Source organism: Manis pentadactyla, chromosome X, assembly GCF_030020395.1.
Source record: "Manis pentadactyla isolate mManPen7 chromosome X, mManPen7.hap1, whole genome shotgun sequence".
NCBI lineage: Eukaryota > Metazoa > Chordata > Mammalia > Pholidota > Manidae > Manis > Manis pentadactyla.
Genome location: NC_080038.1, coordinates 145,976,534 through 146,095,431, shown reverse-complemented (window position 1 = coordinate 146,095,431; position 118,898 = coordinate 145,976,534). Strand labels below are relative to the sequence as shown.

At 50.9% G+C, this 118,898-nt stretch overlaps 6 protein-coding genes and 1 long non-coding RNA gene across 27 annotated transcripts; 4 read left to right on the top strand and 3 right to left on the bottom strand.

The window, feature by feature from the left end:
• Positions 1-5,144: 5,144 nt before the first annotated feature.
• Positions 5,145-48,192, bottom strand: TMEM187 (transmembrane protein 187). Of its 6 annotated transcripts, none has more exons than XR_008995247.1 (3): positions 47,588-48,192; positions 45,364-45,494; positions 5,145-7,007 (listed from the first exon to the last, which is right to left on the bottom strand). XR_008995247.1 is itself a non-coding variant. In XM_057495879.1 (3 exons), the coding sequence occupies exon 3, from the start codon at positions 26,685-26,687 to the stop codon at positions 25,887-25,889; it is 801 nt and encodes a 266-aa protein (XP_057351862.1). In that variant the 5' UTR covers positions 26,688-26,695; positions 45,364-45,494; positions 47,588-48,192; the 3' UTR covers positions 23,705-25,886. The 6 variants fall into 6 exon arrangements, 3 of the variants coding, with proteins under 3 accessions (XP_057351862.1, XP_036743105.1, XP_036743106.1); XR_008995248.1 differs by lacking the exon at positions 5,145-7,007 and adding an exon at positions 8,681-10,291; XR_008995246.1 differs by lacking the exon at positions 5,145-7,007 and adding an exon at positions 17,677-18,368.
• A 121-nt stretch (positions 48,193-48,313) lies between these two features.
• On the top strand, positions 48,314-72,472 carry HCFC1 (host cell factor C1). Of its 7 annotated transcripts, none has more exons than XM_036887131.2 (27): positions 48,314-48,349; positions 49,629-49,773; positions 55,062-55,210; positions 55,406-55,566; positions 56,122-56,330; positions 57,243-57,327; positions 57,829-57,935; positions 59,083-59,262; positions 59,391-59,750; positions 59,996-60,156; positions 60,674-60,871; positions 61,229-61,453; positions 61,547-61,651; positions 61,840-62,059; positions 62,414-62,556; positions 62,690-62,828; positions 63,021-63,241; positions 63,845-65,375; positions 65,616-65,779; positions 66,300-66,876; positions 67,336-67,659; positions 67,847-67,965; positions 68,073-68,210; positions 68,525-68,710; positions 69,391-69,691; positions 70,197-70,260; positions 70,483-72,472. In XM_036887131.2, exons 1-27 carry the CDS (start codon positions 48,329-48,331, stop codon positions 70,520-70,522), a joined length of 6,273 nt encoding a protein of 2,090 aa, XP_036743026.1. In that variant the 5' UTR covers positions 48,314-48,328; the 3' UTR covers positions 70,523-72,472. The 7 variants fall into 7 exon arrangements, with proteins under 7 accessions (XP_036743026.1, XP_036743024.1, XP_036743027.1 ...); XM_036887132.2 differs by lacking the exon at positions 48,314-48,349 and adding an exon at positions 48,365-48,632; XM_036887129.2 differs by lacking the exon at positions 48,314-48,349 and having other exon boundaries at positions 48,364-49,773; positions 67,339-67,659.
• A 1,400-nt stretch (positions 72,473-73,872) lies between these two features.
• On the bottom strand, positions 73,873-74,936 carry LOC118913325 (uncharacterized). Its single transcript, XR_005025158.2, has 2 exons — positions 74,816-74,936; positions 73,873-74,598 (listed from the first exon to the last, which is right to left on the bottom strand). It is a non-coding gene; the product is annotated as an uncharacterized LOC118913325 (long non-coding RNA).
• On the top strand, positions 74,652-81,342 carry RENBP (renin binding protein). Of its 7 annotated transcripts, none has more exons than XM_036887180.2 (11): positions 74,652-74,774; positions 75,390-75,499; positions 75,649-75,724; positions 75,920-75,995; positions 76,178-76,350; positions 76,824-77,048; positions 77,542-77,623; positions 77,730-77,905; positions 78,574-78,705; positions 81,015-81,102; positions 81,198-81,342. In XM_036887180.2, the coding sequence occupies exons 1-11, from the start codon at positions 74,667-74,669 to the stop codon at positions 81,323-81,325; spliced, it is 1,374 nt and encodes a 457-aa protein (XP_036743075.2). In that variant the 5' UTR covers positions 74,652-74,666; the 3' UTR covers positions 81,326-81,342. The 7 variants fall into 7 exon arrangements, with proteins under 7 accessions (XP_036743075.2, XP_036743077.2, XP_057351859.1 ...); XM_036887184.2 differs by lacking the exon at positions 74,652-74,774 and adding an exon at positions 74,902-74,920; XM_036887181.2 differs by lacking the exon at positions 74,652-74,774 and adding an exon at positions 74,929-75,113.
• Positions 81,343-81,527: 185 nt separating this feature from the next.
• NAA10 (N-alpha-acetyltransferase 10, NatA catalytic subunit) lies at positions 81,528-86,469 on the top strand. The gene is made up of 8 exons (XM_036887226.2): positions 81,528-81,750; positions 82,197-82,295; positions 82,750-82,808; positions 83,629-83,674; positions 83,748-83,863; positions 84,062-84,106; positions 85,395-85,479; positions 86,151-86,469. The coding sequence occupies exons 1-8, from the start codon at positions 81,730-81,732 to the stop codon at positions 86,385-86,387; spliced, it is 708 nt and encodes a 235-aa protein (XP_036743121.1). The 5' UTR covers positions 81,528-81,729; the 3' UTR covers positions 86,388-86,469.
• A 4,153-nt stretch (positions 86,470-90,622) lies between these two features.
• ARHGAP4 (Rho GTPase activating protein 4) lies at positions 90,623-104,878 on the top strand. 4 transcript variants are annotated; one of them, XM_036887152.2, is made up of 22 exons: positions 90,623-90,781; positions 95,167-95,374; positions 95,450-95,612; positions 95,786-95,848; positions 96,119-96,301; positions 96,865-96,993; positions 97,077-97,298; positions 99,393-99,494; positions 99,645-99,836; positions 99,930-100,011; positions 100,290-100,317; positions 100,568-100,673; positions 101,266-101,326; positions 101,431-101,508; positions 101,604-101,738; positions 101,836-101,941; positions 102,039-102,272; positions 102,361-102,434; positions 102,515-102,698; positions 102,872-102,964; positions 103,243-103,333; positions 104,319-104,878. In XM_036887152.2, exons 1-22 carry the CDS (start codon positions 90,715-90,717, stop codon positions 104,550-104,552), a joined length of 2,835 nt encoding a protein of 944 aa, XP_036743047.2. In that variant the 5' UTR covers positions 90,623-90,714; the 3' UTR covers positions 104,553-104,878. The 4 variants fall into 4 exon arrangements, with proteins under 4 accessions (XP_036743047.2, XP_036743046.2, XP_036743044.2 ...); XM_036887151.2 differs by having other exon boundaries at positions 99,927-100,011; positions 100,571-100,673; XM_036887149.2 differs by having other exon boundaries at positions 99,927-100,011.
• Positions 104,879-104,993: 115 nt separating this feature from the next.
• Positions 104,994-108,324, bottom strand: AVPR2 (arginine vasopressin receptor 2). The gene is made up of 4 exons (XM_036887186.2): positions 107,542-108,324; positions 107,026-107,079; positions 105,822-106,706; positions 104,994-105,682 (listed from the first exon to the last, which is right to left on the bottom strand). The coding sequence occupies exons 1-4, from the start codon at positions 107,645-107,647 to the stop codon at positions 105,489-105,491; spliced, it is 1,239 nt and encodes a 412-aa protein (XP_036743081.2). The 5' UTR covers positions 107,648-108,324; the 3' UTR covers positions 104,994-105,488.
• Positions 108,325-118,898: the final 10,574 nt, after the last annotated feature.

Genomic DNA, 118,898 nt, shown 5'->3' with positions numbered 1-118,898 from the left:
TAAATCATTGATTTTCAGCCTTTCTTTTTCTAACATAAGCACTTAAAGCTATAAATTCCCTCTGGAAACATTTTTAGCTGCATTCTACTCATTTGGATATGTTCTGTTTTCATTATCAGTCAGTTCATAATGTTTTCCAGTTTCCCTTGTGATTACTTCTTAAGCCAATGACTGACGTAGAAGTGTATTTGGTCCAAATACTTGGAGATTTTGCAGGTATCTTTTTGTTATGTGTTTTTAATTCCATTGTGGTCAGAGAATTTATATAATTTCATTTCTTTTAAGATAATTGAGACTTGTTTGATGGCTTAGCATATGGTTAAGCTTGGTGAATGTTCCATGTGTAGTTAAAAGAGTGTATTTCTGCAGTTGGGTGGTGTGTTCTATAAATATCATTTAGGTCAAAGTGCTTGTGTTGTCAAGTCTTCAGTATCCTTGCTGATTCTCTGTCTACTAGTTCTCTCTGACAGACAGAGAAAAATATTGCAGCCTCCAACTGTAATTGTGGACTTGTCTTTCTTTCAATTCTGTCAGGTTTTGCTGCATCTGTTTTGAAGGTCTCAGGTGCATACACATTTAGGACTGTTCCATGGTTTTTGATAAGTTGACCGTTTTATTATTATGAAATGCCTATCTCTATCCTTGGTAATATTCCTTCTTCAGATGTCTGCTTTGTATAGTATGAGTATAGCCACTCCAACTTCCTTAGCTTACTTTGTTTCATGGTATAAACTTTCTGTTCCTTTCTTTAACCTATCCGTGTCTTTATATTTAAAGTGCACTTACAGCATATGGGTCTCTTACTCTTGTAACCCAGTCTGACAATCTCTGCCTTTTAGTTGACCTGTTTAATCACAGTCCTGGTCTTCCTGTTGTCTGATGTCTGAAAATAGTTGTTTCCAATATTTTGCCTGGTTTTCTAGTTTACAACCAGAGGGCTATTCTGGTGTTGATTATTCTATCATGGCCAGGATCAAACTTTCCCATCTTATTTCTGAGGAGTTCTTCATTCCTAAGTTCACCCCATCTTTCTCCTGCATGACCAATCTCTTTATTCACTCCTGGACTGACTGTCGTCAGATGTATCCTGATAGCTTCCGTTCTTGAAGAAGTCCTCTGACCCAACACCTCTCTTCAATCATGACCCTCATTCTCTGTTCCTATTTATAGCCAAACTTTTCAAAACCAGTTGTCTGTTTTCTCACTTCATCCCACTCTCTTCAGCTAATCTGGCTCCTACCCCACTGCCCCACCAACACGATCATGTTGCCCATCTGGTGGCCCCTTTCTGACTTCATCATGTGGGGCTCTTGGTGCATAACCCCCCTCTGACTGACCTCCTCCAGTGACCTCTCCAGTACTGCCCCGTGTCTCCTACCCAACCTGTACCAGGTATGCGTCCCTCAGGGTGCGCCCTGGCATCTCCATTCAGTCCTGTGGCAGCCTCATTCATCCTTACGGCTCTAAAGAGCAGCTAACTATTGATCATTCCCGATTGACGTCTCCAGCAATCGAGCTCTCCTCTGAGTTTTTCACCCATGCTTCCGTCAGCTACCTGACATGCCCTCTTTGATGTCTCACAGGTACCATAAATGATAAAAAGGAACTTTAAATTCCCAGCCACCGCAAGCCTCCCATCTCAATGTGTCGCACTACCACCACTTTCTATCCAGTTAGTTGTCCAAGCCAGACCCTCACAAATTACACTTTTTAAATAGACTTTGTTAGGGGGGCATAACTTAAAGGCAAGAAAGTATGCAAACTGTGCATGTAGAGCTCAGTGACTTCTTATGCATGTATACAGCCATGTGACAGTCACTGCTTAGACCAAGGGATGCCTGCTCCAGGTATCTATCACTGGGTACCAAAACACTCCAAAATTTAGGGGCTGAAATGAAGATAACATTTATTTTGCCTATGAACCTGCAATGTGGGCAGGGCTCAGACACCTAAATTGGGGTTTAGGTGGGTCTGTGGAATTTATATGGAAATGCAAAGGGCCTACAATAAGGAAGACAATCCTGCAGAACAAACTGGAGGGCTCTAAGGCTACAGGAACAGACCTCAGAAACGGGTAGGGAGACTGACGGAGCGAGAGCAGAGGCCAGAGGCAGGCTTGAGCAAATCAACTGGCCTCGTGGGTCTGTGGCTTCTTCCCAGCGTAGAGGCTGGCTTCTAAAGGTGAACATCTTGAGAGAGAGCCTAGTGGAGACTGTCACCTTTGATGGCCTGGCTTCTGCTGTATTCTCTTAGAAGCCAGTCGCTGAGGCCAGCCTGCACTCAGGAAGGAAGGATTCACAGGCCAGCCTGTGATGGGAGGGGTACGAAGGAATTCGTGGACATGCTTCAAACCAGCACAAGGGTGCTTCTGCCGCCCTGGAAAAGTCCCTCATGCAAGAACCACACACATAGATTGGTTCTGCATGTTCTTGAACATCACATAAGTGGAATCACATGGCACCGGGTCTCCTGTGTCCAGCTTTCGCAGGGCACGCTGTTCTGAGAGGCAGCTATATCATGGCGAGTAGCAGTAGCACGTCGGTTTTCATCCTGTGCAGTATCCCTCTGCCCTTTCGTGGATGTCTGGCTTGTTTCCAGTTTGGGGCTGGTATGAACGCAGTTGCCATGAACATTGTACTCGGTGATGTGTGTCCTCATTTCTCTCGGATATTGTCTCATTTACGGTTCAGTCTGAGAAGCAGAACCACTAGAGGTGAAAGGATAATTAATACAGATTAGGCCTGCTCTCGGGCCTCAGGTCAGCAGGGCTGGCCTCTGACAAGGAGAGACAGCTGCTTGTGAAGGAGCAGAACCAAGCACAGAATGCATCTATCTCACTGGATCCCAGCACTGATGATGCAGGTGGCCTACGGAACAAGCAGGTGCCCTTCACCACAAAGTTGTACACACATCTGACACAGTACAAAAGCAGCACAGGCATACATATTGAAGTAGGACCTCTGGGTCATAAGGAATGCATTTTCCAGAATGGCTGTGCCAATTTGCCTACCCGACCAGGCAGTGTGTGTGAGTTCCAGGTGCTCTGCAAACACATCATATAGTGAGCATGTTTAACTATAGTCATTCCAACAGGTGTGAGATGTTATCTCATTGTGGTTTTAATTTGTATTTCCCTAATGACTAATGGTGCTGAACATCAGTTCATTACCTTTGTGGCCATCTGTATATCGTCTTCTGTGAAAGGTGTATTCAAATCTTTTGCACATTGTGTAATTAGGCTGTCCTTGTTAATATGCAGCACTTCTGTGTGTATTCAGGATACAAGTCTTGGGTGATATGTGTACCATAAACATCTTCTGCCACTCTTGAGTTTACCTTCGCACTCTCCTAATGATGTCTTTTGATTAACAGTTGTTAATTTTAGTGACATCCTATGTATCGATCTTTTTTGTTCTGGTTAATACTTTCTGTGCTCTAAGATTTTTGCCAACCTCAAGGTCATGAAGATACTCTTCCTTGGCTTGTAAACACTTCATGGCTTTATCTGTCATACTTAGGTCTATGCTACATATCAAATTGATTTTTGTTTCTGGTGGTAGATAGGCACCAAGATGTCCTTCTTACCCCACATCATCTCATCTCATCTGATTTATGCCACGCCAGTGAGTTCTAAGACTATCCCTGCTGAGTCGGTCGGCCAGCTGATTTGCTCAAGCCTGCCTCCGGCCTCTGCTCTCGCTCCATCCGTCTCCCTACCTGTTTCTGAGGTCTGTTCCTGAAGCCTTAGAGCCCTCCAGTTTGTTCTGCAGGATTGTCTTCCTTATTGTAGGCCCTTTGCATTTCCATATAAATTGTACAGCAATTGGAACTCTCCTCCATTGCTGATGGGAATGGAAAATGATTTGGCCACTCTGCAAAATGGCTTGGCAGTGCCTTAAAAGGCTGTCATCCACTTACACTATGATGCACCTAGTCCACTCCTAGGAGTTACCCAAGAGAAATGAATTCCTGTGTCCACACCAGGCAGACAGTTGAATTGAAACAGCCAGAATGGTCACCGGATGAGTGGAGAAACAGACTGTCTCTCAGGACAGAAAGCTGAGCATTGGCTGCCCAGGGGCCGCTGCGGAGGAAGGTCCTGGAAAGACGGGGTTCCCAGGGGCACAAGGCAACTTTAGGGGGTGATGGATATGCTCATTCTCTCCACTGTGGTGATGGTTCCACAGATACAGCTTTAAGAGCGTAGGTTTTACATCTGTGTACTTTATTTTTTGTCAATTCTACCTCAATAACGTTGTTTTAAAAAAAATACAGTGTGTCCCTTTTAAGCAGCATATCGCCCGGGGTGTTACCCGGTTAATCAGCCTGGCAATCACTATCCATTGACATTTTAATGGATTGGCCATATGGTTGTGTGTGTGTGCTCTGATTGTGGTAAATATACACGACATAATATTTACCATGTCAACCGTCTGTACACAATCCCACGGCATAACCATTACCACTACCGACACCCTCGAACTTTTTCATCATCTCCAACATACTCCGTGCACCTTAGGCAGTGGCTGCCCTCCTGCTGATAGTCTCTGCTCTCCGCCTCTGAGTTGTCACTTGGTGTTACTACACCAGGCTCACCCTCAGGGCTGGGTCTGCACTCAAGCCTGCCCCTACCCCCACCCCCGCCCTGCCCACATGCCTTCCTGCAGCTCTCTTCTTCCATCTTGGATCTGTCCCTCGCTTCTTTCTCAAATTACTTCATTTCTTGGCAGAAAATAGGGTCAAGAAAGTAATGAGACGGTAACATCACTATACTAGACATTAATGAGTATGAGCCATCCTTCGCTGTTTTCTGATCTTGACTCCTACAAACATTACCGAAAATCCTCTCGGGTCCCACAACAGAGTCAGTATATTTCCAGTAACGGTTTAAATAATAAATATGCTGTGGGTTGTCCTCTACAATGCAGGGGAAACACGCATCTCTTTCAGGTAGTTTATTAAAAGGACTGTGGGAAAATACATTGGGTTTTTTTTCCACTTTTTTATTTTTTATTAAGGTATTGATATACACTTATGAAGGTTTCATAAGAAAAACAATGTGGTTACTACATTCACCCATATTATCGAGTCCCCCCCCCAATACCCCACTGCAGTCACTGTCCATCTACACTAAGGTTTTAACAGCTTGCTTTAAGATGTAACTCACACACCATAAGGTTTACCTGTGCAATTCAGTGTTTTTTCATACATTTACAGAGTTGTGCAACCATCGCCATAACCTATTTTACAGCATTTTCATCACTGGAAAAAGAAACACTGTGCCCATGAGAAGCCCTCCCACCCCAGCCCCATCCCTGCCCCAGGGCCATGACTAATGTACTTGCTGTCTCTATGGTTTTACCTCTTCTGGACATTTCATATAAATGGAACCATACAGATGTGATCCTTTTTGTCTGATTTCTTCCCCTTAGCATGTTTTCCCCATTGCAGCACAGGTCAGCACTCCTTTTCACAGCTGAGTAACATCCCATCGTGTGGAGAGACCATATTTCGTTTAGTCATTCATCTATTGACGAATATTTGGGTCGTTTCCACTTTGGGGCTACTATGAATAGTGCTGCTATGGACATTTTTGTATGTTTTTGTGTGGCCGTGTTTTAGTTTTTCTAGAAGTGGAATTGCTAGGTCATATTGTAAATTATTGTAACATTTTGAGGATCTGTCCCACTATTTCCACGGTAGCTGCACCATTTTACACCCCCACCAGCAATGTATGAGGGGTCCACTTTGATCACGTCTTCAAAGCCTATTATTGTCCATCCTTTTCATAGTAGCCATTCTGGTAGGTGTGAAGTTTCGATTTCTACTTCCTTAATGACTGATGATGTTGAGCATCTTTTCATGTGCAGAGTCATTTTCCTTCAGCTTGAAGAACTACCTGCACTATTTCTTATGTTTCTATTTCTTATAGTGCAGGTGGGCTGACATTGAGTTGCCCAAACCTTTGCCTGAAATCTATTTGTTTTCTGCCTTCATTTTTAAAGGCATAGAACTCCAGGTTGGTCAGTTTTCTTGTTCAGTGCTTTGAAAGATATCGTCCTGTTACCTTTCATTATTTCTGTTGAAAATCGGTCTTACTATGGTGCTTTTGGGGGCAAGGTGTTGCTTCCCTCTGGCTGGTTTGATTAGTTCTCTGTCTTGGATTTTGAACAGTTTGACTACCATGTGCCTCTCTGTGATTTTCTTTGTATCTATGTTGCTTGATGTTTGTAACCTTGAATCTAGGGTTTGATGTCTTTTTGTCAGGTTTGAACAATTCTCAGTATCTCTTCAAATGTTACTTCCACGCTCCCCTCCTCTGTTGTGTGGAACAAGCCAGGGTGACTGTGGTGCTCACCTCCTCAAGTGCTGCCTGCTTTCCAAAATATACATTGCTCAGCTTCTATAGCTGTTCTCAGTGAGAGTGAGTCTGACATTCTCTGTCATGGTGTGGGTGAAACTGTAACATTTCCAGACTATCTCGCCTGGCTTTAGTACATCTGCACATCAATAGGTGTTCAGAGATGGAAAGAAGTATGGCTTGAGTGCATTTGCGTCATTCCTCAGGGGTGGAGAGAAGGTCATCTCCTGTCAATGGGTAATGACCTGGGCAAGGAGGGCTTGTCTGTACCTGAGAGGTGAGGGGGAGGGCCGGTTTTGCTTCTGCTGGAGCAGGAAAGAGAGAAGGCCCTGGACTGCAGTTTGTGAGCAATAAGCGGGTTTTAAACTTAATTTCTCCCTTTGACTGATTTTGGTTTTTAGAGGTATTTTGCCCCAGGATTTCCTCTCCCCGAAGAAGCTCGTCTCATTCCATCACACAACCACCAAAGCCAAATAAAACCATGCGACTTACCTTCTTCCAGACTGCATATTTCTCCCATTTGCCTCACAGCATCTCTATGGCCCAGGCCACCATCATCTCTGTCATCCTTTTGTGGGTACCTTGGTCCTGCCTAGCCCTCCAGCGTCCTCTCCTGCCACAGTCCAGCCTCTCTAATCTCTCAGTTCTGTCAATGAGAAAAAACTCAGATGTTAAACTCTGCCCTTGATTCACCCTCATTCAAGACAGATCTGTGGCCAGGCAAGTCAGAATGAAGTGGATGCTGGGGTACTTGTTTGCGGAGTCGAAGAATGAACTTAGCAAACACTTAAGGTAGGAGAGCCAGGGAAATGCTTTTATTGAGAGATACAGTGAGAGGACAGAGCTCCTGGCTCACGCTAGGAGGGGACCGGACAGCAGGTGATGGTGTGTTGTCTAGGGGATTTATAGGCCGTTGAGGATTTTTGGCAATGTGAAAAAAAGCTTAGGGGTGTGTGGACTTAAGTGGTCCCTGAATATTTAGAATTAACAACACAAGCAACTTCCTGCTCTGATGATTTCTCCCAGAGATACCAGTGACTTGGTCTGGGAGCATATCAAACAAGGCCGCCTGCCCAGCCCCCAAGGTGGGCTGAGGTATTGTTTGCTAAAGAGTATATTAAGAATCTTACTTCTTCACTTCCTCACTTTTAAAATGCAATCTTATCTTTAAGGTGGAATCCTTCCTGCTTTTTACTATGTTGTTTATGGCAGGGCTTGCTTGCCATTATTAATTGTCCAGATTGCAAGTTACCTTATCAGGTCTGAAGGAGAAAAGATGAGACAGGGACCTTGGGATCAGGCCGAGTAGGGTGAAGGCCTCCGGAGAAAAAGCAGAGCAAGATAATTACCATCAGAACACTGTAGCAATGTGCAAAGAAGTCCCTGTTGAAACTCTGTGATAAGCAGTAAGCAAAGTCAGAGTCACACTAATTCTCTAGGGTACAGATACCAGACTGGGAATATAGACATCTTCAGTGAGATCAGTCAAAACTCAAAAGGCCAGCAGCAACTTAGCCTAGAGTGTTTGAGTGTTCTGCAGATAAAGAAAAATGTGTCAGCATAACCTGTGACTTCACTGTAAAATTTACCTTAGCCTGCTAAAAGGCCCAGCTTATTTTTTTTTTTTTTTTTTTTTTTAGATAATTATTTTTTATTGAAGGGTAGTTGACACACAGTATTACATTACATTAGTTTCAGGTGTACAACACAGTGATTCAACATTTATATACATGATAATTCTAGGTACCAGCTATCACCATACCAAGTTGTTACAATATTTTGACTATATTCCTTATGCTATACATTACATCCCGGTTACTTATTTATTTTACAATTGGAAGTGTGTACTTTTTTTTGGTTGTTGTTGTTGTTAGGGCATCTCTCATATTTATTGATCAAATGGTTGTTAACGACAATAAAATTCTGTATAGGGGAGTCAATGCTCAATGCACAATCATTAATCCACCCCAAGCCTAATTTTCGTCAGTCTCCAATCTTCTGAAGCATAACGAACAAGTTCTTACATGGAGAACAAATTCTTACATAGTGAATAAGTTACATAGTGAACAGTACAAGGGCAGTCATCACAGAAACTTTTGGTTTTGCTCATGCATTATGAACTATAAACAGTCAGTTCAAATATGAATACACATTTGATTTTTATACTTGATTTATATGTGGATACCACATTTCTCTCTTTATTATTTTTAATAAAATGCTGAAGTGGTAGGTAGATACAACATAAAGGTAGAAAACATAGTTTAGTGTTGTAAGAGAGCAAATGTAGATGATCAGGTGTGTGCCTGTAGGCCCAGCTTATTTTAACCATACCTATGTGCTGTATTTCCTTCTCTGATCCTAACCAAGTAATCTGCAACCTAGGAAAAAGGCTAATTTAGTAAGCAAGCCCAACTATAGGCAGTCCAAGAAGTTAAGAAGTAAGATTCTTAACTTACTTCAGCAAACAGACAACAACTCAGCCCACCTTGGGGGCAGGGTAGGCAGTCTTTATTGACATGCTCCCAGAAGGAAACTGCTACCTTGAGAAAGAATCAGAGCTGAAAATCTCCTCTGTTACTCATCAAGAATGAGCATTCTGGGACCACTCAACAAGTCTGCACCCCTAACCCTTTACCCTCATTCTTGAAAATCCTCAACCACCCATAAAACCCCTAGACAAGGAGCCAACCATGCACTCTCTTGTCCCCTCCTGGTGTGAGCCGGGAGCTCTGTCCTCTCACTTTCTCTCTATATAAAAGCCTGTACCTCGCTCTCCTACCTTGAGTGTTTGTGAAGCTCATTCTTTGGCTTCGTGAACAAGAACCCTGGCATCCAAGACAGCACATAGACCTGGGCCTTTTAACATGCTAAAGTGAATTTTACCATTACAAATGATTAGTATAATAAAAACATGTGATCTGATCTCACTGAAGAATGACTCTAGAGCTGAATGTTTAACACAGAGTTTTGGTAGGGGGTTTCCTTGCATGTAGTTACATTGCTCTGACTGCAAATATCCTGCCTTGCTTTTTCCGGAGGCCCTCACCCTACTCTGTCTAATCCTATGGTCTCTGTCTCAAAGTCACACCAAACCCGTGTCCCTTAGCTTTTCTCTTGGTTGGTGGGTGGGATTTTTGTTCCCTAAAATTCTCCAAGAGCCATAATTGTGGTCTATAGGTGACCAGTTGCCATGGCAGCCTTGACTAAGCCCTTGTGAAAGGAAGCTGGCTTTACAGTGTCAGCAGGAGGGGCTAGAACCTATGTCTCCTAGAGACAGAAGAGCAGAGAGTTGACAGTCACCTAGTGAGAAACTAGAAGAGAGGGTCAACTTCTCAGCCTCTTTCATTTTTTATCACCTCACCACACTGCAAATGTGACATCAGAAATACTCTATCACTGTTGGCTGTAGCTTCCTAGAAAGAATGAAAGTCAGCAGGCAGAAAACAGTGAATGGAGACCACCCTCTTGGGTTGGGTTTTCTGCTGAGTCACTACCTTCATGGCTACTAGAGATAAGGACTCCCCCTCTCTTAGTTTGTTTCTAAGGCAACCAGTGAGCAGGCTGGGAGTGAAGCCAGCCTGGGATCAGAGGGAGTTCCATTCCTGGCCACCATGTGGCCTTTTATTTTTCCCTAGCCAGAACATTTTTAGAATCCATCCTTTTTAAAAACAAACTTTGCCTTTTAAAAATACCTGCTCATTAGGATCCCAGTTTGAAAAAGACATATGCACCCTGTAAGGTAAACGAAACCAGACCAGACAAGCAGCAACAAAGGAGCCAAAAAAAATGTATTAGCGCAATCCCGGGCAAGGTTCACTGGTCTGCGCACAGGCCAGGGAGGTTGCATCCAGCAGGAGGGGTAACAGGCTTATCAAGGGCACTGGGAGAGCCCTGAGGGCATGATCACCAATGATTGGTCATGCTAGGTTGCTGGGGAGAGAGTACCGTGATGCATGTTTTAGGTGGGACCTGCGGCTAGGGACCTTCCATTGAATCATTTGAGTGACATTCGCCGTTCTCTTCCTTACTTGGCTCCAGACAGGTTCCTCCAGTGAGACCCATCCCTTCCTCCAGTCTTATACACCCTATGTTTATCACAGCACTATTTACAATAGCCAAGAAATGGAAGCAACCTACGTGCCATCAGTAGATGAATGGATAAAGAAGATGTGGTACATATACACAATGGAATATTATTCAGCCATAAGAAGAAAACAAATCCTACCATTTGCAGCAACATGGATGGAGCTAGAGGGCATTATGCTCAGTGAAATAAGCCAGGCAGAGAAAGACAAGTATCAAATTATTTCACTCATCTGTGGAGAAGGAGAACCAAGAAAAAACTGAAGGAGCAAAACAGCAGCAGATTCACAGAACCCAAGAATGGACTCACAGTTACCAAAGGGAAAGGGACTGGGGAGGATGGGTGGGAAGGGAGGGATAAGGGGGAAAACAGAGCATTATGATTAGCACACATAATGTAGGGGGGGACACGGGGAAGGCAGTATAGCACAGAGAAGACAAGTTGTGACTCTATAGCATCTTACTATGCTGATGGACAGGGACTGTAATGGGGTATGTGGGGGGGGCTTGACAATGGGGGAATGTAGTAACCAGTAATGATACAATATCATTAATTATATATTAATGATACCAAAGTAAAAAATAAATAAATACAAATAAAAGTACTTGCTCATTAATGAGGAAATGACGGTCTCTTCAACAGAGGCAAAACTGGACAGCTACATGTAAGAGAATGAAACTGGATCACTGTCTAACCCCATACACAAAAGTAAATTCAAAATGGATCAAAGACTTGAATGTAAGTCATGAAACCATAAAACTCTTAGAAAAAAACATAGGCAAAAGTCTCTTGGACATAAACATGAGCGACTTCTTCATGAACATATCTCCCCGGGCAAGGGAAACAAAAGCAAAAATGAACAAGTGGGACTATATCAAGCTGAAAAGCTGTACAGCAAAGGACACCATCAATAGAACAAAAAGGTACCCTACAGTATGGGAGAACATATTCATAAATGACAGATCTGATAAAGGGCTGACATCCAAAATATATAAAGAGCTCACACACCTCAACGAACAAAAAGCAAATAATCCAATTAAAAAATGGGCAGAGAAGCTGAATAGACAGTTCTCTAAAGAAGAAATTCAGATGGCCAACAGACACATGAAAAGATGCTCCACATCACTAATTATCAGGGAAATGCAAATTAAATCCACAATGAGATATCAACTCACACGAGTAAGGATGGCCAACATAGAAAAGACTCTGAACAAGAAATGCTGGTGAGGTTGTGGAGAAAGGGGAACCCTCTTACACTGCTGGTGGGAATGTAACTTAGTTCAACCATTGTGGAAAGCAGTATGGAGGGTCCTCAAAAAGCTCAAAATAGAAATACCATTGGACCCAGGAATTCCACTTCTAGGAATTTACCCTAAGAATGCAGTTTCCCAGTGTCAAAAAGACATATGCATCCTTGTTTATCGCAGCACTATTTACAATAGCCAAGAAATGGAAGCAACCTAAGTGTCCATCAGTAGATGAATGGATAAAGAAGAGGTGGTACATATACACAATGGAATATTATTCTGCCATAAGAAGAAAACAAATCCTACCATTTGCAACAACATGGATGGAGCTAGAGGGTATTATGCTCAGTGAAATAAACCAGGCGGAGAAAGACAAGTATCAAATGATTTCACTCATCTGTGGAGTATAAGAACAAAGAAAAACTGAAGGAACAAAACAGCAGCAGAATCACAGAACTCAAGAAGGGACTAACAGTTACCAAAGGGAAAGGGACTGGGGAGGATGCGTGGGAAGGGAGGGATAAGGACGGGGAAAAAGAAAGGGGGCGTTACGATTAGCATGTGTAGTGGGGGGGGGCACGGGGAGGGCTGTGCAACACAGAGAAGATGAGTAGGGATTCTGCAGCATCTTACTAGGCTGATGGACAGTGACTGTAATGGGGTTTGTGGAGGGGACTTGGTGAAGGGGGGAGCCTAGTAAACATAATGTTCTTCATGTAATTGTAGATTAATGATACCAAAAAAAAAATGAAACAATACAGAAAAAAAATACTTGCTCATTAAAATAAATCCAAACAGTGCAGAAATGCAGTGTTCAGAGGAAGAAAAGCCCCTTCTCACTTTCCCAGCCTGGAATCTCCTCCCCGAGAGCAGCCCTGCAATCCTCCACGGCTCACCTCCCATGACTCAGAGCGCACCCGTGAACCTGCACCTCGCAGGCTCCACCAACGGTGTGCTTAAAGGCTGCTCCCAATGGCACAGATGAACCGTACTTTTGTTCTGCAGAGCTGGGGAGTAGTCGCTGTATGAATATTCTATATATTTATTTAACCAGTCCTCAGGGGAGTTAGGTTGTTTCTAGTCTTTCTGTTTTTGCTGTTGCCATCGTAAACAATCCTGTATCCTTGCACGTGTATTTTTGCACATCTTAGGCAAGGGCATCTGTAGGCGAGACTCCCAGGAGTGAGATTACTGGGTCATTCTGGTAGGTGCAGCCAAAGTGGCCTCCAAAACACTGCGTGTAGGCAAAAGTTTCACCTTTGCAAATCTAATCAGTGAAAAGGCTACCTTGCTTTTTGTTTGCATTTCTTTCAGTGTGAGTAAGGTTTGTCTTCACAGGCTTTTTGAATTTCACATGAGCTATCCAGTCACATCCATGGGCAGATTTCCACCAGGTTGTGGGGCTTTTTTTTATTGGTAGCAGGAGTTCTTTCCATATGCAGGATCATAACACTTGATGTATCCATATGTGTTGCAAATATTTTGTCCTGGCTTGTGATGTGGCTTTGACTTTGTTCATGGTACTTTCCAAGCAAATATTTACTAATCTTTTCCTTTATAGCTTCTGACTTGCAGTTTCGGGCTTCAAAAGGCTTTCCCCACTTAAACATCATTTGAAAAGGCCACTCATGTTTTCTTTTGCTATAAGCTTATCTTTTAATGTTTAAATAATGTTAAATATGCAAAAGACAAACATTCACCTAATAGGTATACACAGAGAACAGCACCCAATAAACAGAGGATACATACTTTTCAAACATACATGAAATATTCAGAGAAATATTGTGCTGTGTGGGTCACAGCACAAATGTCAACTAATTCCAAAATGTGGAAATCAGACAGACCAGTGACTGCAATGCAAAGAAATTAGGATGAACCAGAAGATAACACCACCTCCCTGCAAAACCTCCAACTGGAATTTTAAAATCCCCCTTTTAAATTAAGTTTGGGTTAGGAGGAAATTTTTTAAAAAACAGTAAATACTAAATACAAATTTATTTCAATACATTTGACATTTTAGGTTAAAAGAACGACTTTCTTTGAAAAGTAGAAAACTCCAAAATTGTCTCAAAAGAAGTACAAAGTCTGAATAGAACAAAAATGACGTGAAATGGAGTTGCCAGCCACAATGCTAAGTCTGTCAAGGGTGGGGGAGCGTGCAATGGGCCAGGCGAGTCCGCGGCTGGCGCAGGACAAATTCCTTTCGCCTTTCACAACGGCACTCACGCAAGGTGGGGAGCTTATCCCAGAATCCGGGCCCCGCATGGCGGGGCAGGTTGGAGGCTAGCGGGCTGCGTCTGCCCGTGCCCGATTTGGGCACCGGGCCTTGGACACTGTTCTGCATCTTTGGCTAATTAATTTGGGAACGCAGCACCACCTACACTGAAGACGGGTGTGGTCTCTACCTGTGAGCAGCCACCAGAGCCACAGAGCCACTAGGTGATACAAGGGACACCCCTCCACCATTTTCCCAATTGCAGCTGTTGGCTGTAGACTCCCCAAAATGACCACCAGGAAAACCTGTTGTTCAGACAAAGCGGAGTTTACTGGACTCACTGCAATGAGGAAGACCAACCCGGACCAGAGAAAGCGCGAAGGAAGCGGAGAAGCGGACGAGCCGGCGAGCCGGCGGGGATTTCAAGGCGGGAACCTGAGGTCGGGCCGGTGTTCTGACATCATCGCATCGGATTGGTGGGCAAGCCTAGGGGCGGGGCTCGGACAGGGTCACCCGGAAGCCCCACCGAGTGGTGGGTCACAGGCGTCACCTTCCAGAAGCAAGTGCGTCCTGGCGCCCGGAGCTAGTTTACTTCGCTCCCCTCCCAGTTTGAGAAGGGAATGGGAAAGGATACTCTGTCCCAGAATTGTTTCTCATGGGGACAGCAAGGCATGATGTTTGCCTCCAATATAGTTTAACCCTGGGCCAGGAAATGATGTTGTTTTCAGATTTCACAGCTAGGACCCCTAGGCCACACTATCTGCTCCCACTCCCCTAAAGACTGCCAAGATGAGCCAAGATCATTGCTGCCTGCCATAAGCAACACCATGACCTTGACAGAGCTCTAGAAGCACTTTGGAAGGGTGAGATATTTTTAATTAGGTTATTGAGTCTGGTATAAAGCGGGTGTTCAAGATTGGGGGATACTGCAAGGAAGGGCTTGGAAGGTAACCTTGAAGAACACATAGCCCTCTGAGAGGCCCTGCTGTGCAGCCTGCTGTTCTCAGCTCGGGGCTCTCACATGATGAGGACTGGTAATCTACTGTTTAGATAAATGGATTTTCAGGACGTTCCTGAAATAAGCAATAAAGTTATTTGCAACTTCCTTTTCCCTGACAAGAATTTCCTGGCATAGCAGAGGCCCGTTAACACAGGGAGCCAAGAAGCTGAGGGACTACCCATGGTTTCAGTTCTCGTCTGAGTTAACTCCCAATTCGAGACCAAAACCTGCCACCTCTCCTAGGAGCTTGCTGAAAGGCACAAATGAGCAAAAGTGGTCCTACCAACACCACCAGCTGTCACACTGGTGCCTAGGTGACAAGGGCTCTGGCTGGTATAACATCTGAGGGGAGCATATCAGGGGCTTCTGCTCCACAAAGCCAAGGAGGGGTACCCCAAGGGAATCACTCCTGGAGACTAGGGGTGTTTGAATGGTCCCTGCTTCATCTGGAGTGCTGGAGCTCCAGGCCATGGTGGGCTGCAGCAAGCAGCCCCACAGGGAACAGCTGCATGTAACTGCTCTACCACCATTTGGCAAAGCAAGATGGTGGGTTTCAAGTGAACTGTCTTGCTGGCTCCTACCCAAGAGGATCTCCTACCAAGGGGACCCCAGCAGCAAGAGCTGTGGGTTAGGCAGGGCTGAGGAGCAAATAAGAAGTCAGAGCCCAAGGCAAGTGAATTCCCATGCAGGGAAGCACTTTGGATTGCCAGGAATTGGGTACTAGGGTCATGATTGGAAATGAACACCATTGGGTCTAAGAACCAGAATGAGACTAACTGCAGAAGACCTGAGAAACAAGGGATTCAATCTCCCATATCTTACAGGGGGTTTGGTACAACCGAAGCTGGGGAGAGGCGGTGCAGGGGATGGTGGGGATGGGTGGGGGAAGAGAGGAAATAATTGCTGGAAAAATAAAACTATTACATGCATGCTTCCAAAGAGTGGAGACTACTCCCAGGACTGGTTAAAGGTGGAAACTGAGCTCTAAACTCAGACAAGCCCAAAGAGAAAATGATGCCTGGTCTCAGCTCAGGCCCAGTGAAAAGACCAGGCCTGCCTGATTGATGCTTCTCTGATTGATGAAGGGCTCACTGCCACCCTCGCTGTCCCCCACCATCCCAGTCAGACCCATGGGCAGGGGACGAGCCCTCCCACTGTGGGGTCCAGTCTCCAAGAGGAACACTGACCTGCATCTCACCCAATAAGACTTGATACTGTAAACATGATGGTTTTCCTGCATAATGGTTGGCTTTTCCTGCTGGTGGTGCTCCTACAGGAAACGGCGACAGAATGGGGTCCTCCAAACATTTTGTAACTTGTTTTTACATAGAAACCACTCTTTTTTACTGTGTTAATTTTGTAACCAGCCAGTTGGCTGTATTTGCTTATTTTTTTAGAATAATTTTTCAGTTGCTTCTCTTGGACTTTTCGATTTCCATCTTAGTTACAAATAACGAGAACTTTGTCCTTTCCAACACGTATTCCTTGTATTTCTCTTTTTTAATGTTCAGTAATAGTAGTGATCATGGGGATATTGTCTGTCTTGTTCCTGGCTAATGAAAATGCTTTTGGTGTTTCACCATTAAACATCACACTGCCCTTTGGTTTGAGATGTATATATTGAAAAATTATATATATATATATATATATATCTCAGCTCGTGAAGTTACCATCTGTAGCAGATTTCACTTTCCAAAAATGGCTGAAGTAATATTTCCCATCCCATTTGCTCTTCCAGAACATTTCCATTCTCCCATCAAGAGGCGGAGTCCCCTTGACCCTGGGCAGACAGCTGTGACTGCCCGAGTTAGGCGGACACTGCTAGAAGGGACACTAGTGACTTCCAAAGCTACATCCCCCTCACGGGGTGCTCACTCCTGGCAGCCGACAGCATGTTGCAGGGGAGCTGACGTGCAGAAGAGCCAGTGCCCTCTGTCCTCAGCCACAGCTGAGCTCCAGCTGATGGTCAGCTCCAACTTCCCCACTTGCTGCCTCGGCAATGGGTGTTCCAGCACTTAGGGGGCTCGCCCAGCTGAGGCCACACACAGCAGAAATGAGCTGTGCTCCTACTACAGAGTCACAAGCCAAATGAGCCTTTGGAACTGTTCTCAGACACTATTTTGGGGTAGTTTGTTATGCAGTGATAGTTAAATGAAATATCATCTATTTCAATTCCTGTGTTATTAAGAGAATGGAATTTTATCAAATAACCTTTTCCCCCTGTATTTTATTTTATTTTCTAAATTAAGGTATCATTGATATACAATCTTATGAAGGATTCACATGAGCAACATGGTGGTTTCAACGTTCACCCCTATTATCAAGTTCCCCTCAGCCCATTGCAGTCACTGTCCATCAGCGTAGTAAGATGCCGCAGAATCATTACTTGTCTTCTCCCTGCTGTACTGCCTTCCTTGTGACCTATCTATGAGTGCTAATTATAATGCCCGTCAATCCCCTTCTCCCTCCCTCCCCACCCACCCTCCCCAGCCCCTTCCCTTTGGTAACTGCTAGTCCCTTCTTGGAGTCTGTGATCTTTATTTTTTATTGTAGTATAATAAGCATGTATAATTTACTGTTTTGACCAGTTTTCAGTATATAATTCACTGGCATTTAGGCTCAGATCATTCATGTTGCTGTACAACCATGAGCACCATCCCTCTCCAGAACATTTCCATCTCCCCAAACTGAAGTCTGTCCCTATTAGACACCAACTCCCCATCCCCCTTCCCCAGTCCCCATCATTCTTTTTGTCCCTATGAGTCTGACTGCCCCACGTGCCACATAGAATGGAGGCAGACACAATTTGTCCTTTTGTGTCTTGGTTTATTTCACTTAGCATCATGTTTTCAAGGTTCTGCCACATTGAAGCATGTCTCAGAATTTCTGACCTTTCTAAGGGTGAATAACACCCCATGGTACACACTCCTGGCTTGTAATATAATTGCACTATGCTCCAGGAATGTAGTCTGACACCAAGTCTTCCAACTTACTTGCTTCTTGCTTTATGGCTAGGATGCTGCCATTGGATTTAGATCCTGCTTGTAGACATTAGGCGGGAGCGATACATGGCTCAGACACCAGCCCCTCAAAGTGCTCTAAATCATGGGCTTGCTCACATTTTCTGTACCTTCACTGAACTGGTGTGTTTGACCTAAGTACCTTCAAGGGAAACCCACTGAACCCTCCATGATGCTAAGTTTGTCTACTTCTTCCTGGAGTTCTCTCACTTTTTGCTTTGTATATTTGGAACCCACTTTAACATTATTCCTAAAATGCTCTTATGTTGTCCAAAAGTCTATTTTGTAGGAGATTAATATAGCCATGCCAGATCTCTTGGTTCTTTCTGATTCTTTCACGTGTACTCTTTCTGCAGACAGGTGCCTTAGGTCTCTAGTAAACAGTGTAGGGCCAGGGCAGGCCACCCCAAGGTGCCGCTTTGAGGTGCAGATTATGTCAAGCTGGAAACAATCAAGGCCCAAAAGAGTTAGAAAAAAACCTCTGACTTTCCCCCTAACTGCCTTAAAAGGATTTAGGTAGAAGCCCTGCTCCAGGAGGAGAGCTAACACCTTAGAGAGCATTATCATATGAGAGGGGTGGCAGGCAAGGAGGGATTTAGGAGAACCTGTTACGGTTCTTCTCTGCGCCCCACTGTTTCTGTGCGGCCCAGCCAGTTGTTTACCAAGCATTTACTCTTTCATTTGCCTGTGAACTGCTTCCCTCCCCTGTGAAGTTCCAGACTGCTACCCCTCCTCCCTAGGTCACAGGGACATACATGCCTTATTGTCCCTGTCTTTGGAATCTCCTGTGTAGACTGCCCGTCATTCAATTTGATTTCTTCCCGTTAATTTGTCTCCTGTCAATCTGATTCTTCGGCCAACTAGAAGAACCTTGAAGGGTAGAGGAAAATGTTTCCTCCTGACAAGGGTTGTGGTTTTGATACGTTATGGCAATCTCTGTGATCTCTGACAGTCACCTCCTCTGAAGATCTCTCAGAGGTGACTTCTGTCGTGTTGTGTTGGCCCCCCAGGAGTACAGGCTTAGCCCCTCCACCTGTTCAGGTTGTACAGTTTAAAGAACAATCTAGGGGAAAAAAGCCCATCTGAATGGCAAAGAGGAACAGTTTCAAATGACAAACATTTCTGAACAGCTTGCCTGGTAAGGGCAGGGTGCTCTCTGGTGAAGCTGAGGTGCTGGGGGCCAGGCACCATGGCCTCCTGTGTCCACACTTGACCCATGACACATCTGAGTGTGTGTGCTATTGTCCTTCTGATTAGAGGCTTTTGAAAATTAAGAAATGTGTTTTCAAACCATAATGAGATATGATTTCATACCCACAAGGATGGCTATAATAAAAAATCAGTAACAAGGGCTGGCCAGGGTGCATCCTCGTGCACCGCTGCTGGGAATACGAAATGGTGCAGCTGCTATGGGAACAGTGTGGTGTCTCCTGACAAGGATGCACGGAATTAGCACAGTCCTGCACTTCCACTCCTAGCTATATATCCACGAGCAGGGAAAATATTTGTTCACACAGAAACTTGTACACAAATTGTTCATAGTGGCATCACTCATAAGAGCCAAAAGGTGGGAATAACCCAAATGTCCATCATTTGATGAATGGATAAACACAACGTAGTCTACCCATACACGGGAGTACTATCTAGCCGTACAAAGGAATGAAGTACATATCAACTACACTTCAATAAAATATTATAGCAATTGTAAAAAAAAAAAGGAATGAAGTACTGACATGTGCTACAACACGGATGCACCTTGACAGCATTATGCTGAGAGCAGCCAGGCCCAAAAGGCCGTGTGTCCCATGCTTCCGCTGACATGAAATACTCGGACCGGCCAGTCCCTAGAGGCGGAAAGCCGATCGTGGGTGCCCGGGGCTGGGGCAGGGAGGGCGGAGAGTGCCTGCCAGCAAGCACAGGGCTTCTTTCTGGTGATGACAACATGCTGCAATTAGATGGTGGGGATGGTCGCACCGCCCTGTGAATGTTCTAAAAGCCACCGACTGTCCGCTTTCAATGGGAGAATTGGGTGTCTGTGAGCTGTAGCTCAATTTAAAAATGTATTTTCAAAATGAAATTTGTATCCCAAGGGTTCCAGTTACTAACAACAAAGTAACGGCCAACAGCTAGGGAGGGAGGGAAGTTTAAAGCCCCAGGGCAAACTCCATCTTGGCCTCCTTGAAAGTCATTCAACTTCTCCCTCAGTAACTGTTAGCTACTGACATGCGACTTGCGTCTCCTCGACATTGGAGTGCAAGGCTGTGAAGCTGACAGTACCGCAGACATTTGCCTAACCCTTGCAACCAGGTCTCATCGTGTGAGAGTGCTGTGAGGGGCTCCTTTTAGAGAGAGGAAACTGAGGCACAGAGCGCTTAAGAAACTCACCCAAGGTCTCCCCAGGTAGCAAATTGCAAAGATCAATGTCAAATTTAAAAAATGTGGATAAATACAGATAACATAAAATTTACCATTTTAACCACTTTCAAGTGTACAGCTATGTGAAATTAAGAGCATTTATATTTTGTACAGCATCCCCACCATCCCTCCCCAGAACTTGTTCGTCTCCCCACGCTGAACTCTGTCCCTGTTAGACACCAACTCCCCACCCCGCTTCCCCAGCCCAGCCCCCCATCTGCCTTTCTGTCTCTATGAATCTGACTGCTCTACGTCCCTCACCTCGTAGACGTGGAACCATACAGTGTCTGTTTATGGTGGCGTGCAGTTTCACTTAGCACAATGTCATCAAGAATTTCCCTCGTTTTTACTATCGCACTGTATGGACAGCCCCCATTTCCTTTCTCCACTCAGCCATCCATGGACATCCGGGTTGTTTCCACCTTCTGGCCGCTGTGACTCATGCTGCTGTGAACACGGTGCAGACCTCTGTTTGAGTCCCTACTTTCACTTCCTTGGGGTATGCAGCCAGAAATGGAGGTGCCATCAGACAGTAATTCTATTTAGTTTTTTCAGACAACCTCAATTTTAAGCTGAGAAAGGCAAACAAGAAGGAAATGAAATTCCACTTCACCCAATCAGATGGGCAGACAGGAAGTCCTTTTAATAATGCCGTGTGCTGGCGAGGCCATGGAGCAACGGGAACTCTGGTGGGCAGTAATTTGAGCAACCCCTTTGACAAGGGATTTGGCAACTTCTAGTCAAGCTGAAATGTGGCTGTGCCAGGCCCAGGCCAATGCCCAAGTGAGCGCCCATACATAAGCAGAGAGACATGGACAGCGGCACCCCAGGAGCCCTGGAGAAACACTCCCACTGATGTGGGCCTGCAGCCTGTAGGAGAAGAATCTGGACTGCATGGTGCATTCATAGAAAGTCACAACACATGCAAGACAGTAGGAACAACTGCTAGTGCCCTGTAGCCACACATAGGAGAGGGGCGAGAGCATGCTGGGGAGGGAGCAGGGCAGAGCCAGCTCTGAGGCTCCAGCGTGATCTGTTAGGTTTCACGTCCTTCAAAGGAAGAGACCTGAGCTGGCTGAGTTGGTGGCACAGACACCTGACAGAGGCCCCGTGGAAGTCAGGCAGGGTCGAGAAAAAAAAAAGGAGAAGCAAAAGCAGAAGTCAATGGTTCTGAAGAGCAACATAAGGCAAAGATCAAAGTGGAAGGCTGGAGGTAGAAGACAAGAAAAACACAAAAATGGTTCGAAGGACCTGCCATGCCACCGTGGCCCAGGCTGCAAACAGTCAGCAGGCTGCAGTGGCTCTCCAGACCCACAGGGGCTGTGCCCTGGAACCAGCGCCCACCAGCCTCCAGGTCACTTAGCAGAGAGGCAGCAGGGCCTCCGGGGGCACCCAGGACAAAGGCAGCTTGGCTCAGCAGTGAGACACTGGGGCTGAAAGAAGTGGGGGGAAGCCACTGAGCAGGGGTAGAGGTGCTCCCAATCACATGACTATTTGGGGGCTGCCTGAGGCCATAAATCACCTAGTGTGTGTTTATTCAGGGTTCTACTTACACGGAGAGACCTTCAGAGGCGAGAGAGGTGCTTTGCCTCTTGCGTGTGCCCAATCTTTAGGGCCCAGAAACAGAATCTCCTGCGCTTTCTCAGGCAGCAGTGAACTCCTGCCACATGGTTTCAGCATCTCCTCGCTTCCATTAAACGTGATCACAAAGTGTGGCAGTTAGCGCTAGTTTAGTAAACTGTTATGTTGATAATGATAGCAGCTGCACTGTTTTATTTCTAAATGTAAACTATTTTTATAATAATTATTTTTAATAATTTTATAATTAAATTTTATCATGAAAAAGAACTGAAGCAGCAATAGATGTTAAGATTTGACATACATTAAGCAAGACCAGAAACCCAAAAGCTGTAAAGAAAAAAGACGTATAAACATATATGACTACATAAACCTTCAACCATGTTCCTTTAAAACACCCACGAAATCAAAAGACGAATGATAACTAAAACATCTGTCATCTGTGTGACAGATTATGTCTAACATTTATAATATAAAAAAGAGCTCCTACAAGCACCCTAAGTGTCCATCAGTAGATGAATGGATAAAGAGGTGGTACATATACACAGTGGAATACTATTCAGCCATAAGAAACAAATCCTACCATTTGCAACAACATGGATGGAGCTAGAGGGTATTATGCTCAGTGAAATAAGTCAGGCGGAGAAAGACAAGTACCAAATGATTTCACTCATCTGTGGAGCATAAGAACAAAGAAAAACCTGAAGGAGCAAAACAGCAGCAGAATCACAAAACCCCAGAGTGCTCTGCATTGCGATTGGCACACATAATGTAAGGGGGGCCACGGCGAAGGCAGCATAGCACAGAGAAGACAAGTAGTGACTCTGTGGCATCTTACTAAGCTGATGGACAGTGACTACAATGGGGTATGGGGGGGGACTCGATAATATAGGTGAATGTAGTAAGCACAATGTTTTTCATATGAAACCTTTCTAAGAGTGTATATCAATGATAACTTAATGAAAAAAAAAAGAGCTCCTACAAATTGAGAAGAAAAAGTGCCCAGCAACTTACTGATGAACAAGCCCAAACTTCCAACACCTGCACAGGGGGAGGGACGTGAGGTACAGTCACAATGACATCTTGCTTGGACCCCATCAGACTGGCAAACTGAGAAAATGGCTAACACCTTGCTGGTGGTTGGGGGTCTAGGGGGGGTCACTCTTGTTGCTGGTAGAAATGTGAAGCATGAACGTCAGTGGGTTTCTAGTAGCACTGAATGAAAGCTGGGGAGGCATCGGCACATGTGCCAAGCAAGGAACATCACTAATGCACACAAAAGACACAGTAGGCCTGGGTCAGCATGTGCACCCCTCACCGTGCATGTCCTAGGACGAGGCCACCAGATCCCTGATGGTCCTCTCAGGTGGCTCATTGTTCCCCGCAGATGAGTCTGTGCAACCTACACAGAGCCAAACCAATACAACTCTTGACGGGAGGTGGCCATGGTATGGGGAAACCAGGGAGAGGCCCAGCAGTGACACTACTGTTGTCACTTCCAGGGAGAGGTAGAGTAAGGCACTGGGCCTAGGTTTCAGATGCTCAGTGTTGCAACTTTCAGCCAAGTCGAACTTCTATAGAGTTTGTTTCTGTGAAATAATGGTTTCTAAGACCCCTCCCAGGTTTGGACCCTCTAACCCATTAGGCCAAATGCACAGAGAGGAGCCCTCCGTTGACCACTGCTTTCTCAGCTGCTCAGGGCAGGTTGGAGATGAGGACAGTGACAATGAGTGAACAAATGGGGTGGGCAGGGGGCAGGGGGCAGGGCAGAAGAACCCCTCAGAGGCCCTGTGGCCAAAAGGGCTGCAGTACTCAGAGCAGAGCCCGGGGTGCCCAGAGTGGGCACAGCCACCAGCCTCCTTTTCTCAGCATCTCAAACACTGCTGACACCCTTGAACCCCGGGGTAGGGCTGAGGTGGGGGGAGGTCTCAGCCCCAGAAGCCAGGACTCCCCAGGGCCAGAGTTGGGGGGGCACTCAGGAAGCTGCATGGCTCAGGCTGGCCACACTTGGAGCAACACTGGTCAGAACTAGGGAGCAGAGAGAGAAGGTTCCAGGCCTCTGGCTTTGATTGGGTTAGCTCAATGTAGAGCTGTCTAATTTAGTAAATAAAGACAGGACACCCAGTTAAATCTGAATTTCAGAAAAACAATGAACAACAATTTTTTAGTATAAGCATGTCTCATGGTACCACAGGGACCAGAACATTTTGTCATCCTGTATTTCACCTGACAACCTTGGATGGGCGCCTGGCAGGAGAGAGTGGGGTTGGGCTCCTGGAGGTCACTGCCCACCCACGCGGTCTCTTCCACGTGAGTCTTTCCTTTGGGTGGAGTCTCCCCAGGGCGAGGGGTGGTAGAGGTCCCCGGTGCCCACCCTGCAAAGTAGTGTGCACAGTTCTCCATGAGACCATCCTGAAAGCCACCTGTTTCCTGTGGACATCCAGCCTGACACAGGCACAGAATGAAAACCAGAAGGTTCTCGGAGCTATTTATTATGTAGGGATTGGTAGAAAGAAAAGAGAAGTTATTAGTGCTTGTGGCTCAAAGGCATGGAATGAAGAAGGAAGCTCGCCTTCCTCCCTTCTCTCTGGCCTCTTTGGGGAAAGGGCAGCCTCTCTGGAGACTCCCATAGCCATTCTCCTCTTCTAGGGTGTACAAAGCCTCCGAGATGACTGTAATGGAACAAAGCTGTTTCCCCAAATGAACACCACCTCTGCTCTCGACCCCCCCACACACGCCCTGGGGGAGGTGCAATGCTCATGGGCCCTCATCTACCAGGTTCTTCAGGTGATGGCTTGGCTGCCATGAGGCTCTGTGGAGAGGGGCCCAGGGAGGGCGGGTCACCCTGAGATGCCATTCAGCAACGACAGGGCATCCTCTCTCCTCTGCCTTCATCTTTGTCTTTAAAGACCAGACGCCTTTCAGGTGACGGGATGAAACAGGTGTCTAAGAACACATTAGTAAGTGGGAAGAAAGAATGCCAAGGGTAGCTGGGCTTCAGGGGCTTGCAGGGGTGATCCAAAGGTAGGATCCTCAGCATCTCTTCAGCCCCAGAGTCACCCCCAGGCTCACTGGTTCACACATGTCATCTGCTAGGGGGTTTGTACATGCCAATTCCAGAGCCCCACCCTGAGATGCCATCAGGAGATCATGGTTCCTAAGGACCTGGGTGACAAGGATGTAGGTCTTGCTCAGACCATGTTCTGGGTCTCCCCAATGGTGACAGACCCATGACAGTTCAGTAACCTTAGTAGCTAAGGATATCTAAGCCCCACCCAGCTCTGAGAGTGGATCACCCAGAGACATTCTGTTGAGAATTCAGCTTTTGACATTTGTGTGTGTTCCTTCATCTAGATCTACCCTGCCTTGTTTCACAAAGGGTCTGAGGTGACGTGGCTTCCATGTGACCTGATGTTCTGGCAGTCACAGATGTCACAGTGAGCTATTGTTCTGGCCTTCCAATTTCCTCATCAGTCTGCTGGGCATGTGTGTAACGTGACTAGGTGTCCCTGAACCCAGTCACCTCTGGGGACCTCACTGGTAACCCCACTGCCAGGCGTGGCAACTGGCCAGAAGCTACCCTGCCCAGCTGTCACCGAAATCCCAGAGCTACCGTAGACAACCATTTTTTCTCCAACTGGAAGTGGTGGATTTCTTGGGGTCGTTTCCCCCCAACGTTTTATTCTGAAAAATTGAAAACTACAGAAAAGGTTATAAGAGTACAAGGCACCAGCACCTCCCTTGCACCTAGATATTTGCTTACTCTCTTTGAAAGCAAGTTGCACAGAGCACAACATTTCACCCCTAAATTCTGTAGCTCATAACTTCAGAGGACAATCTTCCATGTAACCATCATATCTTATCATCATAAATCTTAAATTTAACACCGATGACAGAATGTCATCTGATAGTCCATTTTGATGTTGCGGGGTGGGGGCCACTCTTTCTAGGTAGCTTCTTTTCAGTTTAATGCATCTTCCCCTCAGGAGCGCGTCTTTGGCGAGTGTGGACATTTGTCAGAAATAAGAATGCAAAGTGGAACTGGAGCACATCACAGACTTTGGACCAGAAGTGGCCGGTGAGCCACTGAAAGAGACGCCATCTCGCAAGCTGATGGTCACACAGCTTGAGGACCACAAAGCCCAGGCAGGAAAGCATGCCCAGGGCCAAGTATGTTCCTGAGGAGCCACTGCCATAGTGCCTGTGGGCACGGAGGGCCACGCCCACTGTGGCTGCCATGTGCATGCCCAGCACAACTTCAAACCCACAGGGGTGCAGCAAGGCAAGGCTGTAACTGCACAGGGAGAGGCACTCCACGGTGAGGAACAGCCAGGGCTTCCAGCCCCTGTCTAGGTAGAGGCACCAGGCCACTGGCCACGCGAAGATGGGCAAGGTGAGCCACTGGTCCAGCACGGCAGCAGAGTGCGTCTGCACCCCAATGCGCAGCCACTGAACGGGGCCGTAGACCAGAGCCATGGCAGCGAAGACATCCTTCAGGTACTGAGCCCTCTGCACAGCTGCAGGGTGCCCCAGGGCACTGGCCTTCCTCCGCAGCCAGTACCCTCCCAGGAGCATGTAGGCCAAGTTAATGAGCGAGTTGAAGGGCATGGCTAGAAAGGTGGGGAGGCTGGCTACCACTGCTTCAGCATAGTGCTCATAGCCCACCTGGATGACGACACCTTCAAAAACACCTGTGTAGACAGTGGCCACACAGAGGCTGCTGGCCATAGCCACGTGGAAGAGGGCCTGCCTTGACTCAGGCTTCATCTGCAACCCTAGGTGGGAGTCAAGGAGAAGAGCTTAAAAGAGAGGCAGCCTCCACTGTTATTTTGGAATTCAGAAAAACAGCTTTTGCAAATCACTCCTCAGCCCCCCAGCTGAGCCAGCAGGACGAAGTCCCCAGGATTTCCACTGCAGAGGCTGCGACCCCGCCTGGGAATGGTGGTGGCAGGCCAGAGGAAGGCAGTGCTCCTGTCAACCGGCTGGTGGTAATGAAGGGGCGTTCTGCCTTTTTCTGTTGTGGTTACAAAAAGAGTGTGGTTACTGTTCACCATGTAAGAACTTATTCACTATGTAAGACCTTGTTCACCATGTAAGAACTTGTTCGTTATGCTTCAGAAGATTGGAGACTGTTGAGAAATAGGCTTGGGGTTGATTAATGACTGTGCATTGAGTCCCCTATACAGAATTTTATTGTTGTTAACAACCATTTGATCAATAAATATGAGAGATGCCCTCTCAAAAAAATTAAATTAAATTAAATTAAAAGAAAAAGAGCGTGGTTAGAAAGCAACTCATCCATTAGGATTAAAGATAGCGGCATGACAGGAGAGACAGAGGCCTCCTCCTAAAACTGAATACAATTAGAAAATCTAGTTGGTGCAACTAATCCTGAGAGAGCAACTGGAAAGAGGACGCGTCAGACTGCACACACCTAGAGAAAAGAGCAGACCTCAGCGAATGGGGTAACGTACCAGGCGGGACCCGAGCCCCTCCCCCACCCCAGTTCACCAGCGGGAGGAAGACAAACGTAGCAGGGAGGGAGTGGAAGGCTTGGGGCTGCTGAATACCTAGCTCCGGAGATCTGCTCTGGGAGCACAAACCTACATTTCATGGTGCTTTCATGAGACTCGCCTGACTACCGGGTTGGAAAGTTAATACAGGCAGAGTTCCTGGGGAAACTGGGATTCCAGCTGCTTGTGGAAAGCAGGGATCCATATCCGGCTGCTCTGGGACAAAAACTTATACCTGTGTGCTCGGCCCACTGGCTCAGGCAGTGGAGACAGGCACAGCAGCCGGGAGGCGGGGAACAGCTCTTCCTTCCCCCAGGCACCAGTACCGCTCCCCTGCGACCCCCGACATTGCTTCAGGGGCTCAGCAGCTCCAGAATAGAGCTTCTGGACACTAGATAGCGCCATATACAAACATGAACCGCCAAAGGAACCTTGTCCAGACTAAAATTGTTAATACAACTCCTGAGAAAGATTTAAACGATATGGACCTTGTGACTCTTCCTGAAAGGGAGTTCAAAATAAAAATCATCAACATGCTAATGGAGGTACAGAAAGACATCCAAGAACTCAGGAATGAATTCAGGTCAGAGATCCAATCGTTAAAGAACACGATGGAGGGTATTAAAAGCAGGCTGGATACGGTGGAGGAGACAATAAATGAAATAGAATCTAGAGAAGAGGAATACAAAGAAGCTGAAGCACAGAGAGAAGAAAGGATCTCTAAGAATGAAAGAATATTGAGAGAACTGTGTTACCAATCCAAACGGAATGATATTCGCATTATAGGGATACCAGAAGAAGAAGACAGAGAAAGGGATAGAAAGTGTCTTTGAGGAGGTAGTTGCTGAAAACTTCCCCAGTCTGGGAAGGACATAGTCTCTCAGGCCGTGGAGATCCACAGATCTCACAACACAAGGGACCCAAGGAAGACAACACCAAGACACATAGTAATTAAAATGGGAAAGATCAAGGATAAGGACAGACTGTTAAAAGCAGCCAGAGAGATCGGAAGATGGCGGCGTGAGTAGAGCAGCGGAAATCTCCTCCCAAAACCACATATATCTATGAAAATATAACAAAGACAACTCTTCCTAGAATAAAGACCAGAGGACACAGAACAATATCCAGACCACATCCGCACCTGAGAGAACCCAGCGCAGCGCGAAGGGGGTAAGATACAAGCCCCGGCCCCGCGGGAGCCGAGCGCCCCTCCCCCCAGCTCCCGGCGGGAGAAGAGCAGGCAGAGCGGGAGGGAGACGGAGCCCAGGACTGCCGAACACCCAGCCCCAGCCATCCGGGCCAGAGCGCAGACACAGTACGCGCCCAGGGGGCCCTGGATGCTAGGGAAACAGGGCAGCAAGAACAGTGAGCGGGCACCGGAGGCCGGGCACCGGAGGACATAAGAAAAGCGAGCGACCAATTTTTTTTTTTCTGTTTTGTTTTAGCGAGCGCTTTTTGGAAGTCTTAAAGGGATAGGGACCCCAATACTAGGGAAACAGGGCAGCAAGACCAGTGAGCAGATGCCTGAGGCTGGCGCCGGAGAATAAAGAAAAACGAAAAAACGAGCGGCCACCTTTTTTTTTTCTTTTTTTTTTAATTTAAAATATTTTTTTTTTGTGGTCGTTGTTTTGTTTTGGCAGGTGCTTTTTGGAACTCTTAAAGGGGCAGGGCGGGACACTTAATCCAGAGGTAGGGAATCCGGGGATCTCAGGGCACCCTAACCCCTGGGCTGCAGGGAGCAGGGAGGCCCCTTACGGAGATAAATAGCCTCCCAGCCACTCCCCCTCCAATGCGACTCCACCACTTTGGAGCGGCCGCCCGAGCCAGGCCACGCCCACAGCAACAGCGGAGATAAACTCCATAGCAGCCCAGCAGGAAGCAGAAGCCCTGTCTGCACGCAGCTGCCCAGCACAAGCCACTACAGGTCGCTGTTCTCCCAGGAGAGGAGGGCCACAAACCAACAAGAAGGGAAGTTCGTCCAGCCGTCACTCGTCCCAGCTCTGCAAACTATTCCTATCACCATGAAAAGGCAAAGCTACAGGCAGACAAAGATCACAGAGACAACACCAGAGAAGGAGACAGACCTAACCAGTCTTCCTGAAAAAGAATTCAAAATAAGAATCATAAATATGCTGACAGAGATGCAGAGAAATACGCAAGAGAAATGGGATGAAGTCCGGAGGGAGATCACAGATGCCACAAAGGAGATTGCAGAAATGAAACAAACTCTGGAAGGGTTTATAAGCAGAATGGATAGGATGCAAGAGGCCATTGATGGAATTGAAACCAGAGAACAGGAACGCATAGAAGCTGACATAGAGAGAGATAAAAGGATCTCCAGGAATGAAACAATATTAAGAGAATTGTGTGACCAATCCAAAAGGAACAATATCCATACTATAGGGGTTCCAGAAGAAGAAGAGAGAGGAAAAGAGATGGAAAGTATCTTAGAAGAAATAATTGCTGAAAACTTCCCCAAACTGGGAGAGGAAATAATGGAACAGACCACGGAAATACACAGAACCCCCAACAGAAAGGATCCAAGGAGGACAACACCAAGACACATAATTAAAATGGCAAAGATCAAGGACAAGGAAAGAGTTTTAAAGGCAGCTAGAGAGAAAAAGGTCACCTATAAAGGAAAACCCATCAGGCTAACATCAGACTTCTCGACAGAAACCCTACAGGCCAGAAGAGAATGGCATGATATATTTGATACAATGAAACAGAAGGGCCTTGAACCAAGGATACTGTATCCAGCAAGACTATCATTCAAATATGACAGTGGGATTAAACAATTCCCACACAAACAAAAGCTGAGGGAATTTGCTTCCCACAAACCACCTCTACAGAACGTCTTACAGGGACTGCTCTAGATGGGAGCACTCCTAGAAAGAGCACAGCACAAAACACCCAACATATGAAGAATCAAGGAGGAGGAATAAGAAGGGAGAGAAGAAAAGAATCTCCAGACAGTATATATAACAGCTCAATAAGTGAGCTAAGTTAGGCAGTAAGATACTAAAGAGGCTAACCTTGAACCTTTGGTAACCACGAATTTAAAGCCTGCAATGGCAATAAGTACATATCTTTCAATAGTCACCCTAAATGTTAATAGGCTGAATGCACCAATCAAAAGACACAGAGTAATAGAATGGATAAAAAAGCAAGACCCATCTATATGCTGCTTACAAGAAACTCACCTCAAACCCAAAGACATGTACAGACTAAAAGTGAAGGGATGGAAAAACATATTTCAAGCAAACAACAGCGAGAAGAAAGCAGGGGTTGCAGTACTAATATCAGACAAAATAGACTTCAAAACAAAGAAAGTAACAAGAGATAAAGAAGGACATTACATAATGATAAAGGGCTCAGTCCAACAAGAGGATATAACCATTATAAATATATATGCACCCAACACAGGAGCAGCAGCATATGTGAAACAAATACTAACAGAACTAAAGGGGGATATAGACTGCAATGCATTCATTCTAGGAGACTTCAACACACCACTCACCCCAAAGGATAGATCCACCGGGCAGAAAATAAGTAAGGACACGGAAGCACTGAACAACACAGTAGAGCAGATGGACCTAATAGACATCTATAGAACTCTACATCCAAAAGCAACAGGATATATATTCTTCTCAAGTGCACATGGAACATTCTCCAGAATAGACCACATACTAGGCCACAAAAAGAGCCTCAGAAAATTCCAAAAGATTGAAATCCTACCAACCAACTTTTCAGACCACAAAGGCATAAAACTAGAAATAAACTGTACAAAGAAAGCAAAGAGGCTCACAAACACATGGTGGCTTAACAACACGCCACGCTCCTAAATAATCAATGGGTCAATGACCAAATCAAAATGGAGATCCAGCAATATTTGGAAACAAATGACAACAACAACACTAAGCCCCAACTTCTGTGGGACACAGCAAAAGCAGTCTTAAGAGGAAAGTATATAGTAATCCAAGCATATTTAAAAAAGGAAAAACAATCCCAAATGAATGGTCTAATGTCACAATTATCGAAATTGGAAAAAGAAGAACAGATGAGGCCTAAGGTCAGCAGAAGGAGGGACATAATAAAGATCAGAGAAGAAATAAATAAAATTGAGAAGAATAAAACAATAGCAAAAATCAATGAAACCAAGAGCTGGTTCCTCGAGAAAATAAACAAAATAGATAAGCCTCTAGCCAGACTTATTAAGAAGAAAAGAGAGTCAACACAAATCAACAGTATCAGAAACGAGAAAGGAAAAATCACGACAGACCCCACGGAAATGCAAAGAATTATTGGAGAATACTATGAAAACCTATATGCTAACAAGCTGGGAAACCTAGGAGAAATGGACAACTTCCTAGAAAAATATAACCTTCCAAGATTGACCCAGGAAGAAAGAGAAAATCTAAACAGACCAATTACCAGCAACGAAATTGAAGAGGTAATCAAAAAACTACCAAAGAACAAAACCCCCGGGCCAGATGGATTTAACTCGGAATTTTATCAGACATACAGGGAAGACATAATACCCATTCTCCTTAGAGTTTTCCAAAAAATAGAGGAGGAGGGGATACTCCCAAACTCATTCTATGAAGCTAACATCACCCTAATACCAAAACCAGGCAAAGACCCCACCAAAAAAGAAAACTACAGACCAATATCCCTGATGAACGTAGATGCAAAAATACTCAACAAAATATTAGCAAACCGAATTCAAAATTACATCAAAAGGATCATACACCATGACCAAGTGGGATTCATCCCAGGGATGCAAGGATGGTACAACATTCGAAAGTCCATCAACATCATCCACCACATCAACAAAAAGAAAGACAAAAACCACATGATCATCTCCATAGATGCTGAAAAAGCATTTGACAAAGTTCAACATCCATTCATGTTAAAAACTCTCAGCAAAATGGGAATAGAGGGCAAGTACCTCAACATAATAAAGGCCATCTATGATAAACCCACAGCCAACATAATATTGAACAGCGAGAAGCTGAAAGCATTTCCTCTGAGATCGGGAACTAGACAGGGATGCCCACTCTCCCCACTGTTATTTAACATAGTACTGGAGGTCCTAGCTACGGCAATCAGACAAAATAAAGAAATACAAGGAATCCAGATTGGTAAAGAAGAAGTTAAACTGTCACTATTTGCAGATGACATGATACTGTACATAAAAAACCCTAAAGACTCCACCCCAAAACTACTAGAACTGATATCGGAATACAGCAAAGTTGCAGGATACAAAATCAACACACAGAAATCTGTGGCTTTCCTATACACTAACAATGAACCAACAGAAAGAGAAATCAGGAAAACAACTCCATTCACAATTGCATCAAAAAAAATAAAATACCTAGGAATAAACCTAACCAAAGAAGTGAAAGACTTATACTCTGAAAACTACAAGTCACTCTTAAGAGAAATTAAAGGGGACACTAACAGATGGAAACTCATCCCATGCTCGTGGCTAGGAAGAATTAATATCGTTAAAATGGCCATCCTGCCCAAAGCAATATACAGATTTGATGCAATCCCTATGAAACTACCAGCAACATTCTTCAATGAACTGGAACAAATAATTCAAAAATTCATATGGAAACACCAAAGACCCCGAATAGCCAAAGCAATCCTGAGAAAGAAGAATAAAGTAGGGGGGATCTCACTCCCCAACTTCAAGCTCTACTATAAAGCCATAGTAATCAAGACAATTTGGTACTGGCACAAGAGCAGAGCCACAGACCAATGGAACAGACTAGAGAATCCAGACATTAACCCAGACATATATGGTCAATTAATATTTGATAAAGGAGCCATGGACATACAATGGCAAAATGACAGTCTCTTCAACAGGTGGTGCTGGCAAAACTGGACAGCTACATGTAGGAGAATGAAACTGGACCATTGTCTAAACCCATATACAAAAGTAAACTCAAAATGGATCAAAGACCTGAATGTAAGCCATGAAACCATTAAACTCTTGGAAGAAAACATAGGCACAAACCTCTTAGACATAAACATGAGTGACCTCTTCTTGAACATATCTCCCCGGGCAAGGAAAACAACAGCAAAAATGAGTAAGTGGGACTATATTAAGCTGAAAAGCTTCTGTACAGCAAAAGACACCATCAATAGAACAAGAAGGATCCCTACAGTATGGGAGAATATATTTGAAAATGACACATCCGATAAAGGCTTGACGTCCAGAATATATAAGGAGCTCTCACGCCTCAACAAACAAAAAACAAATAACCCAATTAAAAAATGGGCAGAGGAACTGAACAGACAGTTCTCCAAAAAAGAAATACAGATGGCCAACAGACACATGAAAAGATGCTCCACATCGCTAATTATCAGAGAAATGCAAATTAAAACTACAATGAGGTATCACCTCACACCAGTAAGGATGGCTGCCATCCAAAAGACAAACAACAACAAATGTTGGCGAGGCTGTGGAGAAAGGGGAACCCTCCTACACTGCTGGTGGGAATGTAAGTTAGTTCAACCATTGTGGAAAGCAGTATGGAGGTACATCAAAATGCTCAAAACAGACTTACCATTTGACCCAGGAATTCCACTCCTAGGAATTTACCCTAAGAACGCAGCAATCAAGTTTGAGAAAGACAGATGCACCCCTATGTTTATTGCAGCACTATTTACAATAGCCAAGAATTGGAAGCAACCTAAATGTCCATCAATAGATGAATGGATAAAGAAGATGTGGTACATATACACAATGGAATACTACTCAGCCATAAGAAAAGGGCAAATCCAATCATTTGCAGCAACATGGATGGAGCTGGAGGGTATTATGCTCAGTGAAACAAGCCAAGCGGAGAAAGAGAAATACCAAATGATTTCACTTATCTGTGGAATATAAGAACAAAGGAAAAACTGAAGGAACAAAACAGCAGCAGAATCACAGAACTCAAGAATGGACTAACAGGTACCAAAGGGAAAGGGACTGGGGAGGATGGGTGGGTAGGGAGGGATAAGGCGGGGGAGAAGTAGGGGGGTATTAAGATTAACATGCATGGGGGGGTAGGAGAAAAGGGAGGGCTGTACAACACAGAGAAGGCAAGTAGTGATTCTACAACATTTTGCTATGCTGATCGACAGTGACTGTAAAGGGGTTTATAGGGGAGAACCTAGTAAACATAATATTCGTCATGTAAGTGTAGATTAGTGATAGAAAAAAAAAAAAAGGGCAGTTCCTGTGTGGTAACCTCCAACGAGTTCTACACAAGGGTATAAAGGGCATATAAAAGTGTAGGCAAAGGGTCTGTTTGTGTTTATACAGAGGATCAAAGCCTAATTGGGCTACCCCGAAAATGAACTAAGATACGATATGAAAGAGAACTTCCAACATCAGCACTCTCTGGAAGACTCATGCCAGAAGATGATCATCAAAAAACCGCAACAAAGATCCACGCACTGCTACAGCTGTAGATGCACTCATCCCACCAGTTCCTGGACTTGCCATGGGAATGAGGAAGGAGATATCTAAGCTGGCCTGTGCATACAGTAAAACAACAAAATTGGACTGGATCTATACTGTTGGAACTCAACCAAGAATTTGGAGAAGTGCAAATTGTAGCACTCCAAAGTCTTACAACTACAAACTATTTACTGTTAAAAGAACATATGGCATGTGAACAGTCCCCAGGAATGGGTTGTTTTAATTTGTCTGATTTCTCTCATACTGTTCAAGTTCAGTTGGACAATATCCACCATATCATAGATAAGTTTTCACAAATGCCTAAGGTGCCTAACTGGTTTTCTTGGTTTCACTGCAGACGGCTGGTAATTACAGATATGCTTTGGTTATGTAACTATACTCCTATTATGTTAATGTGTGTGTGCAATTTAAGTAGTAGCTTAAAACCTGTACATGCTGAAGTTACTCTACAAGAAGATATATCAAAGAAATAATCAATCTTCCCATGTTTTCTTCCGCCTGCTACTTCTATAGCTTTTCTTCTTCCTTCCTAATTACAACCCTTAAATAGAATTCGTGCCTCATATCAAATTTACCGAGTATCATAATTCTTCCAAGTGGTAAAGATACCTCAAGACAAATGCTGGGCATAGAAGCCACAGGGCATAAATATGCAAAGAAGTAAAAAGCTAACTTTTTCAAACAATAAGGCTTCTCTCTCACTTACCAACTTCACATTTCCCTGTATGGCCCTGGAAGATGACTGGTTAGCCAGAGACGGGTAAGATTCCTCAAGGGAGGAACAACCTAAGACAGGCACAGTCGCAGGGGGGCCATCAGGTGAGAAATTGGGGATCAACAGAGGTGAGGCTTAGAACCTCACCCCCCCTGTTCTGAGAGAAATCTTCTGCATACGTGGATGTTTTATTGCCCTGGTCTAGCTTGGATTAACACATAGTCTACAGGCACACACCTGATCATCTACATTTGCTCTCTTACAACACTAAACTATGTTTTCTACCTTTATCTTGTATCTACCTACCACTTCAGCATTTTATTAAAAATAATAATAATAAAGAGAGAAATGTGGTATCCACATATAAATCAAGTATAAAAACCAAATGAGTATTCATATTTGAACTGACTGTTTAGAGTTCATAATGCATGAGCAAAACCGAAAGTTTCTGTGATGACTGCCCTTGTACTGTTCACTATGTAACTTATTCATTATGTAAGAATTTGTTCTACATGTAAAAACTTGTTTGTTATGCCTCAGAAGATTGGAGACTGACAAAAATTAGGCTTGGGGTGGATTAATGATTGTGCATTGAGCATTGACTCCCCTATACAGAATTTTATTGTCGTTAACAACCATTTGATCAATAAATATGAGAGATGCCCTCACAAAAAAAAAAAAAAAAAAAAAAGGACAGACTTCCAATGGTAAAATAAATTAGTAACCGGGATGTAATGTATAGCATAAGGAATATAGTCAAGATATTGTAACAGCCTGGTAGGGTGATAGCTGGAACCTAGAATTATGTATATAAATGTTCTACCACTGTGTTGTACACTTGAAACTCATGTAATGTAATACTGTGTGTCAACTACCCTTCAATAAAAAATAATTATTTAAAAAAAAAAAAAAAAAAAAAAGTAAACTCAAAATGGATCAAAGACCTGAATGTAAGTCATGAAACCATTAAACTCTTGGAAGAAAACATAGGCAAAAACCTCTTAGACATAAACATGAGTGACCTCTTCTTGAACATATCTCCCCGGGCAAGGAAAACAACAGCAAAAATGAGTAAGTGGGACAATATTAAGCTGAAAAGCTTCTGTACGGCAAAAGACACCATCAATAGAACAAAAAGGAACCCTACAGTATGGGAGAATATATTTGAAAATGACACATCTGATAAAGGCTTGACGTCCAGAATATATAAAGAGCTCACACGCCTCAACAAACAAAAAACAAATAACCCAATTAAAAAAAGGGCAAAGGAACTGAACAGACAGTTCTCCAAAAAAGAAATACAGATGGCCAACAGACACATGAATAGATGCTCCACATCGCTAATTATCAGAGAAATGCAAATTAAAACTACAATGAGGTATCACCTCACACCAGTAAGGATGGCTGCCATCCAAAAGACAAACAACAACAAATGTTGGCGAGGCTGTGGAGAAAGGGGAACCCTCCTACACTGCTGGTGGGAATGTAAGTTAGTTCAACCATTGTGGAAAGCAGTATGGAGGTACATCAAAATGCTCAAAACAGACTTATTATTTGACCCAGGAATTTCACTCCTAGGAATTTACCCTAAGAATACAGCAATCAAGTATGAGAAAGATCAGTGCACCCCTATGTTTATCGCAGCACTATTTACAATAGCCAAGAATTGGAAGCAACCTAAATGTCCATCGATAGATGAATGGATAAAGAAGATGTGGTACATATACACAATGGAATACTACTCAGCCATAAGAAAAGGGCAAATCCAACCATTTGCAGCAACATGGATGGAGCTGGAGGGTATTATGCTCAGTGAAACAAGCCATGTGGAGAAAGAGAAATACCAAATGATTTCACTTATCTGTGGAATATAAGAACAAAGGAAAAACTGAAGGAACAAAACAGCAGCAGAATCACAGAACTCAAGAATGGACTAACAGGTACCAAAGGGAAAGGGACTGGGGAGGATGGGTGGGTGGGGAGGGATAAGGGGGGGGAGAAGTAGGGGGGTATTAAGATTAGCGTGCATGGGGGGGTAGGAGAAAAGGGAGGGCTGTACAACACAGAGAAGGCAAGTAGTGATTCTACAACATTTTGCTATGCTGATGGACAGTGACTGTAAAGGGGTTTATAGGGGGGACCTGGTATAGGGGAGAGCCTAGTAAACATAATATTCGTCATGTAAGTGTAGATTAGTGATACCAAAAAAAAAAAAAAAAGGCAGTTCCTGTGTGGTAACCTCCAATGAGTTCTACACAAGGGTATAAAGGGCATATAAAAGTGTAAGCAAAGGGTCTGTTTGTGTTTATACAGAGGATCAAAGCCTAATTGGGCTACCCTGAAAACGAACTAAGATACGATATGAAAAAGAACTTCCAACATCAGCACTCTCTGGAAGACTCATGCCAGAAGATGATCATCAAAAAACCCCAACAAAGATCCACACACTGCTACAGCTGTAGATGCACTCATCCCACCAGCTCCTGGACTTGCCATGGGAATGAAGAAGGAGATATCTAAGCTGGCCTGTGCATACAGTAAAACAACAAATTTGACTGGATCTATACTGTTGGAACTCAACCAAGAATTAGAAGTGCAAATTGTAGCGCTCCAAAATCTTACAACTACAGACTATTTACTGTTAAAAGAACATAAGGGATGTGAACATTCCCCAGGAATGGGTTGTTTTAATTTGTCTGATTTCTCTCAGACTGTTCAAGTTCAGTTGGACAATATCCACCATATCATAGATAAGTTTTCACAAATGCCTAAGGTGCCTAACTGGTTTTCTTGATTTCACTGGAGATGGCTGGTAATTACAGGTGTGCTTTGGTTATGTAACTATACTCCTATTATGTTAATGTGTGTGCACAATTTAAGTAGTAGCTTAAAACCTATACATGCTGAAGTTACTCTACAAGAAGATATGTCAAAGAAATAATCAATCTTCCCATGTTTTCTTCCGCCTGCTACTTCTATAGCTTTTCTTCTTCCTTCCTAATTACAACCCTTAAATAGAATCCGTGCCTCATATCAAATTTACCGAGTATCATAATTCTTCCAAGTGGTAAAGATACCTCAAGACAAATGCTGGGCATAGAAGCCACAGGGCATAAATATACAAAGAAATAAAAAGCTAACCATTTCAAACAATAAGGCTTCTCTCTCACTTACCAACTTTACATTTCCCTGTATGGCCCCGGAAGATGACTGGTTAGCCAGAGACGGGTAAGATTCCTCAAGGGAGGAACAACCTACGACAGGCACAGTCGCAGGGGGGTCATCAGGTGAGAAATTGGGGATCAACAGAGGTCAGGCTTAGAACCTCACCCCCCCGTTCTGAGAGAAATCTTCTGCATACGTGGATGTTTTATTGCCCGTGTCTAGCTTGGATTAACACATAGGCTACAGGCACACACCTGATCATCTACATTTGCTCTCTTACAACACTAAACTATGTTTTCTACCTTTATCTTGTATCCACCTACTGCTTCAGCATTTTATTAAAAATAATAATAATAAAGAGAGAAATGTGGTATCCACATATAAATCAAGTATAAAAACCAAATGAGTATTCATATTTGAACTGACTGTTTGTAGTTCATAATGCATGAGCAAAACCGAAAGTTTCTGTGATGACAGCCCTTGTACTGTTCACTATGTAACTTATTCACTATGTAAGAATTTGTTCTCCATGTAAGAACTTGTTTGTTATGCCTCAGAAGATTGGAGACTGACGAAAATTAGGCTTGGGGTGGATTAATGATTGTGCATTGAGCATTGACTCCCCTATACAGAATTTTATTGTTGTTGACAACCATTTGATCAATAAATATGAGAGATGCCCTCACAAACAAACAAACAAACAAAAAAAGTACACACTTCCAATGGTAAAATAAATAAGTAACCGGGATGTAATGTATAGCATAAGGAATATAGTCAAGATATTGTAACAACTTGGTATGGTGATAGCTGGTACCTAGAATTATCATGTATGTAAATATTGAATCACTATGTTGTACACCTGAAACTAATGTAATGTAATACTGTGTGTCAACTACCCTTCAATAAAAAATAATTATCTACAAAAAAAAAAAAGCAACCAGAGACAGAAATAAGATCACATACAAAGGAAAGCCCATCAGGCCATCATCAGACTTCTCAGCAGAAACCTTACAGGCCAGAAGGGAGTGGCATGATGTATTTAATGCCATGAAGCAGAAGGGCCTAGAACCAAGATTACTTTATCTGGCAAGATTGTCATTTAAATTTGAAGGAGGGATTAAACAATTTCCAGATAAGCAAAAGCTGAGAGAATTTACCTCCCACAAACCATCTCTACAGTCTATTTTGGAGGGACTGCTATAGATGGAAGTGTTCCTAAGGTTGAATAGCTGTCACCAGAGGTAATAAAACCACAGTAAAGAAAGCAGAACAGCTAATTACTAAGCAAATGCAAAATTAAATTAACTATCCCCAAAGTTAATCAAGGTATAGACAAAAAGTACAGACTATGATACCTAATATATATAGAATGGAGGAGGAAGAAAAAAAGGAGGAGAAACAGAAAAGAACCTTTAGATTGTGTTTGTAACAGCATACTAAGTGAGTTAACTTAGACTCTAAGATAGTAAAGAAGTTAACCTTGAACCTTTGGTAACCATGAACCTAAAGGCTGCAATGGCAATAAGTATACACCTATCGATAATCACCCTAAATGAAAATGGACTGAATGCACCAATCAAAAGACATAGAGTCACTGAATGGATAAAAAAACAAGACCCATCTATATGCTGCTTACAAGAGACTCACCTCAAACCCAAAGACATGCACAGACTAAAAGTCAAGGGATGGAAAAACATATTTCACGCAAACAACAGGGAGAAAAAAGCAGGTGTTACAGTACTAGTATCAGACAAAATAGACTTCAAAACAAAGAAAGTAACAAGAGATAAAGAAGGACATTACATAATGATAAAGGGCTCAGTCCAACAAGAGGATATAACCATTATAAATATATATGCACCCAACACAGGAGCACCAGCATATGTGAAACAAATACTAACAGAATTAAAGGAGGAAATAGAATGCAATGCATTCATTTTAGGAGACTTCAACATACCATTCACTCCAAAGGACAGATCCACCAGAGAGAAAATAAGTAAGGACACAGAGGCACTGAACAACACACTAGAACAGATGGACCTAACAGACATCTATAGAACTCTACATCCAAAAGCAACAGGATACACATTCTTCTCAAATGCACATGGAACATTCTCCAGAATAGACCACATACTAGGCCACAAAAAGAGCCTCAATAAATTCAAAAAGATTGAAATTCTACCAACCAACTTTTCAGACCACAAAGGTATAAAACTAGAACTAAATTGTACAAAGAAAGCAAAAAGGTCCACAAACACATGGAGGCTTAACAACACGCTCCTAAATAATCAATGGATCAATGACCAAATTAAAATAGAGATCAGGCAATATATGGAAACAAATGACAACAACACAAAGCCCCAACTTCTGTGGGATGCAGCGAAAGCAGTCTTAAGAGGAACGTATATAGCAATCCAGGCATAGTTAAAGAAGGAAGAACAAACCCAAATGAATAGTCTAACATCACAATTATTGAAATTGGAAAAAGAAGAACAAATGAGGCCTAAAGTCAGCAGAAGGAGGGACATAATAAAGATCAGAGCAGAAATAAATAAAATTGAGAAGAATAAAACAATAGAAAAAAATCAATGAAACCAAGAGCTGGTTCTTTGAGAAAATAAACAAAATAGATAAGCCTCTAGCCAGACTTATTAAGAGAAAAAGAGAATCAACACACATCAACAGAATCAGAAACGAGAAAGGAAACATCACGACGGACCCCACAGAAATACAAAGAATTATTAGAGACTACTATGAAAACCTATATGCTAACAAGCTGGAAAACCTAGAAGAAATGGACAACTTCCTAGAAAAATACAACCTTCCAAGACTGACCAAGGAAGAAACACAAAATCTAAAGAAACCAATTGCCAGCAAAGAAATTGAAGCAGTAATCAAAAACTACCCAAGAACAAAACCCCCAGGCCAGATGGATTTACCTCAGAATTTTATCAGACATACAGAGAAGACATAACACCCATTCTCCTTAAAGTTTTCCAAAAAATAGAAGAGGAGGGAATACTCCCAAACTCATTCTATGAAGCCAACATCATCCTAATACCCAAACCAGGCAAAGACCCCACCAAAAAAGAAAATTACAGACCAATATCCCTGATGAACGCAGATGCAAAAATACTCAACAAAATATTAGCAAACCCAATTCAAAAATACATCAAAAGGCTCATACACCATGCCCAAGTGGGATTCATCCCAGGGATGCAAGGATGGTACAACATTCGACAATCCATCAACTCCATCCACCACATAAACAGAAAGGACAAAAACCACATGATCATCTCCATAGATGCTGAAAAAGCATCTGACAAAATTCAACATCCATTCATGATAAAAGCTCTCAGCAAAATGGGTACAGAGGGCAAGTACCTCAACATAATAAAGGCCATATATGATAAGCCCACAGCCATCATACTGAACAGCGAGAAGCTGAAAGCTTTTTCTCTGAGATTGGGAACAAGACAGGGATGTCCACTGTCCCCACTGTTATTCAACATAGTACTGGAGGTCCTAGCCATGGCAATTAGACCAAACAAAGAAATACAACCAATCCAAATTGGTAAAGAAGTTAAACTGTCTCTATTTGCAGATGATATGATATTGTACACAAAAAACCCTAAAGACTCCACTCCAAAACTACTAGAACTGATATCGGAATACAGCAAAGTTGCAGGATACAAAATTAACACACAGAAATCTGAGGCTTTCCTATACACTAACAATGAACCAATAGAAAGAGAAATCAGGAAAACAATCCCATTCACAATTGCATTAAAAAGAATAAAATACCTAGGAATAAACCTAACCAAAGTAGTGAAAGACCTATACCCTGAAAACTATAAGTCACTCTTAAGAGAAATTAAATGGACACTAACAAATGGAAACTCATCCCATGCTCTTGGCTAGGAAGAATTAATATTGTCAAAATGGACATCCTGCCCAAAGCAATATACAGATTTGATGCAATCTCTATCAAATTACCAACAACATTCTTCAACGAACTGGAACAAATAGTTCAAAAATTCATATGGAAACACCAAAGACCCCAAATAGCTAAAGCAATCCTGAGAAGGAAGAATAAAGTGGGGGGGATCTTGCTCCCCAACTTCAAGCTCTACTACAAAGCCACAGTAATCAAGACAGTTTGGTACTGGCACAAGAACAGAGCCATAGACCAGTGGAACAGAATAGAGACTCCACACATTAACCCAAACATATATGGTCAATTAGTATACGATAAAAGAGCCATGGACATACAATGGGGAAATGACAGTCTCTTCAACAGATGGTGCTGGCACAACTGGACAGCTACATGTAAGAGAATGAAACTGGATCACTGTCTAACCCCATACACAAAAGTAAATTCGAAATGGATCAAAGACTTGAATGTAAGTCATGAAACCATAAAACTCTTTGAAAAAAACATAGGCAAAAATCTCATGGACATAAACATGAGTGACTTCTTCATGAACCTATCTCCCTGGGCAAGGGAAACAAAAGCAAAAATGAACAAGTGGGACTATATTAAGCTGAAAAGCTTCTGTACAGCAAAGGACACCATCAATAGAACAAAAAGGTACCCTACAGTATGGGAGAATATATTCATAAATGACAGATCCGATAAAGGGTTGACATCCAAAATATATAAAGAACTCAACAAACAAAAAGCAAATAAGCCAATTAAAAAATGGGGAGAGGATCTGAACAGACAGTTCTCCAAAGAAGAAATTCAGATGGCCAACAGGCACATGAAAAGATGCTCCACATCGCTAGTCATCAGAGAAATGCAAATGAAAACCACCATCAGATATCACCTCACACCAGTAAGGATCGCCACCATCCAAAAGACAAACAACAACAAATGTTGGCGAGGTTGTGAAGAAAGGGGAACCCTCCTACACTGCTGGTGGGAATGTAAATTAGTTCAACCATCGTGGAAAGCAGTATGGAGGTTCCTCAAAAAGCTCAAAATAGAAATAACATTTGACCCAGGAATTCCACTTCTAGGAATTTACCCTAAGAATGCAGCAGCCCAGTTTGAAAAAGACAGGTACACCCCTATGTTTATCGCAGAACTATTTACAATAGCCAAGAAATTTAAGCAACCTAATTGTCCATCAGTAGATGAATGGATAAAGAAGATGTGGTACATATACACAATGGAATATTATTCAGTCATAAGAAGAAAACAAATCCTACCATTTGCAACAACATGGACGGAGCTAGAGGGTGTTATGGTTAGTGAAATAAGCCAGGTGGAGAAAGACAAGTACCAAATGATTTCACTCATCTGTGGAGTACAAGAACAAAGGAAAACTGAAGGAACAAAACAGCAGCAGAAGCACAGAACTCAGGAATGGAGTAAGTTACCAAAGGGAAAGGGACTGGTGAGGATGGGTGGGGAAAAAGAAAGGGGGCCTTAATGATTAGCATATATATTGCATGGGGGGCACGGGGAGGGCTGTGCAACACAGAGAAGACAAGTAGTGATTCTACAGCACCTCAGTACGCTGATGGACAGTGACTGTAATGAGGTTTGTGGGGGGGACTTGGTGAAGGTGGAAGTCTAGTAAACATAATGTTCTTCATGTAATTGTAGATTAATGATAACAAAATGAATAAAAAAATAAAAACTCAAAAAAAAAAGAAGAAAGCAATTGGAAAAAAAAAAAAAGAAAGCAAATCATCCAAAAAAGAGATTCCATCTTTCTGACTCTCAGCCTTAGGATCCACCAAGTTTTTGTCAGAAAAAAACAGAAATGGAAGTGAAGTGATACCCACAACACACTCGCCTCCTCACACATCGACTCTAGGAGCCTGTAGAACCCTCTGACCTAGTGACGTCTATGCTCTCCCTACTTCACTGTGTAGTATAATCCCCCCACTCACTGCCCTACTTCCCTTAGAGACACTGCATTTAGAGACTTAAACCTTTCCTACAGCTCAGAATGGGCTTTTCCATCTCAGTGGTATTGTAAATGTAGATGTTTCAGGCCAGCCCCAAAGCCTTTTAACCAAGCACCTGGTTGAACAGACTGTTGCAGATGGTTAGCTGTGGCCCAAGTTCTGGAATCCAAGGCAAGGGATGGCATGGGGCTGGAGGAGAAGGAGCAGGGAGGTGGAGGACAAGCACCTCCTCTCTGCTTCTTGGGTATGAGGCCAGGCAGCACAGGAAGCTGTCCCTGAGGCCTGCCACCCTGGGTTGCCTCCTGCTCTGCCATAGCGCCACATGATTCCAAATCACGTTCTTCCCTGGCCCAGTATCAAGCCTTCCATTTCCTGCAGCTACAGTAGCAGCCATTTACAAACAATGTGGACTTCCCACTGACTGTCAACTGCTTTGGGGCCAGCTGTGGTATGAGTTGATCTAGTAGCCCAGAAATATATTCGTATCAAAGAGAGAAGAGGTTCAATGCTGTGAAAATGACTGAAAGCCAAGATAGCAGGCAGGCAGGCATGGAGATGAGAGGGACTGTGTGTCTTCGAACCCTGGCTCTCCTACCTACTAACTGTGTGACTTTGGGTCCTAAACTTTGCGGGCCTTGGTTTACATACCTGTAGAATGGGGATGCCACCAGGACCTTCCTGCAGAGTTGTATGCATCAAATGACTTCTTATATATGTAGACCACCCGGCACCGTTTTTTTTAAGGCACGACGTTCATCTCCCATCCTATAGTTTAGGCCCTGGAAAGGAGAGGTAGAGCCTGATTCTCTGCTCTCGCTCTGGCGCTCAGGGAAGTCCTGCTCAGTTTCAGTTCAGTCCGACTCAAGCACAGAAGCAGCGCCTTTGCTCTTTCCTCACCCGCACTGGTCCTAGTGGTCATCTCACTTCTCACCCAGGCCCTAGGCATCCACCTGTATTCTCTGGGGAGTGCTCTGCTGGGCCTCCTGCCAAGCTTTCTTGTTCCTATCCTGCCTTGGGGGTCTACTGTTAAGGAGACCACAAGCCTCCATCTCAGCATGTGGCACTGGCATGCACCTCCTCCCACTTCCTCCTCTCTTGTTAAGGAGCCACTGGGTCTGGGGGACCACCCTGCCCCAGGGTCCCTACTTCCAGGCCAGCCACCGCTAACATGGTCTGCACATAGCAACCTATACCTTCTCCTTGATGACCCCCAGATAAGGTCATAGCAGCCGCTGCTTAATACCCTTTAGTGGCTGGCTCTCCGCACATGGTCACATCACAGCCTCTTGGCCAGACATCAAAGTGCCATCCCTACATAGCCCTTTAAGCTCTGTAGACCCAGTCTGTCCTTCAGCTAGGAGACTCTGCAGCCCTCCTTCTGTACTGCCCCAGCCTGCTCACACCCTCCACTCCACTATCATTTCCTCTGAGCTGCTTCCACATTCAGCTCTTGACTCCAGTGGGAGGCCAGCTGAGGACCTGCCTGGTGTCCCTGGGTCCCTGCTGGTACCCATCTGGAGCCTGGCTCCCTGGTGTGAAGTTGTCAGGCTTTTGGGGCCTGCACTAGCTTGACCTTCCTGTCTGCCAGCAAGCATGGATGAGAGCTGAGGACAGGAGTCAAACACTGTCAACTTGATAAAGGTCTAGGAAGGGCATGGAAAGCAACTCTTCTCTTGGGCTGCCGGGCAGAGTTCATTTGAACCTCTGTGCAAGTGGAAAGTGACATGTTATCAAACCAACTTCCCAAGTCCACCAGGAAGACCAGGCTGGGCAATTTAAGGCCTAGCTCCTCTGTACCCCTGAGCTGCCACGACCCATATTATATGACACTCATAAAGTTCTTCACAACTTTCCCATGCCTGGCACACAATGGCTGAGAGTTCAACAGCATTGGCTGGCCATTCTGGGGTTTTATGGGGGAAGTTTTCTCCCAGTTAAGAGTTAATATATGTTCCTCAGACTCTCCTGCTTCCTGGGGCTGTGTGTTTAAGCAGGCATTATTGTCACCTGTCACAAGAGGTAGCTGCTTTCCTATAGCATTTATGACAGCTGCTGCTTGCACCTGATTATGCTGAGCGTCCTTGCTGCCTTTCTGCGGATAAGGTGATGCCAGTCCCAGTGCTCTACTGTAGGACCCCCCACCCCTCAGGTGAGGTCAATCCTGGCCACTCGGATGCCCAAAGAGCCTGGAGCAACCAGTGATTTCTGAACTCTTGGGAGAAAATGGCTGACATTGGGCAAGGGCCCTGGTAACCAGCAGCTCGGTTTCCTTATTTTACAGCAGAGGTACTCAGGGCCAGAGAGGTGAGGCAGCAGAGCCATGCCGTGGGGGGCTTCTTGTCCTCTGCCTGTGTCACAGGCCTCCTTGGCCTCTGCTTCCAAATGCATTAACAAAAACACAATTATAACATAAATTTAGTCTCTCGAAACATGGTTATTAAAATATTTTTGAAAATGTGATATGATAATTAATATATGTGCTTCTTTACTAAGGTTAAATTACAGGCTCTACTGGCAGGTTTAATAACTACAGTAATTTCAAAGTAGTTACTCTGCCTGCCAGTAGGTCTTGTAATTTAATTTTGTTCACTTCATATTATCTACAACAAAAGCCCTATGATCTGAAATGATCTGTGCTAATGCTGTGCTCTGCTGTCTACATTCGTAATTGCAGGAAAGGCCAAATTTCGGTTAGAAGTTGGTGAAAATAAAGATGAGAGAAAGTGTAAAAATTGTAAGTTGTCGCTGCTTGCCCCCGGACACCAGCGCAGGACCCTTGCCCTACAGCCTGTGTCTGGCAGTGAGGATGACCGGGCAGCGCCCAGGCGGCCGCCAGCAAGATTTGGAATGCGGGGGTAGAGCCGGTACCCACCTCTCAAGGTTGTTGCGAGAACTTACAATATTGGCGCGAAAAGGCCAGCGACCGCCATCCGGGTATTTTGCCTCTCTTTGCTGGGGGAAATTCAAATCTCGAAAAAGGGCGGACCCGAGAGGCCGCCGTGCGCCTGCGCGCGGGGCGGGGCGCGGGACTCTGGGAAGCAGGCGGTGCGGGGTGACGCGAGGTGATGCCGAGGTCTCCCGCGCGCGCCCGGGCGGTTCGGGTACCGTCGGCCAGGCTGCGCGCCTTGCAGCCGGCAAGACTGTGGGGCTGCCCCGGGCGCGCGGCCTGTCTCCTTTCGTTGGCGCGCGGGCGGCGGCGCGGCGCTCGGGGGCGGGGCCGCCGAGTCTGGGACCCTGGGAGCCGGTGGCGTCACCGCACCGCCGCGCTCTCGTCCCGCCTCCGGCTACCCTGAGCTGGGCCTCGGGCCGACCCTCCTGCGGCCGCTGGGCGTGTGGAGCGGGAAAACGTCCGCTCCAAGGCCCAAGGCGCAACTGTAGTGTCTCCCGTCAGCCACCCTCAACAACCTGTGCCCCGTCCCCACTGCTAGTTACACGTAGCTCCCCTGGTGTGTGTCCCTTCAGCGACCTGGGGTTAGTTCCCAAGGGGGGCGGGGCTAAGCTCGTCTGAGGTATCCTCATCCGGGCATTCTCCGATGCCATGGCCGCCATCTTTGTTTTGTGCTGAAAGTCGCTATTGACGCCCGTGGACGGCCGGGCGAGAGGAAGTGGCAAGATGGCGGCTCCCAGGGCGGAGGTGTGGAGGGGCGCTGGGAGGGGCGCTGGGAGGGGCCGCAGGGCTGGACGCGGCTGCGCCTGACGAGCACGGTCTGAGCTCAAGCCAAGCGCGCAGCGGCCTTGGGCTCTCGTTGCGGGGCAGCGCAGGGCTCCTTTAAGAGGCCTCGGCCCAGAGGCGAGGCCGGGCGAAGGCGGGGAGGTTGGGGGCGAGCAATGACGTCGCCCGACCCCGCCCCCTCGCCCGACTGCCGCCATGTTTAGTTGTTACTTCTTCACACAAGATGGCGGCTCCCAGGGAGGAGGTATGAGCGCCCTGCCGTTACCGCTCCTCTTGCCGTACAGTTGCCACTTCGGGGCTTAACTCTAGCTCCTTGGAGCGGCTCTCGTGGGAAGGAGTCATAAGGAGGGAAGCGAGGATCGGACGCTGCCTAGCGTTTGGTTGGCAGTGGAAAAACTGAAGGAGGAGGAAGAGAATAGGGGGCAAGGGGGAGTTACTCTCAAGATGGCGGCTCCCAGGGCGGCAGACGCAGCCTGAGGAGCAGAGGCGGACTAAGGGGAAAGGTTCGAACATCACGCGTCCTACGGCGCGAGCTCCCGAGCAGCCCCCAGGAATTCGAGCTTTTTCCACTGGCCTCTGGCGCGCCTCTATCCCTTACGAGTGTCGAGGCTGTTGCGGGAGCGGCGGCTGCGCTAAGCGCTGGGCGGGGAAGCGGGACGGTCTCAAGATGGCGGCTCCCACAATTGTGGTCTGAGCGCCGGCGGGACTGGGACAGCCGCCGTGCCTGTGGCTCCTTTCCACCCGCCCCGGAAGCCGGCCAGTGCAAGGGACTTGGGGGTGTGTGGGAACCGGGCCGGGTCTCCGCCATTTCCGGCGGGGGAGGGCTACGACTGAGGAAGGGAGGAGAGAGAGGCGGCTCAAGATGGCGGCTCCCAGGGCCTCCCGCCCGAGCTTGTGAGAGGGAGCGCCTGGGCAAGTAGTCAGGGCGGCAGGACTCGGCGGCCTTCAGCCTCTTGGGCCTAGGCGCATGATAGATTCGGGAGGTTCTTGAGGAGACGGGGTGAACCAGAAGAAGGGGAAGAGCCGAAGGGAAGGAGGATAGTTAAGATGGCGGCCTCCATGGAGCAGTCCACCGCTGTGTGAGGAACCGCTTCTCCGTTAACTGCCTTAGGTGAAGGGGTGTGTGTGAGAGACGAATTGGAGCCCCCTTCCCGTTTGGTGACTGGTTTCCACCGCGCCCTTTCCCGAAACTATGGCTTCGGCCGTGTCGCCCGCCAACTCGCCAGCTGTGCTTTTGCAGCCCCGCTGGAAGCGAGTGGTGGGCTGGTCGGGTCCAGTGCCCCGGCCCCGCCACGGCCACCGCGCCGTGGCCATCAAGGAGCTCATCGTGGTGTTCGGCGGCGGCAACGAGGGGATAGTGGACGAACTGCACGTGTACAACACGGGTGAGTGCAAAGCCCGCTGGGTCCTCGGATCTTTCCCTCCCATTTCTCCGCACTGATTTGCTCTCCCTGTGCCTGTACGACCCTTTGCTCTGCCGAGCTTCTCTGCTTTTCTCTGTCTCTTTCCTTCTTCTTACACCCTCTGCCTCTCCTGGGTTGAGGGGTGGTTTCCGTTATTGGAGAGGAACCCTCGAGTCCGGCTGTGAGGGGGCGGGGGCGTCGACATCGGAGGTGACTTCAGACAGACACCGTTACCCCACCGGGCGGATGCGTCCTTTGGCGCAGGCAGAGTCCCACCCCCTTCCTCGCTCCTGCGCCTGCTCCGCTCTTCCCCGTCGCTTGTGCTCATTCGGGAGAAATGACAGCTTCTAGATTACAGATTAGTTCTGTCTCCTGAGAAGGGGAAGAGCCGAGCAGACTAACGCGATCTCGGGCGGGAGGGTGGGGGTTGTGTGCCGTGCAGGCTAATCGTCTCCCTGATGTGCAGGCGCCTCGGGGCCCCACAGGTCGGGTGGCGTTGCTGCCTTCCCCTTTCCACTTTTTACTTCTGCAGTTTTTTCACATGGCCTGTTTTTTCGGTCTGGGACCCTGCAATGGAGTAGGTGAATTTCAGTGATCCGGCAGGGGGCTGGGTCGGACCTGAGCTGACCTCCGCTTCCTGTGAGGTTGAGGAGGTTGCCCTGTCCGGTTTTAGACCTTCCCCAAAGGCTGCCTCCCTCCTTGAGAGGAGGAGATTCCATGGGAGACAGAAGCCGCAGCACGCCTCTGGCTGCGCTCCTTGCTAGGTCTCTAGGGCTGGCCCGCATCCTCCTGCGACCCCCTCCCCCGTGGTCACTTGGTCTGCATTGCACACCTAGCGCCCCATTGGGCCCAAGCTGCCTGTTGAGTGGACTCTGGCCCCCAGCACCTTGCCTTGCTCGGGAGAGCCTAGGAGTTCTCACTGAGGACTGTGAGCCTGTGCGCGTGCAGTCCTGGGGGAGAACCGCCGCCCTCTGCGGGTCACACAGTAGTAGTATTTCAGGAAGCTGCCTGCCCTAGCAGCGGGACGATGCTCTCAGGTTGGCAGTGGCCGTCTTCCAGCTCTTACCCCTTGCTGTCACATCCAGCAAACTCCTTTTGCTTCAGGTCCATCCTCCCGGGGCTGTGGCGGTGCTAGGGTCAAGTTCCGGACACCTCCTTTCTGCTTTGAGCTTGCTCTGCAGTGGGGAGTTGGTGGCTGAGGGAGACATTGGTTGGAGTGGTGAGGTGAGGGCTGGGCTCTGGGTTGGGTGCTCCCCCTCCCCTGAGGTGAAGAGTGCAGTTTTCTTTGCACCTTGTAGGTTGTTGCCCCTGCCAACTTGACTTTTAAAAGGCTGGTGGGTTGTTGTGACCCTTTGCATTCCGGGCCTCAGCACCTGTCGCCTCCAGCGATGCCTGGCTGCTTAGTGGTGCCCCCGCTCAGACAGCTGCAGTAGCAGCAACCAGCCCAGTGAGGGGAGGCTGCCGGGCAGGGCTGTTTTTAGAGAGGCTGCTGCCCTGAGCAGAACCTCCTAAACTCCTTTGACCAACTTATTCTCCTAAGGCCTGGAACAGTCTCTTTGGCAGGGAAGTAGAATTTTAGGAAGTAGGGCAGGGGCCTAATTTCCATTAGTCCCGAAGTCCACTGTTTGCAGGGGCCTTTGCATATTTGTTAGTTTGTTTAAAGGAGTTGACCACCTTGGTGTTAATTCCCTCCCCATCTGCAAGGCTATGTTTTGCAGTAGAGGGTAGCCAGCCTTCCAAAGGACTGCAGCCCTGGGTCCCTCCAGGGTAGCAGTTTGGAAACTGCCCTAATGAACTCCTTAGGTGACTTCTCAGGGGAGTGACTGGTAGACCCACCTTGCTGTCCCTTGCCTGGTGTCTGGGCATCGTACAACAGGGCGGGAATTTGTCTGACATTTGGTGTCCACCAGCAGTGCTTGTAGCTGTGAGGCTCTTGATGTTGCCTCTCTGCTGCTGGTTTGGCCACTGCCTGGACATCTGGCTTCTTGCTTACCTTTGTTTTGTTTTAACTGAGGCCTCAGTGTATTCCCCTTGGGTACCCTCTTGCACTTTTCCTCCTGCAGGATGAGTGCTCAGAGAAACTCATATTTTGGAGAGAGCTGGTCTGGAAGCATTCCCTGTCACTAAGATAAAAGGCTTCAGGATGTGTGTGCGTGCTTTGCTCTTGGTTAGTTCAGCGGTCTGGGTGTGACAAGGGTCTGGGGGTTTTCAAGTGTGCACTTAAAGCATTTGTGTATGAAAAAGTGTGTCTTTCCTTCTGGCACCAGTCACCACAGCAACTGTGGGACACTTGACTGGCTTTTGGGAGGTCTCAGGGTATAGGTACTGCCTTTGACCTCAGGGATTTTATTTCAATGTAGCAAAGCAAATTGCTCAGAGGACCTGGTGCTGATAGGGTAAATGCACCCTGATGAGGGGAGGATGTGGCTGGCTGCCAAAGCAGTCACCCAAGGCTGGTCTTTCTCAGTGGTTCTTTAATGTCCATTGACTGTTACAGCTTGAAGGAGCCTTGGAAATTATCTAGTGGAACTTCCATGTTTTTGCACATGAGAATATTGGGGTCTGAGAGGGGAAGTGACAGGTCTATGGTCACCCCGCCAGCTGGCAGTGGAGTCCGGCAGTAGTAACAGACCTTCACAGTCTCTGTTAATGGGTGAAGGCCACCACTTTGGGAATGCCCCCCTGTTCCTGAAGTTATTGGTCACTAAGTTGAAGTTGTCTCATATCTGTTCCCCCTGCATTCTGGGCCCTTCTCTCTTCTCACTTGACTCTTGCAGTCACTTCCTGATTGGCTCTGCTAGTTTCACTTGTTGGGAAATTTTGCTCACCCTTCCAGGCCCAGCTCCAGTGTTACCTCTTCTGAGAAGCCCCCCTCCCCATAATCGACCCTGCTCTGTACTCCCAAGGCTCAGGCTCAGGGCAGACCTCTTTTGGGCTGCTCTTCCCATCGTGGGAGGATGGCCCAGCAGCCTTCCTACTAGACTGGAGGTTTAAGTATGGGAGTCGTGGCTGTGCCTCCCAGCACCTGGCACCACATCTGCCATACAGGAAGTGCCCCAGCATCATGGGGTGAACAAAAAGGCAGCTGGGGGAGCTTGGTCGTCTACCACTGCACGGGTATAGGTCTCTCGGTGGCCACAGGTGGAGGTTGAAAGGATGGCAGCAACTGCACGTGGTTTTGGCAAAGCATGGAAAGGGCTGGGGGGCATCTCATAAAACAGAAGCTGGGGTTTCTGTCTTGCTGAGGAGAGAGAAGGTGGAATGTGGTTCTGGTCCTTCCATGGAGAGTACTGTGTGCAGGTGGCCTCCTCTCCTCCAACCCTCTCCCAGCTGAGAGCCGTGACAGCCAGAGCATTATCAAGAATGAGGAACGCTGGGGGTGGGTTATATGATGCCCTGCTAGATGAGCTAGGACCGAGAGCAGCTGGCGTGTGCAGCGGCCACAGGTGGTGCTCAGGTGAGTGAGGGCAGCCGATGACTTCCTGTGCACTAGGCCCTGAGGTGGGTACCCAGCAATAACTTGAAGTCATTGACCGGGTCCTTGTCTCTCTGTGATACCAGAGAGGTCACTTCCCTTTCTGGTTCTGTTCCTTTATCAGTTAAGGGAGGTTGGCTGAGTTTATCTGAGAAGTTTCTTTTTTATCCTGGTAACTTGGGTGAAACTCCTCCCAAGACATCGTGGGAGTCTGCCTCTCCCAGCGTGTGCAGGGGTGGCTTGCTCTGGCATGGAATGAGAATGAGGCAGTGAACTGGGCTGGGGGTCTGGGTGCACGGCAGCCAGCAGCATTGCATCATCTCCTAGGAACATGGCAGAGGAGGGCTAGTGCTGTAGGCATCATGGAGTCTCAGGGACTCTGCCAAACCACAGAGGAGGCCAACAGTCTGTTCCATACCAAGCTGTAGGGTTGAGTAGTAGGGAGTAATGGGGCATTTTTGCCTCAGGGAAAATGTGCTTGTCTTGGGTACAGTTGTGGTTTTAGATGAGGGTTGGCCTTTTGGCCCAGGTGTATGTTGGGCCTTGAGGGTGACAACATAAGGCTTGAATTACCCAGCATGCAGGAGGGGTGTTTCAGTGTTCAAGTGCATGGCTGTGCAAAAGGTCAGGCCAAGAAGCAGAGAGTAGCTGGGGCTTCCCACGGAGCTCCCCTAACCCCTGGTTAGACTCCAGGGGTGCTCTGTTCACACCCAGGTTCCTTCCCCTCCCACCAGCACTTCAATCCCAACGTGCTCATATTTGACCAGAACCAATTTAGGGGCATAAAAGCAGATTTGTGTCTGGCACCCAGTTTGAGGTTTTTGGAACCAGAGTGGGTGATCCTTTAAGGGACAGTCATTTAAATAATGTGTAATTGAGGGCAACCCTCAAAAGAGGAGATTTTTTTCCCCAGGAAGCCCTGGCATGGCGGGTATGAGACGAGAGCCTGGAACAAGGAGTGGGGACTCCAGGCAGATGGAGGGCGGGTCATGAGCCTAGCTGAAGGCTGGCCACCAGGTGCTGCGTGGTTTCTGATTTACCCTCTTCCTTGGAGGCCTCCCCACCTCACCCCATCCCCAGCTAGATGATGGGCTTTGGGGAAGATTCTGTGGCCAGAAGAGGCTGTAAGGGTGCCACAGAAGCTCAGGCACCTTTGGCATTCAAGAGTAATTCTGGAGTGGTGTGGGCGTGGCATGCAGGTGATGTGGATTGTCACCTAGGAGATGCCGGCAGAGGTAGATTCTTGCCCTCATGCTTCTCTTAAGCCAGAAGGCTGACTGCCTTCATTGGCTCCCCAGCCTTCCAGTAGCACCTGCAGGAAGGACGGTACTGGCCCATACCACTCACTCTTTCAGTCATTTAAAGGTGCAGCCATGGGCCCCTGGGAGGAGGAACACAAGGCCACCAAGAGGGTATTTTGCATGTTAGACATTTCTTTCTGATGACCCACTGGGCACTAGGGGAAGGAAGTTGGTGGCCACATTCCCAGAAGTTGATGAATTATCTTGGTCAGTGACTTCCTGCTTGTTACAACGACCTTGACAAGAAGCAGGCTGACCACAGGCTCTTTCGAGGTGGCCTCTGAGGTCAAGGGGTTTAGAAGACAGCTTGGGCCATGGGCTGGCCTTGAACACTGAAAGGAGAAAGTCCCACATCCTTGGAACAAGAGGGCTGCCTTGAGCCCTCCTTTATTGGACTGTTTTGCAGGCTGATGGGCTGGGGACCAGGAGAACTGGGGGCTCTGCTTCTGGGAGCCCTGGAAGTGCTCTTACACCTGCTTCTTTCTGCTCCCCAGCAACCAACCAGTGGTTCATCCCAGCCGTGAGAGGGGATATTCCCCCTGGGTGTGCAGCCTATGGCTTTGTATGTGATGGGACTCGCTTACTGGTGTTCGGTGGAATGGTGGAGTACGGGAAATACAGCAACGACCTCTATGAGCTTCAGGTAACAGCCCCAGTGCGTGCTCCTTGTGGTCGCAGCTGGGCGAGGTAGTGAGGCCAGCGTCAGAGTGGCAGGGAGCTGCCTGCTTCAGTCAGGTGCCTGCCTCACCGCGACCAGCTCTGTCCGCGGGACAGATGGCCTGGGCCCCGGCAGTGGCTAGCTCATTCCCAGGTCAATGGCTGAGTCTTGATTTCACAGGCAAGCCGGTGGGAGTGGAAAAGACTCAAAGCAAAGACGCCCAAAAATGGGCCCCCTCCATGTCCTCGGCTTGGGCACAGCTTCTCCCTTGTGGGCAACAAATGCTACCTGTTTGGGGGTCTGGCCAACGACAGTGAGGACCCTAAGAACAACATTCCAAGGTGAGGCTTTGTTCCTTTGGTGTGGAATCCCATGATAGTGGGTATTTTTGCCTGCCAGCCAGCCAGCCCCACTGCTGAGTCCCTTTCCTGTGCCCTGTAGGGAGCTTTCATTTCTGAGGTCTCTAACCCCAAGGAGGCATTGTGGGAGGAGGGCTCAGCCAGGAGGTAGAAACCCCACCTTGCCTTGGGCTGGTCCCTGTTCTTCAGGCCCGGTTTAACCCTGGCCCATTCCTCCTCAGCCTCTGCTGCCTGCAGGTTTAGTGGTGGGCATTTTCCAAGGTTGGTGGCCAAGGGCCTTTGTAAAGTCTGGAGGTAGTCCCAGGCCAGTACCCTCCTTTCCAATAGGCACTCATGTAATGCCCAGTTTCATGTGCCAGTCAGCCCAGCACACCCCATCCTGCTGCTCCTCGTGGACTCGTGCTCATCCTCGGGAGCTTCTGGGGGCAGGCATGGAGGGACTTGGAGTTTGTGTGGCCTCAGCCCCCTTGGCCTCCCAAGGATACTGCCATTCACCTGAGTAGTCCAGGCTTACTGTAACTGACCTTTCTTTTCTAGGTACCTGAATGACTTATACATCCTGGAACTGCGGCCAGGCTCTGGAGTGGTAGCCTGGGACATCCCTATCACTTACGGCGTCCTGCCCCCGCCCCGGGAGTCACATACTGCTGTGGTCTACACTGAGAAAGACAACAAGAAATCTAAGCTGGTGATCTACGGAGGGATGAGTGGCTGCAGGCTGGGGGACCTCTGGACTCTGGATATCGGTAAGAAGTGGGTGTGGCTGTTCCAGTAGCCTTAGAGTGATGTAAGCCTGCTGGACAGCAGTGCGGGATGGCGAGGTGTGGGGCTCTGGGAGAGAGCGAGTGCCCTGCTTAGTTCCTTCTTACAGCAGAGTGGGGGCAGAATTCTGTTTGAGGCTCTAATCTTTGTCCTGAGCTTGTGGCATTGCTTTTGAGAAAGAACAAGGCTCAGTTGGCCTAGTTAGTGTCCTGGCTCGAGAGTAAGTGGAGAAGTAAAGGCTTTTCCAGGGTGGAATTGTTTAGATTTGGTAGCATTAATCCCTATCCATCTGTCAGGTCAGACTCTACCAGGAATAGGGTGCCCTGGTCTGTCACAGTCAAATGGGTTGTCAAGAGACCCTAAGACCTACAGGGGCTACTTGGGTTGATAACCAGATTGGGGTATTAGGAGTGGTTGAAAGAAGTTCAAGTTTTTAACCTGAAGAACAGTAAAGGGGAAAGGTGGCTGTGGTCCTGTAGTTCGTTGTGGGCACTCAAAAGAGTTTATCTTGGGCAGAATTCCCAGCAACATGCTTCCCGCCATGCAGTCTGTAGATGATAGAAGTGGTGTGAGGGTGAATGCTTCTCGTGGCAGGTAGGGTGTGAAGCCAAGGATATCTTGAGGATATGTCCGCCGAGCCTACCCTAACCCCGAGAGCAGTGCTGGCTCACAGCAGGGGGCTCAGTAAGAGCTTGAATAGATGCTGTTGCCAGGATGGTGCGTACAGCTTGGGAAGCACTGGCACCAGGTGATCAGAGGGCCTCTCAAGGGCAGTGGGGACGCCAGGCATGGAATTCTTATGCTAGGTCAGCACCTGCCTTCCAGGGCCTTCCCTGTACCTGTGGAATATCCTCTGGGTTGGGGGGACGTGTGTCTGAATATCCATTGCTCTGCAGAGACTCTGACATGGAATAAACCAAGTCTCAGTGGGGTGGCACCTCTTCCTCGAAGTCTCCACTCAGCCACAACCATAGGAAACAAGTGAGTAACTGGTGATTGCTTCTCTCTTTCTAGCCTGGCCTCACCCCTGCCTCCAGAGGCCTCTCAGTTTTGTTCCTACGATTCCTAAGGCCTGAGGAGAGGCCTCTTTGTGGTTGGGCTGGCATTCAGCAGCCCTGTCTTTCCATTACGATCTTGGGGTGCTATGAGAAGACAGACTCAGGGTAGAGGGGTGCAGACTGTTCTAGATCCCCTACATAAGCAGCTGGGTTTCTTTGTCAATGCGAAGGTTCCAAAGCAAATTTGAGAATGTTAGAGATGGAGGAGGTTAGTGAGCTTTAGGTGAGCTCTGCAGTGGTTCCAGGTGACACAGTTCTCGTGAGGGCTGAGCCACCAAGTAGGAGAGGGCCATGGCAATAGTTTCACGTATCTTGGGGACAGCTGGAGAACCAAGCATATTCAGAACTTTCTGGGTGGTAGAGGAGGCCCCTAGTTTGACACGTCCTCTACAATCCTCTCCTACTCTTCCCTCCCTCATCCCAGAATGTACGTGTTTGGTGGCTGGGTGCCTCTCGTCATGGATGACGTCAAAGTGGCCACACACGAGAAGGAGTGGAAGTGTACCAACACACTGGCTTGTCTCAACCTGGGTATGGCCTCCTCGGGCTTGGAGTGGCCTGCAGAGGGCTGTAGGAGGCTGGTCCTCCTCGGCCCCGAGAGCTGTGTGGGGCGTGCAGGGAGAGAAGCTGCTTCTAAGGCCTGTGCCTCTAGAACCCACAAGAAGCAGCCGCTGGTCAGAGTGCTCTGAGAGATACTTCTGCTTTCCACGTTTTGAATAGGCTCTTCTTCCACGTCCAGCTCAGGAAAGTACAAATGCTGAGCGGTGTGGAGCCCCCCTTCTGCCTCCCATTATGTTTGGCAGAGGCAGCCACGTGGGTGGTTTTTCATTCACCCTGCAGGGACTTTTTCTATATATGCAAGCATTGCCTGTAGGTACCTTTTAAAAAAACAAAACAAAATAGCAGCCTGCTCTATGCAGTGCTGCACCATGCTGTTTCCTCTGTCTTGGAGACCATCCTGTCCCGCATGGCGAGCAGCCTCATTCTTTTGAATTGGTATCGTGGTGTCGAAACTTGCACAGACTCTACTCTGTGAGTATCCTTGCATCGTTCTCGCCACGTGCAAGCGTAACTGAAGGGGAAAACCTAGAGGTAGAATTGCTGTCAAAGGGGTGTTGCCAAGTTGCCCTGCACAGAGGCTGTGGTTGTATGGACACCCCTGAGGTGCAACTGTGGTGCCCATCAAGCTGTTTGGTCTTCACTGAGCCACTTAGGTGATTGCCTTTCCCCATGGGCCGGCCCCTGCTCCCCAGCTCACCTTGAGCCCTGGCTGCAGGGGGCACAGAAATCCAACTGCCAGGCACCTTATGGTCAGTTTGCATTTCTTTTATTTTGAGCAAAGGTACGTGTTTTTTCCTAGACCCTCTGTCGCCTTCTGTAGCTTGCTTGTGTTCCCCTTTGTATCGGCTCTTCTGCTGTTTGGTGTATAGGAAGTGAAACTTCTGGCTGGTGTCTCAGATAGTTTCTCCAGTTTGTAGCTCGTGGTTTATAATTTTACTTTTCATGGCCTTTTTGCCATACAGAGTAGAGTTGTCGTTTTTTGTTTTTAACTCAGTGATCTTTGATGACTTCCTGGTTTTAATTCCCCATCCCTGACAGCAAAAGGCCAAAGGGCTACCGGGGGTTATGGGTTTCTCTACCCACCCCACTGCTGACCTCCGCCTCCCGCCCTTCCCAGATACCATGGCCTGGGAGACCATCCTGATGGACACGCTGGAGGACAATATCCCCCGAGCCCGAGCCGGCCACTGTGCCGTAGCAATCAACACCCGCCTGTACATTTGGAGTGGGCGTGACGGCTACCGAAAGGCCTGGAACAACCAGGTCTGCTGCAAGGACCTCTGGTACCTGGAAACAGGTAAGGCTGACTGGAGGAGGGAGCCTTAGGCCTGCCACCGTGTGGCTGAGCCTGAGGGTGTAGCCGCCTGCCATGCCCACCGCTGAAACCTCCGTCTCCCCTTTCTCACCACCTGTGCTCTCTTACAGAAAAGCCACCCCCCCCAGCCCGGGTACAGCTGGTGCGAGCCAACACCAACTCCCTGGAGGTGAGCTGGGGAGCAGTGGCAACAGCCGACAGTTACCTTCTGCAGCTCCAGAAATATGACATTCCTGCCACGGCTGCTACTGCCACCTCCCCCACGCCCAATCCAGTCCCATCTGTGCCTGCCAACCCTCCCAAGAGCCCTGCCCCGGCAGCAGCCGCACCTGCTGTGCAGCCGCTGACCCAAGTAGGCATCACGCTCCTGCCCCAGGCTGCCGCCGCACCCCCGACTACCACCACCATCCAGGTCTTGCCGACGGTGCCTGGCAGCTCGATTTCCATGCCCACCGCAGCCAGGACTCAAGGTGAGCACTTGAGGGCAGGGCCTGGCCCCCCGGGAAATGGCGTTCCTGAGTAAGGGCTGCTGACAGCGCGCCTAGCCCAAACCTGTTACCGAGTGCCGGGGGTCGGGGCTCAATCCTGCCGGTGCGGACCATCACTGGAGGGTATCTGGAAGGGCCAGGCATGAAGCACAAGCAGGTCACGTGCGCATACTAAATGTAACACAAGGGCTGGGGCTCTGCTGATGGACACTCCCTTCTGTTGCCAGGTGTCCCTGCTGTTCTCAAAGTCACTGGTCCTCAGGCTACAACAGGAACCCCATTGGTCACCATGCGACCTGCCAGCCAGGCTGGGAAAGCCCCTGTCACTGTGACCTCCCTTCCGGCAGGCGTGCGAATGGTCGTACCAACACAGAGTGCCCAAGGGACGGTGAGAAGCAGCTGCTGGGCTGGGCTGGGCTGGGTGGGGCAGGGCTTCTTGGTGATGCCTGGTGCCCTGACTGGGTTCAGATGCTACCCAGTTTTAGTACCATTCATCCTGGGCCTGTCTTGGCTGTAAAGCATTGAGGCAGCAGCCTCTCAGTACTAAGTTTTTCAGAGTACAGCCTGGGGGAGAATCTATCCAGTGGGGGGGTTAACCCAGACCTGCAAAGAGAGAGCTGTATCTGACTTAGTGGTCTTTAGGAAAGATTTGGAGCTGCTGACAAACTCCTGCCACTGGGTTGTAGAGCCCGGTTGGTGGCAGGAGTCCAGGTCGGGGCCCGGAGAGCAGGCCCCAGCAGTCTGAGAAGCTGAGAGACACTACCCTCAGGAGTTCTGGGCAGGAAGAGGGCTCTTTGGTCAGGACTGAGCCTCTTGGGGGGTTCTGGTGAGATCTGTGGAACAGGGAGCTGGGCAGCCTTGGTGCCAGTGTTGCCACAGGCTCATGCACCCTGTGCCCACCACAGGTGATTGGCAGCAACCCACAGATGAGTGGGATGGCTGCATTGGCAGCTGCAGCCGCTGCCACCCAGAAGATCCCTCCTTCCTCGGCGCCCACAGTGCTGAGTGTCCCAGCAGGTACCACCATCGTCAAAACTGTGGCCGTGACGCCTGGCACTACCACCCTCCCGGCTACTGTGAAGGTGGCCTCCTCACCAGTTATGGTGAGCATCCCACAAGCCTGGTTCTGAGCCAGTGGCCTTGGGGCCAGGGGCTTCTGAGCACTGATCAGACAGCAGCCCCTCCTTCTGGGCTTGGCCCAACCGGCAAAGGATGTTGGTCCATAATTGGTGCTTTCTGTGGGCTGTGGATTAAGCCATCACCTGTAAGGGTGTGGCAGCCTTAGACTAGGCCTGTGATGTGCAGTCTTCTCCCCTGCTTCACTAAAGGATAGGTAAACCAAACTGAACTGTTGGCGGGGGGAGAGCAGCCAGGCTGGAGCTGTGGGCTCGCCAGGACAATTTGGGTAGAGGTTTGGTCTCTCTCTGCTCTGCCCATAACTCATCTCTGCCCGCATCCAGGTGAGCAACCCAGCCACTCGCATGCTGAAGACTGCAGCTGCCCAGGTGGGGACTTCTGTCTCCTCCGCTGCCAACACATCTACCCGCCCCATTATCACTGTGCACAAGTCAGGGACTGTGACGGTTGCCCAGCAAGCCCAGGTGGTGACCACCGTGGTGGGTGGGGTCACCAAGACTATTACCCTGGTGAAGAGCCCCATTTCTGTCCCAGGAGGCAGTGCTCTGGTGAGTGGCCCCATCTGTGCAGCATGTGGCACAGGCCAGATTGTGCTCTTGATTAGTTTCCAGATCATTTCCTGTTCATCCTTTCCTTTTTAGATTTCCAATCTGGGCAAAGTGATGTCAGTGGTCCAGACCAAACCAGTTCAGACGTCAGCAGTCACAGGCCAGGCATCTACAGGCCCAGTGACTCAGATCATCCAGGTGAGCTTGTGGGCACTGGCCATGCATGTCTGCCTAGAGAAGACCCCTTGGGCACATGTGGCACACACAGTCCTGCTGCTCTTCAGAGCATTCCCTGAGCTGCTTGGGTTGCTGTGGAGAGTAACCAGACCAGACTTTCTGTCCGACTTTCCACACCTCACCCTCTTTCACCTGTTCTCTCCTTGCAGACCAAAGGGCCCTTGCCAGCTGGGACTATCCTGAAGCTGGTGACCTCAGCAGATGGCAAGCCCACTACCATCATCACTACCACGCAGGCCAGTGGGGCTGGGACTAAGCCCACCATCCTGGGCATCAGCAGTGTGTCCCCCAGCACCACCAAGCCTGGCACAACCACCATCATCAAGACCATCCCCATGTCAGCCATCATCACACAGGCGGGCGCCACGGGTAGGGGTTCACCACCACCACCACCCCGCGCCCCAGTGCACTAGTGAGGAGTTGTGTCGGAACGGGTGGAGGCCGGGCCGTGATGTACTCTTGGTTTCTGTTGTTTTTCCCTTCTCCACCCTCTCTTTACATTCAGTTTAAGGCTTGTAGGGAGGTAGCAGGGGTGCAGCTGGGCCTTTGGTACTACATTGTAATCAGGGAGCAGCAGGAGTAGCTACTTGATAAGGGCCCAGTGGAGCTAGATCATGGGAGCTAGTGCAGAGCATAGCCCCACAGGCAACAGTGTGGACGGGGCTGCTGCCACCTCCATAGCCTGGCCTGAAGCCAAGTGCCTGCCCCCTCCCTCCCATCCAGGTGTGACCAGCACTCCTGGTATCAAGTCCCCCATCACCATTATCACCACCAAGGTCATGACATCAGGAACTGGAGCACCTGCCAAAATCATCACTGCTGTTCCCAAGATTGCCACTGGCCATGGGCAACAGGGAGTGACCCAGGTGAGGCATGCTGGGCCCTCTGCTCAGCCCTGCCCCAGCAGGCCACACTTGTCTTCCTGAGGGGCTTAGAGGGGGCAGCACAAGGGTATGGCCAGCTTGTGAGTGACTTTGGGGGCACTCTCTGGCATTCCAGGTGGTGCTAAAGGGGGCCCCTGGACAGCCAGGCACCATCCTCCGCACTGTGCCCATGGGGGGCGTCCGCCTAGTCACCCCTGTCACTGTCTCCGCTGTGAAGCCTGCTGTCACTACACTGGTTGTGAAGGGCACCACAGGTGTGTAAACCTGCAGGCTGGGCCCACCTTTTTGTTGGAGGGCTGGGGGAGGGTGCCGGTGCCCTCTCCAGAGCCTTCTGTTCCCATTGGGTGCACTCCAGAGCCCCCAGTGCCTCCAGCCCCAATGGGCACAAAGCTGTGGGAAGATAGGCACCAGCAACATGCCTCACCCTCTCCCCATCCTGCCTTTAGGCGTCACAACCCTTGGCACTGTGACGGGCACCGTTTCTACCAGCCTTGCTGGAGCTGGGGGCCACAGTACCAGTGCCTCCCTGGCCACGCCCATCACCACCTTGGGCACCATTGCCACCCTCTCAAGCCAGGTGATCAACCCCACTGCCATCACTGTGTCAGCTGCACAGACCACGCTGACAGCAGCTGGTGGGCTCACAACCCCCACCATCACCATGCAGGTAGGGTAACCAGCAGAGCATGAGGGTGTGCACCCCACCCAAGGGTCACAGTGTCCATCTTGGGGCTCTGCAGCGGGTCCCTCTTCCCCTCAGGCGTGGGGCAGCCAGAGGATGTTTCCCTGTTGTGTTTTGATCCTTAATCACTGTCTAACGGTCTGTCACATTGAGATACCAGGTCTTAGCCATTTCCGGTTTTTGAACGTTGTTATTTTTCTAGTGGTATTACAGAGGATGTGATAATTCATCTTAACTTGCATATAGCATTTTTCTTATTTTCACACATCCTAAGCTGAATACCTAAGAGTCGTGAAATGTCTGTTGCTGGCCTTCATGGGGCGTGTGGTTAGCAGGGTTCCCTCCCTGACCTGGGGCCGGCCCAAGCCCCATCCCGCTGCCCCTTTCCAGCCCCTGTGGCCCTTGAGGCCAAGCAGTACCTCATCCCAGGTCTCTGAGCCAGTCAGTGCCTTCAGGTCAGAGAACAAGCAGGCCCTGGATGTGCCAGAGCTGTTGCTTTCTCAGCTGCGTCAGTGGTCCACTGCAGGACAGTGAGAGGGACAGATGGGAAGTTGTGGCACTAACTCTTCTGTCCGGCGTCTCCTCCAGCCTGTTTCTCAGCCTACCCAGGTGACTCTGATCACAGCACCCAGTGGGGTCGAGGCCCAGCCTGTACATGACCTCCCCGTGTCCATTCTGGCCTCGCCAACTACAGAACAGCCCACAGCCACAGTTACCATTGCTGACTCGGGCCAGGGTGATGTGCAGCCTGGCACTGTGACGCTGGTGTGCTCCAACCCGCCCTGCGAGACCCATGAGACAGGCACCACCAACACCGCCACCACCACAGTCGTAGCTAACCTCGGGGGGCACCCCCAGCCCACCCAAGTGCAGTTCGTCTGTGACAGACAGGAGGCAGCTGCTGCTCGTGTGACCTCGACGGTGGGGCAGCAGAACGGCAGCGTGGTTCGCGTCTGCTCCAACCCACCATGTGAGACCCACGAGACGGGCACCACCAGCACGGCCACCACTGCCACCTCCAACATGGCTGGGCAGCACGGCTGCTCCAACCCGCCCTGCGAGACCCATGAGACGGGCACCACCAGCACAGCCACCACCGCCATGTCAAGCCTCAGCACTGGCCAGCAGCGAGACGCCTGGCACACCTGTGTGGCCAGTACCACCCCCACTGTGGTCCGCGTCAGCGTGGCTGCTGGGGCGCCGGAGAGAGCCCTGGGTTCTGTCAGGCCGTTGTGCCAAACCCGCCAGAGCAGTGTGAGCAGCAGCAGCAGCATGACTGTGGTGGCCACTGGGGCCCCATGTGTGGCTGGCCCGTTCCTCAGGCCAAGCCTGTCCCTGGAGGCTGGTGGCCATAGCGCCACATTTGTGCAGTTGGCCCCTCCAAGTGGCCAAGTCAGGTCCAGCGGCCCCAGTGGCAAGGACAGCCCTGCAGCAGGCCTGGGTCAGCTGGTGTCTGTGGGGCGTCAGCTGGAGGTACATGGCACCCATACAGCCACCATCCCCACCATATCCTGCACCACCCTGGGTGCAGGGGAGCCCCGTGAGGTGCGGGGGACCCCCATGCCTGCATATGAGAGCTTGCCTAGTGCCACTGTAACTGTGACAGCCCTGGAGGCACTGCTGTGCCCCTCAGCCATCGTGACCCAAGTCTGCTCCAACCCGCCCTGCGAAACCCACGAGACGGGCACTACCAACACCGCCACTACCTCGAATGCAGGCAGTGCCCCGCAGGTCTGCTCTAACCCGCCTTGCGAGACCCACGAGACGGGCACCACCCATACACCCACCACTGCCACCTCCAGCGGGGGTGCGGGCCAGGCTGAGGGTGGGCAGCAGCTGCCCACCGGCCGTCCCTGTGAGACGCACCAGACCACGTCCACTGGTACCACCATGTCAGTCAGTGTGGGTGCCCTGCTCCCCAACACCGCCCCCTCCCACAGGACCCTGGAGTCTGGCCTGGAGGTGGTAGCACCGCCCGCCATCACTCCCCAGGCTGGGACTTCCTTGCTGGCTGTTTTCCCAGCACAGAGGGTGTGCTCCAACCCCCCCTGTGAGACGCATGAGACAGGCACCACGCACACAGCCACCACTGTCACCTCCAACATGAGCTCAAACCAAGGTGAGTGAAGGTGGCCAGCCTGGCATATGTGGTCTCCTGGAGCTCAGGTCAGAGGGTGAGGAAAAAAGTGCCTACAGGATACATCTAGCCGGAGGGAAACAGATTCTATACGGGGCTCAGTTTACAGGGGTGGGTGGGACCTCCAGGAGACCATGTCCCTTGGTGGCAAAGCCAGGTGGAAGCCCTGAGGCTCCTGCCAGCCGAGTGCTTGTCGCATAGCTCTCTGCTTGCCCCCTGCAGATCCCCCCCCAGCTGCCAGTGACCAGGGAGAGGTGGAGAGCACCCAGGGCGACAGCGTGAACATCACCAGCTCTAATGCCATCACCACAACCGTATCCTGCCCACTGACACGGGCCGTAACCACCGTGACACAGTCCACACCTGTCCCGGGCCCCTCTGTGCCGGTAAGAACACTGAAAAGGGCCCCTTTTCCCTCCCTGCCACCCACTGTGTCTTCAGCCTGCGCTGTTCTGGAGTTGGGCACCAGGTGTCACTCTTGTAGCAGGCACAGTGCCTTGCCTGGTCCTTTTTCCAGACCATAAAAGGGCAGCCTTAGTCCGGACAGGGCAGGAGGCAGGAGTCCCCCAGGCCTCAGGGTTTTGCAGGCACTTTTATTTCTGTATCTGTTTCCCTTGGCTCGTCATTTCACCATACCCCAGGAGAGTGACACGGCAGAACTCTGAGCGCCCCTTTGACTAGACCTGGAGGCCTCTGAGGATGAGTTAAAATCGGCCAGTAGGCCTTGAGGGTCTCTCCTCCTCTTCCTGTACTCCCTGCTAGTCAGTGACCTGCCACCCCTCCCCATGGAATGGGGTTGCACTGGCCTGTGTAGAATGAAAATCCAGTCCTGCAGGGAAAAATGAAGGCTGCCTGGTTCTGGTGTCCCTCTGCTCCCCTCTGACGGGGACTTCTCTCCCTTTCTAGAAGATCTCATCATTGACTGAGACTACCCCAGGGGCTCTGACCACCGAAGTCCCCATCCCAGCCACGATAACAGTGACCATAGCCAACACAGAATCTTCTGACATGCCCTTCTCTGCTGTTGACATCCTGCAGCCCCCAGAGGAACTCCAGGCCTCACCAGGGCCTCGCCAGCAGCTGCCGCCACGGCAACTCCTGCAGCCTGCCTCCACATCCCTGATGGGGGAGTCTGCCGAGGTCCTGTCTACTTCCCAGACCTCTGAGCTCCAGGCCGCTGTGGATCTGAGCAGTACAGGGGACCCATCTTCAGGCCAGGAGCCTGCCAGCTCAGCTGTGGTGGCCACTGTGGTAGTCCAGCCACCCCCACCCACGCAGTCTGAAGTAGACCAGTTGTCACTTCCCCAAGAGCTGATGGCTGAGGCCCAGGCGGGTACCACCACTCTCATGGTAACAGGGCTCACCCCTGAGGAGCTAGCAGTGACTGCTGCCGCCGAAGCAGCTGCCCAGGCTGCAGCCACAGAGGAAGCCCAGGCCCTGGCCATTCAGGCAGTGCTCCAGGCCGCGCAGCAGGCTGTCATGGGTAGGTGCTAGGGGAGGGTGGCTTGTCGTGTCATCTTTAGTCCAGTCCAAGCTGGACGGGAACCCTGAGGGGCAAGACAGGCTCCTTGGGAAGAGCAAGGACACAAGGTTCTAGAGCCCTGCTGCTGTTGGCCCTGGCCAGAGGGCATGGTGACAGGCAGGCAAAGAGGAGGCCTAATTCCTGCCAGGGCAGTGCAAGTCAGACATGATGGGGAAGATGGGCACAGCAGGTGGGCTGGGCTTGGCACCCAGGGAGGAGGCAGGGCCCCTTGGTTGGGAGGGCAGGGTAGAGGTGGGCTGGGATACAAGTTTGTGGGCCGGGCTCTGAAATGCCTGTGTCCATCCAGACTTCCCTGCTCTCGTGGGAAGATGAGGCTGGGAGGCAGTGACAGTGGGAAGCCACGGATGGGTTGCTCCTGGCTGGTGTTCCTCTTGAGTGGTGTTGTTCTTCACCCTGGAGCAGGCACTGGGGAGCCCATGGATACGTCTGAGGCAGCGGCAGCCGTGACCCAGGCAGAGCTGGGCCACCTGTCAGCTGAGGGCCAGGAGGGCCAGGCCACCACCATCCCCATCGTGCTGACACAACAGGAGCTGGCTGCTCTGGTGCAGCAACAGCAGCAGCTCCAGGAGGCACAGGTCCAGCAACAGCACCATCACCTCCCCACTGAGGCGCTGGCCCCTGCTGACAGCCTCAACGACCCAACCATTGAGAGCAACTGCCTCAATGAGCTGGCTGGGGCCGTCCCCAGCACTGTGGCCCTGTTGCCCTCCACAGCCACCGAGAGTAAGTGGGGCCCTGCCTGGCCATGTGCACATTTCCTGCAACACCGACCCCAGGGAATGTAGGAGAGAAGGTCTGGGTCCCTCTGCACAGAGATGGGGGAGTGTTGTTGCTCTGACTCGAGGGAGGGACTCCTACACAGCAGACAGGTTCCCGGGACCTTTCCCACTGATGCCTTCTTTCCTCCCAGGCCTGGCTCCATCCAACACATTTGTGGCCCCCCAGCCAGTCGTGGTAGCCAGCCCTGCAAAGCTGCAGGCCGCAGCTACTCTGACTGAAGTGGCCAACGGCATTGAGTCCCTGGGTGTGGTGAGTCTGGTGTGGCAGTGCTTCATGGGGCGGGGGCGGGGGCGGGGCACTGCCTCTCGGCCCCAAGGGCTGGGGGCTTGATCTCTTTTCCTCTTTTTGTCTTCCAGAAGCCAGACCTACCACCCCCGCCAAGCAAAGTCCCCGTGAAGAAGGAAAACCAGTGGTTTGATGTGGGGGTCATTAAGGGTACCAATGTAATGGTGACACACTATTTCCTGCCACCAGATGATGCTGTCCCATCTGATGTAAGTGTCCCCAGGAGCTAGCACCCTTGGGTGGGTGGATCCTGGCCGTGAAGGGAGTTTCCGGGGCTCCAGGGGTGCCCTGAGGCTTGGAGCGTGTCTGAGAACAGCCAGGTGCAAAGCCTCCCCCGCACGCTTCCTCTTCCTATGCCCTTCAAAGCAGCAGAGGAGCCCAGTCTCGGGCCACACCACACCCCGCCAGACCTGCACCATTCCCAGGGCGGGAAAACTGCTCTGGTAGGCCCAGAGCTGCCCTCTGCATAGTGGGCTTCATGTCACTGCCTTTCCTCTGATTGTTCTCTGGCCTTTTGCCCCAGGATGATTCAGGCACTGTCCCCGACTATAACCAGCTGAAGAAGCAGGAGCTGCAGCCAGGCACAGCGTATAAGTTCCGTGTTGCCGGGATCAATGCCTGTGGCCGGGGGCCTTTCAGCGAGATCTCAGCCTTTAAGACATGTCTGCCTGGTTTCCCAGGGGCCCCCTGTGCCATTAAAATCAGCAAAGTGAGTTCTGTCACGTGGGGTGGCCCTGTCCCCGGCAGGTCCTCTGCCTGGAGCAGAGCACACCTCGCGGGAATGCATACACTTGGCTCTCCCTTTTATCCTTGGGCCAGGTAGGGGTGATGCAGGAGGGACCTCAAGATGTGGGCAGAGTCAGCCAGGTCTGTGATGAAGCTTCTGGTCTTGGCTCTGTCACCAATTGCTGGGATGACAGGGGCAAGTTCCTTCCCAACCCCTGGCATCATTCTTTTCTGAAACATGGCAGCTAATGTTCAGTGAGTGTCTACCACAGGCCATATTCAATGTGTTTTTTCTAATCCTTAAAACATCCTGAAGAGGTCTGGAACCTGCTGTTAGCTCCATCTTCCTGGTGAAGAAACAGGCACCAAAAGGCCAAGTGACAAGTCACACATTAAGTGGCAGAGTGGGTATAGGAAGACTTTTGTGTCCCTATCCATTTAATTTCATCATTACATCGAGCTGCCTTCCACGTGGGGACAGATGAAGCCATCTGTTTGGAGTTCCCTGAACTGCTGGGAAATAGCTCTGTTGTTAGGAGGAGCAGTGAAGTATCAACAGGCAGTTCTGGAAGGGGAAAAGCATTCTAGCTCCTCTGTCCCCAGGCAGGCAGGGTGGGATAAAGTCAAAAAGGCCGAAGACAGCACTCTACCCCTTGATTCTAGAGTCCGGATGGTGCTCACCTCACCTGGGAGCCGCCTTCAGTGACCTCCGGCAGGATCATTGAGTACTCAGTGTACCTGGCCATCCAGAGCTCCCAGGCTGGAGGGGAGCCCAAGAGCTCCACCCCGGCGCAGCTGGCCTTCATGCGGGTGTACTGCGGGCCCAGCCCCTCCTGCCTCGTGCAGTCCTCCAGCCTCTCCAATGCCCACATTGACTACACCACCAAGCCCGCCATCATCTTCCGCATCGCTGCCCGCAACGAGAAGGGCTACGGCCCAGCCACCCAAGTCAGGTGGTTACAAGGTGGGTCATGTTCCTCAGGCAAGCATCAAGTGGGGTGGGCAGGCTGACCCAGCTCCTAGTTGGACTTTAGAGCTTTACAGATGGATGACATGATAGTCTAGGGTGCTATGGAGGTATCCTGCATGGGGTATCTCACCTCATCTGGGGGCAGAGTATATGAGGTGAGATGGGGTGGAGAGGATTGCAAGGGCCTGAAGTAGGCAATGGGTGAAGCTGGAGCCCCAGCGGCAAGGGACAGGATGAGGAATGGAGGCTCTACGCTGCCCTGTGGGGTTTGTGCTGGTTCCTGCAAGGCTGGCCAGGGAGGACGGTGAGGTGTCTCGCCTGAGTCCTGGGCAACCATGGCGAGGGACCATCGTGCTCAGCTGGTCGTGCTGGGGGCCTGAGAGGCTCTGTAGGGTATGGGTGGGGTACAGATATTCTCTCTGCTCTTGGTCCCCTGGCCTGTGGGCTGCTGTGTGACTGAGCCTTGCTGAGCTGTTCACCACTCCCTCTTTCCTCTCAGAAACCAGTAAGGACAGCTCTGGCGCCAAGCCAGCCACCAAGCGGCCCATGTCCTCCCTGGAGATGTAAGCAGGAAGCCCCTTGGAGGAACTGAGGCTGGGGGTGGGTGGCTTGTAGGAGGAAAGAGCAGTGGAAAGGGTGGGGCCTTGATTCTCCTTTACCTGTCTGGGAGCCTAAGTGGGTGTGAGCCCCCACCAGGTGTAGCACCAGGTGCAGCTCCTGCTTCCGCACTACTGTTGAGACCTACATGAACACTTGCTCTTTCCCTTCTCCTTCTACCTTCCAAGGAAATCTGCTCCAAAGAAATCTAAGGCAGACGGTCAGTGAGAGGCAGCTGCTCTGCACCTGGATTCTTCTCCAGACCCCCTTCTGCTTCAGGAACACCGCCCACCCAGCGCTCACACTTTACCCTCAGGAGCCACTGGTCACCATTTGTTCTTCCTCCTTTTTTTTCTGTTTTAAAAATAGTCTCGACAAAGCACATTTTACCACTGCTGTTGGAAGAAAGTGGAAGGCAGATGTAGAAGAGCAGAGAGCAAGTGAGATAGAGTGCGCCTTCCTCTCCTCCCCCAGTGCCTTCCACTGGGAGCTGAACAAGCCCGCAATTCTCCAAGGCCCCCAAGGAGAGAAACAAAGTCAGTGTGAAGTCAGAAAGCATGCTCCTCCAAAACCTGTGCTCCTCTCGGTGTTTCTCACCCTTGGCTCAAGGGGGCAGTTGTGGGCACAGAGGGAAGCACCTAAGCTGAGGAAGGGCCCCGCACCCTGTCTGCTCCACGCTGCACCCTCTACCCTGAGAAGCTTGGCAGGAGCCCAGCTGGGGGTCTGGCTTGTTCCATTTTATGTTACCTTTGCATTTCCCATCACCCCACAGCCCGTGCTTTGGCTAATCCAATCCTGTCTGTGCCCAGCAGTTTTCTCAGCAGCTTTTGTCCTTTTCCTCCCATTTTCTTCTTTCCTGTTTAGAGAGAGAGATGAAATAAAAAGGAAGGTGGACAGTAGAGCCCTGGCAGCCTCAACAGTGTTGTGTGAAAATCTCCTGACTCCCAGTGGCGCGCAGCAGCCCTGCTTAGGTCTCCCTGGGTCAAGGCTGGGGCCACATCAACTGCTGCATTTGCTGTATTTTTTTTTTTTTAGTTGAAATTGATGAGGTTAACATTTTTATTGTAATTTTAGTCTTAGCGTGTGGGGTTTTGTCTTTTTTTGTTGTCAGCTGTGTACAGAATATGTATCTTTCTTTCTGTCTTTTTTTTTTTTTTTACTTTTTTTTTTTTTGGCTAGGCCTTCTTTCTGGAGGAAAAGCTGAGGGTGGCCAGGGCAGGAAAAGCATGGAATCTACCCTGTGGGCGTGGTGTTCACTACCCAGCCTGATTTCTTCTTGCTGGCCCCTGCCCTCTGCCCCTTTGCCTGTCCCCAGGACTCTGGGACAGGGAGGGTGAGCTGTCAAACCTCTTCCCCGTGGGCGACTTCTCCCCACCTACAGGATCCAGCATGAGCATCTGTTAGAGCCTGAAGTCGGTTGGGTTTCGGATGAGGACAGCCCAGAGTGGGTCCTGTGTTCTCAGCACCCCTAGGCTCACTCCCTGGTGTAATTGGCTTAGAGGATCTGACACCCTTAACTGCAGCTACCCACATCCACAGGCCTCTAGTCAGTTGTCCCAGAAAGGGTGGGAGAGGGGAACTCAGCCTTAGAGGCAGCCTGGGAGGGCAAGGGTGTGGTGTTACCTGGAGGACCTCAGGGAAGGAGCAAGGTAACAGCACCCAGCACCAGTTCAATTAATTTGCAGCACTGGGCCTGAGCTGTGCCAGTCCTTAGGGCCAGACTTGGAGGGACGTGGGCTCTGCTCGGAGTGGCTAATGAGACAGCTTTCTGCTCCACACCCAAGCTTTCAAAGAGCAAGGCTTGCAAGCAGGTTACAGAAGGATTTAAAACAAGCAGCCAATCACTTCGGACATCCATTTCTGCCCTGGAGACGCAGCTATAGCCGGGTCCCTGGCCTTTGCAGATCCCCGCCACCAGCCTGTGCCCTCTGGGGCCTCTGGTTTGTTGTATTATAGTATATTTCGCTGTGGAAAATGTCACGTTTAGTCACCTTGGAGCCCACTTGCCTGGCTCCATTGTCCCCCCACTGCCCTTCTCCTGAGCACCCTTTGATTTCTCGTTTCTGAGAACAGTACACCCATTCATCTATTGTAGAGTAACCCCTGTGATGCAATATTACCATAGTGCGATGTCGTTTTGTGCTATTTTGAACAATTAAAATACTTTTTTTGAAATAACCACTTGTTTCCACTGTTTGGGGACTCCCACCAGAGGAGGCAGTAGGCAGAAAGCAAGGCCCACAAACACTTAACCAAAGCTCTTGGGAGCCTCTGGTTCACAGCACCTGCTGTGAACAGGATTCTGTTTCCCAGTTGCCTGCTAAGTTTCAAGGCTTCGCTGCATCTGTGGCCTCGGGAAGCTGCTGACAACTCTGTCTGGGTACTGGAGCCCCTTCCCCTCCCTGGCAAGAGGGTAGGAGCCTGGGGCAAAGGCCGGTTGCCGGCTGCTGGCTGCCTTGGACAGTAGGAGAGGGCTGAACTGCTCCCACTGAGAGCTTAGGCCCCCCAGTGTCCAATCCCCAGGACAGATGGGCATTGCTCTTGGGGTAGCCCCCACATCTGGTGCTCAGCAGGCGCTACAAGAGTAAATTATCTTAATCTGGCTCTCTTGTCCTCAAGCCAGGTTCCCAAAGAGGAGTGGAACTTCTATTGAATTGTGATAGTCCCACTGTTAGGTGGGTGTTATAGCCAGGATTAGATGGCTGGCATTAGTGCTTAGTGCCAGCCAGCCAGGAGGCCCAGAGGGGAGGGCTCAGTGCCAGCATGTCTTGGCGCCAGGTGGGCAGAGGGGAGCAGCAGCACATGGGGTGGTGGGTGTTGGGGCACTAGACCACTTCATCAGCATGCCACACTTCAATTCCCCTGCACCCACCCCTCTGCTACCAAAAGCTGCCGCCTCTGCTCTGCCCTATAAGTGCACCTGCCTGGGTGGTACAAACTGATTGGTGAGGGGAAGGCCCAGTCCGATTTCATCTCTCGTGGGTGAGCTCCTTCCCCCTGCTGTCTCCTGCCTGCTTCCTCTGCTTGGTTCGTGGAAAGCAGAGTCCTGCTGATTTTAACCCTGGGAGCCTCTGCCCTGTCTTCCCACCCTACCAACTCTAACCTGAGTCTGTTGGCTTAATAGGGGCAGTGGGAAGGCACATGTCCTTCAGATAGGAGTGGTAGGACAAGGGTTAACGGGTGCTGCGTGGAGCTGGCCCCAAAAGGGGAGGACCCTGTGCAGATCTGCCAGGTATGTGACACATGGTTCCATGTAACACATCTTCCCACCCACTCTGCTGTCCCTATGCTCACCTGCCTCAAGGGGACCTGCATGGTACTCCAGAAGGCAAGGGCCATGCCAGCAGCGTCTTGGAACTGATCTAAAACTACAGGCCTCCAGTCCGAGCACGCCACTCCTCAGCCTCCTAGAGAGAGCTGCCCGTGGAGAGGAACGGCCCCAGTTCTCCACGTTGGGAGTGGCCGAGGTCCTGTCCAACGGACCCAGGGCCAGGCCGCCGACCTGTAGTAACCTTAGAACCTTCTACATGCTGAGGTTCATCCTTTGCTAGGCATGAGGAGAACAGAGTGCAAGGAAGGCAGGGCAAAGGTTGCCCTTTATAAATAATGACAGGCATCTGGGCAGTGTGGGTAGATAACGAGCCCGGCTGGACCGAAAGCCTCGACCCTGCCCCTGAGCATGAGCAAGGCGGAGAGTGGAGGCAACACAGCAGCTACAATGCACAGCTTCGCACAGGCCGGGAGGTCAGACTCATTCCCAAGCATCACAAAGGGGAATTCTGTGGGGTTGGGAGGACCAGCTGGCAGCAGGAACTCCGCCCACCAAGCAGCCATTGGAAGGAAGGCGGCAGCCACTGTGACATCAAAGACCAGAGAACAGCAGTGGGGGGCTGTGGTACAGCACCATGCCCGAGAGGGTTGGAGCTGCACCGATGAGGCAGAGGCCCAGTTACACTGTTGGGCTGCAATCCATCCTTGCCAACAAAAGGATGACTAACTCAGAAGTCCAAACCTCCAGAGCTACGCCAGGAAGCCAGGGGCCTCAGGCAGGGAAAGTAGGGGGCAATTCAGCCAGCTTTCCTTGAAACACCGGATCAGGTCAGGCAGTCACAGAGCCACCCAAGATCTACATGCTGGAAGACAGGCCTGGACGACTTGGGGGCCTGAGGGCACAGAGGTCCTGGGACACCCACTCTGACCTGCACAGTCACTGTCTGGTTTTCGAGCTGTGTCACTTGAGTGAAGAAATCAGCAGCAATGGCCAGCCGCTGGTTGCTGACAGAGAAGCTGATTTGTCAGAGAGCCTATGGGGTCAAGGGTCACAGGGGCCTCTGGATTCAGGCATTTCCAACTGTCCCCTCTTCTGTGGCCCATGACTGTGCTGGGCCCACCGCCCACCCCAACAGGCCCTCTCCAACCACCACCACTACGGCCCCTCTCGGGGCTCAGTTCAAGGGCGGAGAACCGTGGCTTGTCCGGGGTAAGGCGGTCCAACGTCCCCACAACATCCTGCCAGCTCACCCAGCATTTCCCACCACATCTTGAGGGAAGGGCGCCCAGCACTGGCCATCGCGGGGCTCTGCTGGACTCTGCCGCGCGAGGGTCGCAGCGGGGACCACCTTAGGGGTGAGGCTAGAGCGCGGGGGCGGAGATGCGCGGCCGCCAAACTCCGCCCCCGGGGTCTGGCGGAACCTCCGGGAGTGGAGTTGGGGGAGGGGTTAGGGCGCGCCTGGGTCAGCTGAGTGACAGTCACGGGATCCCGACCAGCAATCTCTGGTATCCTGGAGGAGGAAAGTGCAGGGGTCTCGTAGTGTGGCAGGCCAGTGGTGGGGCCCCTCGGGGGGGGGTTGTTCTGTGGAGGTCTCTGGAAACGGTGGAGTCAGTCCTGAGGCTGGTCCCAGGCCAGAGCGCAGACCAGCACAGGGGTGGGGGAACCCTAAGGGCTGGCTCCCCAGGCCTGGAATCTTAGGGGAGATGACTCAGGTGGCCCTGGTGGTGACCTAGGTCACAGAGGAGCCCAATGAGGAGGCTGGGACCCTGGGAAGACGGGGAGACCTGTGGGGGAGCTGTGCCTCCAAGTCCTGAACTCCCCCAGGACATGGAGAAGGAGCAGGAGAACCTGCAGGCGTGGAAGGAACGTGTGGGGCAGGAGCTGGACCGTGTGGTGGCTTTCTGGACGGAGCACTCACATGACCAGGAGCATGGGTATCCTGCACTTTCAGCAGGGTTTTTGCCTCTCCTGACCCCCCGCCTCACTCTCAGACAACTCTGATCTGCTGGACCCAGTGGAGCAGTGGGCCCGTGGTGGGTGGGTGCAAGGCCCCTTCCTGGCCTCACTAACTGGTGTCCCACAGGGGCTTCTTTACCTGCCTCGGCCGCGATGGGCAGGTGTATGACGACCTCAAGTATGTCTGGCTGCAGGGGAGGCAGGTAGGGATGTGCCCAGGCTTGTGGGTCTCCCAGGGCGGAAGTCAAAGTCACGCTGGCCTGTCATACCTGGGCACGCACACACAAGGCCTATCATCTCATCTCTACCTCCCATGACGGGCACTTAGGACTCACCCACATCCCAGCGCCGAGGACGCCACTGCTCCTTACTTCCATGTTCCTTCTGCTCCCCCACAGGTGTGGATGTATTGTCACCTGTACCGCAAGTTTGAGCGCTTCCGCCGCTCTGAGCTTCTGGATTCAGCCAAAGCAGGTGCGCCCTCCCTGCCCCCATCTCCCCAGAAGCACCTCCAAGTTTACTCAGTAGTGCGTGTCTGCCTAGTTTCCGGATGGGTCTAGAAGCAGCAAAGAGCCTGGAGACACTCAGGTGGAGAGGAAGGGGGAGGTGGGAGTGGCCTCATCTGAGTTCTAGCATGCCAACTTCCCAACCACCAGGTGGCGAGTTTTTGCTGCGTTTTGCCCGAGTGGCACCTCCTCGGAAGAAGTGTGCCTTTGTGCTAACACGAGATGGCCGCCCAGTCAAGGTGCAGCGGACCATCTTCAGCGAGTGTTTCTACACCATGGCCATGAACGAGCTGTGGAAGGTGACAAGGGAAGAGCGGTATCAGGTGCGTGGGAGGAAGGCTGCCCTGTGAGTGTCTGTGCCCTCGCCTGTGCTTGACATGGTCTCCTGATGCATTCCTGCTCCATGTGTGAGCCCCCTCTGCAGGCTGCATCTGTTGTCAGTGTCAGTCCTCCCCCTGGGCCCTCATGGTCCCAGGGCTGCTGGCAGTGTCCACCCCCCGTTATTGTGCTATATTATCACTGTGTGTCTACCAGGATTGCACCCCAAAAGTCTCCTTCATCTTTGAGCATCCCTGCACCCCTACAGCGGCCCTGGGCAGAGAGGGACCAATCCACCATGGCCCCCAGCAGCCAGCCTAGGGCCAGGCACAGAGCAGGCCCTCGGTGAAGGTGTCCTATGAGTGCGAGGGGGAACACAGCTCTCCCACCCCAGAGCTGAGTCCTGGGGCCCCTGCAGGCTAGGACCTGGGTCAGGACACAGCCTCCACCCGGATCTTGCCCCTCTCCCCCTCCCCAGATTGAAGCGGTGGAGATGATGGATGAGATCGTGCACTGGGTGCGGGAGGACCCGTCGGAGCTGGGCAGGTCCTGGCTCTCGGGGACCCCGGCCTCGGAGTCCATGGCGGTGCCCATGATGCTGCTCAACCTAGTGGACCAGCTTGGGGAGGCGGCCGAGGAGCTGGCGCGCAGCTATGCGGAGCTTGGGGACTGGTGTGCTCAGAGGATTCTGCAGCACGTCCAGGTGGGGGGCAGGAGGCACCTCCTCCATCCACACCCAGCCCTGAGCTGGGCCCCAGTGGCCCCCTGTACAGACCAGGAGACACGGAGGCCTGGCCGGGGTGACATGCAGCCCAGACCCCAGGGAAGGTGGAGGGCCCTGGGGGAGCTGGGGGGTGCCCGGGGTAGGAGGGAGGGTGCCAGAGCCCCAGGCACATCAGAGAGCAGGAAAGCCGGCCAGGCCAAGTCCTCCAGGAATCTGTGGCCAGCCCAGCCTGCCCGGTCTCCATCCCCATTCAGTGTGACTCCATTTCCACCTGGGGGTGAGGAGCTAGGCCTGAAGCAAGGGTCAGAGGCTCTCCAGGCCCTTGGAAGTGAATTGGCCTCTCCTCAAACCCCCCGTTGAGTCAGGTCCACCCAAACCTGCAGGTCATGGAGGGAGGGAGTGTGGGAGGGTGTTTCTGCTTGGATGGTTGGGCTGAAGGCAGAATTGTTTTCTCCCATTCCTCCCTTGGCAGAGGGGTGGGCAGGCTGTGCTGGAGAATGTATCCGAAGATGGTGAGGAGCTGTCTGGGTGTCTGGGGAGACACCAGAACCCAGGTGAGGCACAGGGCGGGCGGGCTGGGGTCTGTCCTGGAGGGGAGCACTCAGCCTTGGGGCCTGGGCTTCAGATTTGCTGCCTGCCTTAACCCCGTGCCCTCACCAGGCCATGCACTGGAAGCAGGCTGGTTCCTGCTTCGTCATGCCATCCGGAAAGGTGACCCTGAACTTCGATCCCACGTTATCAACAAGTTCCTGTTGTTGCCTTTCCGCTCTGGATGGGACCCTGACCATGGAGGCCTCTTCTATTTCCAGGATGCTGATGGCCTCTGCCCCACTCAGGTGGGAATGTGCCCAGGGCCATGTGGTACTTGCTTGTCCAAGGCTTTTAGCCCTGGGAGGTAGGTGGGTACTGTCATCACCCATTTCACAGAGAGGGACCCAGGACTCAGAGCAATGAACTTGCCCAGCATGACCCCAGTGGTAAGGTCGTGACTTCTGTGCCAGTGGTCCTCAACTTATGTGCATAGGGAGGCCATTAGGGAACATGCACATGGCTGATGTGGAGACACGTGTCCCATTCATCTTTGAAAGGCTCTCCTGGCAATTCTAAGGCAGCAGCAGCAAGAGCAGATTTGCACCCTTATGTCTGCTGCCTCTGTGTCTTGATCCTACTGATATGAAGAGGGTGACTGACCCTGCCGCCAGCAGGATCTGAGTGGCCAAGGGGCTTTTTATGGACTTGCAAGATAGACAGGGTTTGAGTTCCAGGGTTAAAGGGGAGCCTACCCCATGCTTGCCCCTTGGAAGGGAGCAACTTGGGGTGATTCCAGGTCAGGAATCCAGTTCCATTGTGAGGGCTGTTCAGACCCCAGAGACATCTATCCCATGATTAAGTTCCAGATGCTTGGAGTGTGAGCCAGGACCTGAAGGATGGGGGTGACTTTCCTGCTTAGAGGGGTGGCAGAGTGTGGGACCTAGGTCTCTTAGACACCCACCTTTGCTCTCAGCTGGAGTGGGCCATGAAGCTCTGGTGGCCACACAGTGAAGCCATGATCGCCTTCCTCATGGGCTATAGTGACAGTGGGGACCCTGCTTTGCTGCACCTCTTCTTCCAAGTTGCCGAGTACACCTTCCACCAGGTAAGTGCTGCTTCCTGGTCCACAGCCCTCTGTGGGCTCAGTGGGGATTTAGAAGAGATAGTAAGCCACCATTCTGCCACAGGCTGTCCTGGGTTGCAGGAAGAGGCTGGGCAGGGATGGGGAGGCTCGACTTGCCGCCCCTTCTTCCACCTTACTGGGCATGGTCCCTCAGCTGGTCTGGGAGTTCCTGGAGGTCTGGGCCCTGGCACCCTCTGTTCATTCAATAAAGTGCCCCCTGCCTCCCTGGACCTCACTTCAGTAGTGGGGGTGGGGGGCAGACTATAAACAAGTAAACATATAGATGGTGATGAGAGCTATGGAAATAAAGCAAGGCCAGGGGCCTGGGGGCTAGGGGGCGGGAACAAAGGCATAAGGGGAGTGTTCTGCACAGAGGAGTCATCTTGTCTAATGTAGGTTTTACTGGGTGCTGGGGCTTTCGAAGGGAAGGCTGTAGGGCACAGGGAAAAGGCAGACAGGAGGCTGTAGCTGTCATTCTGGCTGGTGCGGGTAGGCTTAGCTTGGGCTAGAGGCTGCAGTGCGCAGAGGGGTCAGAGTGTCATCGACTGGGAGAGGTCTGGGTTGGCCGCAACCATTTGAGTGTTGTAAGAAGATGGATGATGCTTTGAGCCATGGGGTAAAGTCAGCTTTTGAGTACAGAATAAGGAAAGAGGGAATGGGAGGGCCCAGCAAAGGAGACAAGAATTAGCTGTGAGTAGGAGGGAAGCCAGGGATCCCCCAGAGGCTAAAGTGCTATGAGCAGTGTTGAGCTGTACCAGCTGCTGCCGAGGGGACACTTCAGGTGCTGAGCTTGGAGGTGAATGAAGATTCCTAATGTGCTTCTAAAGCCACAACTCACTCCATCTGTAATGCCCAGTACAGGGGGGACTATAAGAAGGACATCTTATTCTGGAGTCTGTGGGCTTCAAAGTCTGCTAGAAAATGACATCTTTATTTTCATGAATCTCTAACTCAACCCAGCATTTGCTTCCATTATGAACAAAGGCACTGAACCACCGTGCTATTAGCAGCGAGCAACTTTGTCACCAATAGAAGTCTCAAATGTCTTCGTACTACACTAAAATGAGAGGCATCTCCAAGTATCACATATGCTCATCACTATTTCCAAACACAGGGGTCATGAGACCCAGGCTCTATCTTTTTACTGAATGTATTCATAAAGAACATGTGTTAAGAGGCCATCAGTTCTAACTGCATTAAGTGAAACTTAAGGAATATGTTTTAATGGCACTGAACAATTACAAGAGTTATAGTCAACAAGTAAATCATTATGCATTGACCAGCATAACAATATAAAAAGCAAAAAGTCAGATATCCATGGAAAAAGTGGACAGGAAACAATTCTTCACTATCTTCCCATGTCAGATCAAGTAGTTGAAAAGTAAGGACATGGATGATGTCACTAGAAAGATAGAATGAACAGAAACAGAACTAGTTTTATCCCCTATGGTGAAGAGTACACCAAGTCATAGGCCCTAATTTAAAAAGACACTTTGACAGTGGACTTTGATGTCATTGATTTCCTGTGTGATCTTTCTGAGAAGGGGCTCTGTTGAAGTCTCTATCAGGAGGAAAGAGAAGGGCCTAGGCTCTAAGGTTTATCCTTGAGGCTTCTGAAAGGAACTGACAAACCTGCATGGGACAGGTGCCCATTGGGATGTGATGCGGGCAGGAGAGAAGGAAGGATTGCAGAATTGGTAAACAAAGCTGCTGGCCAGGGGCAGGCTTCAGGTTGCTTTGAGGGAGGAGGAGACGTGTTTAGAACACCCTGCCAGCAGGGCAGGAGTCAAATCTCAGTGCTGGATGTCTATAATCCAAGGGAGTCGCTTGTTGCACAGTTACATGACAGGTCAGCACTCCATCAGGATTCTTTATTTCTTTAAACCAATTTTATTGAAGTACAATTTATGTACACTTAAATGTATCCTTGTTAAGTGTTCACTGAGATAGGACAATTTGTCCATCTGTGTATCCACCAGCAGCAATCCAGATAAAGTTTCTATCATCCCCAAGCAGGGTTCTTGTTGCAACCGGCAGCCTGACGCCACTTCTAGCAGTGGGTTATGTAGCTACAGACTCCCACCCCCTGCAGAAGAGGAAAAGGGAAAGCCCCTCTCTTCCCAGTTTGTCCAGGACGTGGCGTTGGGTTTAAGAGCACAGATTACGGGACCACATTACCTGGTGTCACCCCAGGCTGTGCCCGCGGGTAATGGTGCAGTGGGGACGGTGAGCGCCTTGTGGCTTCTGGGCGGCTCCTGCAGGCGCTGGCTGTCACTGTCTCGTTATTTCAGTTTCGTGATCCCGAGTACGGGGAATGGTTTGGCTACCTGAACCGAGAGGGTAAGGTCGCCCTCACTATCAAGGGGGGTCCTTTCAAAGGTGAGTGGGAGACAGGTCAGGGCCGCAGGGGTGCGGGGCACTAGGCTGCCCCCTTGGCCCTCCCTCCCAACCTGCTGTCCCGCCTTTCCCCACAGGCTGCTTCCACGTGCCGCGGTGCCTTGCCATGTGTGAGGAGATGCTGGACGCCCTGCTGAGCCGCCTGGCCCCGGCACCCGGCACCCGGTCCCCACCCGCTGTCCCCGCCCGCCAAGGCGCGAAATAAAGTTGATCCCGCTCCAGTGCCGCTGTGCGCGCTTCTGTGTCGCGGGAGGAGGGGGATGTTCGCCTTCAGGCCAGCCCCGCGGGGACGTTCGCCCGGCCATTGGCCCGCTCCGCGGACAGGCCTCACCCAGCACTGACCTGCCTTGAGGATTGGCCGAGCAGCTGAGAAGGCAGGCCTGGCACCGTGCACTTCCGCTCGGTGTCTGGGCGGGGTGCGCACCGCCCCTTCCGCCGCCGCCGCCCCCGCGAGCCCGGGCCGGGCTCAGTCCCAGCCCCAGCCCAGCCCAGCTCCAGTCTCAGTCGCAGCCCCAGCCCTGGCCAGGTCACCCCAGCGTCGTCTCGGAGCGCGGCGGCAGCTGACTGCGCGTTCACGACCCGCTGGGAGCCGCAAGCCCCGCCGTCGTTATGAACATCCGCAATGCAAGGGTGAGGAGCCGGGACGGGAGGCTGTCCGCGCCGCGTGGGTGCAGGGCCAGGTGGCCGCGTGCGCCCCGGCCCGGCAGCCCCGCGTGCCTGCGACCGTCGTGCACAAAGAGGCGAAGGGCACTGTCCCCGTGGGTCTGGAGCTACCTGAAGAGACGGCCGGGGGAGCTCGGGGCATGGTGCGGGGCTGGAAATCCCTTCTGTGCGGGGTGTCGGGGCTCCTTCGGGTGGTGTCCGGAAGCCTCCTGACTGGCGCTCATGTTCATTCCTAAAACAGACAATTCCTGCACAGCAGCTGTGGGCCAGTCCTGTGCAAAGACAGATAGTCACAGCCGTGCGGGGTGGGAGGGTGCCCCTAAGTAGACAGAGTGGGATTCTAACATGACTGAGGCCTACTCAGTCAGCCCAGTCCCCTCCTGGCCGCATTCCACTGCCCTCCACCTCTGCAGCCAGAGGACCTAATGAACATGCAGCACTGCAACCTCCTGTGCCTCCCCGAGAACTACCAGATGAAATACTACTTCTACCACGGCCTGTCCTGGCCCCAGGTGCGCAGCTGTGGCACTGGGGCATGGGGGAAACCAGGCGGGAGAAAATCCAACTTGGCTTGGCTTGGGAGGAAGGGACAAGGTGGTAAAGAGCCCCAGGGTTGGTGGGGAGGCGCATATGGGTGAGTGGCTACCCCGTGTTTTCGGCTGAATGGGGTGGGGCTGGGCAGGAGTGAATGGAAAGGAGATGCCTGAACAGGGCTGAGAAAAAGGCAGGATTCCCACCTGTGTCTGTCCTCTTCCGAGCTAAGGACATGGGACAGAGTGTGGTGGGGGGAAACCAAACCCCTTAGCCTAGAGAGGTCAGGAGCTGTCATTAACCCCCCACTTGACCTGCTTCTGTCATGCACACAGCAAGAGGCAAGCGGTGGGTGGGACCAGATGTCTGCCCGGGGCTCCTCCAGCTCTGACAAGGAAGCTGTATTCTGAGTTCTTTCTCCTCTATGTCACCCAGCTCTCTTACATCGCAGAGGATGAGAATGGGAAGATTGTGGGGTATGTCCTGGCCAAAATGTGAGTCGCCAAGGAGGGAGACAGAAGCTGGATGCCAGAGCTGGGGGGGGACTTTGAGGGGGGGACTCACACGACCCGCATCTGGTGGATGCTGCCTGGGTTGGTGGCTTTCTTTGTCTTTTTTCAAATTAATTAATAGACCTTTTTTTCACCTTCAGGTTTATAGAAGAGTTAAGTGGAAAATACAGAATCCCATATAACCCCTCCCCTCTCCCCCCTAGTTCCCTCTTATTATTAACATCTCTGTGGTCCCGTTGTTACAACTGATGAATCAGTATTGATACCTGGTTATAAAGTCCATAGTTCACACTGTTTCATTATTGATGTTGTACGTTCTGTGGGATTGGAGAAACGTTTTAATGACATGAATCCACTATTATAGTACCTTACAGAGTAGTTTCACTGCTCCAAAAATCCTCTGTGCTCTTTCATCCCTCTTCTCTCCCACCCCGTGGCAACCACTGATCTATTTAAGGTGTCCATAGTTTTGCCTTTTCCAGAATGTCCTGTTTGGAATCATAAGGTATGGAGCCCTTTCAGACTGGCTTCTTTCACTTCATCATATGCTTTGAAGTCTCCTTCATGTCTTTTCGTGGCTTGATGGTTTGTTGCTTTTTAGCACTGAGTATCAATATTCCATTGTATTCTGTTGATACTACACGTGGGGTTTTGAGAGTCCCAGCTCTACCCTAGCCCAGGTCTTGGGGGACTTTGGGGCCACCAGAGGAATTTGTGTTCCTACTGTGCTCACACACCTGTGTGTGTGTGGCTGCATCTGTACCAGGCTCTTTCTAGCCTCTCTTCTTTCTTCTTGCTCTAGGGAAGAGGATCCGGATGACGTGCCCCATGGACATATCACCTCACTGGTGCGTAGAGCCCACCCAGGCTCAGGCGGGGGCCAGTTGGGGCAGCCCTTGAGATCCCCCTTTCTCCCACCAGGCTGTGAAGCGTTCCCACCGGCGCCTTGGACTGGCTCAGAAGCTGATGGACCAGGCCTCCCGAGCCATGATAGAGAACTTCAATGCCAAATACGTCTCTCTGCATGTCAGGAAGAGGTGGAAGCCAGGGCTGAGGGAAGGGTGGGGGGAGACAGAGATATGTGTTGATATGGGTCCTGAGGTGCCCTGGCTTTGGAGAGGATCCTGGAAGTGGGATTAGTGGGGAGTGGGGACTAGGAAGAGGGGCAGGATCTGGATATGCTATCCCTGCTTGGCCAAGTCTGTGCAGCTCAGCAGCGCCTTGTTCCCCTGCAGTAACCGGGCCGCCCTGCACCTCTATTCCAACACCCTCAACTTTCAGTAAGTAGATTGAAATTTTTCTAATGGAGTGGGGTGGTCCCAGGTCTGGCACATTGAGGTGGCTGAGAGGCCTCAGCTGCCTTCCAGGTAGAAGGGCAGGGGCAGCTAGAGGAAAGAGCTGGAGTCATCTGAGATGGTGAGCAAGCTGTGGACTCCACACATTGCCAGGCTGCCTCCTTCCCTCTCAGTGGTGACAGCCCCTGTCTGCTGTAGTCGCCTCAGGAGGATGGGTGATGTGTCCTGCTGGGTGGGGGGGCAATCACTGGATGCCGGCTGGAGCTAGGTAAAGGGCAGCATGGCAAGGAGCACACAGGCCTTTCAGTGAAGGTCCAGGAGTAGAGGTAAGGGCACAGGATATGAGCACAAGCTGGGGAGCAGGACTCGACCGGGCACACAGAAGCATCTGAGCGGGAGTAGAAGAAAGGAGAATGTGGTGCTACAGAACCCTAAGCACGTTCAGACAAGAAAGGCCGTTGGCAAAAGCAGTGGAGGGATCTGGAGCCCTGGGTGTCCTAGTGGATGAAGGCAGGTTTGCCCAAAGAAGTGGGAGTCTTGTGTGCCCCACACAGGGCAGAGAAGGCCTGGTAGGGAAGTGATGCACCTAGTATATGGTAGCAAAAGCTGCTGGAAAGTGAGGCTGGGGTGGAGAAGAGCCCACTGGGACAGCACTCAGCTTTAGTTTGATTTTTTGGGTGATGGGGAGGGACTGTCTAAGAAAGACCATGGCCTCTGGGCTGGGCTTTCGAGGAAAGATCTTTGACCCAGATGCTGGTGGTCAACAAGTCCAGGGTCTTAGGACTGGCAAGGCCTCATCAAGTCTAGTTCCCCTCCCAGTGGCATGGCCCCAAGTCTGCCCATACACCTCCCAGTGCAGGCATGGCCCCTGAGCTTCTCAGGCCAAGGGCCATGCTCTCTGGCAATGACTGCCAGCAGCAGAGGCCACAGCACCCATCCTCTCCTGCTAGGCATAGGGACTGGCCATGTACGCTCAGTAAGTGCCAGGGAGCAGGGCAGGCAGGGGGAGAAGGGATGGCTAAGTTCAGGCTGTCAGCTCACAAGAAATCATAGACAGCACCTTGGTAGCCAGGTTAGAGGTGCCAGATGGTGGCAAGACCCAGGTGGCACACTTTCTGCTTACTGCTGGAGAGAGCAGAGGGAAGGCCACATTGGAAAATGGGGCTTGATGTCTCCGAAAGGGTCCTCTGGTGGGGAATGACACCCTGCCTCACTAACATATGACAGTTTGCCCTCTGATTTCGGTCCCTCCTCTCCACTCCGTGCCCCCCAGGATCAGTGAAGTGGAGCCCAAATACTATGCAGATGGGGAAGATGCATATGCAATGAAGCGGGATCTCACCCAGATGGCTGATGAGGTAAGAGTCCAGTGGGGCCAAGGGCTGCAGCCCTCACAGAAGAAGAAAAGCAAAGCAAGTAGGGGAGGCCCTGCTGGAGGGACCAAGACAGTAGGAGGCCCGTGATGGCCCAAGGCAAGAGGGACCAGGAGCCATGGCCCTCTTCATCTCAGTGTCCTCAACTGTCAGCTGGGGAGCTGGGCCTTGACAGGGCTTTAAAGGAAGCCATCACCCCAGGAGTCCATTCTCTGAGGAAGAAGCCTGTACCACCCAGGCATGATGTGAAAGGTGAGAGAGGAGGCCCCTGGATACGCTGAGAGCTGGGGCCCAGGGAGAGCCATGGCCTGCCCCGAGGCTCAGGGGTAAGACAAAACTGGGCTGAGGAGTACGTCAAGGCCCTGTCCAGGGCTCCTCAGTGGGCAGTGCTGTCCAAATGGCTTTGCAGCAGCCACTGTGAGGGAGGCAGGAGCATCCTCACTTTACAGGAGAAGAAACTGAGGCCCAGAGAGGACAGAGCCAGGACCGAACCCCGGTCTCCTGACTCACTCCTGTGATCCCTGCCCTGACTCTTCTGCCTCTCATTTTGCCTGCTCCCCTTTCCCCTAGCTTGGGTGGTGGGAGAGGGCCTACCTGGTCTGCGGGCTTAGGCCCTCTTTTCTTCCTCCTACTTCTCCCTGGGTTCCTGGGGGCAGCTAAGGCGGCACTTGGAGCTGAAGGAAAAGGGCAGGCACATGGTGCTGGGCTCCACTGAGAACAAGGCGGAGAGCAAGGGCAACTCACTTCCAAGCTCGGGAGAGGCCTGTCGTGAGGAGAAGGGCCTGGCCGCTGAGGACAGTGGTGGTGACAGCAAGGACGTCAGCGAGGTCAGCGAGACCACTGAGAGCACTGACATCAAGGACAGCTCAGAGGCCTCTGACTCGGCCTCCTAGAGCCTGTGTGTTCCTCTCCCCACCCTGACCTGCCTGTCCTATCCTCACCCATGAAGTTTTACAATAAACTTCACCCAGTGGCCTTGGGGAGTTTGCATGTGTGCGTGTGCACATTCAGGGAGACGGGGAGCATGTGTGCCTCTTTCCAGCCCCTCTGTGTCCCTGTGGATGTGGAGCTCACAGCCTTTGGGCACAGTGTATCCTGCCGAGGCCAAGTCGAAGGGAAGAGTTTTGTTAGGACTTTGGAGGGGAGGCTTCTATGTCTGATGGCTTTCAGGATCTTTGGGCCCAGGGGAGGGAGACCCTGGAGTTCTGGGAACCATCCCTGCCATGGAGGTAGATGCTCTGACCGCTGAGCTCTGCTCTGCCACTGTCTTGCTGGGCTCCATATGTGTTAAGTCCAAACGCTTATTGGGCTTATCTACTGATGTCCTCCTATATGGGTAATGGCCCAACGAGCTACTCAGTTGCTCAAGCCCTGGTAACTGTACTCCCCTCCCATCTGAAAGGACAGCAAGTCATGTGTGTTCAACCACCATAATACCCTTTGAATCTACTCCCTAACATAAGCCTTAATTTGAAAATAATAGACTTTATTTTTAGTAGTTTTGGATTTACAAAACTGAGCAGATAGAGTTCCCATGTACCCCTTCCCCATCAGTTTCCCCCCCCATTATTAACATTGCACATTAAATGTTGCATTTGTTACAATCTATAAGTCAATATTTATACATTACTGTTAACTATTGTCTAGGGCTTACATTTCCTTTGTGTTGTAGGTTTTTTGGACTTTGACAAATGCATGTCATTTCATGCAGAATATAGGCTTTCCGTTTTTCATGGCTTCACTCCAACCCTAAAATTTGCTCCTGTTCTTGGCCTCCCTGACGCTTCCCTTTCCTCTGGCTGCGCCGCCACTTGATGCTTCCAGTCCCTGAGCGGGCTCTGCCTGGGCCGCCCACCTCCCAGCGGAGCTCAGCACTCCTGAACTGTCACTGTACTTCAAGCGCCGGCTGCTGGAGACCGCACGCTGCTTTCCCAGCAGGCTGAATAATTCGCCTCCGGGTCCTGGAGCTCGGTTCTCTTTTGCTGGCGCCTGCCACGTGACTAACAGGCGGCCGGGAAACCTGAAGCCGTAGGGCGGGGCGAAAGTGTGTAGGCGTGCGCCAGCCCGTTCTCAGGTTTGAGTGAGGCTGTTGCGGGCTCGCTGTAAAAGCCTCGCCTTGCCTCGCCCTCCCCACTCCTGGCGTCAGTCCCTTTACTACGCAAGCCGCAGCGGGCTTCGTTCCCAGGCTCTGATTGGTCCGGCGAGGGCGCACTCGCGCTTTCGGCCGCGTCCGGCGCTGGTGGGAGACAGCTCGCAGAGGCTCCCACGGCGTCTTGTGGTGCCCTCCTTCCTTCCCTGTCCAGCCCATGGGGATCGGCCATCTACCCTCCGTGCCCTGCATTCTGGCGGGCCCGTTGACGCTCAGCCACCCCCAAGCGGTTGGGTTTCCTGGGCGGGGGCGGGGCATCGGGGAAGCCGCCGGCCCTGTTAGTCCAGGCCCAGCGCTTCCCCCCGCCTTTGGGAGGGGCCGCGTCTGGGTCGTGAGCCCAGCCGAGGCTAGAAGGCTGAGGGTGGGAAAGCAGGTCCCTCTGCTCACCTCGCCTAGTGGCTGGGGGTGCGCTCTGGGGACGTCTCGCCAGAGGATGAACCTAGTCACAGAGTTGCCCAACCTTGACTCCTGACTCCCCCATCGTTACACTTCTGGAAAGCTGACTTGTAGAAAAACAGGAGGGATGGCACCGCATCTTCACGTGGGACCCCACTGTCCTCTTCATGCTCTCCTCTCCTCTCGCTGACGTGGTTGGCTGTAACAGCCTCCCCGTCCCTCTCATCTCCCCCAGGTCCATCCTCCACGCCCCAGATCTGACTACCTCAGGCCTGCATCACCCCTCAGGACCAAGTGTACACTCCGCTCGTCGACGGGTTTAGCAAGATCCTGCAGATGTGGCCTGGTCCTGCAGCAGGGTCTTGAAAATGTGGCTGGATAACGGGCATCTGGATTCTTCGAAGGAGAACAATGGAGCTGAGACTAGAACAAGCAGTAGGGCCTTAAATGCAAAACAGGCTTCCCAAAAGTTGGGGCTAATTGAGGTTTTAAAGCAGTGGCTGATGGGGCATCACAAGAGTATTTCTGGACTCAGAAAAGGACAGAGGAGAGCAGTTGAAAGTAGGGTCTGAGGCTAGTATGGCAGGAGGTTCCTGTGGGCTTCAGCCCTGAGTCTGGCTCTCCTGAATAGGTGAGGAACTTTTGGGGACCCGTCAAGGCTCGAAAGGAGGGTAGAGGTCCAGGTGTGTGGGAATTGGCTGATGAGGGACATGGGTTCCTGACACAGGTGCAGGTTCAGAGGTGGGTGAGCCCTTGTGGGAAGACTCAGAACAGTGGTACTGAGACCAGCTACGGGAAGCCCAGGCCCAGGGCCTGCTGGGGTCCAGCCAGTTTACAGGCTTTCCAGCCCCCTGCCTCATGGACACATGGCATCTTAGAGAAGGGCTTGGGTACTGCCGGAGCCGGGAGCTGGGGTGGGGTACATTTTCTCTGGGCAAGAGAATTACTCAGTTGAAAGGCAGGAAGTACCCACACAGCCTCCCCTCCCTCCCAGAGCTGCAGGTGGAGGTCCTGAGTGCCCACAGTTGCACAGAGCATGAGTTGGACATCCATGCACACACATGCCTGAACTCCTTGCCCTAGTGCCTACAGGCCTGCCTCCCTGGGCACAAGCCTGGAGTCTAAGTGCCTCATCCATTTCCCACCATTTTTTATTTGAGAGGGCATCTCTCATATTTATTGATCAAATGGTTGTTAACAATAAAATTCTGTATAGGAGACTCAATGCACAATCATTAATCAACCCCAAGCCTAATTCTCAACAGTCTCCAATCTTCTGAAGCATAACGAACAAGTTCTTACATGGTGAACAAGTTCTTACATAGTGAATAAGTTCTTACATGGTGAACAGTGCAAGGGCAGTCATATCACAGAAACTTTCAGTTTTGATCACGCATCATGAACTATAAACAATCAAGTCAGATATGATTATTGATTTTATTTTTATACTTGATTTATATGTGAATCCCACATTTCTCCCTTATTTTTTTTAAATAAAATGCTGAAGTGGTAGGTAGATGCAAGATAAAGGTAGAAAACATAATTTAGTGCTGTAAGAGGGCAAATGTAGATAATCTGGTCTGTGCCTATAGACTAAGTATTAATCCAAGCTAGACAAGGGCAACAGAACATCCACAGATGCCATTTCCCACCATTTTTACCCCAGGGATTTCTCTCCCACTCATCTGAAGACAGTTGTATAGTCTGGCTTGTCCCCTGCCACCTGCATCTTGCCTTCTCAATTTATTGGAGAAAAGCTGTTGCCCTGTGGCTTTGAGCTGGTAGAGAGGGGTGGAGGGAAACTCCATCACCCCTGGATAATGGAGGCCCCAAGACTTGCCCCTAGGCTCACTAAGGCCCTGCTCTGACAAGGCAGGTGCAAACTGCAGGGGAAAGGAGGCAGAGAAGAGTCTCTTCCGGCAGCAGGAAGTGGTAACCACCTATGGGGAAACACGGCTTGTTCCTCCCTATGGGGTTGAGCAGAAGTGGAACCTTGCAGAATTCTAACTCCCCATCCCCCAACAAGGGGGCCTGGAGGGAATAATGGCTGAGGTTTTGTTCTCTGGTGCTGACCTTCCTTCTCACCAACTCTGGGAATTTCCCATCCTGCTCTCCAGGTTCCTTGTGCTTATATGTCTCAGGGCTGTGGCTTGGGAAGGATGGACCCCATCTGATGTTTTGAGGATCTGGGGGAAGCAGGTGACCCAGGGGGTCCAGGGCTTGGAGCAGCTATGGTGTCATTGCCCACTGGCATTGAGGGCCAACAGCCATGCTGTGAAGGATGCAGTCCGGCCCTGGTGACCAGACAGCCTTCTAGGGAGGTGGGGGGACGTGGGGGGATGGCAGCTAGCTTGCTGGGCACCTTGGGGCTCTCATACAGGCCCTGGCTGCTTGACAGCCGAGCTTGGGCACAAGGCAGCCCAGGTGCCCGCCCAGCGTCCAGCCGGAGCGGGAGCGGGAGCGGCAAGGCCTCAGCAGAGGACACCCCCAGCAGCCCCTGGCGGGGGTCGGGAGCAGCGCCAGGCCTGATTCGCTCCGCCCCGGGCGCCACGCTGGGGGCGGGGCGGGGCGGGGCCAGAGCAGACCGCTGGCTTCGCTGCCCCAGGTCCCTGCGCCGGGTCCGCTCACGGCCGCGTGGAAGCAGCGGGGTTCGACGGCGCGGCCGCCCTGCTGCCATGGCCGCGCACGGGAAGCTGCGCCGGGAGCGCGGGCTGCAGACGGAGTATGAGACTCAAGTCAAAGGTGAGAGGGCACTGGGCGCTTCTGGCCCGGTTTCCTGCAGAGACCCCGAATGTCGTGGGGGAGCCCGAAAAGTCCTGCTGCTGGCCAAGCCCAGTGCCCCCCCTCCTTCCCTCCCACCTCCCACTGCCCCGGGCCTCCGGAGGGGGCTGGGGGAGGGAGCGAGCCCCCCGCCCGCCTTTCCACGCCCTTTGGCCTCATTCGTCCCCCCTCTCCCTGCTTCTTTCCGTCCCTTCCTTTGATGGCTCCGCCCTCCTTGGTTCTCTCAACCTCAGCCCAGGAGCAGAGGAGGGAAGCGGGTGCACCAAGGTGCGCGCCAAAAACTGGCACTCCAGCCAGAGCGAAATCGAACACCCCCACTTTGCTGAGGGTGGCGAGGTAGGGAGTCTTAGTGCCTTGGTGGATGGAATGAAAACCACTCCAGTCCCTGCAGCCCAGTCCCTTTGCCCTCCAGTGGGCACTGAGGTGGCTCAGAGTGAGCGCTGCTGTCTCTTTGCCTGCGAGATTCCACAGGGCCCGTCACACGGCCTTCTGAGGGTTGGCCTCTTTGGGTTCTGATAAACCCTCTGTGCAAATTGCATGCAAATTCGTGTTGCAAATTCTTAGTCTAATAGCCTCTGTCAGTCTTATTCAGAGTGTGGTAACTCTTGTAAAGGAAAGAAGGCAACTGCCAAGTGCCAGCAGTTTGGGGCCATAATGTTTCCTGATGTCTTCAGATGTGTGACCCCCCCTATGTTACCACTGAAGGAAACTGAAGCTCAGAGAGAAGCAGTGACTTGCTTGTGGTCACACAGCAGTACAGCTCCTAGGAGATAGAATGAAATGACCCTTGAGGTTTCTTCCAACTCAGAGATGCAGGTTCCAACAGAGTTAAGTTTTCCAACCCAAGCAATTTATACCAAATTATGCCTGAGTCCTCCCTGTCTAAGAGAGGTGGCCTCTTGCTGCTCAGAGCCAGCTTGACATGACTTGGTGCAGGGTGAGCCAGCTTTCCAAGCCTCACCATCAGCATTTCTTAGATGGAGATAATGATCCCCATCCTGCTTCTCCACAATGACATGAGGCTGAGGGCCTTTGGAAACTCTCCAGTTAGCAAATATGGCTCTGTTAATTCACACTGAAAAATTGGGATTTTGAGCCAGGCTGCTTTAAGGTGTTCCTTGCCTGCTCTGGGTCTCCCATGATTTTAGCTTCTGTTCCCCATCCCTACCCCCTCCAAAGAAACTTCCTACCATGCTAGAAAAACAAGATCCTGTCTTGACACCCTAAATTCTGAAAGGTCAGCAGAGTCGTGGTTTGGGCGGCCATCTTCTGTTCTGCTCTGCTCGTCAGCAGAAGTGAGACTGTATGCCTTGCTCACAGGAAGTGTTGATGGGGCCCACGTCCCAGCTGTGCAATTCAAGCACATGTGGATTCCATCTTTCTTCTTGACAGATGTTTTGTATGCATCTATTTTGTCCAAGACCCTGGGAAAACTTTACAAGCAAAAGAGAACCAGTTGCTGTCCTCCTGTGGTGGCTCACAGGTCTATGGTGGGGGGAGGCAGGAGGAGACCTATATTAAACAGCCCATCTCGTGGTTATTTTCAATTGTAATGATAAGCAGTATAAAGCAATGTCAGGAAAGGGAGTGGGAAGTGGGCCACACCTAGTTTGGGGGGAGGTCAGGGCGGGTGATGGGTGCACCAGAGCTGAGTTAAGAGCTGGGCTTTGACACAGCCTAGGGCCTGGGGGTGAGGCACAAGTTCACTGGGCTCAGATGGTGCTGATTCACAAGTCTCCTATTCAACACCAGACAGTGTGCGTGTCTGGGTCCCAACTAAGGAGTGGCTGCCCTGAAGACTGCACAGGGCAGCTTGGCCCTAATGCATTCAGCACTGTTCCGTTTTAGTAGTCCCCAGAGAACCTACTGCTCTGGGAGTGCGGGCCAGATGCCAGAGGAAGGTGAGGTGAGCCGGGATGCCTCAGACCTTTTTGGAATTAAATGAAATCTTTTTTTTATTAAGGTATCACTGATGTACACTCTACGAAGGTTTCACATGAAAAACATTGTGGTTACTACATTCACCCATGTTATCAAGTCCCCCCCAACACCCCATTGCAGTCACTGTCCATCAGCGTAGTAAGGTGCCACAGAGTCACTATTTGCCTTCTCTGTGCTACACTGCCTTCCCTGTGACCCCCCACACCATGTGTGCTAATCATAATGCCCCTCAATCCCCTTCTCCCTCCCTTCCCACCCACCCTCCCCCACCCCTTTGGTAATCGCCAGTCCCTCCTTGGAGTCTGTGAGTCTGCTGCTGTTTTTTCCTTCAGTTTTGCTGAAATGAAATCTCTTTTTATCCAAAGAATCTTGCCTTGATTCAGTGAAGACCCTCCTTATTTCCAGCGGCACAGAGCCACTGCACCTGGCCTGTGTTGCTGAGCTGGCCGCTGGAGCCCGGCCTTGGGCAGCGTAAGGAGCCTGTCTTTCTCACTTGGCTCTGCCCTGCCCTGCATTGGTTTGATGGTCCAGAAGCACCCCCACCCTAGGCTTCCATTTACCCAGTTTGACCCCTTGGTGAAAGAGAATGCTCCTGTTTGGCAATTGCAGCGAAAACGTGAGGACTCTGGTCCCTGGGCCCCTCACTGAGTGAATGCTGGGGCTGGGGGTGGAGAGGCTGAGGGACAGATGACGCAGGCAGCACTTCTTTGGTGCCTGGGGTTAGGGAGAGGGGCCCAGGGGCCGAGAATAGGGAGGGGATGTTCTGCAAAGGGAAATCAGAAGCAGAGATGGGGAGGACGGGCAGGCAGAACCACAGAGGCTGCCCCTTGCCCCATAACCTGTAGGAAGTCACTGGTGGGACAGAAATCGAAACAGTAGCAGTAGCAAGCTATTCACAGCAGAGTCTTTTCAAGCAGTCACCTGGGTCCTGTTGATTCTCGCCTCCGTCCAGACCAGCTCCGTGGTCCAGGCCGCCACTGTCTTTTGCTCGGACCAGTGCACTGGCTGCCAGCTGGACTGGGCACTTTCTCTCTGTTACCTGACCTCTGCCTGGGCTCCCCACGGCAGCTCAGGGAGACCCTGAGAGCAGAGCTGGACCACGTGGCTCAGCTGCTGCGGCTCCCCCTCTCCCTTGGAGTCCAGCCGGGAGTTCTTCCCCAACCACGGGCCATGTGCCATCTGCCCTTGCCAGCCTCTCAGGCTCTCCCCTACCCCCGCCCAGGGCAGCTTACTCCAGCCACACTGGCTCCAAAAACATTCTCTGTTACCCCTCTGCCTGAACACTTTTCCCCCAAATGTCCCCACAGCCCCCAGTGTCACTTGTCCTGACAACTGTCCTCTAAAAGGACCCCTCCCACCCCCACTGCCAGCTCTGATCTCTCCTCAGCCCCCATGTCTGTGCCCCCGTTCTCACCCCAGCTCCATGAGGGCCGGCACTCAGGCAACCCTCTTTGCCACTGTATCTCTGTGTCTAGACCTGCCTGGCACACACACGGTGTGTAATCCACATTCTACTGAATGAACAAATCAGTTAATGTCCCTTCCTGGGCACATGGACAGAGATAAGTAAGTGGGTGACCTGCTTACCAGAAGTCAAGCCATTGCCTTATTTACCTCCAACACCCAGTGCCCCTCGGACACCCAGCGCATGGCAAAGCTTTTGCAGCAGGTTGCTTAAGCTCTTTGCTTTAGATCTGTGTGGGGAAAGCAGCATTGCCAAATCAGCCAGCGATAAGGTGTCAGAAGTGTGGGGTTACTGGGTGTGGCCCTGTCTGCCAGGAGGTGGGGGTAGGGTACCGGGGTGGGGGTTGGAGTGGGAAGTCGGGACAGAAAATAGGCTAGCCCCCTTGGTGCCCTCACTCGTCAGCCCTTTCCCCTTGGGGCTGAGGCCACCAGGTCACTGCAGGTGTGGCAGAGTGCCATGGCAGCCTCAGCCCTGAGCAGCCCCTGTGTGTCTGTCTGTTTCCAGTAGAGGCCGCCCTGCCAGGCTCCTCAGCACCTGAGAGGCAGGAAGTGGCAGGGGAAGCGACTCAGGGGCTTTCCAGGAATCAGGGAGTGATGGGAAGCCCAAGTGAGAGGTGCCTGGCTGGGGACAGGGCAGGATGGGGCTCTGTGTCCCCACCACGACAACCCACGGTAATCCTCCCACGTCTGCCAGGTCTGCTGCTCACCCCCAGGCCTTTGCACCACTCTCCCCTCTCGAACAGCCTACTCAGTCCTCTTCCATGGGTGCGGCCTGGCTGGTTCCCTTTAGCCACAGCCTGGAGGGCTAGTCCCCTGGCCCGGCCTGAGTCCCGCTGGTGGACTGTGCCCTAAGCCCCCCACCAGGGGCCATCCTTCTTCCTCCTCAGCCCTGGCCTCAGGCAGACCGCGTGGGGGCCTGAGTCGCACCCCCTGCCCCACAGAGATGCGCTGGCAGCTGGGTGAGCAGCTGCGCTGCCTGGAGCTGCAGGGCGAGCTGCGGCGGGAGCTGCTGCAGGAGCTGGCTGAGTTCATGCGGCGCCGCGCTGAGGTGGAGCTGGAGTATTCCCGTGGCCTGGACAAGCTGGCCGAGCGCTTCTTGGGCCGTGGCGGCCGTCTGGGGGGCGGCAGCCGGGAGCACCAGAGCTTCCGGTAAGTGCTGGTGAGCAGTATAGTGTGGTGGGGCCCAAGGCCCTGCTCCGGGTCTGAGTGCCCCTGCATCCCCAGGAAGGAACCATCCCTCCTGTCACCCTTGCATTGCTGGGCCGTTTTGCTGCAGCAGACACGACAGCAGAGCCGGGAGAGTGCAGCCCTTGGCGAGGTGCTGGCAGGGCCCTTGGCCCAGCGCCTGAGTCACGTCGCAGAAGATGTAGGGCGCATCGTCAAGAAGGCAAGGCCCTAGCCCCTGGCGGGTGTGGAAGGCGTCAGGACAGAGTGAAGGCAGCCTGTGGGTGCTCGGGCTGGTGGAATCATGGCTGGTAGGGCGGGGGAGGCCAGGCGAGTGCCAGGCAGAGGGGAGCTGAGGTGCGGGTGCTGCCCAGGTCACATGCCCTCTCTCCCCAGAGTAAGGATCTGGAGCAGCAGCTGCAGGAGGAGCTCCTGGAGGTGGTGTCAGAGCTTCAGATGGTGAGGATGGGGCAGGGTGCCCTCCGTCAGAGGGAGGCCATCACATCACATCCTCCCAAGCCAGGCTTGAGGAGGAGGACCGGGTGCTCAGGAGACACATGGGTTTTGGGAAGCACAGGCCCAGGCCTCTCTCCCTGCTTTGGGCCCAGGGCTCGTGTGGAATCACCTAGTTCTTAGGTCTGAGTCCCAGGTGATCTGGGAGGATGAAGAAGAGGGCTGGGCATGGTCGTGGCCCTGAGCAGGGCTGCCTGGCTTTGGGCCTCCCGGCAGGCCAAGAAGACATACCAGGTGTACCACATGGAGAGCGTGAATGCCGAAGCCAAGCTCCGAGAAGCTGAGCGGCAGGAGGAGAAGCGGGCAGGCCGGAGTGCTGCCACCGCCACCACTGCCACCACGGAGGCAGGGCCCCTCCGCAAGAGCTCCCTCAAGAAGGGAGGGCGGCTAGTGGAGAAGGTGGGCCGAGACATGCCTGTCTGTCTCTGAAGGCTTTGGCTCCTGGCCTCCATCTCAGCAAGTCCCTGGCCCTCACTGGGGTCTCTTGAGGGGGAAGGCAAGGCTGGGAAGAGGAGGGCTTCGGCTGGTCAGCCCTGCTACCTATGGAAGGTTCCCCAAGCTGGGGTGGTGCACAGGGGGGAGGAAGAACAGTCACGGGGCCTGGGAGCACATATAATGGGTGACCAGGTGATGTGCAGGGAGAAAGAGCATTTGAGGTGGGTCTTGACGAGATGATGGGGAGGCACCTAGGCAGGCAGAGCTGAGGCAGAAATGGGACTACGGGCCTGAGATGGGAGGGTTTCTGTGTGGCAAGGTGGGTGTGGGAGGATGTCAGGAGTTCTGGGCCGTGTTCTTCAAGGGGCTTGTGGAATAGCAGATGTAGCTGTCTACATTTGGAGGGGTGGAGAATGGAGAGAAAAGTGTTGGGTATGTGGGAATGGGGGCTCCATGGGAGACTGGAAACGGGGGCTGACCAGCTGGTTGAGTGGCTGACCCCAGTGTGCTTGTGTGGTCTTGAGCAGCGTCAGGCCAAGTTCTTGGAGCACAAACTCAAGTGCACAAAGGCACGCAATGAGTACCTGCTTAGCCTGGCCAGTGTCAATGCTGCTGTCAGCAACTACTACTTGCATGATGTCATGGACCTCATGGACGTGAGTGCTGGCTGGGCAAGTTGGGGGAGACAGTGCCCACTGTACCGGGGCCTACCTGAGCCATGTCCTTGCTTCCCCCCTAGTGCTGTGACACAGGGTTCCACTTGGCCTTGGGGCATGTGCTCCGGAGCTACACAGCTGCTGAGAGCCGCACCCAAGCCTCCCAGATGCAGGGCCTGGGCAGCCTGGAAGAGGCGGTAGAGGCCCTAGATCCTCCGGGGGACAAGGCCAAGGTGCTAGAGGTGCATGCAGTCGCCTTCTGTCCCCCACTTCGTTTTGACTACCAGCCCCATGAAGGTGATGAGGTGAGGGTCACTGCCCCTGCCCCTTAATGTCCCAAGCATCTGCATGAAGGGCCAGACACCAGGGGTTTCCCTTCTCCATCATCCTGAACATCCCTGTCATTCTCTCCTGCATTGTACCCTCTCCTCTGTGTCCTGGATCCTGTGTTTTCCTCTTTCTTAGTTAATTATCCTCATTTCAGTGGACACCTCCCCCAGTACTTTCTGACTTCAAATGTCTGAAAAATGTCTCTATTCTATCACTGAAACTGATAGGTAATTTAGCTGGATATAGAATTCAAGGTTGAAAATCATTTTCTCCTTTGAATGTTAAAGGCATGGCTCCAAGCTTTCAGTATTGTGAGTGACAAGTTCAATGCCATTCTGATTTCTGAACCTTTCTATGTTATCTGTAATTTTTCTCCCTGAAGCTTTTAAGGTAGTCTCTTTTCCCACTTGTAACATTTTACCATGAAACTCCTTGGGAGTCCTTTTTCCTTCACAGTGCTAGACAACCAATGGGCCTTGTCTGTCTGGCAAGTTGTAGCCTTAGCTTTAGGGCTCATATTAGTCCTTTGATAATTTCCTCCCTTTAATTTTCTTTTCTTTCACTGCCAAGAATTCTTGTAACTGGATGTTGGACCTCATGGGTTGATTCTCTAATTTCCTTATCTTTTCTCTTTCCTTTTCCCGTCTGTATTTTTTAATCCTGCTTCTTAGAGATTTCTTCAACTATCTCTTCCAACCCTTTCTTGAATTTTAAAAAAATTTACTCTGATTTTTTTTTTGTTTCTAAGAGTTCTGTTTTGTTTTCTGAATTCCCTTTCTTCTTGTTTCCTGGATACAGTATCTTTTCAAATCTTTCTGAAATGTTCATTTTTGTTTTCTCAACATTTTCCTCTGTTCCCTGCATTTTCTGTTTTTTTGGGGTTTTTTTTTTGCAGTTTTTTAGAAAGCTTGCTTTGGTCTGTCTTCCATTTTAGAGCTTCCCTCAAATAGGTGGCAATTCTTGGCCATCACTTCATACTTAAGAGAAGGTACTGAGAGGTGGATTTACATACTTGATGTGTGTGAGCAGAACCTGTCAACAGTGGGTTTCCCCACAGGGTGGCTGTTCAAGGACTCAGGTCATTGCTGTGAAGAGACCCACATGGTGGGGAATCAGGGGGCATCTCAATATAAAGGTGTGAGAAAGGATTTATATGACTTGGGCTAGAGTTACGGTGCCTGGGGGAGGGGTTTGTGTCAGGAAGCAGGGATGGGGGCTGAAGGGAGGTTAAAGCTGTCATTGGTGAGGGAACAGCCATCACTCATATTAGCCAGCACAGAGGGAGGTTGGGTCTTTTTTGTGGTTTGGACAAAGTTCTTCTTTTTGTCTGTGCTAGGACGTAATTACAAGGTGGCTATGTCTTCACTTATTGGGCCACAGAGTGGCCTTGTCTGATGATGATGCTCTGTGACATTCCACATGCTCACAGCTGTGAGGGCCTGGCTGACCCCACATGGCGGCAGCTGCTTTGCTCTTTGTCACCAGGAGGGAGTAAACACTAACTCCCCATTCCCTTCCCTACCCCCAGCACCCACCATCTGACTTTCTGTCTCTATGAATCTGACTCTTCTACATACTACCTCAAAGAAGTAGCATCATACATTATCTGTCCATTTGTGACTGGCTGACTTCTTTCGCTTAGCAGAATGTTTTCAAGGTTCACCCACATTGGAGCATGGATGAGCCAGGACTTCATTCCTTTTTATGGCTGAATAATATTCCATTGTGTGGATGTACCCCATTTGCTTATCCAGCCATCAGCTGATGGACACCTGGGTTGTTTACACCTTTGGCCTATTATGAGTAGTGTTGCTGTGACGTGCATGCACAGATTTCATTTGCATGGATGTGCTCCTTTCTCTTGGAGAGATTCCCTTACCATTCTGCAGAACTGAGTGTATTATGCATCAAGGCCTGGTGGTCCTGCCATCCGCCACTGAGGCAGTGCAGATGGGCCCAGTTCCCTCATGCCCCAGAGACCTTGGTGCCCACTGCCTGGCTCCACTGCTGTGGCTCAGCTCTCTGTCCTCAGGCTTGGTGCTGAGCCTCTGGGACACTTCCCTGTGCAGGTGGCTGCAATCCAGGTTGAGATGGAGCTACGGGAGGAGATTCTGCCCAGAGCCCAGAATATCCAGAGCCGCCTAGACCGACAGACCATCGAGACAGAGGAGGTACAGATGGCCCAGCCCAGGGTGGGGACCGGGAGCTGGAGGCCCCTAGCCAGGTGGCCGTGGCCTCCACTCCCCCTCCCTCCTTACCTGGACTTCCTGTCCCTCCCTTCTCTCCCGCTTCTTCCTGCCCTGGGGCTGTCCCCTCCCCAGGTGAGCAAGACACTGAAGGCCACACTGCAGGCCCTGCTAGAGGGGGTGACTTTGGAAGATGGGGACGCACTCGACTCCTTCCAGGTCAGTCCCTCCACCGAGTCCCTCAAGTCCACCAGCTCTGACCCAGGTGTTCGGCAGGCCAGCCGGAGGCGGGGCCAGCAACAGGAGACGGAGACCTTCTACATCACGGTAGGGAGCGTCTGGCTGGGGGTACAGGCCGGGCACAGGGAGGGCCCAGAGCTAGGACTAAAACTTGAGGCTCTTCTGGGGGCTTCCCAGAAGCTCCAGGAGTACCTGAGTGGACGAAGCGTCCTTGCCAAGCTGCAGGCCAAGCATGAGAAACTACGAGAGGCCATTCAGCGAGGTGAGCTCCGCTCCCGCTCTCGTTGGCCCCTTCGCCCCCACCCCTGGGCCAGGAGCAGCACTTGCCCTCAGCTCTCCAGCGTAGGAGCACCACCTGACCCCTGCTCCTCTCTGCCCAGAGAGGGTGGTTGGCGTGCAGAAAATGACCCAGCAAGGGTCCAGCCCCTATCTAGCCCTTGGCCTTGCTGCCGCCCTTGGTCTTCAGGCCACACCTTTCTCTTTGCGGTGCATTGAAGGCCTCCTGGCCTAAGAGGCACACCAACGGTTTCTCTTACCCAGGTGACAAGGAGGAGCAGGAGGGGTCTTGGTGAGTCCTTCATGAGGGGCCAGTTTGCTCCAAGGAGCTGGGGTTCTTCTGGGGCCAAGCAATGACATCCCTGCCCTCCCTCTCTTGGTGGCCCAGGTCTGCTGCTCATTCCTCTGTGGCCTCCTTTTCCCACTTTGCCCAGTGGGTTCTGGAATAACTATGGAGCCCCAGGGCTGTGTTTGGCTGGGCTGGAGCATCCTATTCTCCAGACTGCTCCCCTCAAAGCCAGCTCTGTTTCACTGTTTCACAGCAGGACCCAGTACACACAGAGAAAATTCCAGAAGAGCCGCTACCCACGCCCCAGCTCGCAGTATAACCAGAAACTCTTCGGGGGAGACATGGAGAAGTTTATCCAGGTGCTTGCTTTGCTTCACACTCTAGCTACGTGCAGGCCCTCCCCCTGCGTTCTGGTCTCTCTTTAGCCTCGGGCCACCTTTGTGGCTCAGCTTCCTGTGACCCCAGTGTCCTCCATTCGTGACCACTGGACAACTGTCCCTTCCTCAGTGGGCCTTTGCCAAGCTTCCACTGGCCAAAGGGCACATCTGTAACTATAACAGGCATCTACAGAAAGCCTCTAGCAGGAACATTGTTAGGGGTAAGAAGTGGAGCAAGTCAACACAGGGGAGTCCGCAAGCCCCACTCCTGGTACCAGAGGGCCCAAACTGTGAGATAAAGGGAGCAAGAAAGATCAGGAAAGAAGAAATAACACCACTGTTTGCAATGATGTGATTATGCCCATAAACATTCAGAAGAATGGACAAACTTTTTAAATGAACAAATTCAATTTTTGTGCAATGTTACTTGCCTTGAGATCAACATTACACCTGTGAATAGATGGGAGTGGGTCCAGCAAGCCTTGTGCTAGTCCTTGTTGTTGACAGCCATAACATATCGTTAAGAGAAAATGAAAAGCGAGTAGATAGCAAGGTGAGCCCTCTCTGTCCGCAGAGCTCAGGCCAGCCTGTGCCCCTAGTCGTGGAGAGTTGTGTCCGCTTTATTAACCTCAACGGTGAGTAAGGTCCGGGCCCTCCTGCCCCTAGCCTGGTGCCCGGCACCTGATCCTGGTGGGCTGGGGAGGTGACTCAGTGCCCACCCGCTCTCGTCTTCCCTCAGGCCTGCAGCACGAGGGCATCTTCCGGGTGTCTGGTGCCCAGCCCCGGGTCTCGGAGATCCGTGATGCTTTTGAAAGAGGTGGGGACAGGCACAGTGGGGGAGGGGGTGTGGAGGGACTAGCTAGAGCCAGTGTGATAGGCCTTTTGTCCCTGTTTCCTCCATGTCACCACCAGGGGAAGACCCGCTGGTGGAAGGCTGCACGGCCCATGACCTGGACTCAGTAGCAGGGGTGCTAAAGCTGTACTTCCGAAGCCTCGAGCCACCCCTTTTCACCCCGGACCTGTTCGCAGAGCTGCTGGCTTCTGCAGGTGAGCCTGAGCCTGAGGCCGGCTGGGTAGGCGTGGCCTCTGGGGTGGCCGTGCTCATGCTCTGTGCTTCTATCCTGGCTGGTGGCCTTGGCCACAGAGCTGGAGGCTGTGGCGGAGCGAGTGGAGCACGTGAGCTGCCTCCTGGCACGGCTGCCCGGATCTGTGCTGGTGGTCCTGCGCTATCTCTTCACGTTCCTCAACCAGTGAGTGCTTCTTGGGGGGGCCCCAGACAGCTGACTGTGGGGGTGCAGGGGACACTGGGCGGGGAGCTCCCTGCTTGTGATGCACGTGTGCCACTAGCTTGGCCCAGTACAGTGATGAGAACATGATGGACCCCTACAACCTGGCTGTGTGCTTCGGGCCAACGCTGCTGCCCGTGCCTGCGGGGCAGGACCCAGTGGCCTTGCAGGGCCGCGTGAACCAGCTGGTGCAGACACTTATCATGCAGCCTGCGCGGGTCTTCCCGCCCCTGTCCCTGCTGCCGGGCCCGGCCTACGAGAAGTGCATGGCACCGCCCTCTGCCAGCTGCCTGGGGTATGATCTTTATGCTGTGGGGGTGCAGGGAGGTCCAGCAGAGGGGAGCTTCATCCAGTCACCCACCTTGCTCTGTCCTGGATCTTAGGGATGCCCAGCTGGAGGGCCTGCCAGGGGAGACAGAGCCGGAGATGGAAGCTGGGACCCTAGCCCCGGAGGATGGTGAGGGAGGGGGCAAGGAGGGCCCCACCGTGTCCCCAGCCTGACTCCCCCCCCCACACACAGACCCCCCTTCTCCTCAGACCCGGAGGGGGTTGTGGAGGCTGTGGCCTGCTTCGCCTACGTGGGCCGCACAGCCCAGGAGCTGACCTTCCAGCGCGGGGATGTGCTTCGGCTGCATGAGCGGGCCTCAGGCGACTGGTGGCGGGGCGAGCGTGCTGGTACCTGGGGACTCATTCCTCACAAGTACATTGCGCTGCCCACGGGGTGAGTGAGTGGTGCTGCGAGGCTCCGCAGGGCTTCCCATTCACCCAGGTTTCTGGCCCTTCCCCGACCCTGAGTGAGCCTTTCTGGCCACTTCTGGGCCAACACTGAGCCTACTGGCCCTCAACCCACACGCGAGAACAAGCACTCTAAACAGGCCATCTTTCTGACCTCAGGGCAGAGAAACATGCAGCCGGCCAGGGGCTGCAGGCTGCAGGGGAGCTGGTCAGCAGTGCAGAGGCCATCTTGGCTGTGGAGTTCATCCATCGGTGAGGAAGGGAAAGACAGCCTCTTGGGAAGACCCCTTCTAGTGGCCCCATGTGCCCACCCCGGCCTGAGCACTGCTGTGGGCCAGGCCGGAGGGGGCTGGGGTCAGGCTTCAGCCATGTGGAGAGGGGCCCAGAGCTGGGACAGTTGTCCAGGTGAGGGATTCCAAAGGAGGACAGGACAGACCCCCTTGGCCATGCCCCAGGATGGGAGGAGCCACAGCCAGTTTAGTGCAGGGCCTTCCAGGGACCCCACCGCACTCACTTTCTGTGCCCTGCAGGCCAGAGCCAGGCACCCCTGGAGGCCCCTCTGGGCCCAGAAGGCATTGCGTTGTTCCAGCCTCCCCAGAGCGACACGTGGAGATGGACAAGGTGAGAATGAGGACTGTGTGACAGGTGGGGGGCACCTTTCCTGGGGTGGGGCGAGGGTCTCTGCCTCCCCTTATGGACCAAGCTCTTCCCTCCCAAGGTTTGAGTCTGCCCCACCCAGCCCAGGGAGGGGCAGGCTGGCAAGGGTGAGCGTGTGGTGCAGCGTGGGCCCAGAGGCAGGGCAGACTCGGGCATTTGGGCCCCTGTCTGGTTTTTGAGTGGGAAGTAGTCGTGTGAGGGAAGGGCTCCCGGGCAAGCTTCAAGGCTGCCATCAAGAGCCGGGCTCAGTGATAGGCGGTGGGCTAGGGAGGGTGAAAGGGTCAGGTGGGAGTGACGCTGGAGGGGTCGCTGGCTGGGAAGGGTATTGGTTCTTGGAGGGGTACAGAGTGGGTGCTCGATGTGGCCCTGGCAGGGGTTGCAGCCTGGGCACACCTGGCTCCCTGCTCTGCCCGATGGGCCCAGTGCTCCCTGTGAGCGCCCAGTGAACACCACTGGGCTGAGCTGGAAGCCCTGGGGACAGGCCAGCCTGAGGGGAGGGGGCACAAAGAGCACTCGGTATCCCCCCACCCAGGAGCAGGAGCTAGGTGGCTGGTGTAGGACAGGGCAGCTGAGAGACACCAGGGGGTAGGTGGGCAGGAGGGCTGCAGGTGGAGGCTGACCGGGAGCCCCCGGCACTCTGGTGGCCCCTAAGGTCTTGGGGGAGGGTGACTGTGACCTCAGCCAGGGAGGGAGTGGGTAATGAGATGAGAGGGGGCCTTGGGCCCAGCCAGAGGTGCCCCCACTTCTGGGCTGGACTGAGCATCACCGTCCCCAGAGGAGGCTGTGACAGCCACAGCAAGAGCAGCCAGAGGGAAACCGGGCAAGGCAGGAGGGGCGGCAGCTGTGGGGCTCACGGACAGGAGGGGCCTGGTGACAGGGTGCTGGCTGAGGCCGGGCAGGTGGGTAGACACTCCCACCAGGTGCCCTCCCTTTCTCTCCTGTCCACCAGGCTGTGGCCCAGACCATGGATTCTGTGTTTAAGGAGCTCTTGGGAAGGACCGCTGTCCGCCAGGGCCTCGGGCCGGCATCTGCGAACTCCACCAGCCCTGGGCTACGCAGCCCAAAGCCTCTGGCCTGCAGCAGCCTTGGCAAAAACAAGGGCTTCTCCCGTGGACCTGGGGTGCCGGCCTCACCCTTGGCGTCCCATCCCCAGGGCCTGGACTTGCCCTTCAAGCCACACTGAGGTGACTGTGGTGAGACTGGGTCCCCTTCCCAGGCCCTTTGCTTCTCCCTGGCCCTGTCCAGCAAGTGCTGGGCACCTGCTCGTGACTGCAGAGAGGAGGACTTGGTTGCCCAAACATGTTCCCAGTCCTGGCTTAGGCCCCCCTGGGAGGCAGCTGAAGGAGGAGGCAGGGGAGAAGCCCCTCCCTGGCTTTGTTGTGAGGACTTGTCAGTGGCTGTTGGGTGACAGGTGCCCTTGCTCAGAGAGAGCACCCAGGCCTGTCTCTGCCTCAGCAGGGCTTGCCAGGTATTGACGGGCATTCATAAAGATGTGTGCATTGACCCCTGCATGCGAGCCCGTCTTCTGTCTTGGGGGGCTGGACAAGTGGGTACAAGGGCAGTACCCTGGCAGTTGCACTGCTCGAGTCCAGATGCTGGGACTCTGGACAGATGGCGGGTTGGGTGGCCAGACCGTTTCTGTCCAGGTCCCTTGCAGCCGAGCTGTGTGGGTCAGGAGCCTGCACCTGTGAAGGCTCAGCCACCGCGGTGTGCGTCTGTGTGCGCAGGGGTGTGAGTGCATGCCTTTCCGTGCTTCCCCACACCCGCTGTGACCCCGGTCCAAGGAGACTCATGGGGTGGGAAAGGAGCTGGGACGTTTATTAGAGAGACAGTGAGAAGGGAGGGCAGAGGGGGACTAGACAGGTGGGGAAAGAAAGGTTCCGGGGCTCCCTGCAGCGTCCACTGGCTGGGGGTGGAAGCCTGTGCCACCCCAGGCCCTGCGACCTGCTGCTGCCCTTCCCCTTCCTCAGCGAAGGTGTCAGGGAGCTGACCTCCGGGCCTCTCACAAGCCTGGAGCCAATTCCCAGTGGGCTCCCCTTTGCCAGCAGCTCCCAGGGCCAGCCCCGGGCCAACAGCTGAGCTTTGTGGAGCCTTTGCAAGGAAGGCGCCCCCTGGCTTCTCAGGAGGAAGTGTCCTTGGCCAGGAAGGAGCTGGCTGTGGTACAGGACTCATCTTGGGGTGGGGCGCGCCTATGAGCACAGCACAGCAGGCTGCGCAGCTCTGAGGACACGCTGCTGCTGAAGGACGCGTAAATCCAGGGGTTGGTGCAGCTGTTGAGGCTGGCCAGCAGCATGAGCAGCACGAAGGGGGGCCCTGTGGGGGTGGAGAGCAGTCCACGTGAGCGTGCTCGTGCTCATGGGCCCACAACCAGATGTATGTGGGGGGGAGGTGAAAGTGCACACGCAGCCAAGCCCGAGTGGCCCCCCACAACCCTAGGCACAGCCACACCCACCTTCCCGCGGCGCCTCTGGGTCCCATGCAGCCCACAGCTGCACCAGGAAGAAGGGTGCCCAGCACAGCACGTAGACAACCACAATCACCAGCGTCATCCTCACGGTCTTCGCCATGGCTGCAGACACCCGGGCTTCCTTGCTGGGACTGCCTGTCTGGTGCCTTCTGCGGCGACCCCCAGCCCTTTCTCCCTGCCCTGGCATCAGGCTGGCATGAATCTCCCGGAAGATGAGCACTTGGCAGGCAGCAATGCCCAGGGCAGGTGCCACAAACACCATTAGGGCAATCCAGGTGACGTAGGCACGGAGGCCCCAGGGCTCGGCAAAGCGAGCCCAGCAGTCAAAGACCCCGCTGCCGTCTCCCACATCACGTTGGGCGAAGATGAAGAGCTGGGGCAGGCTGAGAATGAGTGAGAAGGCCCAGGCCACCAGCACTGGCCGGTTCCAGCGAGCTCCACCTCCGTGACGGTATGCCAGCATGGGACGGCAGATGGCACGGTGGCGGTCCAGGGTCATAGCCAGAATCATGTACGAGGAAGCATACATGCCCACCATCTGCAGGTACTTGACAGCCCGGCACAGAGCATCAGGCCCATGGAAGCGGTCAGTGGCATCCCAGGCCAGCTGGGGCAGCACTTGGAACAAAGCCACAGCCAGATCTGCCAGGCACAAGTGGCCAATGAAGACGTGCATGGGCGCCCAGCGACCCCGCCGGCCCCGCCGCACTAGGGCCCCCAGCACCAAGCCATTGCTGAGGCCCACAGCCACAAACATGGTGGACAGCAGGGCCAGCTCTGCCCGGGCTAACAGTGGGTCCCTCGCAGCCAGCGGCTCCTCCTCACTGTGGTTGCTGGGTGGGACAGGTCGAGAGAGGGGCCACTGTCCAGCTGGGCAAGGGTCAGGGGAGAGGCCAAGTTAGGGAGTGTGCTCCGCAGGGAGACCCAAGCCTTAGGAGGTTCCCTCCTGCCTCCCACCTTCCAACACAGAGCACGCTATCCCCCCCCACCTCGTGGTGAGGGGAGGAAGGGCAGCTCCAGCCCCCAGGGTGTCTGGAGGACCCTGCCCTCTCCTCCTCCCATCAGCAGCCTGGAAAGGAGGGCTATGGAGGTCTCTGAGCGAGGGGCTTCTGTGGTTTCATCCAAACCCACTGGCTCATCCTGGTGGAGGGATGTGGGATGGGTAGGGGCCCGGTGGCGGCAGCCTTACCAGAGGTCGCAGATGCCATGAGTTTGGTGGGGCCAGGGCAGGTATCCTGAGCACCTGAGGGGACAGGGCAGCAAGCTCAGGCTCCCATTCAAGGTCTCTGGACAGGGGCACTTAGAGAGGTGCCAGGGTGGCAGGGTGCCTGTCTGTCTGTGTGGTGGAGTAGATGTCTGGCCTGTGTGTGCGACTGTGTGTGTGTGTGTGTGTGCATGTGTGCATTCCAGCTATGATTACATGGGAGCACACCCTTAGCCCCATCAAGATTAGTGAGGTCTGGCCCCAGTGGGCCAGACATGGACCTCGGGACCCTACTACACTCCTCCCAGGGGAAGACAGAGTGAGAGACACTCAGAAAGATGGATGAACCGAGTCTAAGACCCACCTAGGCAGCCCACGAGACCTGACGCAGGCATTTAGACGCCCTTGCCCTGACAGAGTCCAAGAGAGGCGGCCATCAGAGGGCTGTGGACTGGGCATGAGGGGCCAGCATGCCCCCCAGGACCCCTTGCAGCCCCTTACCTGGATGAGCTCCCATGTCCCTGGGCAGCTGGGCGGCGGCAGCGGCAGCGGGCTGGAAGGCGGCCCAGCAGCTCAGATCTGTTCCCCATCGCCTGCCCCGCCCCATCCCGGCCTATGGGAGTGACCTGCCCAGGAGGGGACTTCCTCCCCCGGCCCCCTAGCCCCCCCTTGCCCGCTTCTCCTGGCCTGCTGCCTGTGGCACCAGGAAGTAGGCTCCTAGCCTCTCAGCCTCCTCTGCTTCCCTTCCTGTCCCTAGACCTCCCAGGTCTGCCCCCAGGACTCCTTTCACCCCTACTCCTGAGGGCCGCAGCCCTCCTGGCTGAGCCAGTTCCCTGTGTGGCCCAGCTACGACAGGCTGCCTGTTCCCACTTGCCCCCCACCCACAGGGCCCACATTACTAGAATGTTGGGTCTGTTCTGGCAGGGCTCTGGGAGAGCACGTAGTTCATCATCTCCATTTCATAAATGGGGAAACCTAGTCCAGAGATGGGTAGGGTTGGCTCAGGGCCACACAGCTTTTTCTGGCAAAGCTTGACTCCCCTTTCCCAAGCCAGGCTCCTTCTGTCCCTCCTGGGCCCTGGCAAGGAAGGGGTGAGAACTCTTGGAGTCCCCGCTACACATAGGGTTGGCCCCTCCTAGGCCCACAAAAGCCCCTCCCTGTCCTCAATTAGGGCTGCCAGAGCTGAAGCACAGGAAGGGAGGAGGTGGGGTGGCGTTAAGCGACGCCTTAAAATGTCCCTGTGAAATCCAGCGTCCAACCCAAGGCCCTTTGGGAGCCTGGGACCCCCCCCCCCCATGCTTTTCCTATCCCCCGAGCTCCTGCACCCTTGCGGAGCTCTCTCTCCCTCCCTTGACATAGACACAGATCTCCATTCCTGCATACTGTGTGGAGGGCCTTCCCCACCAGGAAGCTCCAGGGCTGCGCCCTCCCTCCCTCCCCTCCTCAGTCTCCAGCTCCCCCTAGCCCATTCTCATCCCTGTCCCCTGCTCTTGTCACAGGCCCTGGCCTCACCTGAATGCCCCCAGGGCTAGGCTCTGGGTCCAGATAACAGTTTTTCCCTCTTTGTCCACCTCTGCAGTTGACATGCAAGGCTTGAAGACCCAAACTGCCTGGCACTGACCAAGTCCCAAGCGCAGTCAAGGCCAAGGCCTCCTCTTCTGGGCCAGAGAGCCTGATGGTACCCATCCCCTCCCAGGCCCCGACAGGGCAGAAGGGGACGTTGGGGCAAGTGTCTTACACACTGCTCACACCCTCAGCACTACAAATCGCACCCTGGCATACCACACACACAGCCCCCAGCCATCCCCCCAGGACCCCCACATTACACATGCATGTCTACAGTATTTTTTATTGAGCCATTTGGAAGTCGGTTGCAGAATGCAGACACTCTAAATCTGAACACTTCGGCTTCTAGGAACAAGAACATGCTCACTTTGCTCTGTAACTGCACTTCCATTATTATGCACAAATGACTTGTCTACTGCTGTTAAGATCAACAAAAATGGTAAAAAGTGGAGTTCTGGGGCATGATTCTAGAACAGATTTTTCAAGGAAAAGCTGTGAGCTACTGGGAAAAGTCACAGCACACCCAATATGTCCTTTCTTCCGTCCTTGTGCCCACTCCCTACCCCACACTGTGCCAGCCCGGTATGGCCTTAGGGGCCCCAGTCCCCAAGAATGTCCCAGCCTTGCGTGGCACTGAGGCACCTGCAGAGGAGCACCTGTCCCCAGCTGTGTGACCAGCTCTCTGTGCCTCAGCTCCCACCTCATTCCAATGACGGCAGGTTAACCAACGGTGATAGGATTGGCAAAGACCTGGAGCTGGGAGATCAGGAGCCCACAGATGGGCCTCCTTTCACTGTACAGAGGACAGCACAGGGAGCTGGTGGGAGAACAATGCCAGCCTTGTGGGGTGTAGGTAAAATTGTGACATTTCCAGACTATCTCGCCTGGCTTTAGCACATCTGCACATCAATAGGTGTTCAGAGGTGGAAAGAAGTATGGCTTGAGTGCATTTGTGTCATTCCTCAGGGGTGGAGAGAAGGTCATCTCCTGTCAATGGGTAATGACCTGGGCAAGGAGGGCTTATCTGTACCTGAGAGGTTAGGGGGAGGGCTGGTTTTGCTTCTGCTGGAGCAGGAAAGAGAGAAGGCCCCAGACTGCAGTTTGTAAGCAATAAACAGGTTTCAAACTTTATTTCTCCCTTTGACTGATTTCAGTTTTTAGAGGTATTTTGCCCTGGGATTTCCTCTCCCCGGACTTACATGGATAAGTGGGCAGTCATCTCTTTATGCATTTCTCTGCGGGGACCCCAGTGAGGCCATGCAGGGCTAGATCTCAGTGGAAAGCTGATGCAGGGTGGGCCCCTGAGCCTCGAGGCCAGACCCTTGGCAGCTATGCTGCTTGAACCTCCTTGTTTCCTATGCTTGAGCCCAGAGAAAAGTTCCTGGGAAGGGCCCCTGGCCCCTGCAGTTGTCTCTGGACTCCAAGTAGTAAGGGGAGGAGTTTGTGTCCCCACCAAGGCTAAGACATCAAGGGAAGCCATGCACACAGCTTTCCCCTGCTCAGCCAGAGCAAGTGCCGGGGGCCTCTGGGAGGGATTGAGAGCACCAAGGCCAGAGGGTGTGCCGGAAATAGCCCAGATATTCAGCCGGGAGCCCTGGAGGCTCTGGAGCCATGGTGCCCACGCAGGTGCTGCATGGGCTCTGTGCCAGGTGAGAGGCCCACCGCCTGCAGCAAGGAGCCGCTCAGAGGCGAGGCCCGGGGCAGCCCCTGCCCCAGCTGCCCCATGGGGACAAGAACGATGGGGCTCTGCAGCAGCAGTTCCTGGGAGGAAGGGTTGCCCGGGTTGTTCACCACCAGGGCCACGTGAGTCAGCAGAGATGGCACTGGGCTGCCCAGAAACCCCTGTCCTCTGGGTGGAGTTAACTGGAAGCAGGGCACCTGCTTGGAGTGGGGGTGCACTGCCCCCACTCCTTGGGGCTGGCAGATGGCCCTGGGCCTGCCTCCCAAACACAGGCAGTGATGGGAGAGAAGGAGGGATCCCCCAGAAACACTTGAGGGTGAACCAACTGGCCCACAATCATCCCAGGGAGGCACTGGGAGGCTGGCTCTGAAGGCTGGAGAAGGGCCTGGCCACGGGGCTGGCCAGTTAGCCTCAGTGGGCATCCCCCCATCCTCCCCATGACCCCCACCCCATCCCCACTGGCTCCCACTGAGACTGCACTTGCAGGAAGGGTTCTGTGAGTGGCCAAGGTGTTGGACCCAAATCTCCTCCAGTCCAGGATCTTAGAAGAGGCTAGAAGGGAGGGGGGCTCACTGAATGCCCCAGGTGCCAGCCATTGGGAGGGTCCAGAGCCTGCCAGAGGGGTCTGCTTATCCTGCTTTGTCACTGTCTCTTGTACTCAGAGCCCTTGTTCTGTGGATGCAGAAGTGAAAGGACCTGGGCCCTGCCCTGAGGAGTGCTTGGTCCCCTGCCATCTCTCAGGACAGCAATGCTAGGACCTGGTGAACACTGCCTGGCAGTGGGGATGGAGAGGTAAAGGCATTTGTTGGCCCTGGACAGATCCTTGAAGTACGTTTCAGGGATGAAAGAGAGAGAGTAGCCAGGCAAGCATCCGGAGGAGTCATGAAGAAGCCAGGAGAAAACCCAGGAGACTGTGGGCTCCTGAGGCCGGAAGGCAGACCCAAGCAGAGCTGCTGAGAGTCCATGCCCAGGAAGGAAGAGAGGTGCTGCAGCTGGGCATCCCTCCCAACAGCGCATGCGCTGCAGAGGGGAGCCTGCGTGGCAGTGGGGAGGACGAAGGAGCTCAAGCCAACTGAAAGGACATGCAGGAAGCAGGAGGAGGAGAGACTGATGTCATTCAAACACCTAGAAGAGGCTCTGATGGGGTGAAAGAGCAGTGGATCAAAGGGTCAAAAATACATTTAATAAAAACGCGTGCATGCTTGCGTGTATGCATGTATGTATTGGGACTTGCATAGGCCAACTACAACAGGAAGACAGGGTGCTCACTCACTTAAAAGTTAGCCGAAGCCCATTTGCAAGCTGCAGGAGGGAGGAAACAGGGAGCCTTGCAGGCTGGGAGGGGCAGGGTCTCCAGCAGCGCTCTGGGTTGGTGGGGAGGGCCCATTCTTGGGCTGAGAAGCTGGTGGGTAGACGGCAGGTGAGCAGTTGAGGGCTGTGCCCCCAGAAGGCCACATGGTCCTCATCTAAGAGGCAAGCAGCCCAGCAGGAGGCATCCCCTTTTTGGTCAGAATTATATAAGCATGTAGTTTTAAATGGCAGATTGTTCTGAGGCTGAGGCTTGTAACAAAATGCAGCTACCGCTGGCTCTGTGGGTAATTACCTCTGTCTTGCTCAGCAAAGAACCTCTAGCTCTTTCACCCCTGCTGCCCGCACACACCCTTCTGCCTCTGCCTGCCCTCCTTCCATTAAGGCTGCATCTAGAGCCATACCATCTGTGTCCAGTGCTTCCACTATTCTGACTCCATGGCCTACACAATGGTTTTTCTCTGGTCCTGAATGACTTTTTAAAATCTGTTTTATTGAGATATGATTGACATACAACACAAGTTGTGAAACCACCACAGCCATGATACTCCAGAAAGTCCCTCACGCTCCTTGAATCTCCTTCCTCCACCTGGAGCCTGGCAACCACGATATTTCTATCACTGTTGATTTGTTTTTCCTAGAATGTTATATAAATAGAATCATAGAATATGTAGTGTTTTGTCTCTGGCTTCTTTCACTCAGCAGACTGCCTTTGAGTTCATCTCTGGTGTTGTTGTGTCGGGAGTTTGTTCCTTGTTCATGCTAAGTAGATTTCAGTTGTATGGATGGTCAACAGATAATTTAGTCCATTATCAGTCGATTGACACGTGGGTTGTTTCCAGTTTGGGGCTGTTATGAATAAGGCTACTCTGAACACTTGAGTACAAGCCTTTGCACGCACATGTTTTAATTTCTCTAGAGTAAATCCTTAGAAGCAAGCCTGCTGGGTCACATGACAGGTGTGCGTTCCAGTTGATAGAAAACTGGCATTCCCAGGCGCAGTGTGGGACACTGTTCCATTTGCTCTGCAAGTTTGCCAACTCTTGCTATCATCAGTCTGTAATTATTTTTAGCCTCTTAAATTTTAAGCATTTTTGTGGTATTTACTGGGGTTTTATTTTGCATTCTTCTTATGATTGATGATGGTGAGGTAAGAATCTGTTCACATACTTATTTTCAATTTGTATGTATTCTTTGTTAAAGTGCCTAGTCAGGTCTTTTGTCAATTTTTAAAAGTTTCCCCAGTTACTGAGTTATAAGAGTTTTTTATTTTTAATATATATTTTAAATGTCAATTTCTGATTGTTGCTATTATATAGAAATGCTATTGATTTTTACATAATGACTGATTATTCTACAACCTTGATAAACTCACTTATTAGTTCTCCTGGTTTTGTAGATTTCTTTGGATTTTTTTTACATAAATAATCACATCATTTCTGAATAAAGACACTTTTACTTTTGCCTTTCTAATTTAAATGTCTTTCATTCCTTTTTCTTGCCTTACTGAACTGGCTAAGACCTCCAGTACAACAAAGAATAAAAATGATGAGAGCAGACATCCTCACCTTGTTCCTGATCATAAGGGAAAGGCAGCAGGAGCTTTCCAGCTCATAACAGTGAGACAGGGACCCTGGGCTTAGACACAGTAGGGTGGGAGCCTCCGGAAAAAGCAAGGCAGGATAATTACAGTCAGAGCAATGCAACTACATGCAAGGAAACCCCCTACCAAAACTCTGTGTTAAACATTCAGCTCTAGAGTCATTCTTCAGTGAGATCAGTTAATATTCCCCAAAGAAGAGTAGCAAATGTTTTTATTATGCTAATCATTTGTAATCATGTGTAAGATTCACTTTAGCATGCTAAAAGGCCCAGGCCTATGTGCTGTCTTTCCTCCTTCAGACCTGATAAGGTGACTTGCAATCTGGACAATTAATAATGGCAAGTAAGCCCAGCCATAAACAACATAGTAAAGGGCAGGAAGGATTCCACCTTAAAGATAAGATTGCATTTTAACAGTGAGGAAGTGAAGAAGTAAGATTCTTAATTTACTCTTTAGCAAACAATACCCCAGCCCACCTTGGGGGCTGGGCAGGCGGCCTTGTTTGATATGCTCCTAGACCAAGACCCCGGTGCCTCAGGGAGAAAGAGCAGCAAGTTCCTTGTGTTAATTCCAAATATTCAGGGACCACTTAGGTCCATACCCCTAAGCCTTTATCCGGTTCCCCAAAATCCTCAACTGCCTATAAATCCCCTAGACAAGGCACCATCCCGGGCTCTCTTGTCCCCTTCTGGCTCAAGCCAGGAGTTCTGTCCTCTCACTGTATCTCTCAATAAAAGCCTCTCCCTGGCTCTCCTACCTTGGCCGTTTGCTAAGTTCATTCTTCGACTACGCAAACAAGAACCCCTGCTTCAATACTAATGGTGGGGTTTTCATAGATGCCCTTTATCAGGCCGAGGAAATTTCCCTCTATTCCTAGCTTACTGAAAGCTTTTATCACAAGTGTGTGCTGACTTTTGTCAAATGTTTTTTCTGCATATATTGAGATGATGATGTGTTTTTTCTTTTTTCTTGTTGCTCTGTTAATATGGTTTATTACATGGACTGATTTTCAAATGTCAGAGCAAACTGGAGTTCCTGGGAGGTTCCCTACTTAGTCATGATGTATTATCTCTTTATATATTGCTGGATTTGATTTGCTAAAATTTTGGTTAGCATTTGTACATCATGTGTACCCATGGGGGTATCCTCTTTAGTAGTTTCCTCTTTGTGTAATGCCTGGTTTTGGTGTAAGGGCAATGCTTACCTTGTAAAATGAGTTGGGGACTGTTCCCTCCTCTTCTGTTTTCTGGGGGGGGGTTGTGTAGAATTTGTGTTATTTCTTCCATAACTTTTGGTAGAATTCACCAGTGAAGCCATGTAAGTCTGGAGTTTTCTTTGTGGGAATGTTTTTAGCTATAAACTCAACTCCTTTAGTAGATACAGGGTTATTCAGGTTATCTATTCTTCCTGAATGTAACTTTCACAGAACTTGTCTGTTTCATCCAAGACGTGGACTGTATTGACATACATTTTTACAGTATTCCCTTATTATCTTTTCAATGTTTGTAAGTTTTGTACTGATGTCTCTTTTTCATTTTTGATATTGGCAATTTGTATCTTTCCATTTTTTTCTGATCAGATGGGCTAGAGGTTTATTAATTTTATTAATCTTTTCAAAGACCAGTGTTTTGTATATTCACTATACATTGTTTTCTATTATATTGCTTCTATTTTTATTTCTATTACACTGATTTCTGCTCTTTATTTTTATTATTTTCTTCCTTCTACTTATTTTGTATTTAATTTGTCCTTTCTTTTCTAGTTTCTTAAAGTGAAAGCTTCATTAATTGATTTGGGACCTTTCTCCTTTTCTAATATAAGCAGTTAATGTTATACATTTTCCTCCTATTACATGTTTAGTTGAATTCCCAAATTTTGATATTTTATGTCTTATCTTTAGTTTTATTCAATTAAAGACATTTTCTAATTTAACTTGTGATTTCTCCCTTGATTCATGGGTCATTTAGAGGTACATGTTTTCATTTCCAAATATTTGGAAATTTCCTAGATACTGTTTTGTTATTAATTTCTAATTCAACATTGAGGTCAGAAAACCTACTTTGTAGAATTTCTATCTTTTATAATTTATTGAGGCTTGTTCTATTGTCCAGAATGCTGTCTATGTCGGTAAATGTTACATCTGCAATTGAGAAGAATGTGTATTCTCTTGTTGGGTATAGTATTCTATAACTATCAATTAGATCACTTTGGTTGATAGTGTTGTTCAAATCTTCTATATTCTTACTGATATTTTCCCCTATTTGTTTATCAATTACTGAGAACAGGATGTTAAAGTCTCCAACTATGTTTGGAGATTTGTGTATTTCTAGAACCCTTTGGTACTGTCAATTTTCATTTCATGTATCTGGGAGCTTTGTTATTAGGTGCTTATATATGTAAAATGATTATTTCTTCTTGATTATCTGTCCTTTTTCCATTATGAAATGCCCCTCTTTATCTCTGGAAATACTCTTTGTGTTGAATTCTACTCTACTGATATTAATACAGCCATATTTCTTATGCTGAGTGCTTGCATGGTATCTTTTTCCATCTTTTTACTTTCAACTTGTCTGTGTCTTTATACTTAAAGTGCACTTCCTGTAAATAACATATAGCTATTTTATCTAGCCTGACAGTCTCTGCCTTTTTACTGTGTGAGTGTGTATGTAGCAGATTGTGTTTTTTAAAGGTAGCCCCAACAATACCTCCCACCCCACATGCTCTTCTGGCGCCTTGCCATTTTCCCATCAAGAGGTGGAATTTAACCCTCCCTGCAATAATATGGGCAGGCTTATGACTTGCTTGTAATTAACAAAATATGGTAAAAGTGATGCTATTTGATTTCTGAGGTGGGGTCAGAAAAGGCACTATAGCTTCTGCCTTAGTTACCCAGGATACTCACTCTTCCAGCCTTCAGCCATCACCTGACCAGCCCAATGTTCCTGAGGCTGCCATGCTATGAAGCAGCCCAAACCAGCCCTCGTGGAGAGGCCATATGGAAGGACTCTGGACCACATGAAGAGGGAGAGGTGCCCAGCCAGCTCTAAGCTTCTCCAACCCTGCACTGTTCCAGCTTCAGCCATTATCTAACAGCAACCACATGCAAGATCATCAGTCAGGACTGTTCGATTGAGCCCTTTGGAAATTCTTTTTTTTTTTTAATTGCAGGAAAAAAACACCATTTTAAGTGCACAATTCAGTGGCATCAATTACATTCACAGTATTGTGCACCCATCACCATTTCCTGTTTCCGAAACCTTTTTTTATCACTATAAATAGAAGCTCTGTATCCATTAAGCAGTAAGTCTCCATTTTCCCCTCCCCTCAGACTCTGGTAACCACTAATCTGCTTTCTGGCTTGATGGATTTCCCTATTGTGGACATTTCATATATATGGAGTCATACCATATGTGACCTTTTGTGTCTCCCTTCTTGCATTTAGCATAATGTTTTCAAGGATCATCCATGGTGTAGCATGTATCCAAACTTCTTTCTTTTTTATGGCTAAATAATATTCTGAATTGTATGGCTATACCATTTGTGTTTATTCATTCATCTGTTGACAGACATTTGGGTTGTTTCAACCCTTTTGGCTGTTGTGAATAATGCTGCTATGAACATTGGGGCACAAATACACGTTTGAGTCCCTGTTTTCAATTCTTTTGAGGCTATACCTAGGAGTGGAATTGCTGGATCATATGGTAATTCTATCTTTCTTTAGCTTTTTGAAGAATGCCTTTCCCATATACTTGACTCACAGGAATCATGGACAGTAAGATGATTGTTATTTTAAAACATGAACTTTTGGAGCAATTTTTTTTATCTCAATGTTTGATTTCTATTTGTTCCATCTATTTTCATTCTTTTTCTCCTTTTCTGCCTTTTCTTTGGGGGACAAATTGGATTTTTTAAATATTTCATCTTTATCATTTTTTTAGTTATACATCTTTTTGTGTTATTTTTTAAATTGTTGCTGAACAGTAATCACAATACAGCTAGGTCACAGGGACGGCAGTACAGTGTGGAGAAGACAAGTAGTGACTCTATAGCATCTTACTATGCTGATGGATAGTGACTGCAACGGGGTGTGGGGGGACTTGATAGTATGGGTGAATGTTGAAGGACTGAGCAATCTCCCCACAGGCTGAAGTAGCAGAGGGTCTGCTGAAGCCTTAAGGCAGGATAAGAGGACAGAGAGAAACCTTCCAGGCTCCCTAAGTCCAACTCTGAGAACAAAGTTGAAGCCTGACATGGCAGGAGTTGAGAAAGAAGACCCGAAAGGGGCATTCCTGTCGTGCAGGTCCAGGGATCTGCTGACACCTGTGGGTGAGGTAGAACGGAAGCAAAGCTTCCAGGTGCTCAGGTCATAAGTCCTTCTAAAGAGGTTCTGGAAGATGAAGATCCATCAAGATCCTTATCTTGAAATGCTTTGAAGTCTATGGGGAACCGAATCTACCTAAAGCAGTAAGAAATCCTAGATGTAGCTTAACTGCATGCATATAGCCTAACAGAAGAAGAGGCATGTCCTTTTGGGGGTATAAGTGTTATTTATTACACTCCTTACTGTATTCTATTACATGCAATGTCTGGCACTCAGTAAAAAAAAATTAAGCTACATATGAAAAAGCAAGGAAATATTACCCATTGTCAAGAGAGGAAACAGTAAAACCAGAATCATAGATGGCTCAAATGTGGTAATTATGAGACAGAGACTTTAAAATAGTAATATATTTATCATAATTCCAGTATCCCTTAGGCACTTCATACTCAAGCTGCTGAAAAACATTTTTATTGAAGTATCATTGATATACAATCTTATATTGGTTTCAAGTGTATAACACAATGGTTCACCAGTTAATGATTTTATGAAATCCTCACCCCCACTACTGCGGTTACTCTCTGTCAACCTAGGAAGATATTACAGAATCGTTGGCTATGTTCTCCATGCTGTACTACTGTCCCTGTGACCAACTTATAGTATGATAGAGAATTTTTATGCCCCTTTATCCCCCTTCCCCTCCCCGCCCACCTGCCCTAGCCTCTCCCCCATGGTAACCACCAGTCATTTCTCAGAGTCTATGAGTCTACTGCTGTTTTGTTTAGTTGAAAAACAAAAAGTTTTAAAAACCTTGAAAGCAGACAAAAAAAATGACATGCTACATACAGGGAATAATAAGAATGACAAAAGACTCCCAGTCTAAAAGCAATAGAAGCCAGAACATAATTAAACAGCATCTTCAAATGCTGCAAGAAAAATAAAATTTTTCTATCTGGAATTCTATATTCAGTGAGGATTTCCTACAAAAACTGAGAAAAAATAAAGTTTTATCCCCAGGTGAGAATAAATAAATAATTCATCCCCAGTACACATGCAACTGAAGAAATGCTAGAGTAGATTATTTAGGAAGAGAAATTATACCAGACCAAAGAAAGGAATGAAAAACACTGGAAAGAGTAAATATATACAACTAATTGAAGTAAAAGCTCCCCCTGATAGGTGTAAGAGACAAAACAAAGAAACCCCAGCATTCTCTAGGCTCTTCAGCTTCTTGCAGCAAGTTTGGAAGTGATGTTGTCTTACAACTTTTTGTATCCTGGGCGGAAGATAAATATCCATCTACTGACTTTTTGATTTATGCTGCCGCAGAAAGTTCTGAATGTTCCTCTTTAAGGCTCCCTGTCCTTCTTTCAGGGATATTC

Excerpts from the sequence above, each read along its gene's own strand:
- TMEM187 (XM_057495879.1), bottom strand. The coding sequence starts at position 26,687 with ATGAAGCCTGAGTCAAGGCAGGCCCTCTTCCACGTGGCTATGGCCAGC.
- HCFC1 (XM_036887128.2), top strand. The coding sequence starts at position 49,581 with ATGGCTTCGGCCGTGTCGCCCGCCAACTCGCCAGCTGTGCTTTTGCAG. Across the intron at positions 55,567-56,121 it reads CCTAAGAACAACATTCCAAG|GTACCTGAATGACTTATACA; the intron begins GTGAGGCTTTGT and ends TTTCTTTTCTAG. Across the intron at positions 60,872-61,228 it reads TGGCCTCCTCACCAGTTATG|GTGAGCAACCCAGCCACTCG; the intron begins GTGAGCATCCCA and ends GCCCGCATCCAG.
- RENBP (XM_036887181.2), top strand. The coding sequence starts at position 74,946 with ATGCGCGGCCGCCAAACTCCGCCCCCGGGGTCTGGCGGAACCTCCGGG. Across the intron at positions 77,906-78,573 it reads ATGGCCTCTGCCCCACTCAG|CTGGAGTGGGCCATGAAGCT; the intron begins GTGGGAATGTGC and ends CTTTGCTCTCAG. Across the intron at positions 78,706-81,014 it reads CCGAGTACACCTTCCACCAG|TTTCGTGATCCCGAGTACGG; the intron begins GTAAGTGCTGCT and ends TCGTTATTTCAG.
- NAA10 (XM_036887226.2), top strand. The coding sequence starts at position 81,730 with ATGAACATCCGCAATGCAAGG. Across the intron at positions 81,751-82,196 it reads TGAACATCCGCAATGCAAGG|CCAGAGGACCTAATGAACAT; the intron begins GTGAGGAGCCGG and ends CCACCTCTGCAG. Across the intron at positions 83,675-83,747 it reads ATGGACATATCACCTCACTG|GCTGTGAAGCGTTCCCACCG; the intron begins GTGCGTAGAGCC and ends TTCTCCCACCAG.
- ARHGAP4 (XM_036887149.2), top strand. The coding sequence starts at position 90,715 with ATGGCCGCGCACGGGAAGCTGCGCCGGGAGCGCGGGCTGCAGACGGAG. Across the intron at positions 97,299-99,392 it reads AGCCCCATGAAGGTGATGAG|GTGGCTGCAATCCAGGTTGA; the intron begins GTGAGGGTCACT and ends TTCCCTGTGCAG. Across the intron at positions 99,495-99,644 it reads AGACCATCGAGACAGAGGAG|GTGAGCAAGACACTGAAGGC; the intron begins GTACAGATGGCC and ends TCCCCTCCCCAG.
- AVPR2 (XM_036887186.2), bottom strand. The coding sequence starts at position 107,647 with ATGGGGCGGGGCAGGCGATGGGGAACAGATCTGAGCTGCTGGGCCGCC. Across the intron at positions 107,080-107,541 it reads GGACATGGGAGCTCATCCAG|GTGCTCAGGATACCTGCCCT; the intron begins GTAAGGGGCTGC and ends CTGTCCCCTCAG. Across the intron at positions 105,683-105,821 it reads CCCAGAGGCGCCGCGGGAAG|GGCCCCCCTTCGTGCTGCTC; the intron begins GTGGGTGTGGCT and ends CCACCCCCACAG.